Source organism: Dipteris shenzhenensis, chromosome 24, assembly GCF_047967505.1.
Source record: "Dipteris shenzhenensis isolate YYH24624 ecotype China chromosome 24, Dip_SZ_1.0, whole genome shotgun sequence".
Classification (NCBI taxonomy): Eukaryota; Viridiplantae; Streptophyta; class Polypodiopsida; order Gleicheniales; family Dipteridaceae; genus Dipteris; species Dipteris shenzhenensis.
In genome coordinates this window covers 43,844,642-43,988,820 of record NC_141619.1, presented here as the reverse complement: position 1 = coordinate 43,988,820, position 144,179 = coordinate 43,844,642, and the positions used below count along the sequence as shown (strand labels likewise).

General features: G+C 42.8%; 2 protein-coding genes across 6 annotated transcripts; one reads left to right on the top strand and one right to left on the bottom strand.

Moving 5' to 3' along the window:
* The first annotated feature begins 21,231 nt into the window (after positions 1-21,231).
* On the top strand, positions 21,232-22,856 carry LOC147886640 (uncharacterized). Its single transcript, XM_087395740.1, has 3 exons — positions 21,232-21,358; positions 21,758-21,833; positions 21,926-22,856. The coding sequence occupies exons 1-3, from the start codon at positions 21,314-21,316 to the stop codon at positions 22,459-22,461; spliced, it is 657 nt and encodes a 218-aa protein (XP_087251866.1). The 5' UTR covers positions 21,232-21,313; the 3' UTR covers positions 22,462-22,856.
* A 26,182-nt stretch (positions 22,857-49,038) lies between these two features.
* On the bottom strand, positions 49,039-116,532 carry LOC147886639 (uncharacterized). 5 transcript variants are annotated; one of them, XM_087396009.1, is made up of 4 exons: positions 116,014-116,532; positions 94,581-94,763; positions 49,762-49,825; positions 49,039-49,573 (listed from the first exon to the last, which is right to left on the bottom strand). In XM_087396009.1, exons 1-4 carry the CDS (start codon positions 116,490-116,492, stop codon positions 49,226-49,228), a joined length of 1,074 nt encoding a protein of 357 aa, XP_087252135.1. In that variant the 5' UTR covers positions 116,493-116,532; the 3' UTR covers positions 49,039-49,225. The 5 variants fall into 5 exon arrangements, with proteins under 5 accessions (XP_087252135.1, XP_087252138.1, XP_087252136.1 ...); XM_087396012.1 differs by having other exon boundaries at positions 116,144-116,324; XM_087396011.1 differs by having other exon boundaries at positions 49,416-49,592.
* Between the last annotated feature and the right edge of the window lie 27,647 nt (positions 116,533-144,179).

The following is a 144,179-nucleotide window of genomic DNA, read 5'->3' as shown; positions in this document are numbered from 1 at the left end:
AGTCACCGTCGAGAATACACACATAGCACTATTCACTTCATAGTGTTGTGGCATTACAATGCAATGCCATTGAATTAACCATAACACACCGTCCTCTACATGTTTCTTGTAGGGGTTGGAGTAAATCATTTGTACTACTCATCTGTGAACCTACATGCCCCTAAGCTCCAATAGGATCTTTGGGGCAGAACTTGAACCCAAAGATAGTGCTTCCAACAACCTCCTATCCATTTATCTACGTAGATTAATGAGCATATATGGGGACATGGTTGACACATCCAACTTTAGACCCTTGGAGCCCCCAAACTTTAGCTCAATACCACCTCACTCCCCCTACTCCCTCTGTAGTAGCTTGATTAAGGGGTATCTTTGCCAATATGATGGAAAGGTTTAGACTACCATAGTCCTCAAACATTGTAAACTTGTTTGCTAGGTAAATTAGGGATCAGTAAGAGCCCCAAAAACCCCTAGTTTTGACACCACCTATGATGTCAGAATCGATATTCAGGGAGCCATATCCCATTGCGTTCATGGACAATCAACCCCTGATGTACCCACTTCATGATGATGGCCAATAAAGAAGCGAATTTGTCTCATGACCACCAGGGACTTCCAAGTGCTGGATCTAAGTGGATAGCATACTTTCCAAGAGGCCCACCCATGTGACCCTTTACTATTAAAGCACCAACATTCTTGGATTAGATTCAAAATACATGGGAGGTATGCCCTACCAATGACCACACCATATAGGCCTATTTCTGTGGTGAATATGCCAACCCCTAGAGGACCACCACTCTAGCCAACTAGGCCTACTTGTTCCCAATCCTTTGTTCTAGTGTCTAGTGGGTTAGGATATTCAAATTCCACCTTTGTACCATTGAATAAATGGGCATCTCCAACAAGGACACTTGTGTATGGTGCTAGATCTACATTCTTACAACCCCTCCTATATGGAAAATGGTCCTAATGGATGTAGCCATGAAGATCCTAGTACAAACACTAGGATGGGGGGCACCCTGCCTTAGTGTTTCTAGGAAGGGATACAAATCCATCAAGAAACAAACTTGTTACAATCTTGAAATTAACCACGAAGTTCCTAGGATAAGGAGACCTAATTTTCACTCTCCTATGCTCACTTTGCTCGCTAGAAAAATCATGACATTACCCAGTGTAGATATTCTAAGAGGTTTCCCAAATCATCTTATCAACCAAGGCCACAACTTGCCTTACCCACCCTATCTAATACATCCAATTAGGCCCAAATGCAGCATCGGTTTCGTACTTAACAATTTGGGCTAGTATAGGAACCAAACCGTTCCATTACCTCAACCAATAGTAGGTCTTTAGCCTCTGCCTCCATGAATCATTCTAGTAAACTAGGTGTTGGTAGAGGAAATACCTTGTGACTAGGAGGTTTGGGACTAGGACTCTAGTTGAGGGGATTACACTCCATCTAGGGATCATGCACCTCAGGCCAGAGTCATAAGCCATATAAGGATCATGTCCCTTAGGCTAGAGTCATAAGTCATTAGATGTTTCAAGAGGGCCAGTATGTAAAAGTTTATTAGATGACCCTGATCTCGCAAAAGGCTAGGGCCATGAACACTACAACTAGGAAACCCCCAATGAAGTGTTATATTTGTCAAGGATCCCATAAGTCTAGTGAGTTCCCATTCAAGACAACCACATCTATTAGCTAACTGTTTATGTGATTTAAGTGCCAAGAATCTGACTTCCTCAAGGATTGTCCCTACAAGGGCAACCAATAAGTGCACCATCATCTACTTCAAATGCACTAACCCCATTGTGCTAAGGGTGTGGAGTGGACCACTGTACAAGGGTTGTCTGATGAGACAAACCTCTACTCCCACTATGGACCCTAAGGCCCTCTCAACTTGGAAGGAGGCCAAGTATCATCTGTCTCCTTAAATGTCCTCACCAGAATGCAAGCAAAATTCTTTAACCAAGAGTTTTGTAGGCAAGCCAAATGAGATAAGGCTAGCACATTGTAGCCTTTAGAATGGACCAAAGCCACGTGCATAAGAAGAACTAAGAATGCAACGAGGATAGGCAAGGGACAAGATGAAGTGTTCATCTAAGATGGATTATACAAAGAGATGGCTACTTAAGTGACATAATCATCTTCAAGCAAGGCCTCCTCATGAGGTGGTAAGTTAATTCCATCACAATCCAAGGGGAGGAATGGGTTGGGACCCCAATCCAAGGCCATGGGACTATATGAAGAGGACACTTGGTGAAAAAATAGCACTTGTTAGATGCTTAGCACTTGGTACATGAGTGCCAAGAAAAATTTGAGCAAAGGCTCAAGACCAAGAAGGGAGTTAACACAATACATCCTAGTTATCAAATAGCCTACCAAACCATGAAGGCCCTGCAAGTACTAGAGAGGGTAGAGAAAGGGGTAATTACCCCATGAATCCCAAGTATAGGATGATCGTAAGGTAAGAAATCCAAAAGCTAATGGATGTAGGATTCATATATGAGATCAAGCATATGGACTGGATTTTGCACATAGCCATCATGCTAAAAAAGAATGGTAGGATTAGAGTATGCATCAATCTAATGAAAGTGAATGCCACAACACAAAATTGCTACCATTTATGGAGCATGTGCTAGAAAGGGTAGTAGGAGAAAAAGCCTACAACTCTCTTGATGGATTCTCTAGTTACAATCAAGTATCCATAGCTTCAATATATCAAGACAAAGCAACATTTTCCACAATGTGGGGAGTATTTGCTTCATGAGTGATCCTCTTCGGGCTCACCAATGCTCCTGTAGTATTCTAGAGATTGATGATCACAACCTTTAAGGAGTATCTAAGAGATTTTGTACAAGCCTTCCTTGATGACTTATGCATCAACTCTAAAGGGGATGAACATCTTAATACCTCAAACTAGTCCTAGAGAGGTATCTCGTGTATTGCACATCCCTTTACCTCCTATGCTTCCATCTGGATTGTACTTTACTTTGTAAACCCATTTGTTTGCCATTGCCTTCTTTCTTGGTGGAAGCCAAATAAATCCCTAATTGTTGTTTTTGTACTAAGCTCCCATTTCTTCATTCATAGCAATTTTCCATTTTAGCTTGTCAACTACATCCTCAAAGTACACTGGCTCTTTTGTAGCCATGATAGTAGTAGTCATAAGAGCATAATTGGTAATTGCTTTGCCTTTTTGACCATATGTCCCTTGGTGGCAGTCTTCTTTCCCTAGTAGACTATCTGAGTTGCTAATGCATTTACGTGACTTCACATCCAATTTTCTACGTATACTTGGCCTTTTTCCAAACTCAACTACTCTCCACTTCTCCTCATCTATGGATGCCTTTTGCATATGTGGATCTTTTCTTGCTTTAGTTTTGGTTTCTATAATCATTGAAGATATCTTCCCATAGTCAAATAATGCTATAATAAATGGACCAACTTTGGAATGATTATCGGTAACTCTATTAAAGTTCTCTTACCAACCTCCATCATCAACTTGTTGTAAATTATGTCCGCCCACGAAATGTTGTAGCCCTTCTCTGCTACTCTCAATACCACTTTCCCTTGACATTGTATTGGTCTTGATAAGAAATTGGACCCTCTCTAGGTACCACTCCAGTTTCCGCCTTCTCATAGAATCTTAAACATTATGCATTAAAAAATAGTTTTTTGCTATTGTTGGTTGACCAAACTCCCGAATCATGTCTGCTTCAACATCTTTATCGTAAGATATCTCCTCTTGAATCAATGGTACCCAAAATACGTGAGATATAATTCCTAGGTTTGCCACCATACCTGGAGCTATGAGTCCTCTAAAATTCCTCATATTGAGTTATTGCCTCAGGCTGCACCTTCCAAATATTACAAGGTAGACTGGCATACTCCATGAGGCCAACCTACCCTAGCCAATTCGAATGCTGCTTCAGGTCCAGCAAAATTTGGAAATTTTTAATGCACTTTGTCTAAACGGTGTCTTTGTCGACAGAGAAGCAGTTTCTTCGACGGAATTATCTTCTTCCTCTTCAGTAGTAATCTCCACCTCTGGCTTTGGTTCATGGCTTTGGTTCAACCACCTCCTTGACTCATGGACTCTTATGCCTTCGCTACAATGCATGCTTCTTTTCCATGTTCTCTTCAATCTCAAAAACCTTGTTCAACAAGTGTGGATCAGCATCTTCTACTCTAGTGACATTTGACATCAATTGAAGACATGCGTGAGGGATATGTTCCGATGAGAATGGAATCAAACTACTATCCATATAGCCGGCATAGCTCACAAAACTCCTTGAGACCACAAGCCGTTGCACTTTGACAAGTCAAGTAAACTCAGAGCTCTTCACCACATGTCTCAAAATGCATGCGCCAATGTACTATATTCTGATGCCATAGTCAATGATCACTTTGTGGAATGATTGTGCCCCTTGGTCGGCTTCTTAATCTTTGAAAAACATAATCTCCAGATGAGCCTACCATATGGCCACTTCCTTCCCTCGTGCCAAATATCACCTCCATGTGCAGTTGTACAATGCTTGTTATGACATGAATTAGACATGTGTCAGAAATGAATCGGTACTCCTTGAAAATTGGATTCGAGTCGAACCCCCATCGATCATGTGTAGGTCAGATCAGACCAGCTTTGTGTCAAAAATCAGTCAGAACTGGTCGAAACACAGTCAAACTTTTGCCTAGTCAGTAGTTGGATTACACCATCCCGTATGTAGCCTTCTATCATTTGATCAATTCTCCAGTAACACTGCCACAACATCCTTATATATGAATAAAATCGTATTGATATTCCTCCATATTGACAAACAAGTGAGTCAGATGGATTTCAGAGACTTGCCAAAACTGTATTATCTGCATCATCTCCAACTGTAGTCTCATCTTCATCATTCTTGTATTTTCCACTTGACAAATGCAAATCATTGCTACCCCCATGCTTGCATTTTCACATGCTTTGGCTCCAACCACCTTCTGCTTTGGTTGAGTCAGATCATTACCAAAATATGGTTTAAGCCTAAAACCATTCACTGGTTAGGGAAAGTATTGCCATGCAAATCACTCACTAGAAATGTTCCCTAACTGAGCACTTGCACAATTCTATAAGGTCCATCATATCTCAATATCAATTTTCTTGGAAGAGGTCCAAGCTTGGAATTGTACATCAACACCAAATCACCTTTTTTGAACAATTTGAATTTTATATTCCTATTAATTCAAGCCTCTGTCTTCTTCTCTGAATGATCTCATAAATAGCTAAACTAATAATTCGATCCTCATCGAACTTCAGCAATTGTTGAATTTTGAAATTTATGGATTCTTAAGGAGATAACTTATGTTCTGCAGCAATTCTCAAGCTCCCCACAATAAAGTCCATTGGGACAACTACCTCTATGCCATACACCAATTTGAAAGGAGTCATTCCTGTGGTTACCTTGAAAGCTGTTCTAAAAGCCCATAGAACTGAATCTAACTTGTGATCCCCGTCCTTAGGATTATCCTCAACTGTCCTTCTAAAAATCTTCATAATTATTTTATTGGAGCTTTCAACCTATCCATTACCCTATAAATAATATGTTGTAGAATTCTGATGCAACATCATGCGAGTCTTCCAAAACCAACCAAACAATGTCTATGTGGTAGTAGTACAAGAACCTAATCCTAACATAGTGGAACAATAGCATAAGAACCTACCACAGAGCTGTACCCAATGGGGACCGCCAAAAGACTCTGGGACTCCATTCCAAAAGGAGACCGTAGCTACACAAGAACCTACTCCTAAAATTGGAGTAGCCACACAAGAGCCTACAAATTTTAAGGGGGCAATGTAAATGATGGCAACATTGCCTCTATGAGAGGAGAAGGCCACGTTCACTCAAGTCCTCATCGATGACTCCACGACATCTTTCTTCGACTACCAATGGCTGATGCTGTTAGCTCAATGGTCCAACAAAATCAACTTCTATTCGACATGGTTGTCAACCAGGTATGCCACAATACATCAATCTTGATACAAATCAATCACACACACTCACATGATTTCATGATTCTTATGTTTAGTTGAGTCCATAGGATAGGTGTACACTCACATTGTTCCTTCCCACATCAATTTTGTTAGATATGATTTCAACTCTACCAAAAGAAGGCAACACTAGGTGAGTAGGTGAGCAGGCTGAGAAAGCATGATTCAAGTAGCGGGTCACCAAGGTATGTCATGGATGCACATCTGCACACATCCTCTGTCCAAAAGACATTCCACATGGTATGAGTCAATTTTACAGTGGCTAGGTGCTCAAAATGTATGCACATAGAGACTAGATGGTAGGGTACATATCAACACTCTCAAAAATGCCCAAGCTAGCAAGAAATTTCATTAAGGCTATCGCCCCACCCATCACATTACTGCTAATGCTTTTTCACTGCGATAATGATAATGCCACACCCACTGTATTGAACCTAATGCCCCCTCACTACGATATCACTAACACTGCACCGCTACTGTGACATTGTTGTGTTACACTGATGCCCTGCCAACACCTTACCAAATTAAAAAGAGGGCCTGGTACATATTCTGCTAAAACTTATGCAAAAATCCTACCAAGTTTCCTCCAAAGTTCCAACTAGCTTCTTGCTTCTCTGAATGTCCTCTAGATCTTCCACATCCACTAACTCCCTCATCAAAATTCTCCCCTACTAGTTTCCCATGAATCTTGAAGAGGATTTTGACTTTGATAAGGACATCCTTAGTCCGAGCTCCAATCCCTTACTTGCTGCCACCCAGTGCACAGACACCTCCACGTTGCACCCCATGTCCATCATGATGCTGTTTAAGCTCCAAGATGAAGAACTTCTGGATGAAGCTAATCCGATAGTAGATCAAGTGGTCCTCAGCCAAGGAAAAATAAGAAGAATGGAGGATGCTGAGGAGCCTCAAATGGATACAAAGTGCTCCATTGTCCGGACAATGCAATCCCCCCTTGGGCGCTTGATGGATCAATGATCTAGGTGGTTGTGCAATTCATTCAAGATATAAGTACAGTGGAATGGATAAATTCAACCTATAATATCATACTGCGGCATGATACAAAGCCCTTTGCGATCTGGAATCTGACCATATCTGTAGGCCCTTGGAGTTCAAGGACTCACCGGCCTGCTACCCTGCTACATTAATATTCATTATAAAGTTTGTAGTCAATTACAATGTTGCCATTGATGTGATATTCATTACAGAGTTTCTGGTCAATTACAATGTTGCCATAGATGTGATATTCATCCAAGATGCACACGGTTAGCTCACCCCTCATCATCTCAACATCAACATAGTGCAAGGCGGCATACCGTCTTCTAGTCGTGGTAGAAGGGTACAAGAATGTATATAACTTGGACACACAACTCTAAGGGGGGGGTCTCTTACATGACCAAGAAGCATAGAAACAATGTACCCTTTGATGTGATCTAGATCCCAAACTTGGGCAAATCTGATCGGGCAATTCAATTCACCAAGGTGGATATGATGGACCATCATAATAATACTACTCCAAACCTTTTGGCCCACATACACAACCCTACACACTAATTGGACTATGTTCTTCGTCAAAGCACTCTGCACCCTTTGCTCCCATCACAATAAAACTAGATGATCCTAATAATATATCACATGATGAAGAATATGGACTTCCCTATGACACTTACGGGCTTTCCACCAAAGAGTTTACCCCCAGTGCCTCGAAAAGTCTGGCATTTGCATCAAGGTAGGCTCCCAGCTGCACGTTGACCAAAAAGAGCAAGGAAAATGCCATCAAGGAAGAAGAGGCAGAATCAACTAAAGAAGCATGAGCAAAGGAGGTTGAATACAAAGCCTACATGGAGCACCACAAAAAGGTAAAGATGGAGTTTGAAGTTGTTAGGATGTGCACAAAGTAGGAGGCCCACAAAGAAAAAGAAAAAGGCAAAGCAATCCAAGGCCAGAGAGGGAGCGAGCCCCATGATGACAAATAAGATCTACTAGAGCTCCACTATGAAGCCACCCTTGATGCCTACTGCCAGAAGAGCTTGATCAACAAGGAATCTCAGTCTCTTCATTACACTCTAAGGCATCATACAACCCCCACAACCTCACTTTGTTGGACCATCCAAACGGCTACCCACTCCACTACCCAAACTTCTTGACAGTCCAATCACTCATCTAACATCGATTGGATTGAAGCATAAGAAGAAATTGCCTACTACTCCTCCACAGTTTATGAGTCTCAAGAAGCACACATCACCATGTGTGCCTAGAAGTTTTACCAAGCAGACTGCATGGAGGAGCGGGTTATGTTGGTGATGATTCAATCCAAGAGATGGCACTCAACATCTTCCAGAGATACCACAAGGCACAAGCAACCACCATAGCTCAACTTGTTATGGCCAATCTCTAAAACGGTAATAGCCAAAAAAAGTAGTAGGTAATAGCCACTCAAGAAGTAGGGGAAGCAAGCCTCATAGCTGCAAAAAAGTACCACAAGCAAGCGAAAAAACTATTAGCTTGCTTTGCATAGGTCAAAGCAGAATTGGTAGAGCAGTAGCCTTGCACCACCAAAATGTTCCCAAAGTGCCTCTCCAATGAGAAACTTTATATGCCACAGAAGCAAGAGCTTGAAGAGTATGAAGTAGCGGCTCAAAAATAGCAGGTGGAACAAAGCGTCCAAACATCAGCCCTACATGATACTTTACATACAGAGAAAAATGGCAATTGGATGTTGATTGGAGATAGCGTTCTTGAAATAGAGGCCCCAATTGGAGTATTTTGCTCTAAACCAACAAAATGAGAGCATGAGTTTGCAAGGCTCGCCACATGCATCTCGCTACCTCATCATCTACACACTCGCCCCACGCATGGTGAAAGAGACCTTCACCTTCCATCACTGCACCACCTTGGTTACACAGTCCATGCCATATCAATTGGACTTAACCCAAACCCTCCCTCCTATCGCCCTCGAAGCCTTTGTTAGCCCACCACACTTTTTTTGCCATCGCATCCTCACCATGGCTTTTCCAAAGATGGTGAATTCACTCTCAAGCAAGATACTGACATTTCCTAACTAATCTTGCACCCCATCATTGCAAGTTTTCAAGCTTGGTGTCAGATCATTTAGCAGTCCTCTAGGTTTCCCCCTGACAAGGTCATTTTGGGACATTTTGAAACTCTCAAGGCCTGCCAACTTGGCCACCTGGCCTTGCAATCCACATTCTTTGGCTGAGGTTGTAGCACCATTGACGTCAAGAGGTAATGAATACACATGAATATATGCTATACAATAATGTTCAATAACACCGCCCTATTGGAATTATAATCTTATATAATTGAGTCTTGGAAATCATGCTAGAGATGCTAGAATCTAGCATGAGCATTTTTGAACCTCTTAAAGTTGCCTACTCGAAAGAAATAACCAAGGTGGACAATGACATCGCCTTCACCGTTTTTGCCTCCACTCACCCCCCTACTCCCAAAAATTCCTTGCCCCATTATCTCAACCATCAACCCTCCTCCCCTACTAGGCACTTACATAAGTAACCCTCTCGAATCTGCTCATGCTGCCCACACACATGCACCCTCCACCTCCAGGCACTTTCTCCCATGCCTCTAACACCCCCCACCCCTCCACTTCACAAACTCTCACTGACACACACCAAGACGTGGAATGTGTTGCTTGAGCCTACAGATGCAAACTCAAAAATGCCCATGGATAATGATCTAATGAAGCAGATAGTTGGCCTCGCTCTCTTTAGCCATGAGGCTCCTCAAGCTCCTCCTTAAACCGACCCATCTATTGAAGAGGAGGGCCAATTTTCAATAAATGAGGAAGACCAGCCCCCAATAGAGCCTTCTCCCTCGGCTCTGGATTCGAATCAACTGCTCAATTCTTTCCAACCACCATCAATCGATCTGGAGACAATCCTATAGAGTCCACCCGACATATATGCGAAGGCACCAGCGTTGGACCTATTCCAAATTTTGACCAAGCGAGCGACCCCAATGTTTTGTTCAATTTTCCTCGTTTTGAATTTTCTCTAGTCACCACCACCACCGGTCTAGTTTATCAACTCCAAAATTTCAACGAGACATATGGCACGGTCCCAGATTCCACCCTCTACTTCTTCTGGCTCCTCAATATTTTACTTGGGATATACTAGATTGAGGATTACTAGTATATTTTACTTAATATTTTACTTGGCAGAAGAGTGCCACCTCAATATTTTACTTGGGATATACTAGATTGAGGATTACTAGTATATTTTCCTCAATATTTTACTTGGCAGAAGAGTGCCACCTCACTCTGAGATTGTGTTTGACATGAATCAAGGTCCATCGTCGCAAGGCCAAGACATCCACATGTACCTCCATGTTCGCAACCTCCATAGATATCATATTCAAAGGTATGAAGACATACACAACACATACTTTTGGAAGCCTTGGCCTCACTTTTGAAAGATCTTGCCATCACAGCAACTCAACCAATATTATCTAATCCAAGTTACCATTATACAGCAGGATTGCAGATCCATCCGTATGGTAGTGTATCAACCGTTTGGGGTGTCATGAACACTCATCATAGAAGTCTCATGGCAGAAAAACTATCAACATCAATGCCTCGGGTGAAACTGTAGTGTCACCAAGCCACCTCTAGATATCCTATGAGCCTATCTACACTATGGGAGCGGAGGTGCTTACCCCCCCATGAGCATCCGATAATGCTCCAGACTTGTGCTTTGCTGAACTGGAATGAGCTACTACCATAGTAGGCTCGAGACCAAATGCCTCAAGGTAGAGCTGCAAAACCTGTGGTGAATCTGTAATTCATTCTCTTCCATCCAGATCGCATCGTTTGTAGGATAATTCTTGCACTTCACTCAATAGTGTCTGGCAACTCCACCATTAATCTTCTGATCCTTATGTGCCACAATCTGCTTAGGAAATCTACTTAGGAATCAAGACTTCATCTTGCTCATCAAAAGCTGTGATCCACGAATGGATCATGAATAGGAATGGGGGCATGTGAGCCACATTGGTTATAACAAAGGTGCCATTTTGGCATCGTGAAATGTTTTCTCACCTTTTCAAAGGAGGGCCATCTTACTTCCACTCTTTCTCTTCTCTCTTTTTACAGGTTAGTTGGGCCTATATGGCTCCAAGGAATAATCACATATACATTCTACTCTATGGTCTTATTAGATTTGCTGTATATAAGACCAAAAGTTTCACTTTGGTTTCACTTGTTTGCACAAGTTTGGAATACAAGCTCTCTTTTCTCTACATGAGTTGTTTTGGTTGTTCTCTTGTTTCCATCGTAGTATTAGCACTCCCTCCCTCCCACCCTCTCTCTCTCTCTCTCTCTCTCTCTCTCTCTCTCTCTCTCTCTCACCCTCCTCCTTCCCATCCCCACACCCCTCCCCTCTTCCCATATCCCCACCCCTTTTCTTCTTTGTGGAGTCACATTGCAACAATTCGGAAGCTACTAGAGTGACACTAGTGATGAGAGTGAGGCTGAAAAGCTCACTATCTCTGGCTCACTCTAGACATGTGACTTGAGACTTTCATTTAAATTACCATCTTGATGTTTGTTTTATGATGTACCAGAGTTTAGTAAAGATACTTATGATGATTAATTATCATTGCATTTTTCACTTTTGTATTTTGTATTCATTTGGGTGGTGGCTAATTGCCTTGCAGCCTAGCCTTCCTCTTAAATGGACTTTTCACTTTCAATTGTAATATGCGATTTGCAAGCTCTAGACTAGAGTCCATTGTCTCCATATACTCACTTGATGGACTTCTTCTTCTTCCTTATAACCTAGGACATTGAATTTTGATGGCATTTTCACACAGGAGCATGGGGCAGCTTCCATGACTATTTTACACCTTCTAATGGCCCATGTTAGATGGCACTTAGCCCACTAGTTTCTAGTTATTTAGAAACTAGCTATTTTAGTTGTTAATGCTTGTTAATGTCTACATCCATTTTGAAGGCCCTTTTACCCTTCTTTCTTATGGGCACAACTTGCATTCGAAACTTAGTAGCAGAAAAATGTATGTGGCTTGTTATCTAAGAGTATGTATATGTGGCCTTTCTTAAACGTCTTCTGGTACTAAATGCCTCCAACAACTATAGTTTCCAACTTCTCATAGGTCTATCCCCAATTATCTTGAAATGATTCCTTCACCTTATGTTTGGTTATGGTGGACTGGTCATCTTCCTCATTATCCTCACAGGCAATGAGAATTAGAAAGCTATCCCCCTCTTCTAGTGCATCAATGAGCTCATCAAATTCCTCTCCAAATTGCGGTCCACTATTTTTCTCTTTGACACATTCATCATGTAAAGGGTAAATATGGCATTGTTTCATACTTGCAATGTCCTCACACATCTCATAATATCCCATGTTGCACGTATTGCAAAAGCAAGAAGGCTATCATGTCCTGAGACAAAGGTGGTTGTCTAAAATGCCCCATATGTTGTACAAACTTCATGTCCCATCAATGGTGTCACAGTCATATCTATTATTCCTTTCTAATTCATCCTCCTCCACCTCATGGAACACTCTGTGCACTAAGATGTTATTGATGCTCTATTTATTATATGTCGACTATGCCCTTGTGGAGAGGTTAGACACAAAGCCATGCTACTACATTGTGGGCATTCTACAACTTATCTTGAGGCCATGTATCTATTAACTCCTTTCTACTTTATCCTTCTTCACCTCATGGAACACTTTGTGCACTAAGGTATTGCTGAGGCTCGGTTTACTACATGTCGACCGACTGTGCCCTTGTGAAGAGTTTAGAGGCAAGCCATGCTACGGCATCATGGCCATTTTGCAACGTATCTTGAGGGCATCTTAACTGATTCCCATGAAGAGCTCACTTAATAATGATGCCACATCTATCATGTTCCCCCTTGCCATGGCTAGTTAGATCTAGATAAATTCCATAGCATTTATAGACAACTAAGGGATTACAAAGTGGAATCCGAACGTTGATTTAAATTGAGAGGAAGCACCATCTAACCACTCCTAATGTTGTTTTACTGTTTCCTTTACTTGTGGATCTTCCTTGGTTAACCAATCCCCATGCAATAGAAAGGCCTGTGTGAATAACAAGGTGTCTAAATCCTTGTAAGTGACGTTCTTCTATAGGTCCTTGTCTATGTGATATACATAGAGTTTGTACTTTGGAAATGCTTGGTACTTTGGTAACCTGAAATGTTGAAACAGAGTGAAAATGTTCTATTGTATATACAGAATCATGCAAAGAAACTGTATTTATTTTTGCCTTTGTTGTAGGATCTTCAATGTTTGGTTTCAGTCTGAAGCCATTTACTGGTTTGTCAAATGTATTACCATGGAGATCTGAGAAAAGAAATGTCCCTTATTCATATGCCTCAAGTACCCTCAATGGACCATCATATCTGAGCTTGAATTTTCTTGGCATTTTTCCTAGTTTGGTGTTGAACATCAACACTAAATCTCCCTTTTTGAAAAGCTTAAACTTTATGTTTCTATTTTATCCATGCTGCTCTTCTTCTTTGAATAATGTCAACTGTGTGAGTGCTTGTTAATCTATCCTCATCCAATTGTAAAAGCTGCTCCAATCTTGCATTGATGGAGTCTTTTGGGGAAATTTTGTTGTCAATTGCTACTTTGAGACTTCCTGCAATAAATTCCATGGGTACTTCTGCCTCACATCCATACACTAGCCTGAAAGGTGTCAATCCTGTGGCTACCTTGTGAGCTATCCTGAGTGCCCAAAGTACTGAGTCTAAATGCTTATCCCAATCCTCTAGATGATTAGCAATGGTTCTTCTCTAAACCTTTTTCATTAACTTGTTTGTACTCTCAGCCGAACCATTGGCTTGTGGGTAATATGCTATAGCTTTCTCTATCATCTGAAATTTAGAAATCTCCTAAACTCCTTGGAGGCTATTGGAAGATTGGTATCAATCATAGAATCTGGTAGGAGCATGTAGGTGATATGCACAAAAAATGTTATTAGCTTGTTGTACCAATGTGCACTTCGCATTTCATCTTGTTCTTGAAAAGAGTAATTTTTAGCAAAATCAATCACAGAGATAATTGCATCCTTAGGGAAATAGGCAAGGCATTTTTTGAATTGCTTGTCTTACTAGCGTGCAGTGAAATTGTGAAGCACATATTTTGGGATGGGCTTTAATATGTGGTTGATAAGCTCCTATGATGGAGTGGTCTTGTATGACACTAGCCATCTCCTCTTGTCTAATCCTATAACATCATCCACTTCAAATATCCTCCATTTTACAATAATAGGGTTGTCTTTCCTAAATTCATTTGGGCAAACAAATCGCTTCTCACGCCACACCGTGGGCATTTTCTATGAATGCACTCAATGTGGTGTCTTCCTTTGGACAAATTACTAGCTCCCACATAGAATGTAGTGTGTCAAACTTGCTTACCCTTGCAACACATGACTAGGATCTAAGTGGTCGACAGACTAGATCTTCATCACATGAACTTTAACACATGAAAAGAAACAACGAACCTGGGCTCAATAAAAAATTCTTGGCCTGTATTGGCCTTTCATCGAATTATAAATATCACCCATTATGGCTTGGAGACAGTATGTTATTGATCTTGTTCCATTGGATGTGGCATCAGTGTATTGGGAAATATCTATAATTTCATCAAAGTCCAACATGCAACACAAGCGATTTGCCATTGTGGCTAGGTTGGGGATTTCTTTTCATGTGCAAGGATGGGGAATTTAGACCACCAAGGCCCTTAATGTAGTGTAATGCCCACATAGCATGTTCAATGTATCACTTTAACATGCTATATTACACACCATGTGATATTACCACATTGTATGAGCTATGTAGTGCATTATATGTTCCCACCAAACTTATTATCTAGCATACTATTTGAGTATACATACTTGTGGCTAGACCCGATTGTGCAACGACTCAATTGGCTTGTGCAAGTTAGTTTACATAGATTCCCAACTAGAACTAGCATGGTGGTTGTTATTTCAACCATTCGACTTGCAAAATAATATTCTCTCTCTCTCTCTCTCTCTCTCTCTCTCTCTCTCTCTCTCTCTCTCTCTCTCCCCCCCCCTCTCTCCCTCCCTCCCCCCCCCCTCTCTCTCTCTCTCTCTCTCCCCCTCCCCCCTCCCTCCCTCCCTCCCTTCCTCCCCCCCCCTCCCCCTCGCTCCCTCCCTCCCTCCCTCTCTCTCTCTCTCTCTCTCTCTCTCTCTCTCTCTCTCTCTCTCTCTCTCTAGTATAATGATTAGTGGAGGAAAAAAGATAGAAGCCGATATCCTATATAGTCCAAGGTTCTTCCTTCTTTCACAGGCATTATAACATTTGCAATAGTCTAAAGATCTCATTCAAGGCACCAATTGTGTATTGTTTTGATCTCAGATTCAAGTTTCAAATGTGTAGATTAGTTTAGAAACCAATTTTCCACATTCCATTAGGAAGTGTAGAAGTTACAAATCAAGCAAGTTATCCATATGCAATATATTCCCAGGGCTTTTTTTAAAAATGGCTACACCCAATCATGCATTGGACCCTTTTCTCATTCAAATCACACTTATTTCCTCCTTAATGAAATTACTTGATACATAGGTGCAAAATGTATATGCCCTTAGTTACCTTTTAATGCTTGTACTCTTAAAGGAAGCAAACATTAAACAATGAAACTCACATAAAATTTGGAGTGACATTTAGTGCTATCTCTCTTGCAAAGATAATGATTTTAGGAGGAAGGCATGCTATTAACGTGCTTGATGATGCCCATCACACTTTCCTCTATAGAAGTCACAAAGTCAACATGGCCACATATTTGTTGCTATGTTATTTGCAAAGGACATGAACTACATTATGCAAGAGTACTTGTTAAAGACATATGGTACATGAAAGGGCATTAGAGATAAAATAACTCTAGATAGGAGCCTTAGTACAAGTGTCAAAGACAAGTACCGCAACTCGTGAATTTTTGTACATGGAAAGAATTTGATAATCACATGAAGTCTTATAAAAATTTAGAGGAAAATAGATGTTTAGAGAAAATAAGATAAAAATATACAAGTAGGACATGTTTTGGATGCCAAGGATAGTAAAAAGAGACATCGACCATCAAGTCAAAAAATAAAGGGGAAAATAAGTTTAAAAAGGTTCTGATTATGTCGACTGCAAATTTCCCTTGAGAGCCCATAGAATCTATGAAAAACATTGCTAGAAAGGCAACTACTTGTATGGGCCTAAAGGTGGTACTTTTTGTTGGACTACGTTGAAAAGGGAGATGTGAAAAAGCACAAGTGAAAATAAGGAAGGAATAGGATGGTGTGGAGAGGGGAAAAGGGGAGGGGAGAGCAAGCAAGTGTGCAAATGTTTTTTGGTATCTTCTATGTTTCCCTTCAATAAGTCAACCATATGGCTTACTACTACCCACACACCCACACAAGTTGGTTACATATGAATATAGAAAGGAAAGCTATTAGGCCTCCTCCATAAAATTTGAACCTGCAACACGTATGTTCATAGTAGGATGAATTTTAACTTTTTGTAAGTACGTATATGAAATAAGGGTAGACGGTCCACATGGGGTAATGTTTACATTTTGTTATGCATTGTAAACCATATTGAATGATAGGGGGGACAGAGGGATGGGGAGTGGGTAAGGCATTCATATTTCTCAATAAGTGGGATGATTAGAGAAATAGAAAATCTGATTTGGATGGGTATGCCCTTGGTATTCATATGTATGTGATTTTCTTTAGTAAGGTGAAGATGAAGGCCTGTAGATGATTGTGCCTTCCTTTTTCTAATGGAGTTTCCATGACAACAGAAAGGAAGAGAACGAAAGGAAACAAAGATAGCCCATGGCTTTCATTAGGACTATCATGGTTCTGAACTTTAAAAAATGAACTTAGGGCATGAGCATTGGATCGAGACGTATGGCTCTATGGGGATGAAAAGATTGGGGACGTTGCAACATTAGACCACTTTTCCATCGTCCAAAGGCAAGTTTTCTTCCTAAGTTTTATCAGAATCTAGTACTCATGCTTTTATTTAAGATTGCCCATCCATGGACCTTGTACTTGTGTGATTGGATGCATTCACCTCCCAACCTAGCCTAAAAATATCATAGGTTGTCATCCTTGCAATGGAGTAATTTATTGATATAAAATTATGGCATGCAAGTGTGGCTCACTACATTTTAAAAGAATCCACTGTAGAATTAATGCAGTGAAACTTAAGACTTGATTTCAGACGCTTTGGCATTGAATTTAGCTATAACAAGAAGACTACCAAAGTTGATTTTATTTTTCTCATACCATAGATCTTGAACATCTTAAAAGTGAAGTAATGCTTCCTAAAAGTAAACAAGTTAGAACGCACCCTAAAAATGCCCTCTTTCATCAAATCAGAGTCTTAGTTCATTGTATTTTAATTTTCTTAATTGTTATTTGAAAAGTACTATTACCGTTGTGTGATGCTCTCCTCTCATTTGGTCTTGATTAACTAGAGGTCTTAGGCCCTATTAGCACGTAATGCCCAATATTAGTCACCTCATTTAGACTTGTGACCCAAATGTACCATTAACAAAGCAGGATGGAATCTTGTTTGTTAGAATAATACTTGGCAGTGTCTCCAACTATTGTTATTTAAAAGTGAACGTAGACCCTGTCCCCGAATCAAACAGGGTGATCCATACGTAGGGCACCTGGAAGTGCAAGCATGTGGGCAAGAGGGATGATGCAAGGCATGGAAAGGGATGAATCACGAAAGATCCCAAGGTGCAAGCCTCAAGGGAATTGTTATAAGGGGAGATGAAAAAGGCGAGATTTTACAACTTACAAGGGGAGGGGTCAAAGAAGGACCGGGAGTCCCAATGCCAGGTAATGATGGTGCAGTTAAAGGCCCCTGACAGGACCCGTGAGAGGGGAGAGCTACGAGCCGGTAAAACCCGCCGGCCAGCGAGGCCGGCCGAGTTTTTGACGTGTTATAAAAGAGATGGGCCCCAGCGCAACGTCAGAGCCCCCACATGGCCGCATCACGGCGCATTCCTCCGTCGAACGGCCGGACCTCCGCTTTGACCGGTCTGGTACCGGCACTTACCGGTCTTTCGCAGCACATTCTACGGCTCTGCAAAATATCCGCCAGTTTAGCAGCTCCGCGGTTAATCAAGCGTATCTCGTCCAAGTCAGCGGTACGTTGTTCTCACCACCCACCAGCCCTGCAAAGGATTTTCGTGGTCCTCTCTTCAACATCCCGTTCTTATCGGACCGGCTCGACATCATCCCGCCGTAATTTTGTCATGATGATGAATTGGGAATCTGCAGATTATAATAGAACCGAATAGGTGGACTACAGTACAGCTATAACAGACGAGGGTAGTGTCATCATCGGTACGTGGAGTGGCTTGACTATATATGGACGTGGGTGGATTGACTATTTTTACGGGGTGATTAGATTTGGGTTGGAGTGTGGTAAAGAAACTGGGAAGCGTGGAAAAGATTCCGGGCTATAAAATGTGCTCCCTCGTGGATAGCATCGAGGGGGCTGCACATGGCGTACGGGATCTTGGTCTGGTTAGCTTGGCGGGCCCCCAGGTAGACTTTTAATCGTGGTTTGTTTTCTCGCTGAAACCTTTGTCCGGATGCATGGGTGGCCAACACTTGCTCGAACTACGTGGCCCTAGCATCGGGTTCGGCGTTTCTGTTTTGCAAAAAACAAATTGGCGGAATTTAAAAGCTTGTTCCCGAAATCAGTAAAAAGGTTTTTTGGGAGTAAAAGTTTTCGGGAGTTGGATTGTTTTCCAGAACCAGCCTTCGTGTACTCCGGGTCCCGCTCCATTAAATTCTCGGACAAGCCTTTAATTTGGGCATTAAGGGGGTATAGTTGTAAGAAGGTACTGCAGTCTTGACGTGATTCAAACTAACCATGATCATAGAAGTTGGCGCCACACCACACGCTTTCAAGGAACACAATGCACAATTAGGTGATCACTCGCCCTTTATAGGGAAAGACCACGACTCACCACTTGCAACCTTGAAGAAGGTTTTTATTTTTATTTTTAAAAAACTTGAAGAAGGTACTAGGGCCAATTTTATGGGACCTTAATCTTTTGTCAAAGGACTGCGATCTTTGATATTTGCAAGCCATCTACTTCTAAGTAAGGATCTTGATCAAAGATCTTGAAGTGAGCAACTAGGTCCCATCAAAGTGGCTTAATAGATTTAAGAGAGATTCTAAACCAATCACAAGCCGTCACATTATTTTTTCACATTCTCAAAGAGCTAATAGCTCATTGCTCATATAGGAATAGAGAAGCCAACATTGCTACTCTTACACAAGTGTGCTTATTCGGCAACTCGTAGCCTTGACATGGAGACATGAGACAAGCTTTGGACAATAGGGAGGATAGTGGTTCCAACACACGTGATCAAACAAATGTGTGCTCTTTGCCCGCTCTTTGATGAGGAAACTACTAAACATAGTTCAATGGCCCTAACTTACAAAGGGATATTCTAGTAGCGATAAGTATTGTACCTAGAAAGAATTGCATGGGAAGGTTAGCCTGTAGGCCCTTGGGTTGCGAAACTTAATATCTCTGCTTAAAGGCCATTGCAACAACATGGCTTCCACTCCAAGGCCAGATGTGAACACCTCTGTGAAGTAGCTAGGGAAAACTTCCTGTAGTAGTTTTGGACTTGCTACTAGGTATCATGAAAATTGTGACTGCAAAAACTCTTAGGCGTAGGGCTTCACAATTAAACTTGGTACCATGCAGTGAGAAGGGATCGCCTCAACCACAAGGATCTTGTGGCATGCCGGCTTGAAGAACCCCCCAAAAACCTCAGTTTCGCATGTCATTTAGGTTGTTAGAAATAAAGGACTTCAAACCAAGAGATATTGGCATAATGAACAATGGAAGAAACATACAATGATGGAATGCAGAGCTTGGGAGAGTAATAAGCCTAAGTCCGGGCTGACTACCCTAAGGAGGGGTGTGCTGCCCACAAAAGGTACTAATTTTATTTTAGATAGTTATTTTTATTGCTAAGCAACAAGAAGATATACCTTGTTAGGATACATGGAAAGAAGACATAACCATTAACCCATTATTGTGTCTGCTATTTTCCTTTCAAGTTATCATCTGCCTTTGCTTGCTTTAATTGAAAGGAAAGCATCTTCATCTATCTTACTCAATAAATCTTTTCTCTAGGTGTGATGCGATTGTCTTCCTTAGCTCAACATTGATGGCAAGGTATAGTGGAGCTCATGTTTCCTACCCTTGTTGACATGCAATATTGAGTGCAACATTCGATGCATGGCTTAGTGTGTATAGAAAATGCATCTGTAGCTTGCATCAAATAGGAGTTAGGTTTGGCCACTTTAATGCACACCATTGGACAAAAAATGTCCAACAAAAACTGGTATGACTTAAAAAAAATCATTCAAGAATTTTGGATATTTACAAAGCTTTCCCATGCACCGCCAGGCTAGTAAGGGCTCTTGGCAATCACTAGCGTAGCCCGGTTTGCGGCCCCGTGGTTTCTGTAGTTGGGCTTGCATCCACTTGTTGTTAGAGAGTTGGATTATTTGTTGGATGCAAGTGACTTCGAAGGTTGATTTTTCCCTCACAAAAGATAATGCCCGATTGGGGAGAAGAAAAAACCGTTTCCAACAAAGCACCTACAACGTCAACAATATTTGACATTGCAAATTTGGAGGGAACAGAGCAAACCGTGGCATATTTTGGCATATTTGACATCTTGAAAGGTCGTGGGAATGAGTTCTAAATTTGTTCTTTATTTTCACAATGGGAAAACAAAACTAGAATATCACGTGAGGAGAGGTAACCATGGGTTGGGTTAGTGCAAAGTAAAAGAAGGAATGTGGAGTGGGTATGTTCTTGATTTTTACAATGGAAAATAAAAATAGAAGATCAGGTTATGATTGAACGTGAGGAGAGGTAACCGTGGGTTAGGGTAGTACAAAGTAAAAGGAGGAAAGGGGAGTCGTTAAGCAAACCAGGGGGGGCACACGAGGGTGTGGGGCCTGTGACCATGGAACCCCCGCCGGACGTTAAGCTGCGCCGCCGCACATGTGAGCGCACGCATGTGTGGCTGTATGCCACACGTGTGGCATCTTCTTCTTTAAAGACCCTTCTTAAACCCCAGTTGCTGTCTCGCCTCCAGGCAATTCATTCTCCTTCCTTTCAGTCCCTTCTCTGTCTTAGGCCTCTGCTCTCCTCACCCTCTCCCCATCAAGCAATGCTCTAGACATGACGAAGGCCGACGCTCCCAAACTTCCCACCCTCAAAGTTGAGGTCAGTCCGTTTCTCAGCTCGTAGCTTCTTGCATGCAGCTTCCGCAGCTGCATTATTACTGCCCACGCAATACTGTGATGTTGCTGAGTAGACGTTTAGAAGCTCTCCTCTCTTCACGTCTTATTAATAGCCTCTCTGTCTTTCCCTTGTATCCTTCTGAGGCTTCTCCCATGCTTATATGAGTCCTGCTCCTCTATCCTGCTCCCATGATTCGTCGAGCCACATCCCTGTAATCATGGCACTCCCTTCGACTCTTTACACGATTCGTCAGCACTATTTAAGTGCTAACGTATCGTGGGGATGGACTTCTTTTTCCGCCCTTCCATTGCGTGGTATGAGTTTCTGTTTCTTTTGCTCCTCAGCTCCTTGTCGCTAACTCTCATTGCTTGTACTTTCCAGACTGTGAATCTCAAGGTATTCATACACTGCGAAGGATGCCGAAGGAAGGTCAAGAAAATCATCAACGGACTCGATGGTAAAGTATTCTTTGCTTGTTGGTGTTAATTCCAGTATAGACGCATGTAAACATCAATGATTACATGTACCCACCGCTCTTGTCCATTCCAGGTGTGCAGGCCATTACCATCGACCCGGATATCGGTAAGGTGACTGTGATAGGAACGGTCGATCCAAAAACGCTAGTGCAGAAACTTCAGAAAGCAGGAAAGCATGCGGAGCCTTGGGCGAACGCACCTACGGCAGGTGGCAAACAGCAAAACCAGACAAAGGCAGCCAATAACGACAATAACAAGAACAAGGATAACAAAAACGACAAGTCGAAGAAAGAGGAATCCGCCGATGCTGAGTCGGAAGCGGAGAACCTCACTGAAGGCACGGGCAAGGGAGGTGGAGAAGGAAATGGCAACGGAAACAATGCATCAGGAGGCAAGGGCAAGAAAGGTGGAGGCAAGAAGGGTGGTGGTGGTGCTGAAGCTACTGGCGTAACGGACATGAACGAATCAAACGCAAACAAGGTCATTACAAACAAGAACATGGCATCAGGATCGGCCGATTCTGTGAACACTGGTTACTCCTTACAGTCGGCCGAGTATGCCACTCACATGTTCAGTGACGAGAACGCAAACAATTGCCATATTATGTAGCTCGTATTTCTGCTCAAGCTACGCTTTCATCTCATCCCACTACTTAGCTACAATAGAAAAGCTATACCAGGGTCGCCCTCATCTTCTTAAAGGGTTGCCTTGATGCACAACCACGGCTAGTAACTCCACAGTACCAAAATTGGTAGAGGTCTCCTTTGCTAAGTGTTATGTTAGTGTGTGTTCGTGCCAAGTAATCTAACAAGGCCCGTGAGCGTTACAGCACTAGTTGTACAGTGTATAGAGCTGAAACTCATGTTTTTCGAATTGACTATTTTGGTTGCCTTAGCTTTGCTGTATGTCTATGTTAACTAGAGTGGCTTAAAGCAGCTCTAAAGCTCCCATTTTGATGTCAGGATCCATATACGTCCGCTAAGTTTTTGTCCGATTGCCTATTGCACAAGACTATATCGAATGCACATCATGAGTTGCTCTCCTCTCAGTGGCATTTGTTCTTGGAACTCAAGACTTTTGGCTCCCTCAGCAGTCTCAAGGTTTTTGTTTATTGTTGCCGCCTTCGCTGAAAGATGCGTTTCTCGGGTATTTCATTTGCATACGATACGGCACCAATGTGATCCGGTCAGCATATGAATATAGTATCTATGCATAGCGTAAGATTGCTCTAGTTTCCGTATTTCCGTTGTACGCAAACAGCTGCCCTCCAGCTTTTGTCTATGCCTCTTACATTTTAAGGCCTAGTAGTCAATTTAAAACTATTTGTACTTTGTATACCGCTTCTTGACTTCAGCCGCGTTTTCTGCTAACTTGTTCCTTAACAGTTCTTTATGTTTGATAAACCTAGATTTATACATTTTTAACAAATATTTCAAGGAAATCTATACTCTTGAAAGATGTATGGCGTTAACTAAGGAAATGCTAGTTATGGATGACATGAATAATCAGTCCTTACATTAAGGCCTAGTCAATTTAAAACTATTAGTACTTTGTATACCGCATCTTGACTTCAGCCGTGTATACATTTTTTACTAACTTGTTCCTATTTGTACTTCATATACCGCTTCTTGACTTTGGCATCTTTATGTTTGATAAACCGAGATGTAAACATTTTTAAAAAATATTCCAAGGAAATCTATACTCTTGATGATGTATAACATAAACCAAAGAAATGCTAGTTATGGATGACATGAATAATTAGTCCTTAAAATGTGAGCTAAATAGTTGCCTCTTGGTTTTCTTTTAAACACCAAGAGTGCCAAGGCTCAGGACTCCCTTGTCCTTTCACTTGTGAGCTCCAATATGAAGAGTAACAATGCATGAGGGGCTAAATTTAAACTTCTTGTGCATTTATTAGACTTTGAATCAAGGTTGAGTACTAAGGACCAAAATAATGATGTCGAAGTGTAATGTAGTAGGTAGGATTCTTGGATTGGATTTCAAATGGATGTTAACATAGCAAGCATCTCGAATTGATTTTCTTAAAGTAAGTCGAGCCTCCTCTAAGGAGGTATGCAAAAGCATCACAAACCCTTCATAGTTCTAGCCAAATAGTTGGTGTACATACAAACATGGATGGAAAGAGGTCCCTTGATGAAATCTAGCAATTAAGAAAATAAATGTTGATATATATTTGAAAGCCTAAAAAAAGATAGGCTATAGTTATGCATAATCAAGCAAATTAAGTGATGGTCTCAATTAGTGAGATATTTGGTAATGAAATAATTGTGGTTTTGGTCATGAATTCATCCTAGCATTAAGTGCAATGCCTATGCTCTATTGGTTTTTGGTAGTAGTGTGAAGTATAGAATCAAGAAGGTTGTTGAGATCCTAAGTCCCCAATGAAAAGTTTTTTTACTATGCTTAAACATAAGGCATGAAAGATTCTTGAATAATCCTCTACTTTCGCTTTGATTTCATTTTTGTGACAAAATCACTCCACTCCTTGCGTTATGGCTTGAGGAAAAGTGTGCATGTCAACTCCAACACTAGCGACCTTATGGCTTGAGGAAAAGTGTGCATGTCAACTCCAACACTAGCGACCTGTCGCATCAAAGGAGCGCCATTACCTCCTTGAGGTCTTTGTGAGAGGGATCTATAAAGAAGTATGATGCTTGAAAAACTTGCATGTCTTTGATTGAATCAATTCCAATTTGTGAACAAGATATTTGTATTGACTCTCATTAGGGAGGGTGAAGGTGTAATTTGCAGAAAGCTCATCCAAATTTATTCTCATCCCAAATATTTTTAAAAAGATAGTTGGAAATGTTGTCTTACTTTCCTTCATTTTTTACATGAGCAGCTTAATGTGTTTTTCGTGTTTTTCGTGTTTTTCTTTCAATGAAAGAGAGGTTGGAATGGAGGGTTCTAACCCATTAGCCTCTCTAAAGACGAGTAACGTGACCCGTCTACGACGGGCTAGCGACCCGCTCCGTCGGGTCTCAAGATGCTAAAATGTTTGAAACCAGCAACATATTCTAACCAAAAAAAATGTCTATGGCATAGTACTTCAAAATAATACATCCGAAAGTAAAACCAGAGAACTCATTGATATGTCCAAATACACATCCGCATACAATGTCATAACTGAACATACAAAATCTACAATAGACACACAAACATCCCTAAAGGGAAAAGTCTGCGGCCATGTACTATAGGAAAAAGCTCGCGTCAACCATGTACTCCACATCCACCATGTCCAAAAAAAAATTTTGTATTGACAGAGTACTTCAAAATATCACATCCAAAAGTGCAATCACATGTCTGAACATGCAATAGCTACATCAAAGAACTGATTGATATATCCAAATACACAGCCGCAAATAAAGTCATAACTGAACATACAAAATCTACAATAGACACACAAACATCCCTAAGGGAAAAGTCTACGGCCATGTACTGCACGGAAAAGCTTGTGACGGCCATTCACTCCTCGTCCATCGTGTCCACCGCGTCCACCACGGCTACGAACATACAACGGAGTACCAGCAATTGTATCTGGACCAGCATCACATAGAAAGATAATTGAGGAACTATAATTATTGAGCCATAAAACTTTTATACATGTATGTTGGTAAAACCCAACTCATTCTTTAGAGTACTTACTCAGATGCAAAGGGCTGTCAACAATGCTCACATAGGTGTACATGTAGTCCCCATTTTGCCCTCGATAGAAAAATCATGTCCCCACACATTCATAGTATCCCAGCCAGCGAACAGTGATGGTCTGTGGTCCATCATCCCTATGAAGCCAGCAAGCCAGGACAGCGTAATATCCCAAATGGACTCGCGCTCCTGTTTCGATGACAAACATGAACTGCCTAGACATCCTATCGCATTGCAAAAAAAGAACGCACGTGTCAATCTACATATACTGGAAAAAAACAATAGGCTTGAAGAGAAAATAGGCTGTAGTATATTGCAAACCCATGACTCAAATGAAAAATGAAATCCAAACATTATCAAGGACAAAGTCATGAAATATTACGTCTCAGTTCATATTTCTGTAAATAGCCAACATTCTCGAAGACCTATGACAGTTGGAATATTGAAAGAAGTTTAAAAAAAGCTATACAAAGATTACCGAAATGAAGATTTGCCACCCAAGAAAGTCTCAAGAGGGCTTGAAAGAGCAATGTCACACTCCTAGGCTCTTGCTGTTGCCAATTGCAAAACTTCCTTGTACACAACATTTGTGGTAGAAGTATTATCCATCTCCTCGCCCCTGGCATCAGACGCACTCTGCAAAATGAAAACCTTAAGTAACAGCGTTTGATGCTCGGATATGTGAAAATGCCATGTATAGTTGGCCATGATTGAATACCGGTGTCGCCAAGTACAGCCCCAAAACAAACAATGTTTGGCCCTGTGGCTTATTAATTGTCATGCCAAATGCCAATCGGATAGGAAATTACTGTCTCCTCATGTCGAATGGGAGTTTAAGATTGGTCGGAATGAATGTTATCCTTCGAATAAACGTTCTATCACCAGCATTGGTACCAGTAATGATTTCAGCTTCTAACACTTTCGTGTGAAACTCTTTCCAAATACATATCCGCAAACAAAGTCATAACTGAACATACAAAATCTACAATAGACACACAAACATCCCTAAAGGGAAAAGTCTGCGGCCATGTACTATAGGGAAAAAGCCTGCGCCGACCATGTACTCCACATCTGCCACGTCCAAAAAAAATTTCTCTATGACAGAGTACTTCAAAAATATCACATCCAAAAGTGCAATCACATGTCTAAACATGCAATAGCTACATCAACAACTGATTGATATATATCCAAATACACAGCCGCAAATAAAGTCATAACTGAACATACAAATCTACAACAGACACACAAACACCCCTCAGGGAAAAGTCTACAGCGATGTACTGCAGGGAAAAGCCTGCGACGTTCGCCACATCCACCGCGGCTATGAAAATACAACGGGGTACCAACAATCGTATCTAGGCCAGCATCACATAGAAAGGTAATTTGGGAACTATAATTATTGAGCCGGCAATCTAGGACAGTGTAATACCCAAATGGACTCATCCATCCAAACGATTATGGGCATGGAGATTCATTAGAAACCTTGAATCAGGAACAGTCCTAAAAGACAAACAATGGCATGTTTTCCCACTCAAATAAAAGCTTTTGTTTTAACAAAAATAAAGCAACAAACAATGTACACGGTTCTTACCCAAGGTAGCTCTCCAGCTCAAGCAAATCCAACAATAGTTGCGTGCTCTGATGGCCATGACTAAATATCGGTGTCGCCAAGTACAGCCCCCAAAAGAGACAATGTTTGGCCCTGTGACTAATTGATTGTCATGCCAAATGCTAATCAGACTAGAAATTGCCGTCTCCTCATGTCGAATGGAAGTTTAAGGTTGGTCGGAATGAATGTTATCCTTCAAATAAACGTTCTATCACCAGCATTGGTACCAATAATGATTTTAGCTTCTAACACTTTTGTGTGAAACTCTTTCGAGTAACCTGACCCGTCTATGACGGGCTAGCGACCCGCTCTGCCGGGTCTCAAGATGCTAAAATGTTTGAAACCAGTAACATATTCTAACCAAAAAAAATGTCTATGGCATAGTCCTTCAAAATATTACATCCAAAAGTGAAACCAGAGAACTCATTGATATGTCCAAATACACATCCATATACAAAGTCATAACTGAACATACAAAATCTACAATAGACACACAAACATCCCTAAAGGAAAAAGTCTGCGGCCATGTACTATAGGGAAAAGCCTAAAGAACTGATTGATATATCCAAATACATAGCCGCAAAATAAAGTCATAACCAAACATACAAAATCTACAATAGACACACAAACATCCCTAAGGGAAAAGTCTGCGGCCATGTACTGCATGGAAAAGCCTGCGACGGCCATTCACTCCACGTCCATTGCATCCGGCGTGTCCACCATGGCTACGAACATACAACGGAGTACACAATCGTATCTGGACTAGCATCACATAGAAAGATAATTGAGGAACATTAATTATTGAGCCATAAAACTTTTATACATGTATGTTGGTAAAACCCAACTCATTCTTTAGAGTACTTACTCAGACACAAAGGGAAATCAACAATGCTCACATAGGTGTACGTGTAGTCCCCATTTTGCCCTCGATATAAAATTCGTGTCCCCATACATTCATAGTATCCCAGCCAGCGAACAGTGATGGTCTGTGGTCCATCATCCCTATGAAGCCAGCAAGCCAGGACAGCGTAATATCCCAAATGGACTCGTCCATCCAAAGGATTGTGGATGTGGAGATTCATTAGAAACCTTGAATCATGAATAGTCCTAAAAGACAAACAATACCATGTTTTCCCACTCACATATAATCGAAAAAAAACCTTTTGTTTTAACAAAAAAATAAAGCAACAAACAATGTACATGATTCTTACCCAAGGTAGCTCTCGAGCTCAAGCAAATCCAACAATAGTTGCGTGCTCTCCAGAGATCCCCAGCCCGCAGGATCTACAATTTTCTAAAAGTGAGTGACTATACCATTAAACATGTCAACATAAAACATGGTTGTCAAGCAACTATGTACCTTGCACCTACGCTCCTGTCGTCTCCTCATGTCGAATGGAAGTTTAAGGTTGGTCGGAATGAATGTTATCCTTCGAATAAACATTCTATCACCAGCATTGGTACCAATAATGATTTCAGCTTCTAACACTTTCGTGTGAAACTCTTTCGAGTAACCTGACGCGTCTACGACGGGCTAGCGACCCGCTCTGCTGGGTCTTAAGATGCTAAAATGTATGAAACTAGCAACATATTCGAACCAAAAAAAATATCTATGACATAGTACTTCAAAATATTACATCCAAAAGTGAAACCAGAGAACTCATTGATATGTCCAAACACACATCCGCATACAAAATCATAACTGAACATACAAAATCTAGAGTAGACACACAAACATCCCTAAAGGGAAAAGTCTGCGGCCATGCACTATAGGGAAAAGCTTGTGCCGGCCATGTACTCCACATCTGCCACGTCCAAAAAAAAACTTCTCTATGACAGAGTACTTCAAAAAATATCACATCCAAAAGTGCAATCACATGTCTGAACATGCAATAGCTACATCAAAGAACTGATTGATGTATCCAAATACACAGCCGCAAAATAAAGTCATAATTGAACATACAAAATCTACAATACACACACAAACATCCCTAAGGGAAAAGTTTGCGGCCATGTACTGCAGGGAAAAGCCTATGACGGCCATTCGTTGTACGTCCACCACGTCCGCCGTGTCCACCGTGGCTACTAACATACAACGGAGTACCAACAATCGTATCTGGACCAGCATCACATAGAAAGATAATTTAGGAACTATAATTATTGAGCCATAAAACTTTTATACATGTATGTTGGTAAAACCCAACTCATTCTTTAGAGTACTTACTCAGACGCAAAGGGTTGTCAACAATGCTGACAAAGGTATACGTGTAGTCCCCATTTTGCCCTCGATAGAAAATTCGTGTCTACACACATTCATAGTATCACAGCCAGCGAACAGTGATGGTCTGTGGTCCATCATCCCTATGAAGCCGGCAAGCCAGGACAGCGTAATATCCCAAATGGACTCGTCCATCCAAAGGATTGTCGACGTGGAGATTCATTAGAAACCATGAATCAGGAATACTCCTAAAAGACAAACAATAGCATGTTTTCCCACTCAAATATAATCCAAAAAAACTTTTGTTTTAACAAAAATAAAGCATTAAACAATGTACACAGTTCTTACCCAAGGTAGCTCTCTAGCTCAAGCAAATCCAACAATAGTTGCGCGCTCTCCAGAGATCCCCAGCCCACAGGATCTACAATTTTCTAAAAAGTGAGTGACTATACTATTAAACGTGTCAACATAAAACGTGGTTGTCAAGCAACTATGTACCTTGCACCTGTGCTCTTGTTTCGGTGAGACAAACGTGAACTGCCTATACATCCTATCACATTGCAAAAAAAGAATGCACGTGTCAATCTACATATACTGAAAAAAAACAATAGGCTTTGAAGAGAAAATAGCCTCTAGTGTATTGCAAACCCATAATTCAAATGAAAAATGAAATCCAAACATTATCAAGGACAAAGTCATGAAATATTACGTCTCACTTCATCTTTGTATAAATAGCCAACATTCCCAAAGACCTATGATAGTTGGAATATTGAAAGAACTTAAAAAAAGCTATACAAAGATTACCGAAATGAAGATTTTCCACCCAAGAAAGTCTGAGGAGGGCTTGAAAGAGCAATGTCATACTCCTAGGCTCTTGCTGTTGCCAATTGCAAAACTTCCTTGTACACAACATTTGTGGTAGAAGTATTATCCATCTCCTCACCCCTGGCATCAGACGCACCCTGCGAAATGAAAACCTTAACAGCGTTTGATGCTCGGATATGTGAAAATGCCACATATAATTGGTCATGACTGAATACCAGTGTTGCCAAGTATAGCCCCAAAACTGACAATGTTTGGCCCTGTGACTTATTGATTGTCATGCCAAATGCCAATTGGATAGGAAATTGCCATCTCCTCATGTCGAATGGAAGTTCAAGGTTGGTCGGAATGAATGTTATCCTTGGAATAAACGTTCTATCACCATGATTGTTACCAGTAATGATTTCAGCTTCTAACACTTTTGTGTGAAACTCTTTGCATATCAACTGTGTCCCATTGCACAAACCCTGGCGAGGATTCAAATTATGCAACAAAATTATAGGAGCATTCCTTTTCAAAACCAACCGATGCGGGGGATATCCACCACCAAGATCAAGACTGTTCAAATACTCGACTGCAAACAAAAAGGAATCTCCCCCTAAGTTGTCCCACTGAGTTTGCACTTAGGTACTCCCTTTCCTCACCGGGCATTGCCTTCAATGCCATAGCATTAATTGCATCAACCTCGGTGTTTCGAGGTGCAAGAATAGCGCGCTCTCGAAAGTATGTTGCACAGTCCAAAACAGTTGCAAGCCCTCGATACACCCATCCAATGAGGCCTTCCATGGACTTTGTCTCTAAAAGCATATGCGATGGAATCACAACAGTATCTTCTTTTGTACATCTATTTATCCCATTGCCAATGTCCAGAACCCATTGCATGAACTCTTGCTCAGCACAATTATCACCATTCTGAAGGACCCGCATATTCTGCGTCAACTTCAATATTGTAGTGCGACCCCAAATCCTTGAGTGGCATAAGGTAGCATTGACAATGTCCTCTCGTCCTGCCTTTGGAAGAACTGGCAAGACTTGCCTAAAATCCCCCCCCAACAATACCAACACTACCATGGACCCGAAAGTTTTGTATACCCCCATTCCCATGGAACATTTGATCAACATGAGCTCCCAATGAAACAAATGCCATGGCACTATTATAAGCCCTAATGTTTTTCTTAAACAGTTTGCTTCTAGCATCATGTCCGTGCAATAGAACTCGAAAAATGTCTGGTGGTTCTTCTAACGGCAACAATGACACACGACCAACTTTGCAACAGTGCTTGCCCACAACTTGATGCATATGCATTCGCGTCTCTTGTTTCCACAATTGAGCTTGGCAAAAGTTGCATGTATGATCATGGATCCGAGTGCATGAACAGAAGGAGCATTGAAGACCAGTGGATACAAAGATGGATGCTCTACATTTTCCCTTAACGGAAAAGTATGCAAGATAGAGAGGCTCCCCCCTGCACCCAAAATCACAGTCCTGTTGTGAACAACACGCCTTCGGGCTCTTAAATGAGTAGCATTCCTGCTTGCATCCATTTGAGTAGTTGTACATACTACTGGAGCAGGTTCATGCTCATTACGTACTATTGGTGAAGTATGGAGGTCCATTGTATTTTCAGCAGTGCATGCTACATTACTGTGCCCATGCATTTGATTCTGTTCTCTGCATAGGCCAACTTCTACATCCATAGATTCCATTGCCACCCTCATGCTTCTAGCAACTTGTGTTCTCGACCTTGTTCTTTGTATAGCATACATGCAACGGGCCGCCCGCGTTGAATCCATTTGAATAGTTGTACCTATTACTGGAGCATGTTCATGCTCATTATCTACAGTTGGTAAAGTAGACGTCCATTGTATTTTCAACAATGCACGCTACATTATTGTGCCCATACATTTGGTCCTGTTGTCTGCGAAGGCCGTCTTCTACATCCATAGATTCCACGGCCACCCTCACGCTTCTAACTCCTTGTGTTTTCGACCTTGTTCTTTGTATAGCATAACTACGACAGGCCGCCCGTGTTGAATCCATTTGAGTAGGTGTACCTATCACTAAAGCATGTTGATGCACTCTACCTACTGTTACTGAAGTATTGAGTTCCATTGTATTTTCAGCCACAATGCACGCTACATTACTACATCCATGTGTCTGATTATGTTGACTGCAAACTCCTACTTCTACACCCATAGATTCCACAGCCACCCTCATGCTTCTAGCACCTTGTGTTTTAGACCTTGTTCTTTGTATAGCATAAGCACGACGGGCCGCCCGTGTTGAATCCAACAATCTTCTCCTATGAGAACGTATTGAATGTAGCCTCTCTTCTATTTGTCTTGCCATCTTCTGTATCCACTCAACCAACTACATAAATATCTATTCCTCAAAGGGAAAAATAGCTTAATCAAATAACTTATGCATCATCCCTAACCATGAAAAAATTGATGGATCTCAACAAATGTGCCCTAGGAAGAAAATAATTTAGAAAAGCAAGAAGCAAGGTTAATTAGCAAAGCCATCCCTTTCCCATCTATCTAAAATTGAGAGCGGACCATCTATGCATTGAACTCATAGTGTCCCATGACCAAGTTTCAGTGTCTCACTATCTTTGGTAAGAGTAATGCTCATATTTTTTCAACATGTGAGCAAAATACAATACCATATGTGCAACCATCATTTGAAACATAAAAACCAAAGCTAACATATCTAAAAAAACTCAAAGTTGACCATCTCAAAAAAGTATAAGCATTGCATCAGCATTTATGCGAATACATGATTCAAAAAAATTACAAATATTTGAGTATATCTTAAATAAAACGAAAATGGGAAGGAACAGTAGGCAATTTAGATATTGAATTAAATTAGCTTCCATTGCCATATATACGTCAAATGAAAGTAAATATAATCATTTGCAAAAAACTTGTCTTGCCAAATAACATAAGGGCAACCCAACTACATGAATCCCATAGAAGCATTTGGGATTCCAGTACAAAAAGTGACATAAAAGTCTCAGGAGTCAAACTTGTCTTGCCAAATAACATAAGGGCAACCCAAGTACATGAATCCCATAGAAGCATTTGGGATCCCAGTACAAAAGGTGACACAAAAGTCTCAGGAGTCAAACTTGTCTTGCCAAATAACATAAGGGCAACCCAAGTACATGAATCCCATAGAAGCATTTGGGATTCCAGTACAAAAAGTGACATAAAAGTCTCAGGAGTCTCTTAATTGTCACGGGTTACGACCTGCTCTAGTTTATGGCTCATCCTGGTCATCAAAGCAGTTAGCCTATTTAAACCAACTTTGAACATTGACACCTCAGTGGACAGTAGCTGAACTTGTTCTTTCAGCTTATCAACTTGTAGTCTACACCCATTCTCACATACAACTGCCCCTTCTCCACCTCTCCCCAAAATCTGCTACATCCATTGATTAAAGTCCTTAACGCTATTCTCAATTTGAGAAATCCTTGCAATGAGAGTTCCAGGCAATTCTGCCATGCCCTGCGCTATTACTGTAGCACCATCTGAATGGATTTCTCCCCACAAAGAGCCCAAATATCGTGTGTTCATGGCACATGCATCCTTATTATTCTCGCACATGGCTTGAATGGACTTTAAAAGATTGTAATGACTTGAATGCTCAGTTGCATGGGTTGAAGCTCTCCCCCTTGTAAGTCGTTTCATTATATTAGCAGTGCAACATTCGCGGCTAGACTTAAAACGCTTTGAAGGCAACTTGGGACCGTGATTTGCTCCATGGGTTGAAGTCTCGGCCCTTGCAAAAACTTGATTTATCACATGAAGGCTATCTGGCTCAGGAAAAGATGACAACACAATGTCAGAAACTGCAGAGCCCTCCACCCTTGCAGCTCGCTTTATTGCTTGAAGGCTTTGTCGCCCATGGAAACCTGACTCCCCAAGATTTGAAACAACGGTAGAAGCCATTTCTGGAGCTGCATCCATAATAAAATACAAAAACCTTTTCAGGTATGTATTGGCTCAATTGTATAATTGGATCACACAGATTCCATAGAATAAACATGAGCACAAATCAATTGGCATAGGAGGTAGATACCCAAAGATTGTAGCCCATCTCCTCTCAACAAAGAATTTGGAATCAAGTTAGATGGATTGAGATATTTGTGAATGAGCTCTTGCCAAGGACTCGTGCAAATATTTTCCGATTTAAAGGCGGTAAGTTGCTTAGAGTGACCAAGGATATGGTGGTAGGAAGTAGAAATCATAGGACATATTAAAAGGAGAAATCGACATGGAGGGCACATGGCCCTAGCATCTATTTCAAAAATCAAATCCCCCTAACCTCCCCTTGCCATGCATTAGCCTCCTCTACCCAACCCTAAATCTGAGACCTTAGTCTTATGATCATCACCAAGCAATCTTACTGCAATCTTATTGTCTACTCATGAAGGTGTATCCAACCACATCATGGAATTATTTCACTTCTGTCCACCATTATATTTTGCTCTGTGTGTGTGTGTGTGTGTGTCTGTGTGTGTGTGTGTGTAGCCCCATCTATCATCCAATCGTCTCACCTCTCGAGCTTAGTTCTCATGGCTATAAAGCACATGACGTGAAACACACTTAATCATTTACTCTCCTTGAGAAGCAAGGCTAACTTCTGAAAGAGGTTAGATTAGATCACTTAGGGAAGAGGATGCTGGCTTATCTCTAAACATACTGCCAGCTCGATGCTCCTAAGAAAAATACAAATACCTTTAATGATTACTGGTCCAAACACATCATGGCCTTGTCTTATTTCACTTCTGGCCTACCATCATATTTTTTCGTCCCCCCCCCTCCCTCTCTCTCTCTCTCTCTCTCTCTCTCTCTCTCTCTCTCTCTCTCTCTCTCTCTCTCTCTCTCTCTCTCTCTCTCTCTCTCTCTCTCTCTCTCTTGGTGTAGCCCCACCTATCATCCAATCGCCTCACGTCTCAAGCTTAGTTCTCATGGCTATAGTCCACATGACATGAAACATATTTGATGCTTTACTCTCATTGAGAAGCAAGGCTAGCTTCTCAAAACGAAGGTTAGATTAGATCACTTAGGGTAGAGGGTGCAAGCTTATCTCTAGACATATTGCCAGGTCATCAAGATGCTCCTACGAAAGAAACAATCACATTTAATGATTACTGGTCCAACCACATCATGGCCTTGTCTTATTTCACTTCTGCCCTACCATTATATTCTTTCATCCCTCTCTCTCTCTCTCTCTCTCTCTCTCTCTCTCTCTCTCTCTCTCTCTCTCTCTCTCTCTGTAGCCCCACCTATCATCCAATCGCCTCACGTCTCGAGCTTAGTTCTCATGGCTATAGTCCACATGACATGAAACATATTTGATGCTTTACTCTCATTGAGAAGCAAGGCTAGCTTCTCAAAACGAAGGTTAGATTAGATCACTTAGGGTAGAGGGTGCAAGCTTATCTCTAGACATATTGCTAGGTCATCAAGATGCTCCTAGGAAAGATACAATTACATTTAATGATTACTGATATCCAATTGCCTCACCTCTGGAGGTTACTTCTCATGGCTATAATGCACATGACATGAAACATACATAATCCTTTACTCTCCTCGAGAGGTTGATTAGATCACTTAAGGTCCAACCACATCATCACCTTGTCTCTAACTAATACACTAACTTAAATCACTTCTGTCCATCAATATATTTTCCCTCTCTCTCTCTCTCTTGCCTCTATTATCTTTTAGTTCTTCCGTCTCAATAATATAATCATCTAAAAACTATAAGATCATAATGGTTTGGATGATTTTAAAAATGTAGCTTACATTTAATGATTACTGGTTTAACCACATCATCGCCTCCATTATATTTTCGTTCTTCCGTCTCAATAATATAATCATCTACAAACTTAATTCATTTATGTCCACCATTATATTTTCCCTCTCTCTCTCTCTCTCCCCCTCTCTCTCTCTCTCGCCTCTCCTAAGAGATATGCACAGACAAAGCAGGCATTGAGATGTGAGACTCTACACATAGAGCAACACAGCAAGGTCCACAATAGAAGAGATCATGCTGAGCCAATAGAAAAGCATTGTAGAAAAGGCTGGTAGTTTAGCATGCAACTATGTTGTAGGTTGGGCGAGAGAGAGAGAGAGAGAGCGAGAGAGAGAGAGAGAGAGAGAGAGAGAGAGAGAGAGAGAGAGAGAGAGAGAGAGAGATGTACCATGTTTTTGAAAAAACATGGTTCTTAGTTCAGTTTTCCCCTCCCAAGAATCTAAGCGTCCATGAATTATAAGATCAGAATGGTTTCAATGAATGTAGCTTGTCTCAAACGATGCAAACTCACACACACACACAATGTGTCCTAAGGAAGCAAAGAATTCATAAATTATCAGATCGGAATGGTTTCAATGACTTTGAAAATGTAGCTTGTCTTAAACGATGCAAACACACACACACACACACACACAACGTGTCCTAAGGAAGCAAAGAATTCCAAATAGAAAGCAAAGTCAATTGAAAAGCAAGGCTAGCTTCTCAAAATGAAGGTTAGATCAGATCACTTAGGGTAGACAGTGCAAGCTTATCTCTAGACATATTGCCAGGTCATCAAGATGCCCCTATGAAAGATACAATTACATTTAATGATTACTGGTCCAACCCCATCATCGCCTTGTCTCTAACTAATACACTAACTTAATTCACTTCTGTCCACCATTATATTTTCCCTCTCTCTCTCTCTCTCTCTCGCCTCCATAATCTTTTAGTTCTTCTGTCTCAATAATATAATCATCTAGAAACTATAAGATCATAATGGTTTGGATGATTTTAAAAATGTAGCTTCTAAGCTTCTCTCTCTCTCTCTCTCTCTCTCTCTCTCTCTCTCTCTCTCTCTCTCTCTCTCGTCTCCATTATCTTTTTGAAAAAGGATGGTTCTTAGTTCAATTTTCCCCTCCCAAGAACCTAAGCATCCACGAATTACGATCAGAATGGTTTCATGAATGTAACAGAGAATTCATGAATTATCAGATCGGAATGGTTTCAATGATTTTGAAAATGTTTAAGATGCAAACACACACACACACACACACACACACACACACACAATGTCAATTGGAAAAAAAGTGATCACCTACCTGGATAAATGAAAGTTGTGGAGAGAAGCTAGTGCTAGTCCAACAATAAATTGAAGCACCTGCAAGAAAAACAACCCCAAAAAAAAGTAAAGCTAAGCGAACTGTACATCTCTCTCTCTCTCTCTCTCATAGAAATACGTAATGACATACACCCCCACGTATAAATTAAGCTAATGCCTTACACCTTTATCCCCCCCTCCCCATTTCCTTTATATTTGATTTAATCCATATTCTTTTGTTTTCGGCGCATGCAATGAAATAGTCATTGCACCCCTTCGCCTCACTACATGGGCCCTCCATGGTCTAGATTCCATAAATTGAATCACACTCCCTCACCTTTTTCTTTATGCCGCAAACCTCCAATGTACTTCCATGAGTGAGGGGATACTTTTCCTTCACTTTTGGGCCGATGATGCTCAGTTACGTCTCAAAGTGGATGTTTGAAGTGATTTTAAATGTGTGTAGTGGCTGTAGTCTTAGGGTATTGTGATAAGTTTGCCTACATTTAAGGTGGATTCTATGCACCTAATTTAATAGGAATGTTAGTGGAAAGCCATTGGATCTTATTTATTCAGGTGTTTAGAGGCCTACACAAAATAATGGAAATATATATTAAGTTACATAAATTCATTGATGACCACACGATGAAAGTATGGGTCTTTTTCACGAAGGAGAAGAGTGAGATGTTCACTCATTTCAAAATGTATTCTTGGTATGCACCTACAGAGAGTTTTATGGGAGATAAGAAGTTTGCGGGCAAGAAGCCTAATGTTTCTCACATGAAGTGTTTGGGTGTTTGCATATGTACACATTTCAGGTGAGCTAAGAAAGTACATTTTCATTGGATACCGACTTGAGCAACAAGGGTATCGCTACTATAATCTTATCACACATGCGATGAGAGTGAGTACAGATGTTGTTGTTTATGAGATGAGTAGCTGTACATAGATCAAACCAATAAAAAGCATAGATGTTAACTATAATGTTATTTTCAATATCCACACTAGTTTGACTAGGCATGCTATGCGAGATAATGAAACTAGAGACAATGCTTTCCAAAATGAGAAGAAGGAATCGCATTTGTTGAGTGGACCTAGAGAGTCCTCCAACAGTGGCTCCAATGCTAGCCCCTGGTCATGGATTATGGGGACATGTTAATATTCTAAAGGCATTAGTTGGAAGTGTTGAAAGTGCTAAAATTTTTAACAAGCAAACAAAAGGGAAAGCAAAAGATGGATGCAGGTGTGGACTTCAATGCAACACACTCTTTTCTTGATGGGGATTTGAGTGGCTCTTGAAGAGCCTTAATGAGGATTTTGGATACCAACATTGAGTACTCTGGGAGTGCAAAGACCACAAGACACCTATGGTGATTGATTTTAGTGCATGAAGGTCTACAAGAGTTAGATACCATGTGAAAAGATTTGGGTTTGACTCATATGAGCTCACCATTATGCACATAGAGTGAAAGTTATTCAACATGAGGAGCCCATGTGCTTTGAGGAGGCCATCATAGATGCCAAGTGGGAGGTAGATATGGATGAGTAGATGGGTGAGTTGGATGCCAACAAGATGCTAGAGTTGGTCCTTTGCTTAAGTGAAAGAGGGCAATTAGATGCAAGTGGGTGTATAAATTGAAGCACAATTCAAATGGATCAATCAATAGGTACAAAGAAAGGTTGATAGCAAAAGGACATGCAAATACCTATGGGATTGACTAAGAGTGTGTTGTTGCTACAACTAATTACAATAGGACAATCTTTACATCAAATGGTGTAAACAATTCTCTCTTACAAGAAGAGGTGTATACGGAAGGACTTGGATGAGCTTTGGTATTTCCTTAGCATTGATGTTTTGAGAGGAGGACAAGATTTGGATATTGCAAAAACAACATGGTTGGACATGTGCAAATATGGGATGAAAACCATGCAAGTAGATCGTAATCCCATTGGATCAAAATCTGAAGCTTGATGCTGAAGTGGGAGAATTTTTGGAGGATCCTAAAAGGTACAGGTGGATAGTAGGGAGTCTTATCTACATGATGATCACTAGCCAAATTTGAGCTATGATGTGGGCTTAGTGAGTCAATTCATGTAGGCCCCAAGGGAGCCACATTTGGATGCTGTTAGATGCATATTGAGATATGTTGTGTGGGGCAATCAGCCCATGACTCTCAAAACTGCAAGTGTGGAGTCTTTAATTTGTTAATTTAGGGCTCAAAATTGAAAAAGAGCTTGGGCAAAGCCAAGCTAGAGATTTTTTATGCACAATTAGATCAATGCACTGACCAAGCACAACGAAGGCATTCAAGTTTGAGCAGCGATATGTTTACCCACTATGATTGATGATTTCAAAGATCCATCTTACTACCAAAGCTACACTACTGTCTGTTATCACAAGTATCATCCAAGCAAGATGAGCTACATCCTATGAGTGCATGGAAACACTGATGATATGTGTGCAAGGATGCCTAAAAAGCATAGATTGAGCTACAAGTTTCTTCCAAGATGCTTGCATGAATACCATCAAGCATTGGTCCTTGTTTGACCATCATATTTGAGACCAGTCTCACCTTGTCAAATCAACAAACTTAAAGGGCCTTGAGAGCTAAGGATAACGGCAGCAAGAGCATCGTGGCAGAGAAAGCACAAACAACATCGTTGAACTTGTGAACTAGTGCACGCGTTAGAAGATAGCAGCAAGTTTATCAACTTGGTAGTTTTAAGAAACCATCCTTAGCAGAAAAGTGATGCATTCATTCACAAAGGGGAATAATCCTACTGTGTAAATCTGACAATCTAATTCTGAACAGTGTTTTTTCTCTAAGTAGCAGTAAAATCATTGTTGGGTTGCAAACACCTAGACAAAATTTCCAAGCTCCTCTGCCAAAGTACTCAAGAGGGAAAGATCATTGTTGCAATTTGGCATTGTATGCCTTAGCTCCTTTGCCATCTTGTTTCCCTAAGGAAAATGAGAACATATGACTTCTCGAAAGGCATAGATTCGCATCTCAACATCTCGATGGGCTCACCAAAAATGAGATCTATAAATCATATAGCAGGGCTTGCAAGCAAGGTCTATATCAAAAGACTGCCATAATAGGCCTTGTATGAGCGATGTTGTTGAATAGATATAGAATCACCTAGCAAAAGATCATAAGCATAGACTCGCATATAACAGAAGTAGAAAAAAATTGAATAGGTTTTTTCTTCATGATAGTGACATCCAGCAGAAGTCTGAACAAGATAGTAAATGTCCTTGCAGTAGGGGCGGCGACTCCTTGATCATTGACGAGTTATCATTGACAGCTTCCTAGCTGTGGCGAAATCAACAACCAAAGTCATCAAGTTAGTAGACCAGATGTGGAGCTCTAGCCAATGGAGGTTGAAGCACCTCCATGATGTGCTATGTAGGTTGAGAAAAATGACAAAGGAGTCCAAGGTAAAACCATGAACAAAACCAAAACTGAGGCAATAGGGATTAATTGGTAGCAAAGTAAAAGAGGTGCCTCCTTTTGTAGGCTAAGGGCCATTTCTTACCCCCCACATACACAACATAGGCGATGTCGATTGAGGGAATCTCACTAACATCATAGGTGATGTCACATGCACCTACCAATCTAATCATGAACTTATCTAAAACCAAAGGTTATTGACTCTTCACACTCACACTTATGTACACTATAATGCGTAGTTCTAGACCTTAGGCTACAAAATACCCAATAATCTTCTATATGAGAAGAGGTGCTGGGTTTACATATTGGAGTTATGCTTGGGTCATTTAGGTCAGTCAACCCATTTGTGATTTCAGTGCAAACAGTGCATAGCCCTTTAGACCTAAGAGCCCTTAGCAAGGAAGGTTGAAGACATGCCCGGAGGTCCTGAAACGAAAGCATTTAGATGCTACGCTCTAGTTTGTAACATCATGCGAAGAGAATCTATGTTGCTCCCTGAAATTTGTCATCTTTCAAAGGAATAATGGGTGGAATCAACATTCATAAGAAACTTGAAAACTATATACAGTGAACCTGCAACATTTTTATTCACCTATAATAATGTTTTTCTCAAATTTGTAAAATCTACAAATTTTAGGCAGTTTAGTTGTATTTTAGCTAAAGAATTTGCAAATTCTTTTTTTTTTTAACCTTCAAGAATTTAAAGCCCCTTCATTGAGAAAAAGGTTTTCTATGAACACGGGGTCGAATAAGAGATGCAAGATGAAACCACCCTAAAAAACCAAACAACGGCATACTCGTGCAAATTGCTAATGGAGAAATTGAGTGTCATAGCCCGGGAAAGAGTAAGAGAATACTGCAAGGCCCACAGTTCTGGTATGTGATGAGGTGCTACCATCGGTAACAAAGAATACCCTAGGGAGGGAGAAGCCTTTTGAGGCAGATAAAGGTTGTGCCTCATGGGAAGTAACCCATCAAAGTGGCATACCCTTTTACACGTGTCCATTCATCCAACCCATTGAGAAATCATTTGACACTATCATCAAAATGTTCTCATGATGTAGGTGAACATTGAGAAAGCATTTGACACTATGAAATGGGGGCTTTTGGCTAAAATTATGCTTTAGTTGGGCTTTGGGCCAAAGATGCAAAATGTGGTTCATTGGCTATATGAAGAGGGCACAGCATCTTGCCTTTTATTTGAATCCCTCTCATCTTCTTGGTCCTTAGGCCATTCAGTTTGACAAAGTTGTTCTCTTAGTGCTCTCCTCTTTGCAATTGCCACTCATCCATTGTTGATGTATATAGATACCTTGGACAAGACTTGCATGGCATTGAATTTCCAAGAGGCGCCTTTTGTCACTTAGGCTTATGCCGATGCTTCCTTTTTCTTCCTATGAAATTTGGAAGCCGATGCCAGGTATATTATGTGTGCGCTTCATTTATTTGGCTTGGCAGTTGGACTGAAAGTCAGATTCAATACATCAAAACTTTTGCCTCTTTGTGAGTGTGATTGGGATTGCACCTTGTGTCTGCTCTCTTCTAATCTCAAAGGGTACCATCACTTAGGCTATCCTATTTGGATGGCCTATTTCTTTGCCATAGGATAGACTTTAGGTGCTGCAAAAATTGTTCTGCAAGTTGGATTATTAGAAATTATCCACTTGGCCATTTTGTTGGATGCACTTTTGGAAACTCTAAAATCGAACGTCATTCTTGAGAAAATTGTCACTTTATAGTTGGGAATAATGGCACTAGTGGAAGGCATGACACGGGTCATGGCAGCAAGGGAAGCAGGGAAATGGACTGCCTACAGGGATGGCAAAGTGATTATTCGAGAAAGATCTGACAGAGGGGACAAGGGAGAAGGGGAGAAGGAAGAGGGTGAACTACGATGCTATCAGAGGTGGGAGAGGAGTGCACATAACAAGTTGAGTATGGCTGTATGGAACTGTAATGGTACACTTCGGTTCGACCCAGGTGGCTTCTTAGAGACATACACAGGTAGAGACATCATCTTCTACACTAAGACACATAAGAGCCCAGAGAGAGGGCTGTCAACAATGACAGGGTATATTTGTGAGTCTGCTCATAGGAGAGAAATGAGGAGAGAGAGTGGAGTATGAGGCTCTAGAGGTGTAGCTGTCCTTTTCAAAACACACCTGAGACCACTCATATCTGTGGTACGGAGAGAGGAACATGCACGTCGCATGTGGATACGAGTGCAGCTATACTAGATGCCCGACCCGCCGTCTTCATTGCAGTATGCTATTTTCCTCCACACACGTCATCATATGCCCATGATGTCACAACAAAGGGGCATAGTCCTTATGAGATGATACATGATGAAAGCATAGAGTTCTCCAGACAAGGAGACACCCTCCTTCTGGGGGATTTCAATGCAAGGACGAGGGATAGGCAAGTGGACTTACTTGACTTCACATATGAGCGAGACCCCCACATGGTGCGAGCGTTAGATGCAGCAGAACTTGGGATTCAGAGACTTCCTGTAGATACTTCACATGTGACAACATACGGATGAGACCTGCTTGAGTTGGGAGCTATCCATGACCTCATAATCTACAATGGCCTTTAGAGATGGCCATCATCTGAGGGTTTCACATGCTTCGACATGGAGGCGGAACTAGAACAGTGGACTACCTACTAGGCCCATTGGCTTTTGTCTCACAGATACATGACCTCACCATACCCCCCCCCCACTGGGAGCCAACCACTCATATCTGGCCTTCGATGGGCATACGAAGAGTTCCTATTGCTACCTGTACCTAGATCCACTTTGACCGTGCCCTTGATCCAGTGTATGTGTGTCACTTAGCCAGAGGGCTTCCAGCCTTATTGGAGGCTGATTTGGACCTCGTGCATGCCTCAGCCACCCTTGTCATAGTGATACATGATGTTGCCACCAAATCCTTTCCTACGACCTAATCTTCACGGGTACGAGATGGGAAGATGCCTCAAAACCCCTGGTTTGATGATGAGTGCAAAGAGATGCTAGCCCACCTCACATAAGAGCGAGCCTTGGGTCAGTTGATGTCACATGGGGCACACAGGATCTTTCAGCAGGGTTGACACGCCGCAAGAGACGGAGCCTTCCTCATACATAGGATGGATGAGATCATCAAATCATTTCAAGAGGGGGACCCAACCATTGGGTGGGGATTCCTCTCGGAGGGGAAGCCACCCATCCCCATCACTGATCTGGGCATGTGGCACACTTATGCATGCTCCTTATATGATGTCTCGAGGCAGACACCGCCAGACATGTCCTCTGTGCCCAGGCCCACTACTTGTCATCTATTCACTACACAGAATGTGCGGGCTGCACTTCGCCGACTCCACAACAAAAAAGCACAGGATCACGAAGGCCTTCAAACAGAGCACTTCACACATGGGCAAGAGGTCCTAGCACTGATCCTTGCACATATGTTTAACCTTGCAGTTTGTCACGGCTTCCCACTAGCATGGAGCACCACTACTATCGTACCAATACACAAGGCAGGAGATCTCATGGACACCGGGAACTATCGCACCCTCATGATTGACCACACACTGCCAACTGGCCAAGATCTAAGGATCGGTACTAGAGAGAGAGATCAGCAGTCATACAAAGGCATGGGGGTAGCAATCACTAGGGTAGGAAGGATTCAAGAGGCAACACTCTACTCTACACCACATTTTCACTCTGAGGTCTATCATTGAGGAGGCGAGATCCAGACATCAGAGAGTCTACGCATGCTTCGTAGACTTTCGAAAGGCCTTCGACACTATTCCACAATCCCGCATGATCAGGAGACTACAGGAGATGCAGATCTGAGAGATGCTAATTTGGGATGTGATGAGCTTATATGAGTCAGTCAGAGGCAAGGTCCATGCTCCAGGCGCAGTCTATCGGATTGGGTCGAGAGCACCATTGGGGCAAAGCAGGGCTGTCCTCTCTCACTGACTCTCTTTGGACTCTACATTGATGAGATCACATATTTCATAAATCATCTAGGTGGCGAGGGCTCATTACTAGGGGATCTCCTCATACAGATATTGTTATATGCTGATGATATAGTCCTTATATCCTCTTCAGCGAAGGGGCTGGAGAGAGACCTGGAGGCATTGGAGGTGTTTTGTAGAGAGAGAGATCTGACAGTCAACCTTGGGAAAACTAAGGTTATGATCTTCAACACCTCATGAGCAGTGACTCACCGACTTGGTTTCACCTATCTTCGTGAGCCAATGGAGATGATGCAGTCATACACATATTTAGGAGCAGTCTTCATAGAACCCATCTTCACAATGAAACATATAGCCCAAGCACAGCTCACATGAGGGTGTGGTGCTTTGGCTAGACTAGAGCGGCAGTGTTTCTGGGCGCACTTCCAGGATCCACCGATGAAGGGTTGGCTTTTCGACATACTGGTGCGGCCGACTATCATGTATGCAGCACCTTTCTGGGGGTGTGATCTTCCAAGGACAAATTGGACAAGCTTTGAGCGGCTACAGGTGACGATGGTTGATGCCAGCTTTCAGACAGTGACTTTTATCCACAGAGTCTGGGACTTACCCCATTAGAGACTTTCGAGGTTGGCCCTAAGTCATCCAGATGACTGCCAGAGAGCAGGGAAAACACATGGTATGCACACGTATCTACATGGCTTAGCAGGCACAGTATCCAGATGGACAGGCTCCCCCCCTCTCAGTATAGCATGGATACACCTCCTGAGTCAATCCCACGAGATGAGATCAATCGTATCATATGACTAGACCTCCTTTAGCTTCACACATCCCGGACTTGGGAGGGGGACAAGGAGCTCCCCACCAAGACCCAGTTTAATCGCGACCACTTCCTAAGAGTATCAGAGGAGGGATTCATTATCAGACCCCAGTATCTCGAGGATAGAGGAGTCTCTCATGCACTGAGGATTGCCATTGATCAGATGCGGGTTTTATCCCATTAGCTGAGGATTGAGGTAGGGAGAGCAGCGGGTATACCTATGGAACGTAAATACAATTCAAACACATACAATAGCACCAAAAATCGAATATGCACGAAAACTCATGAAAGGAAAGAGGCAATCACGGGGTACAATCTCCCCCCTCAAGGGGTGTGGCTCATGATCCCACACCAAGAGTATTTATAATATTTCAATAAGCACATGAGCCATAGATACAAAGTCACGTATTCATCTCTTGATCATCCCTTTTCCATACTTTTCTCTTGAGCATCCTTTTACCTTACTTTACTCTATGTCACTCCTTTTCTCACGTACTCATCCAAATTTACATGTCATAAGTAGAAGGCTTTTAAGCACTCTCCCTTATCCAAAATGTAATGAACCTTGGCCATTTAATACATCACATAGCACTAGCACAAAACCATGGCATTTAGCCTTTATTCCCTCGAGCGTATTTACTCCCATCCGTCCATGTCATTTCCTGTACTCAAACCAATCCACTATTAGTCAAATACTTAGCGCAATGGTATACATCATATGATTAGCCAATCATGCTAAGTAATGGTCTTTACAAACGGCAATCCATTAATGTGAGTATTTCTAAATGGTATCACCCATGATACTTATTAATGGCACACGTTTAATTAGGCGTCCGTGAAAACCCAAGTATTAAATAGAACCTGCCACGTCTGGTGCGATCCTATAAATACTTTACGTCATTTCGAACAAGAGCTTTGAGAAATACTTTCTCGTAACATTCCCTCTTGCTTAAGGTGCAACTGACGTTAGTTGTGATTCTGTTTATATGAGTTCAGGATATCAGGATGGTCTCGAAAAAACTAGTCAGGGAACCACTATCCCACCAGTACATTTGGAGCTCTCTTTTCAAAATCTTAGCCGACAGATCCTTCAGCTCTCTTCCCAACAATCCCTTGGGGAAATACCTCTCAATCTCAATCCTCGTGAAGCGTAACAAGAGCTCTGATACGACTGAAACGTAAATACAATTCAAACACATACAATAGCACCAAAAATCAAATATGCACGAAAACTCATGAAAGAAAAGAGGCAATCACTGGGTACAATGTCCCCCCTCAAGGTGTGTGCCTCGTGATCCCACACCCAGAGTATTTATAATTTCAATAAGCACATGAGCCATAGATACAAAGTCACGTATTCATCTCCTAATCATCCCTTTTTCATACTTTTCTCTTGAGCATCCCTTTACCTTACTTTTCTCTATGTCACTCCTTTTCTCACGTACTCATCCAAATTTTCATGTCAAAAGTGAAAGGCTTTTAAGCACTCTCCCTTATCTAAAATGTAATGACCCTTGGCCATTTAATGCATCACATAGCACTAGCACAAAACCATGGCATTTAGCCTTTATTCCCTCGAGCGTATTTACTCCCATCCGTCCATGTCATTTCATATACTCAAACCAATCCACCATTAGTCAAACACTTAGCACAATGATATACATCATATGATTAGCCAATCATGCTAAGTAATGGTCTTTACAAATGACAATCCATTAATGTGAATATTTCTAAATGGTATCACCCATGATACTTATTAATGGCACACGTTTTGTTAGGCGTCCCTAACTAAACCCAAGTATTAAATAGAACCCCGCCACATCCGGTGCGATCCTATAAATACTTTACGTCATTTCGAACAAGAGCTTTGAGAAATACTTTCTCATAACCTAGAGAGCAACGGATCTGGACGCTATGTATGCTGGAGGCGGTTGAGACAGAGGAGCATTTTCTTTGTGTTTGCTCAACCTACTACGAGATTCGGGGACGCTACCAATGTCTACCTAGAGAGGAGTGGTTTCGGTCCTTTGTTACGACTGATCCATTTCCATGTCCAGGTCTGTATCGAGCTTTATCTGATGGAGATGCAGCGACACAAGGAGACGCTTCTACGACAGATCAGAGAGCAGCAAGGGATGGTCAAACCACTACAAGACAGAGGGTGACCGAACACAACGGCACGTCAGACTTCATACATTTGAGTCAGCCCTCGGACACAGTGGAGTGGAGGAAGAGGAGCTAGCCGATATGAGAGCAATCTAGATGAGCAACTGGCACACTACCACCGAGAGAGGGACGCAGAGACCACATGTGCGACAGAGTCCCCAGAGTACACTCTATTGAGATCCCACCTATCACAACTTTCCTCAAGGGAGACCGACAGAGACAAGGGATCACTCTAGACATAGCCCAAAGAGTCCAGAGAGCGAGGAGACCGCATCCCCCACCGCAGCGCGAGATAGCTCGACAAACGCAAATACGAGACATCTTCGCAACCCACCAAAGAGCCATCACTGTACCAAGCTTCAGTTTCGTCCCAACGCCTAGATAGATTGATTGATATGACCCACTCTGCAACCGTAGTTGACTTTTGTTGTCTATTATTATGGTGATAATTATGATGACTATGATTATATTCTGTTAGCATAGACTAGTACTCAACAAGGGTCCTAGCGTACCCTTTGCTTCAACCCACTGAGGCTTGTATGAGTTCGCTTTTTTGTGCACTTTGTCCCATATACCCGAGAGGTCTCCCGTGGACGTTAATATATCTTTCTTTCTTTCTTTCTTTCTTTCTATGATCCAATGGAAAGAATGGTACTAGAGCCATTAATGCTCTATTAGGAGCCATTCTTTCTGAAAGGGGTTATGAAAAATGTGACATTGCCTTGACCATGTTCATAGATTCTTCAATCCAACATCATACACAACAATTAAGCACCAAAGTGCACAATTGGTAAGACTAATGTAATGATTTAGATTAGTAATAAATGTATCATCTATAATATGTCACGGATCTTGACATGGAAGTTTCTAGTCTCTAGAAACCTACTTCTGAATATCTAGGGATTTAAGGCCTTCATCCCAAATCCATGTTCAGAACGCACTGATTGAAGTTTGGTAGTAACTATAAGCAAAACAACCTGCATTCTACTAAATATAACCAGGCTCTTGGCAATCTTTGTCTGATCCAAAATTCATGTTAAGAAAAATGTTTAAGGGTTGCAAGGCACTGAACAAAAGTTTGATAGCAATTATGAAGCAAAACAACCTGCATTCTTGATAACCACTAATGTAACCAAGCTCCTGTCAATCTAACAATGTAATTAACTCCCTAACATGCTGCCAACTGAATGTAAACCAACATTCAAACTAACTCCCTGCCAGCATGCTGCCAACTAACTGTAATCCAACATTCTATCACCTATGCAAGCCATGTGGGGTACCCCCCAAAGAATAAAGAAAAAAATTTCAGAAAATAACCCAAAAGAAGCATAATGTGTGCTTCATTGTGTCAATTCAACTTTTTAAATATCCTTTAATAAAAACCTCTGCTCTTTTACACAAAGATGCTTACACATCTTCTGTCAGCTCAACTAAAACAATGTCAGAATCAATACATTACATGCAAACTCGTGGTTGATGAGCAGAGTCTCCCATTTTTTCTAAACTCTCCATATCAATATCCACAGGATTTCATTTCCGTACTTTCTGGTACACAACCACAGAATCATAAGCCAGTACTGAGTAAGGACTTTCTGCAAAGCACTTTAACTCATGCCAGAAGGCAGATGCTTTCTCTTCTAGAAATGGTTTGAGCTGCCTGACTGCCTCAGCATCACTGATTCCATCATGATCAATGCCGCCTCTACCGATTTCTTCACGTCCCTCTTTCTGAATCAGCACATTGAGCCACAGTGAAAGCACGAATTGAACCAGAAGAGAGGGATCTGAATCACATGTGATTGCCTGTAGTTCCCGACGAACCCATGGCTCCAAACGCCTTTCGATTCTAGCTTTTCTGTCTGGGTCACTTGCTGATACCTACATAATCATTGCAAGGCTACAGACAACCTGTGAGTAAAAAATTGAATTATGGGTATGTGCCAAATAACAAACTCAAAGATCATATTCTGGAGCATCCCAGAACTAATATTAGGAGATGATGGCACAAAAAAGAAATGTCCAGCCAGCAGATTACGTGGACTGGAACTTTTGTAAAGATCGCTCACCTGCTTGACATTTATTCTTTTGGTCACATGAAGAGGAACAGCTCTTAAACACCGTCTGTAAATACTGCAAATATATATGTTCCAAGTAAAAGAGTCAACTTCACTCAGTGATGTTTACAAATTTGCATGTGTAAGAAAAAGCAATCACATGCCTTCTTCATGATGATAAGGTCATGAAAAAGAGATAAAGCATCCACCAAATTATGTGAGGCCTCAAAAAATACAATTCACAAGAATACATTCACTTTGAAAACAAGTGCTGCAGAGGACCGGGGGGGGGGGGGGGGGGGGGGGACACTTCAGAAGAGATTGCATCTGGATCATTCTTCTAGGTTCCAATTTATTGCCTTGCTCCTGTCAGCCAGATTTGTCAACCTGCAAGGATTCTAATGTTTGATGTAATAAGTTTCCTCACTCTCGGTTTGAGAAAGGGAATGTTAGGATTATTTGCTTTTGTTCTACACATGGGAGGACAATGTAGAAAAGGCGGTAGGGGCAGATTCGAGAAAGGGGGTAGAAGAGCATAAGGGGGAGGAGTGAGATGTGGGGTAGGAATGGGAGAGAGAGAGAGAGAGAGAGAGACTCATATTAATGTCTTCAGGACTCATATTAATGTCTTCAAGAGGGCTCACGGACCTATGAGACAAAAGTACAATCAGCAAAATAGCTCGTGCAAGCTGCTGTGGGCTGAAGCAAAGGGCTCGCTAAGGCCCTTGCTGGGTGCTAAGCTAAGCTAGTAACCTCGAGGCGATCCATCTGAAGTGAGCCAGATTTGTCAACCTGCAAGGATACTATTGTTTGATGTAATAACTTTCCTCAATTTCGGTTTGAGAGGGGAAATGTTAGGATTAATTGCTTTTGTTCTACGAGTGGAAGGACAATGTAGAAAAGGGGGTAGGGGCAGATTCGAGAAAGGGGGTAGAAGAGCATAAGGGGGAGAAGTAGATGGAGTAGGAATGGGTAGAGAGAGAGAGAGAGAGAAGAAGAAGAAGAAGAATATATTATCGTCCTCTGAAGACCAAAAATCGGCCTATGGGACCTGAGCAATACAAAATCCTCGTACACAAAGACTCCTCCCTTGGAGGGGAGGGTATTAAGAGAAACTACCTTTATGTCTTAGGTGAGTTCCTGTGCTTGAAAAGCTTATAGACAAACGTTCCTAAAGCTGGGGGTGACCCGCTATGTAGCATATCAGCCAGTCTGTTATGTCCCTCGAGAAGAGAGCTAAATGCTTTCCGGATGTGAGTATAGTAAGGGCATATCATTACCATGTGTTCTTCAGTTTCTGCCATTCCCTGGTCACATAATTGGCATATTCTGCTCTCTTTTGGCATATCTTTCCATCCTCCTATTTCAATCTGCAGCTGGTGTGATCGGGTGCGAAGTGAGGCCAAAGCTCTTCGCTTATGTATTGCCATAGGTGTGCAAATGTACTTCTGCGTGGCTGTTTCTCTTCCTGTATAAGTAGCCCAATATTCGGGGTTGATAAATGTACGGTAGTACTCAAACTTATCTCTGTTTTCAGCTGTTTGCCATTTCCTGTGTAGTGCATTCAGCAGGTCATGATGAAAGGCATCCTCATCTACCTCCTCTGGAGAGTAGTCCAAGTACCTCTCTACCTCCCATTTTTGGAACCATTTTTTCAAATCTAGTGCCCATCCAGATGCCAAAATCTTACCCTTATTCGTCTTTTGGGACTTTTGACTTTCTAACCATGCTCTCTTTGGCAGCCTTTCATTATTCATGTGCTTGACCTTTGTGATGTATCTAAGTACTCTCTTCAAGGCATGCAACTCTATGGGTATGCATCCTGTCTCTAGGAGTAGGAGAGAGTAGGGTGTGGTAGCCTTGATGCCAAGGTGTCTTCTAATGAAAGATTTCTGCATTTTTTCTACATCATGGTATACTCCCCCCCCACACCTCTACCCCATAGAGCACTGTTTGTACCACATATGCCCCAAAAATCATGTTTCGTACTTGCCACCTTCTTGTGTTGGTATTGCTGCAGTCATTTTCAAATTGATAATACTTTACCCATCCTGCATCAATTCTCCGTTGCACACAGCTGCTCCATTTGTTATTGGCTAGAATTTCAATGCCTAAGTATTTGAATGAGTGCACTGTATCAACAAGTTGACCCATATATGAGATTGAAGGGGGATTACTTCGCTGTATAGTCTTGACTATCATGAGTTTAGTTTTGGAAACATTCACAGCCAGCCTACTTTCCGAACAGAACATGCTGAGGATATCCATCATTTGTTGCATCTTACCCTCACTATTAGTGAAAACAACCACATCATCCGCATAAAGAAGCAAGTGAATCTCAAAATCTGCTAGGTAGAGGCTGGACAACCCTCTTTTACCTGCTTCTGTGTGCATCAGTTCCTCAAGTCTATCAATGCATAAACCAAACAAGGTGGGTGAGAGTGGGCATCCTTGTTTGACCCCCATATTGCTATAAAATTCTTGTGACATCCCATCCTTACATTTTAATTGACATTTTACTTTCTCATAAAGTCTAAAGACAACAAACCTAATTTCCTGAGGCACTTCTATGCATTCCATTCTCTCCCATAGCACATCCCTAGGCACCGTATCGAATGCCTTCTTAAAATCAATGAAGCAACAAAAAAGTGCCTTCCCCTTAAGGCGGCTGTCCTCCATCAACACTCGGAGAGTAACTAGATGATCCACAGTGGAGTGTTTGGGCCTGAAACCCGCTTGTCCCATTGCCCTCTTCCTTTCTTTCTCTATCCAAGCACTCAGCTTTGCCTCTACTATTGTACTAAATAGCTTGGCTAGAGTAGAGCATACCATAATGGTTCTGTAGTTTGACACTTGATTGCGGTCACCTCCCTTGTAAATTGGCTTGATCCAGTTCTCTTGCCAATCGGTTGGGAAACCATACACAAATGCTTGGTTTAGTGCCATTACTATGTGCCTTTGCGTGTGTTCATTGGACCACTTAATGAGTTCTGCTGTGAGGTGTATAGTGTCTGCTGCCTTCCCATTTGCCATTTTCTTTAGGCCATCTTGCACATCTTCCAATGAGAAAATACCTTGAGTATTACCACTGAGAGACATGCTCGCCATGGGCCGAGCCTTGGGATGCATGTAGAGTTGTTGAACATACTCAAGCATCTCTATTTCTGTAAAATCTCCCATGATGTCATTTGGCCTTTGTTTAACTCCTTTCCATGCTCTTCTAGGGTTCTTGACAAAATCAATTGCATCTGACCATTCCTTTTTCTCAATATAAACACGCCTCTTTTTACGTGTGAGAGCATGGAACTGCTTCTCGGCTGCTCTTCTTTCATCTCCCATTGGAATCCCCTTTAGTGCACTCCTAACTGCCTTGCATTCAGCATCAAACCAGTCATTACATGGCAGCCCTTTCTTACGCTCTTTATTGTTCTTTTTGCACCCTAAAACTGTCTTAGCTGTGGTGAGAATGGCATTCTTCAATTGTGCCCAGCCAAATTTCTGTTTTCCCAGCAGACATGCTTCTAAACTTTCAGCATATTCCACCTTTTTTGCCTCATTCACCTGATAGCCACACTCAGCTGCTTTATGCTCCTCCAAAGTTGCCTTGGCCAGCAATATATTAAGCTCTACATAGAGTGGTATGTGATCCGAATCAAGAGACTTCGGGCCAAGTGAGAAATTGTGTATAAGATTGCAAGCTTCCAGATGAATCAATGCATAGTCAATTACACTAGCCCCCCCACTGGCAGGGAAACAAGTAGGGGAATTAGATTTTGGGAAAAGGGCTGTGCCATTTACCACCAACGTGTGCATACCATTCATCAAATGCTCCAATGCTATACCATGTGCATTCACCACTTTATCCTTCGAGCATCTACACCAGCTGGGGTCAATGTCTATCTCATGCTCCTTTATGTATTCTTGCTGTGTGGGATATTGAAATTGTGAGTCTCCTATGCGTGCATTTAGGTCCCCAATAAGCATAACATTTCCTTGTTTGCTGAACATAGCAATATCTAAGCATAGGTCCCCAAATGACTGGGATGGGTCAATCTCATGCCTCTGGTAGAAGGGGGATTCTCTATGAGGAATGTAGCATCCTGCAATATACAATGGCAAAGGGCTTTCTTTTACCATAACCCATATGTAGCGCTTATGGATGTCATCTTTGACCATAGAGATCTTGTCGTGTATATGGTCTTTGTATATGCATTGACACATCCCAGCACTCCTGAAACCCCTGATCTGCAAAATAACCACACACAACATCAGAACTGAGCAGGCTGCTCACCACCCAACCGTGACATCTACGGGATGTGATCCCGAATCAGAAGATGTCCCCCCGAGCCACGAGCTGAGCTACTGGCACGAACTCCCAATCAGATCCCAACCAGCCTGGTGTCCCATACCACCAGGTGGCGCTGTGAAGCCCTGGATCTGCCACTGGGCCTTGGGCTACGCTAAGATGCAGGCGCGCGTCCGCGACTCAATCCAGGATCAGACCTAGCACCTGGGAACGAGACTTGCTCCCAACTGCACACTGAGAACTGAACCCCCTGGCCCTCTTTTATAGACTCGGGCCCCGGCGCCAAAAATAGCGAAGACCTATAAATAGTTCATACCCTTGCCACTCAACCCGAGAATCAAGCCTGCCTAGCTCTAAGCCTCCCCAGGCTAACCTGAGCTAGTTCTGTGTACCTAGTACACGTCAGATACCGATCCGTGCACATGACATACTCCCCCTCCTCTAAGAACTCACTCCTGAGTTCGCTAAGAAATCGGGAAATGTTCTTTGGAGGTTTTGTAATGTCTCCCATGTTGCATCCTCCTCAACACGATCCTTCCACTTAATCTTGTATTCCGTGATAGTACGATTTCGAATCTGTCTTTCGCGGAATTCAAGAATAGATTCAGGTTCGTGAGGAATAAAAGTTAAATCTGTAACTTCTATAATCTCATGAGGAGAAACAATTTGATCATCTGCACCCAATACTTCTTTCAGTCTACTGACATGAAAGACTGGATGTACTTTAACATCAGGAGGCAATTCTAGTCGATATGCAACTGGTCCAATTCTTTTAATGACCTTGAATGGACCACAGTATCTGGGGGATAATTTCGGAACCAAACCAGTACTTAGGCTCTTGGATTCCTTAGGAATTCTCAAATATACCATCGTTCCTTCAGAGAATTCTCTAGGTGAACGATGTCTATTAGCATAAAATCTGTCCCGATCTTGGGCACTTCTAATAGACTCCTTGGCAAACTGCAACATTTCCTGCATATCTTGCAAGAAGTTCTTAGCAGCATCATTTTGAATCCCTTTTAATCCAACCATAACTGGTGACTTAGGTTGAAACCCGTACATAAGCATAAAAGGACTAAAACCTGTACTAAAATGCTTTGCACTGTTGTAAGCAAATTCAATCATGGGTAGATAATCTTCCCATGAAGACTGTCTCTTAGATACATATGCCCGAAGCATGTCTTCAACCAACTGGTTGACCTTTTCTGTACTGCCATCAGATTGTGCATGATCTGAGGAACTCATACTTAGAGTAGTTTCCAACTTCTCAAATACAAGTGTCCAGAAGTTACTTGTAAACTTTGAGTCCCTGTCACTGACTATGTCAGATGGCAAACCATACAGCTTGAACAAGTGGTCCACAAACTCGTGAGCCAACTGAACAGCTGAAATAGTTGTTCTTGTAGGTAAGAATCTAGCCATTTTTGTCAAACGGTCAACTATGACCCAAATAGAGTCATGACCCTTGCGCGTACGAGGCAAACCAGTAATAAAATCCATGGAAATACTCTCCCATTTATTACCTGGAATCTGTAATGGCTGTAATAAGCCCGCGCTCCTAAGGCGTTCAGCCTTAGTAACCTGACAAACTCGGCAACCTACCACATAGTTCTCTATAAATGCACGCATCTTAGGCCAATAAAAGGTATGCTTCACAAGAGACAGAGTCCTATGTATACCTGGATGTCCCGCACTAGGAGCATCATGACACTCCCAGAGAATCTTGGATTTTAGGTCCAGAACATCAGGCGCACAAATCTTTTCATTCCGGAACAGCAAGCCGTTCCTAATCATCCACTGACCTCCCGCCGCCTGTATCCTAGGTGGCACAATCCCTGAGTCCTGGTCAACCATGGAATTCCCATCCTGGACTCTCTGCCAATAAGAACTGAAATGACTATCAGTTGCGTATAGCCCTCTCAAGGATTGAAATAGGTCTGAGGATATTTCCCTAAATAACAAAGCATTTACAAACTTAACTCGACTTAAGGCATCGGCCACACTATTCAACGAACCCTTACGATAACGTATTTCGAAATCAAAATCCTGCATTAACTCTGCCCATCTGGCTTTCCTTCCTCTCAATTCTGATCCATCACACACATACTTAATTGACTGGTGATCAGTCAATACAAGGAACTTTGAACCATACAAGTAGTGTCTCCAAACCTTGAGAGCATACACTACCGCATAAAGTTCCTTCTCGAGTGTGGGCCAACGATACTGAGTGTCGTCTAGCTTCTTACTCTCAAAAGCTACAGGTCTGCCCTCTTGGAATAGAGCTGCCCCAATCGCATAATCACTCGCATCGGCCTCTAAAATATAAGGCCGGGTAGGATCGGGTAATGCAAGAACGGGTGCTTCCTTGATAGATAACTTCAAGGTTTCAAAAGCCTTGTTCATTGCATCAGTCCAAGGGATCGGCTGAGTAGACCTGCGTCCACGACCTTTCAATATGTTGGTCAAGGGTACCGTGATTTGTGAGTAATCACGGACTGACTTCCGAAGAAAGACCGTAAATCCTAGGAAAGAGCGAAGTTGTTTCACAGTCTGAGGGATAGGCCATTCTAAAACCTTCTGGATACGATCCAGATCAATGCTAATACCTTCAGAAGAAATCTTGTGTCCTAAGTAAATGATCTCCTTCATAAAGAAGTCACATTTACTCATCTTGGCATAAAGCTTATGCTGTCTTAGAACAAGTAAGACAACCCGAAGGTGTCCTATATGATCCTCAAGCGTTTTACTATATACCAAGATATCATCTAAGAACACTACAACAAATTTACCCAGATAATCTCTGAACAAATCGTTCATCATCTGCTGAAAAGTAGCAGGAGCATTGGTCAAACCAAAAGGTAATACGAGGAACTCGTAATGACCATACCTAGTCCGGAATGCGGTCCTTAAAATTATCTAACAACGTTCTCAATTCTCGGTGTTCAAACACACTTAATTCATTTTTGTTAATTACCGAAACAACAAATGAAGAAAGTGGAATCAAAACACACTGATAGACATCATAATGAGAAGTGTTCAATATATGCCGAAGCTGCATCGCAGATACAATAGGCCCCTGAGAAGGGATAATCTTATCACACTGAATACAAAATTGGGTGCCTTTGTCTACAAAAGAAAGTGTATGCTTCGTCCATCCAATCTGGATATTGTGGGTTTTAAACCACTCTATCCCGATCAGCAAGTCTACATGCTCTAGATGCATAACATAACATGTGAGAGCTCCCGTGTAGGCTTGAATCCGGATGGGAAGCGCTTCAACCTTGCGATCCCAAAACTGCTTCCCAGCTGGAAGCTGCACCTCGTAGGTGTGGTCGCTAGGTACTGTGGACAGCCCCATCTTCTGCACAAATTTGTAATTAACAAAATTGTGAGAGCTGCCCGGATCAAAGAGAATGTGAACCTGTTGGTCCCTAACTTCTCCATAAACTCGGAAAAGATCATGGGAACCAAACAACGAAGTATTAAAGGTACAATTGCAAGAAAGGGGGCAGGTAATGACATTTACTGAAATACCTGTCATCGTAACCTGGTTGGCTCCCTTGGCTGCGGTACGTGGATCTGCCTGGAGCTTCGGTCCTAGCACCAATCTCTGGTTCTTCCGCTTAGGACACTCATTCTTCGTGTGGCCCCGCTCCTCGCAATAAAAACACCGGCCCTCTTTCTTGAGCCTGAGAGTGCGAAGGAAACGGGCCTTACCATTCTTCGCAGGAGTTAAGCTTTTCCTGGAGGCGTTGTCCGTAGACTTCGTCTCCCCAATACCAGTTGCATGCTGAAAGAACTTGCGTTTGTTCTTTCCGCTGGTCTCGGTAACTGTGGTTGCCTTGGTTCCGGCCATGGTATCATCATATATGCGCGCATATGTCATGGCCTCCTGCAATGTTGTGCACTTGTTATTCTTAATCTGTCACTTATAGGAGTCTGGCAAACCATCCACGAAAAAACCTAACAAGGTTACAGGATCCATTTTAGTGGCCCTGGTTTGCAGATCCCTAAATCTCTGAAGATAGACTTCAAAAGTTAAATTCAATTTTGACATATCGAGGGCCTTGAGCTTGCCGACGATATCGTAGTCATCTTCCTTCTTTAAGAACTCCTTCCTGAAGATACCCTCAAATTCTGTCCAAGTGTCAGGCTTAGGCTGAAGTTCTTTCCACCAAAGCAAGGCTTTACCTGACATAAACCCTGCTGCTGGCTGAATCTTTTTCTCATCTGGATAGGGGTGAAATTGGAAGTGAACTTGCCACTTGTGCAGCCAAGTGTCAACCACCTCCTTTGTTCTTGATTTTTGGTCACCTGGAAAGGGATCCGGAGTGATATTCGGGCCTAGCACGGAGGCCATGGCATCCACATGCGTGAGTGCCTGAACCGTGCTAGCCAGAAGAGTCAAAGTAGCTTGTATCCCTTGGAGTTGCTGTGTCAACCCCGATTGATTAGCGTTGACCTGCTCAAATTTACCATCCAGAGCAGTCGTGAACTCACTGAAGGCTTTCTTAGTGATCAGGTCGTCATAGAGTCCCTGATCATCTTCTCCCACTGGAGTGTAATCTAATTCCTGCTCTCCCATAGCGAACTCGGGATTCGGAGCATCAGACATGGCTGAATACTGATTCGATTACAAATGGTGAGAAATAAATAACTGAAACGGAGCACGGAGGGAGATGGAGTAGAAGAAAACCGTCCCAGATAAATCTGTCAGAAAGGATGCTGGAATCTGGAAGACCACGAGTCCTGGTGCCTCCTCGAATCTGCAACCGGATGCGCAGTCAACAATAGAGGCTGTACGGACTGCTGACGTGGCCTGTACGGCTGCTGACACAGTCCGTACGGTGGCTGCAGAAGCTGGCGCAGGCGCTGTACGGAGCAGCAGCAGGTACAAGAGCTGGCGAAACAGTCCGTACAAGCTGTACGGCTGTCGCTGTAACTGTACGGACTGGTACGGAAATTTTGGGAGCTGTGCAGGGCTGACGCAGGCAAGGCGGATGCAGGGAAACTGCTCGAACAGGGCGCTGCTGAAGGGCGAGGCTGGCTGGCACAGATCTCGAGGTGATGACTCGAATCTTGGGCTGCTGGTGGATTGTCTAGCACCCAGCCCCCCATCTATATAGGGTGCAGGGCTGCCCGATTTGGAAGCTAGGCTTCCAAAGAAGGCTGAGCCCCTCCAGCTTTGGAGGGGTGCTTTTGCGAAAAAAGCACCTGAGCCCCTCCAACTTTGGAGGGGTGCTTTTTTCGCAAAAAAGCACCTTCCACCTGCGCAGGCTGCACGCAGCCCTCAACGCAGGCTGTTCGCAGCCTGTTGCGCAGGCTGTGGACAGCCTATTGCGCTGGCTGTGGACAGCCTATTGCACAGGCTGTCCTGTCGCTACTGCCTCGCCTACTGCGCCCCTTCCTACACCCCGCATCCTCTACTTCCTGGCTGTAAATTTCCTGCCCTACTCTCCTTCCTTTCTGCTCTCCTTCTCCTCCCTCAGACTTCTCTCTGTAGCCTTCAGAATTTTCGATTCTATTTCACTCCTCTTCTTCTTCCTTTCCCAGATATTTCTTCACCCCTTCTACCCCAGGTAGACAGCAAAAACGCAGCAGGTAATGTCACCACAATGTAAATATCCTAAGTCAAAGTACAGTTGACCATTTATTTGATCTTAATTAAAGAATGTTATATGTGTTAATTACGGTCAAAGAGTTATTTTAATGGTCAAAGGATTGACTACGGTCAAAGATACTTGACTCCAGTCAAGTAAACCTGACTACGGTCAGAGAATGTTGACTTTGGTCAACAAGACTTGGCATGCGCCAAGAGGGTTAACCCCGGTTAACCAAGATGTGCCAACTCCGGTTGGAGAGACTTGGCTATAATTAAAGCGCCTTGACCTTTGGTCGAAGCTCTTTAATTATAATCAAGAGTGTTGACCTCGGTCAACCAGAGAAAATATATATATATATATTTATTTATATATATATTTGTTTAGATGTGCACATGTGTTCAGTGGGGACGCCCACCGTGACTAGGATTAGTCCACAGTGTGTTATTTGCATGCAAAGCGCTAACAATTAATGGGTACCATGGTGGTGCGCTTTAATTAATTGTTGCAGGTACTAGAAGGATTATTTTTCCTAAACGAGATGGGAGCCTGACAAGCACCTAGGAAGCGGTTCGTGTGACCGAGAGCCTGGAAGACTCCAGAATGGCCTAATGTGGCTTGTAATAAGAGTTAGTCTAGATTGTAGACAAGTGGCATGTTGCCAATTTGAATGGGGTTTGAAGCCCTTGTAAAAAGAAGGATTTCTTTTCACGTATGAGGAGAGAGAGTTACGAGACAGCTTGAAGCTGAACTTTTGTAACAGTTTTTCAAAAAGTAATAAAGACCTTCGGGGGGGTCCAGCCCGACAATTTGTCCTGGGCCCTAGTGTTTGTCCAGAGAGAGGGAGAGCTTTGGAGAAGGGAGAGCTGTGGACAGTTTTAAATTCAGTTTTAGAGCTTGGCTTCACAGTTTAAGATTCAGTTCCGGTTGTATTGGTATCAGAGCGGAAGGTCTCATTTCCTTCCTAGGAAGTGACGATCCAAGTAGAGTTGAAGAGTGCAGGTCTGTGACGACGATGTGGCTATCGATAGCGCGAATAAGCTCTATTGCCACAGGTCCGTTCATGGCTGACGAAGGAGAATATGCCGGCGATAACTGATACGATAGACATCGTATGCAGACGAGGAGCAGACAATTGCGAATGCCAGGGCGAAGGGCCAGCAGGGAACATTGATGCTGTTACGCGGGCACACTTGGTCCTCACGCTTGAACGAATCGCTTGTATTGGCGTTTGCGTGACGAACAGGGACGAGGTGGCTCCGTCCACTATTTTTTTTTCCTTGCGCAGGGTGTCGACGCGACGCGCGATGATTTCCTGCACAGCCAAGGTTTGAAACCTTTGGCTGTTGCTGACGTGGCCAGGGTGCCACCTAGGCAGACACGTGGCATGCAAAAAGATGACGTGGCAGATCTGACACGTGGCGCTGACGCGATGCTGACGTGGCAGCATGTGCAGACTGATGACGTGGCAGTACACGTGGCACACTGACACGTGGCAGCCAGCCTGGCAGACCAGTGGTTAAGTTAACCCTGGTACAGTTAAACCCTGGTTGGTTGACCTGTGGTTAGTGAAACCCTGGTTAAGTCAACTGCAGTCAGTTAACTCTGGTTAGTTGAACCAGTGTCCAGTCAGTTCAACTCTGGTCCAGTTAATCTGGCCTAACCAGATCAGTTTGGTTGGTGTAACCAGAACCAGTTAGTCTGGTTAGACTAACTAACAGTCACTCCATCTGGTTACTGTTTTCACAAAAAAAAAAAAAAAAAAAAGAGAGACAGTTGCAGAGACAGTTTTGACTATCAATTTTCTCCTGCCTGTCAGGTTTTTACTGTCAGAAAAGTAGCAGAAAACCAGAGAAAAGCAAAGAAAACAGAGATTTGCAGAAAAAGGAGAATGCATGCCTTTGAGCAGTAAAAAGAGGGAAAAACAGATGCCTTTTGAAGCCATCTGCAGCAGCCAGAACAGGGCAACATAGTTGATGATGCTTTGGCAACTGTGTGGGTACATGCCTTGAACTGACAGCCAGTACTGGCATAGATTGTGAATGCAAAACACCTCTTGTTGAGGTACCTTTTCTGTTGGAAAAGCAAAGGTAGTGTGCATCAGTTACTTGCACTGTGTGAGAAAATCTGCAGATCTCAGAATATGGATCAATCACCTATCCAGTGGGATTCTCAAGATAGGGATGTGCATCCAAGACAGAGGAATGTGCCACAAACTCAACAAGAATTTGAACAAATGGTACACACTCGTATACAAGAGCTGGAAAATCTTAAAAGGGATCCCAGGGCTCAGCATTTGTTTCCAGCAGAGGCTATGCCTAATCCAGTATATGACGTGCCAATGCCAGAGGCACACTCCCGTGTACAGTCTGAGAGAGAGAGATCTCATAGATCTCATAGGAGACGGTCCCATAGTAAAAAGAGATCGAGGCATCGTCACCGATCTCCTAGTCCATCACCGTCTACCTCGAGTTCGACTTCTGTGTCTTCTTCCTTATCAGATAAACCATCCAGGAAAAGAAGGAAACACGAGAAGTCTGGGAAGAGAAAGTCTTCCAAAGCGACCAGGGAATTTAAAGAGGGAGGAAAATCTGTCAAGTTTATGACCTACAATGGACAGTATGGTCATACAGACAAAGCATTGCAGTTTATCAGACAGTTTGATGCTGCATTTGGTACAGAGAAATTTTCAGAATCCTCCAAATTAAGAATGGTCAGCTTACACTTAACAGCAACGGCTAGTGCATGGTGGAGTGCACTGACTACAGATGGGTCAGCCCCAAGAAAGTGGAAGGGCTTCAAGAAAGCCTTCTACCAGCAGTTCATGCCTAAACAGTTCAGAGACCATGTTCTTCAAGACTGGGACAGCTTGCACATGGATGCAGGAGATACAGTGGATGGGTACAACCAAAAGTTCTGGGATGCTTATTTGCAGGTTGCACCGTTCAAAAAGATCTCCAAAGGTACCCAGATGAGGAAGTACAGAGCAGGTCTCACTCCAAGAATTCAGGCAGTAGTGAATGCTTTGGGGGCAAAGAATATTCAAGATCTTATGCATTCAGCCTCAGTAGCGAGTCTTGTACCGCTACAAGATCCATCTACAGTGCCATCCTTGCATGCAGGACGTGCTGATAAAAAGAAATCTGATTTTCAAAAATCAGAAAAGAAAGAGTCCCCTAAGGCTGAAAAGAAAGGGTTTCAGTCTCAGAAGCCGAGGGGTACTCAGTTCTCAAAGACCTATAAAGGCAAATCTACTTTTACCCCTGAACAGATAGCGGAATTCCGTAGAGATGGGAAATGCTTCAGGTGCGGTAAAGAGGGGCATGTGGCTGCCCAGTGCCCAGAAAAGCCTTCATCATCGAAGGGAAAAGAGGCAGAGAAGCCACGAGGACCGCAAAAGCCAATGGCGGGGGGTATTCCTGATATACTGGGTCATGCTTTGAACCCAGAAGAACGAGAATTGCTGCTATCATGGGGCAAAGTTAGAGATCAGCAAGCGCTGATTTTATTTGATCCAGGGGCTACTGATAATTTCATATCAGAGGATCTAGCCCTGAGACTGGGAATAAAGACGGAAGAGCTAGGCAGGGCTTTGGATGCCGATCAAATGTTTTGTGGGAATCCTGTGCCAGTTACTCCCTTGATAGGGAAGCTCCGTCTTCATATTCAGAGTTATGTGGATCAGGAAGACTTCTTCATTTCTCCACTGAAACATTATGATGTAGTTTTGGGGATGCCTTGGTTTCACCGCAAGGCAGTGAAGTTGACTCTTCCTGAAAGAGTGCTGGAATTTGTACATAGGGGGAAAAATCAGCGTGTAATTGCCAGGAATAAAGGGGACACTATCCCCATTGTATCTGATGTTTCATGCGGTAAAGCAATAAAGTCTGCAATTTCTGCGTACATGGTTTTTGTAAAAGAAAAAGAGACTGATATGCATGCTGAAATGGATGATGCAGACAAAGATAGGTTTCAGTTTTTGGTAAACTTTAAAGATTGCTTTTCTGATGTTTTACCAGGGGAGTTACCCCCAGAGAGACCAGAAGATCATCAGATAGAGTTAATGCCTGGTAGTGAGCCACCAAACAGACCCCCTTACAGAGTCAGTGCGACTCAGAGAGAGGAGATTATGGCTCAAGTACAGGACTTGCTGTCCAAAGGCTTGATTCAGCCCAGCTCGTCTCCTTTTTGTTCCCCTGTACTGTTAGTACAGAAGAAAGATGGTTCATTCCGTATGTGCGTTGATTATCGCGCACTGAACAAAATGACCATCAAGAATAGATTCCCTATTCCGCGTATTGATGATGTCTTGGATCAATTAAATGGAGCTTCAGTTTTCAGCAGGATAGACTTAAAGAGTGGCTACCACCAAGTGAGGATACAGCCTCAGGATGTGCATAAGACAGCATTCCGCACAACATTCGGGTTGTATGAATACTTAGTGATGCCTTTTGGATTGACAAATGCTCCAGCCACATTTAACAGAATGATGGATCGCATCTTCCGGAAGTACAGGCATTTTACCGGTACCTTCTTTGATGATATCTTAGTTTTTTCTAAGACAGATGAAGACCACAGAGAACATCTTGCCATAGTGTTTCAAGAGCTGAGAAATCATCAGCTCTATGCAAACAGCAAGAAAAGTGAGTTCTTCTTGGAAGAAATCCATTATCTGGGGCATATAATATCCAAGAATGGGATACAAATGGATCCAGCGAAGATCCGTGCCATTCAAGAATGGCCAGAGCTGAAAACTGTGCATGAAGTTCGAAGCTTTTTAGGCTTGTGTTCTTACTACAGAAGATTTATCAGACATTTTGCTGATATCGCAGCTCCATTACATGACCTCACTAAGAAAAATGCAGCTTTCACATGGGGATTATCCCAGAAGAAAGCATTCAATACACTCAAGGAAAAGTTGACTACAGAGCCTATTCTGGTAGTTCCGGATCTGTATCAGTCTTTTGATGTGGATTGTGATGCTTGTGGAGAATGTGTTGGGGCTGCATTGCATCAGAATGGTCATGTAGTAGCCTATGAAAGCAGACGACTTCGGGATGCGGAAAGATATTTAGGAATCTATGAGAAAGAGTTATTGGCTGTAATTCATGCTATCCATACATGGAAACACTATCTTTTGGGTGCAGATTTTACTGTCAAAACAGATCACCAAAGTCTGAAATACTTTTTAACTCAGACCAAGCTTTCAGAGAAGCATATGAAATGGGCAAACATGCTGTCAATGTACCATTTTCAGATTGTCCATACTCCAGGAATTCGGAACAGAGTGGCAGATGCCTTGTCCCGAAGACCCCAGGTCAATAATGTAACTATTGCTTATCATCAGGACCTGGAAGACATGAGGGAACAATATGCTCATGATTCTGATTTTGGTGAAATTTTACAGCAGATGCAAGAAGGGCAATCCACCAGTCACTATTCCCTGAAAGATGGGTATTTAATGAAAGATGATTGCCTATGCATCACCCAGGAGATGAGGAAAAAGATTTTGGAGGAATGCCATGCACCTCCCTATGCTGGACATAGAGGAATTGCAGCAACAACTCTAGCTCTAGAGAGGTATTTCTTTTGGCCAGGAATGCGGAAAGATATACATCAGTTTGTTACTGAATGCCTTACGTGTCAGAAAATGAAGTATGATAGACAGAAGGCACCTGGCCTACTTATGCCTCTTCCCGTGCCTCAGGCACCATGGGAAAATATTACAATGGACTTTATTTTTGATTTGCCGAGATCAAAGTCAGGGAATGATGGGATTTGGACTATCATTGATAGATTCAGCAAGCAAGCTCATTTCATTCCGGTTCGCAAAACCATAAAGGCAGATCATATGGCTAAGTTGTTTATGGCACAGATCTTTAAACATCATGGTATGCCTAAGTCCATTGTTAGTGATCGAGATCCCAGAATGACCAGTCTATTCTGGAGAGCTTTATTTGATAACATGGGGACGAATCTGAATTTTTCTTCTTCTTTCCATCCCCAGACAGATGGTCAAAGTGAAGTAGCAAATTCTACCATTTTGGATATGCTGAAATGCTACGTGGGTGACCAAAGTTCAGACTGGGAAAAGTACTTACCGTTAGTAGAGTTTGCTTACAATAATACAGTACATAGCTCTACAGGGAAAGCCCCTTTTGAAGTCATATATGGGAAGGTGATTTTGCCACCTATATTGAGGACTAAAGATGAAATATTTGCAGCTGATCAGTTTGTGAGAGACCTCCAGACAGCTTACAGCCAAGTCCGGATAGCAATTGAAAGGTCTCAAGAGAAACATAAAAGGGCTGCAGATAAACATAGGAGACAGTTGGATCTCAAGGAAGGGGACTGGGTACTTTTAAAGTTTGAAAAAGCTAGGCTCCGCAAGTTTAAAGGCAAACAGAAAGTGTATGCAAAGTTATCTCCCAGATACTATGGCCCTTTCAGGGTTACAGAAAGAATAAATGAGGTTGCATACAGATTAGCATTGCCAGAGCATTGGAGGATTCACAATGCATTTCATGTGAGTCTTCTCAAGAAATTTCAAGGACCAGAGCCTACAGAACCAGTATCAGAGGATCCACCAGAAGTGGATGAGCTGGAGGAAGTCCTTCAGCCAGAGCAAATTGTGTACCATACTGTACGTAAAGGCCCTCAGGGTAAGGAATTTTACAGGTATCTTGTAAAATTCAAGAATTATACGGCATTAGATGCCAAGTGGATGGACGAAGACATGTTATCCGATCATCCACAGCTTTTGGATGTTTACAAGGAAGCTTTTCAGTTGAGGTCAACTGAATAGAAGCCGAGGGGATGTCACCACAATGTAAATATCCTAAGTCAAAGTACAGTTGACCATTTATTTGATCTTAATTAAAGAATGTTATATGTGTTAATTACGGTCAAAGAGTTATTTTAATGGTCAAAGGATTGACTACGGTCAAAGATACTTGACTCCAGTCAAGTAAACCTGACTACGGTCAGAGAATGTTGACTTTGGTCAACAAGACTTGGCATGCGCCAAGAGGGTTAACCCCGGTTAACCAAGATGTGCCAACTCCGGTTGGAGAGACTTGGCTATAATTAAAGCGCCTTGACCTTTGGTCGAAGCTCTTTAATTATAATCAAGAGTGTTGACCTCGGTCAACCAGAGAAAATATATATATATTTATTTATTTATATATATATTTGTTTAGATGTGCACATGTGTTCAGTGGGGACGCCCACCGTGACTAGGATTAGTCCACAGCGTGTTATTTGCATGCAAAGCGCTAACAATTAATGGGTACCATGGTGGTGCGCTTTGATTAATTGTTGCAGGTACTAGAAGGATTATTTTTCCTAAACGAGATGGGAGCCTGACAAGCACCTAGGAAGCGGTTCGTGTGACCGAGAGCCTGGAAGACTCCAGAATGGCCCTATGTGGCTTGTAATAAGAGTTAGTCTAGATTGTAGACAAGTGGCATGTTGCCAATTTGAATGGGGTTTGAAGCCCTTGTAAAAAGAAGGATTTCTTTTCACGTATGAGGAGAGAGAGTTACGAGACAGCTTGAAGCTGAACTTTTGTAACAGTTTTTCAAAAAGTAATAAAGACCTTCGGGGGGGTCCAGCCCGACAATTTGTCCTGGGCCCTAGTGTTTGTCCAGAGAGAGGGAGAGCTTTGGAGAAGGGAGAGCTGTGGACAGTTTTAAATTCAGTTTTAGAGCTTGGCTTCACAGTTTAAGATTCAGTTCCGGTTGTAGGTAATCTCGAATTTTAGGGCATACCTGGAAGAGAAATCCGTCAAATTTCTCGCATCAGAAGTTCCTACCTCAGGAGTTGGCTCTGATACCAACTGACACATCCCAGCACTCCTGAAACCCCTGATCTGCAAAATAACCACACACAACATCAGAACTGAGCAGGCTGCTCACCACCCAACCGTGACATCTACGGGATGTGATCCCGAATCAGAAGATGTCCCCCCGAGCCACGAGCTGAGCTACTGGCACGAACTCCCAATCAGATCCCAACCAGCCTGGTGTCCCATACCACCAGGTGGCGCTGTGAAGCCCTGGATCTACCACTGGGCCTTGGGCTACGCTAAGATGCAGGCGCGCGTCCGCGACTCAATCCAGGATCAGACCTAGCACCTGGGAACGAGACTTGCTCCCAACTGCACGCTGAGAACTGAACCCCCTGGGCCTCTTTTATAGACTCGGGCCCCGGCGCCAAAAATAGCGAAGACCTATAAATAGTTCATACCCTTGCCACTCAACCCGAGAATCAAGCCTGCCTAGCTCTAAGCCTCCCCAGGCTAACCTGAGCTAGTTCTGTGTACCTAGTACACGTCAGATACCGATCCGTGCACATGACATGCATGCTACCCCTCCCTGCCCTCGTAGGCCTGATTGCTTTTGCCAGATGGAGTGCACCAAATAGCCATCCATTTTAGGAATCCTGCGTATATCCCTTTCCCAAGTCTCTGCAAGAAAGATAATGTCTGCATCATGTAACACTTCATTCAGACCAGCTCCTTTATGCCAAGGAAAGCCTCTACAATTCCAAAACATGACTTTCAGCTTCTTCTGGGTCCCATAGGCCTCGTGTTCCTATTGAGCTTGTTCAGCTCCTTGCCCTCTTTTTTTGACTCGGGTCTCATACATACGTCTCCTTTCTTCTTGTTGCATAGGGGTGCAGTCTTCTGTCACGTAGAAAGGTGTTCCTTTTAAATAAATCCTGCTGCTGTCCAGGATGATTTCTCTCTTACGTGTGTCAAGCATTGTGTAAACAATTGCCCGATGACTTGAATTTTCATCCCTCTTTCTTCCTACCCGGTGTGCCCCAAAGACCACAACCTCTTGCATGGCAAAGTGCTCAGCAAAAAAGTCTTCTATGTCCTTTGCAAGTGAGAGGTGTGTTTCTTTTTCTTTTTCAGATAGACCCCGTAGGACAATATTTTGTGACCTTTTTTCTCTCTCTTTGTACTCATTGGCATCTATCCCTTCTTCTATTTTTTTTCCCTTTTCTATGTGTGCATTTGTCTGAGCATGCCCATTTACTACCTTACTTGCCCATGTCCCCGAGGTGCCTATATCTTGCTTGCAATCTAATTGAGGCTGTTGCGTCAGATTTGCCCTCATTTTTTCCAAGATCTGTTCCATTTCAGCAACTTTCTCCTCTTGGATAACAGTCTTTTGCTCCAAGCTGGCTATGGAGCTCTCTTGCATGGCCACCCTTTGCTCCAAATCTGCATTTTTGTATTCTAGATGTTGGCATTTCAGTGAAAGCTGATGTACCTCCTGCTGTTGGCGGTCCATTGTGCCTTGCAAAGCTGTCAAAAATGTCCAGATTCCAGTTTCATTAGAGAAAGTGTCTGCTGTGTCACCTTGAACTGACATGAATGGAGCTGTTAGAATGTTCCCTTGTGCAGGAATGAATGGGGCTGCCTGTCCATCTAAAATGATGGTGGGTGGCTCAGAAATTGCTGTCATTTGCAAAGCACTTGTTCTAGTTGGCGTTATAGATAGAGAGTTTTTCATACTGCCTCCAGAGCTCTTTGCCAAGGGAGTGGAATGTGCTGATAGACCACTCCTATTGATTCTTTTGTTGAGACTGGTGGAAGCCATGGTTGAGCCTGTGGCGCATCAAGAAACTGGCGATTGACAGCGCACGCACAATAAAAAACAGGTACAACAGGTATGAAAGTACCAGGAGGGCTGAGGGGGTGTAAAAAGATCCTGACGGCTAACCGCGTTGGGGTTTTACCCCCCTTTCGAAGCTGATGGTGGCCTCAGATTTGCGACCTGAGTTGAAGAGATGCCTCAAACTTAAATCGCGAGTAGCGATCGCCGCGCACAACAGACAATAAGAGGAGCAGCTGTCCCGAACATGGATGTAGATTGCTGGCGCAAAAGGATCCTGACGGCCAACCGCGTTAGCGTTTTACCCCCCATTCGGAGCTGTTGGTGCAGTCCAAATCGCCATCCGAGAGAGAGAGAGAGAGAGAGAGAGAGAGAGAGAGAGAGAGACTCATATTAATGTCAGGAGGCCTTGCAGGCCTATGAGACAAAAGTACAATCAGCAAAATAGCTTGTGCAAGCTGCTGTGGGCTGAAGCAAAGGGCTCGCTAAGGCCCTTGTCGGGTGCTAAGGTAAGCTAGTATCCTACAGGCGATCCATCTGAATACCTTGCCTGTGGAACCATTTGGATATGTGTGCATACTAGGCTATTCTGACTCCCCTCTCAGCTAATCGTCTGGATGATGCCAGTCTCGGTAGTCTCCAACTAGGTAAGGCCCATACCCTATGTAGATATGTCAATGCCTGGAAGATGGCATCAATCTGCAATGGTGTCATAGAGAACTCTGCTCGTATGCTGGATCCCATAGTCACCTGCAGTCTCTCAAATCTCTGCCAATCAGAAGGGTGCTGCATACATGGCTATCGGTCTCACTAGTGTGTCAAAAAGTCATCCCTTCATCGGAGGGTCCTGGAAGTGTGCCTAACAATACCGTCACTCTAGTCGAGCTATAGCTCCCTGCCCTCGTGGGGGGTTGGGGGGGGGGGGGGGCTTCATAGTCTTACAATTCACTATAGATTGCATCTGGATCATTCTTCTAGGTTCCAATTTATTGCCTTGCTCCTGTGAGCCACATTTGTGAACCTACAAGGACACAATTGTTTGATGTAATAAGTTTCCTCACTCTCGGTTTGAGAGGGGGAATGTTAAAATTATTTGCTTTTGTTCTACAAGTGGGAGGACAATGTAGAAAAGGGGGTAGTAGCACGAGGGAGTAATTTCAAGTACATGCATGTTGGCTTGCATGTGGGCAAGACCTCGGGAAAGCAAGGAGCAAGGTTCTGGGTTATTTGATGTGTTAGAACCCCTAGCAATTGTGCTGTGAATTTTGTGGTTTGAACCAAGAAGGGGGCAGAGTACCTTAGTTTTCAAGTTAGGCCATTGATATAGAGCCCCACTAGAGGGGGCTAGGGGCAAACGAAAACGTGGGCTACCATGTTGCTAGCCCATGCAAACCCAAATTGGTAAGGTTGCCCATGGAAGGTCTGAGAAAAAGAACCACAAAGAAATGACGATGACGGGCGACGGGCGACAAGGATGGGGCACGCAAAAAAGCGTCACGGTCTAACCGATCATCACGTGGGTTGACAACCCTGAAGGCAAGTTGGTCTCGGCGAGCAGAAACAAGCTAATGGCGCACGCAAGAGCTCATAGGCTGGACATTTGGCATCGCAGGAGCTGTAAGAAATCCTAGATTTACTATATTTAGAAATGTGCTAAGGAACAAAAAGGAGACTAAAATAGCAGAGAACAAGGAATATTTGTATTGCTTGAGTGTCTGTAGGGTATCTGTTGTGTGTCATCCATACAATTGGGCCTCTCTTATATAGAGAGTGAAGAGTCACACATGAAAAGGTGTGTACTCCAAAGTGTATGTGCATGAAGAGGTGTGTACCCCTTGTGAAGGGTGTGACCCTTGATGAGAGGGTACATTACAATAGGAATGTCTCTTCAATAGGATGTCTCTTGTGAAGGGTTGTGCCTCATAAGAAGTGTCCCGTCGAAAGGGCATACCCTTCCACAAGTGTCCATTCATCAAACCATCCATAAGTCTAGATATAGAGAAAGGAATACGTCATAGATCGTGACATCCCCTCCCACTCAAAATAAGACCTTGGTGGAGATAATGAACTGATGTAGAAAATATCAAGGTAAATTCTGAAAATACTGCTGTAAAATGTCAAGGTACTACTGTAAGTCTTCATCAGATTGCCAAGTAGCGTCGGAGTCATTGAGATCTCGAGCGTTCATGACTGGCTGAGTAAAGATATACTTTAGAGAGTGATGGTCTGTCTTGACCACCGAGTCGTCTCCCATGAGATAATGTTTCCAAGAGCGATAAGCATGTACAACGGCAAGAACTCCTTATCATAAACCGGGTATCGGGTTTAGATATCGGAATGTTTATGGCTGTCAAAAGCAATAACTCTGCCTTCTTGCATCAAGACTGCTCCTACAGCGATGTCAGAAGCGTCGGTCATGACCTCAAATGGAAGGTTTGGGTCAGAAATAGCCATAACTGGTGTGGTAGTGAGTGCTTGCTTGAGTTGTTGGAAACTATACTCTCTGTGCTTTTCAATAATTCGGACATAGGAGCTGCGATTTCGGAAAACTGATAGACCTTTGTATGGTAGAAGTTTGCCAATATGAAAAAAGAGCGGACATCATGAACATTCTTAGGAGTAGGCCAGTTTCGGATTACCTCGACCTTCTTGGGATCCACAGAGATGCCTTGAGCTCAAATAACATGTCCCAAATATTCGAGTTGGGTCTTAAAGAACTCACTCTTCTCAATGTTGATGTAGAGAGAATTTGCACGGAGAACTTCAAAAACTTAGTGAAGATGTTGTTTGTGCTCATGTAGGGATCTGCTGAAAACGAGGATGTCATCGAGGTAAACGATGACGAACTTATCGAGGAAAGGCTTGAAGATGTCGTTCATTAGTGTCATGAATGTGGCCGGGGCATTGTTTAACCCAAAAGGCATGACCAAACATTCATAGTGTCCATACTTTGTTCGAAAAGCTGTCTTGTACTCATCGCCTTCTCGTATGCGAATTTGATGATAACCTGGACGAAGATCAATCTTTGAGAATTGTGTTGCGTGTAGAAGTTGATTGAAGAGGTCATCGATGCGAGGCAATGGATACTTGTTTTTGATAGTGAGCTTGTTGAGGGCTCGATAGTCGATGCAGAGGCACATTGACTTATTCTTTTTTTCCACAAGTAGTACAGGAGGTCCGAAAGGGCTGCGATTGGGCCGAATGTGACCGTTGTCGAGTAGCTCGGTCACCTGTCTTTGGATTTCTTCATTTTGAGTGTAAGAAACCCGATAAGGAGGTTTCGGCGGTGGATTACTGCCGGGAATAAGTTCGATTCGGTGATCCACTGGTCGTCGAGGTGGTAACTGCTTTGGCAATTCCTGTGGAAATATCCAAGTAGGGCTGGAAAAAAGACTGGTTAAGGTATTTAGGAGGATCCTTTGTTGGTGTCTCCTCTACTGCCGTAACCAACAGAAGTGAAGTCTTTACTTGGCGTTTACGAACCCACTTCTTTACTTGTAGGGCAGAGGCAACTGGGGTTGAAGGAGAGTCCCTAGAACCAGTTAGCTCAATAAGTTTTCCCTGGTGGACAAACTGGATAGTATGGCTGTGAAAACTAATTGATGGATCATAGTTGTAGAGCCACTGTTGTCCAAGTATGACATCGTACCGAGAAAGAGGCATGATGTTGAAGTTCAACTTGTCCGTATAATGTTGGATGCGAAAAGACAAGTTTTGATCTTGGTGTTGCACAAGAAGGTAGTTCCATTTGCGAGTTTAATCTGATAGTCCATGAGACTAGGACTGGTGGTGAACTGAAGTTTGTCGACCATTGATCTGGCTAGGAAGTTATGAGAGCAGCCATTGTCGATGAGGATAGTGACCGTTGTTCCATGAATCGATCCTTGAACACAGAGTACTTGAGTGGCCACGGAAGGTTCGAGGTTGCTGGCAAGGCTCAGGTGGATGGTATTTGCCATTCGAACAGCTTTGCCTTTCTTGTCTTGTGGAGGAGGAGTGCCTTCGGAGTGTAAATACTATCTTGGGGAAGGTACAACCTATATAGGAGGATATCTGGGAGCTGGAGGAGGTGGAGAGTACCCTGGAGATGCCGAAGGTGAGGGGTAAAATTCTCTCCAAAGATGGACAGCAAACTCTTGAGGAATATCAGGTTCTGGATATCTTCGTGTCTCGTGGAATACAACCTGGACTGTGCTCAGGAAGTAATGTAACTGAGGTGCCTCACATAGAAGATATAGGATGTGGTCCAAATCACTAAGAGGGCACGTGACGCAGAAGACCCACGATGCCAAAGCTCCGAAATGGGCTGGTTGTGCAATCTGAACACGATATTGTGTGGTAGATGATGCCTGAGGTGTCCTTGAAATGCCGGGTGAATTACCAGGGGTTTCCATGCTTTAAGGAAGCGTCTTTCATTTGCTGTAATTTGATAATGACAAGAGAATCCTTAGAAGTAGAATGGAAAGACTCCACCTGGCAATGATTTAATCTGCCAAATTGTTGTGTAGAAGAGGCCTGCAGATTTCTGTCCGGAGGTCCATGTTGCAATGGGTGGCAAGGAGCAGATCTGGGCCTGGCATTTAACAGGCTGTCTTCATCGCGATAGGAGGCTGAAACTGCTGCTGATCTGGCAGGAAAATGTAGCGCCACAAAGGGGCAGGTTGTCTATGGCACAACAGGCTGCAAGGTACCCAATTCTGGATCGCGATAGGGGCTGGCACACCAGGCTGCTGATGTCAGGAAAGACTGGCGAAACAGAAGGGGGGGAGGCAGGCTGTCAATGGCGAAAACTGGTTGCAGGCTGGATCGCGGCAGAAATGGCAGGCTTCCAAGGCTGCAGGTTGATTTGCGGCAGAAAAGGCTGGCTCTCGCTGTTTTCACGCTGCAGGCTGGCCGTAAACAAGGCCGAAAAACTGGCGAGGCTAAGGCTGCACATGGTGAGGGGAGCAGGGCAGCGAAATGGCTAGGGGCTGCACAGGTAGGCTGAGCGAAATGGCGAGGCTAGGGGCTGCGCAGGTAGGCTGAGCGAAATGACGAAAATCTGCATGGGCATTGAAAAGGTGCGCCCTTTTTTCGTTTGGGCTGCCTACGTTGGGTGGTTGCCCCAAAAATTAAAGGGTGGGTTTAGTTGACCCTTGGGTAATCTAGGGTAGACCTAAGGTTTGGGGTTGGGTTTTTCTTTTTAACCCCTCTAGGTACCCTTTTTATAAGTGCTTGTTGCCTAAAAGGTGTGCCTATCTGAAGGGATGTGACCCTTGGAATAGGTGCACCTTTTCATGAAGGGGTGTGACCCTGTTTTTAAAAGGGGTGTCCCCACACGAAGAGGTGTGTCCTTTTTGCCACGATGGGGTGTGTCCCCTGGGTGAGGAGTCAAGACTCTTCATCAAAAGGTATGTCCGATGGTGGAAAAGGTGCGTCCCTTGGTTTTGGGACAGCCCAAGCACATGGAAAGACACGATCGTGTCCATTCACATCAACTCGTATGTGTGGGAGATGGAGAGGCCATTGATGACTTTAGGCTGGGTTGGTGCTAAAAATTTTTACGCTCATCCTCTCCATCTCTTCCATGCACAATGTCCACGGATATCCTTCTAGCGGATAGAGATGTATCAGATAGGCGCTAGAAGGTGGAGGGCATTTCCTACAGGCAGGAGCGAAATTTCCTCTGATACCACTGTAAGAAATCCTAGATTTACTATATTTAGAAATGTGCTAAGGAACAGAAAGGAGACTGAAATAGCAGAGAACAAGGAATATTTGTATTGCTTGGGTGTCTGTAGGGTATCTGTTGTGTGTCATCCATACAATTGGGCCTCTCTTATATAGAGAGTGAAGAGTCACACATGAAAAGGTGTGTACTCCAAAGTGTATGTGCATGAAGAGGTGTGTACCCCTTGTGAAGGGTGTGACCCTTGATGAGAGGGTACATTACAATAGGAATGTCTCTTCAATAGGATGTCTCTTGTGAAGGGTTGTGCCTCATAGGAAGTGTCCCGTCGAAAGGGCATACCCTTCCACAAGTGTCCATTCATCAAACCATCCATAAGTCTAGATATAGAGAAAGGAATACGTCACAGATCGTGACAAGAGCTGTGCGCTTGGGACAAGGATCAGCCTTGGCCTATAGTGTAGGCAAAGATCCATCTAAAGATCGAGCTCGTGGAGGGCCTGGAATGCTGTCACAGGGACGTGAAAAGTCTAATGTGACTCATCGCGAAGTTAACCATGGTTAAGTCTGTGAGTAGAGAGTGAGTGAGAGAGAGCAAGAGAGAGTGTGAGAGCTGGAAGCTTGGAAGCTGAAAGCTTAGTTGCAATAGAAGAGTGTAAGAGTACAACACACTGAAGGAAAGATAAGGTTTTGTCCTAGTGACAAAACCTTAGTAGTCACTAACCATAGTTAGTGAACTAACTGCGGTTAGGGGAAAAAACCTCTTAAAGAGGGAAAAGTGCCCCTAACTAGCTTCTTATATTACATTGGTCACTGCTGAATTATATCTATAATTCTGACACCCCCCTGCAGTGCCAATGTCATGTACAAGGCTGATCAATCACCAAACGGATATAAGTTGAGGGCACTGCGAAATGCCTCAAACTTTTCACATGGTAGTGCTTTGGTGAAAATATCTGCAACGTTGTCATGTGTGGACACAAAGATCATACTGATCTCTCCTGCATGCAACTTCTCTCTGACGTAATGATAGTGAACCTCGATGTGTTTCGTGCGAGCATGAAACACTGGATTCTTTGCCACTGCAATGGCACTCTGACTATCAGTGAGAATTGGAGAGGGACCCTCCAAAGACAGATGAAGATCAGCAAATAGACGTCGCAGCCAGACACATTCAACTGTTGCCGTGAAAGCTGCCCTGTACTCAGCTTCACATGATGAGGTAGCCACTGTAGATTGTTTCTTGCTCAGCCATGAAATGCAAGATTTACCCAAAAAGAAACAATTGCCACTGGTGGACTGCCTAGTGTCATAATCACCAACCCAATCTGAATCACTGTAGGCATGCATCTGCAAGTCACCCCCCCTGGGAAATAGTAAGCCAAAAGACTTTGTGCCCTGCAAATAACGGAAGATGCGCTTAACTGCCTGCCAATGCATAGTTTTTGGGCTGTGCATGTACCTGCTCACCTGAGATACTGCAAACTGAATATCAGGTCTAGTGTTGCAGAGATATATGAGGCATCCAACAGCCTGACTATAAAGTGTGGCATCAACTGATTCTCCTGCATCATGCATTGTGAGTTTCAGCCCCGGCTCCATAGGAGTGGCTATGGGCTTACACTCTTGCATGTTAAATCTGTCCAAGAGTTTCTGAACATACTTGGACTGAGACATAACAGTGCCACGTCTCTCATGAGAGAACTGGATCCCCAAATAAAAGTGAAGCAGCCCCAAATCTGACATGTCGAAAATCAGCTTTGAAATCTGCAATTTTTTCTTCATTGGACCCTGTGAGCAGTAAGTCATCGACATAAAGAAGGATGACTAATATTTCCCCCCCATCCATCTTGATGTAGAGGGTGCTCTCAGTAGGACTATTGTGCAGCCCCTTGCTGGTCAAAAAGGCATGTATCTTGGCATACCATCCACGAGGGGCCTGTTTCAACCCATATAAAGCTTTGTTGAGCTTGCATACTTGAAGTGCATTTGCTGTAATTTCAAAGCCCGGAGGTGGTTTGACATACACCTCTTCCAGCAAGTCCCCATTTAAGAAGGCTGTTTTTATGTCCAACTGATGAACATTCCACTCAAAATGTGCAGCCATTGCAATTACTGATCGGATGGTGGTCATCCGGGATGTAGGAGCCAATGTCTCCTCATAATCTATGCCCTTTTTCTGAGCATAGCCCTTAGCAACCAGCCTAGCCTTATATTTGTCAATCGAGCCATCTGGCTTCCACAATACCCTTGCCCTTGAGAAAAGCATTAAATTCTGCAGATAGGTATTCCCCACCTCTATCCGTGCGCAATGTCTGTATCTTGAGTCCGGTTTCATTTTCAACCATGGCTGAAAAGTGTTTAAACACCGTGAACACTTCAGATTTCTTTTTCAACCCATAAACCCAAGTAAAATTGGAGTAGTCATCAATAAATGTAACGAAGTAGAGATGACCACCCAACGACGGAGTCCTCATGGGACCGCAGACATCACTGTGTATAAGCTGCAATTTGCGAACAGCTTTAACTGAACCATCCTTCTTTAAGGGGAATCTATGCATCTTACCTAAAATGCACCTTTCACAAGCATGTGGAGGAGGTATCTCAAGAGGTGGCAATGCATCAACCATTGAAAACTTCTGAAGTGTCATCAAGCTGTTGTAATGCATGTGGCCATATCTGGCATGCCATAATTCAGCATTTTGCATGGCAGCTGTAGGGGTAGAAACTGCCAGAGCATGGGCTGCTCTTTTCTCAAAAATATCAAGCTGAAAAAGCCCACGCAGCAGAGTACCAGATAACCTTAAGGCATAGTCAGCTTCCCTGTCTCAGACAGCACATTTGTCATCCTCAAAGATGACCTGAAATCCCCCTCTGTTAAGAGTGGACACTGAAAGGAGATTTTTGGTTATGCCAGGCACATATAAGCCATCTGAAAGTCTGAAAATTGAGCCATCAATGGCAGTGAGCTCAACCTCTCCTGTGCCACGTACTGAATATGATGAGTTGTTGGCACAAGTGACTTTCTTACCAACGGGAGGTGGATGCAAGGAAGTAAAAAGACACTTCCTAGAAGTGATGTGCTTGGATGCACCGCTGTCAAAATACCATGTGTTCAGTGTTTCATTAACACTGAAAGCACATGCATCTGTAGAAGAGTCATAGCTGCAAGTCAAAAATGCATATGTATCATCACTGCAAGAGGCTGTACTATCCCGGGCATCTAGAACAGCCAACTTAGAATCTGAAATGCAAGATAAAAAGGCATAATCCTGTCCAACAAAGTTGGCTGCAGCATCCCCACTGTCAGATGCATGAGGGGCTGAATCAGCCATACCTGAGCTGTTTTTCTTTTCTTTTGCAAGCCTTTTCCTGCATTCTGCTATGTGATGACCTGGCTTTTTGCAGTAGTGACAAAAACCCTTCTTTTTGGGCTTACTTGCATCATTTTTAGCCTTTTGTGAAGGCTGTCCTGACCCACTGGAAGGCTGATTTACTGATGTCTTTGCCTGTCCCTTTGTTTTTTATTTAAATTTTAAGAGCATGGCTTGTTCACCTGCACGTGAAGCCAAATTTTTCCAGGTCTGCTCTTCCTGAAGCAGAAGTCCTATCAACTCATGAAAAGTGAGGGGATTTGCACCCCCCCTCAATGATAAGTTCAGCGAAGTGTGAAAGCTGAGATAAGACTCAGGAAGAGAATTCAGAGTGGTTGTAATCATCTCTGAATCAGGAATAATTTCATCTATGTTTAGCAATTGCTCTCTGAGATCCTGTAGCTTTGTGAGGTGGACTGACATGGAGTCACCCTCCTCCATATGTGTATTGCTCAACTCTCTTTTCAAGAAAGATACCCTTGCATCATTCCGAGCTGCATACATGCTTTCCAAGATATCCCACGCTGCCTTGGAGGTCTTACACGACCGGATATGCGGAATGATAGATCTTTTTACTGAAAGAGAGATGCATGACAAAGCTAAGGCATCCCGTGAATCCCATCTCTTCTGCTCTGGAGTATTGACTGTAGCTGCACCACCAACTTGTCCTGCAGCTGCACCCTGTGCACGACCTCTTCCACCTCCTTGCTGAGGAGGGGTAGCAGGTGCAATATCTGCTGGTCGGATCTCATCCCCATTGACATAATCCCATAAATTTCGAGAAATCAGAATATTACGTACCATGAAACTCCAGAGGGAGTAGTTGGTACCATCCAACTTGTCTTCTTGTGAAAGACCACCGAACTGGAACTCATTCTTATTTTGATGGGCCATTTCTGAGAAAAAGATTGAAGCAGATACAAAGCTGAATTCCCTTACTGGGAATGAAATGCACAACTCCCAAAAAACACAGCCAAGCACGGGCTGTAAATGCAACTTAGATTTCTGTACTTGCACTGTCAGAAATCTGTCCAAGCATCAAAAACTCTCCAAAATCTGCCAAAAGTGCTTCAAACACTCCAAGAAAGGCAGAATGAACTGAATACTCCAAAAAGTGCTCTCCCAACACAAAAGCCCCAAAATAGGCCTGAAATTGCAACCGGAAAGGGGCAAATTGAACAAAAGCCCCAAATGTTGCAAGAATTGCGCTCTGTCTGCAAAAGCCCCAAATTTTACTGCAAAATTGCAGTGTAATCACAAAATCCCCAAATTTCTTCAAGAAATTGTACTGCAGAACTGAAAGCCCCAAATTTTGTGCTTGAAATTGCAATCAGAAAGGGGCAAATTCACCAAAAGCCCCAAATTTGCAATTTCTGAACAAAAGCCCCAAATTTGCAGATCTATCTGCAATGTTTGCTTTGCAAGTAACTGTGAACCTGCAGATGAAGGAAATCCTGTACGAATCTGCAGGTACAAATCTGCCACACGTGCGGATGTACGACAAAGTACTGATGACGCAAAACCGTACGGTGATGACAAGGTGTACGAAATGAGGAACCTGTACGAAAACAGGTACAACTACCTGTTATACAGTGTGTACACGCAAGTACACCGATAGCAGGTACTGCAGGTACAACTACGTACAGAAGGTGACGCAAGTACGGCTGCAACAGGTACGAAACGCAAGTACGATGACAGGTACAATACACGCTGTACTGTGCTGTACGGCGAAACTGTACGGCGTATCTGTACGACGCATGTACGGCGATCTGTACGAAAATTGTACGTCAGCTGTACGGCGCTGCACGGAAACTGTACGGAGGCTTTACGGGAGCTGTACGGCGACTGCACTCGACTTGTACGGAGGTTGTACGGATGCAGTACGTCAGGATTCCGTACAGTCGTACGGACTGTACGGACGAGTTGGAGCAGGCTGAAACTTGAAGCAAGGGGCTGGAACTTGAAGGGAGCAGGGAGCCCGAAGCTCTTGAACCTGCTCTGATACCAAATGTGAGTAGAGAGTGAGTGAGAGAGAGCAAGAGAGAGTGTGAGAGCTGGAAGCTTGGAAGCTGAAAGCTTAGTTGCAATGGAAGAGTGTAAGAGTGTACACACTGAAGGAAAGCTAAGGTTTTGTCCTAGTGACAAAACCTTAGTAGTCACTAACCATAGTTAGTGAACTAACTGCGGTTAGGGGGAAAAACCTCTTAAAGAGGGAAAAGTGCCCCTAACTAGCTTATCATATTACATTGGTCACTGCTGAATTATATCTATAATTCTAACAAAGTCAAGTAATAGTTTGGCCGTGAGGAACTAGCTAGAGGAAGTGCCAACTTCCTAGAGGTTCCTAGGGGCAAATTCTAGGTGTATCCACTAGGTCCTAGTGGCAAGGCAAAGACATTAAAGAGGGGTTTTAGAGTTGGGCCCAAGGACAACATTGCCTTGGTCAAGTGGATTAGGACTTTAATGAAGGGTCATTTGTCATCATGCATGTGGATGCATGTGCTCCTACCACCTACCATCTCTCTCCCTCGCTTACAGAAGCTTCCTATGCTGATTTCGTTGCATCTTCTTGGTCCTTCTTCCACTTTCAGCTACTGTACTCACATTTTTTTGATGCATGCTTCCCAAGGCAGTCCGTGCAATTTGTACCGATTGCAATACATCGCATTTATTGCGTTGCACAGCACATATAAGGCAAGCCGTACACCCGTACAGATCGGTACGGATGTAAGGCACACCATTCGAGGCATCATCTCGGAGCTATACGGACTTCTGGCGCGAGATTCGAGGCAAGGCTCGCTCCCCGAGGAGGCCTTTTTGGCATAGATCCCGAGGCAAACACTTCGGGGCAGATCTACTGACCACTTCCTCTACAGCTCTTTCTTGCCTTTTCTCTACTCTCTTTCTGTTCATTTCTCTCTTAGCCAAAAGACTCATGCACCCTGCTGGGACCCTGGACAAGGAATAGGCACAAGAACAGAGCTCGCCCCTCTACCACAGACAATAGGTATTTGGTTTTTGTCTTCCATTTGATTTCAAGATTTTGATTTGAAGCTATTTGCAGTACTTTTCTTGTGTTTGGAGTCCTTCCTAGTTCCCCCAAGCTCAAGCAAGCACTCAGAAGCGAGGGTGTTCTTGGGGAAAGGCCATAAGACAATGTTGATGCATGTGAAAACCTTGAGGCTACTTTGAGCGCAGTTTGCGATTGGTTTGGATGCTTTGATGTGTTCAATTGGGTCAAGTCGGAAGTGAATGCCTAAGATTGCCTTGCCAGTTGGATCTTATTGGTGCACTATGGAATGGATGCCCAGAGGATAGTCAGAGGAATTGCAAGAGGAATAGTGCAAGGGTGATCCCCCTGGTGTAAAGCATTTTCATTCCGAAAAATTAAATAAATACCGAAAGGGGCGCCAAGGCATTCAGGTCCCGTTGGTGTCATGTGTACTGTTTTCATTGAGCAAGGGCATTCTAGCCACCACACAGTTGTTTTTCAGTTTATTTCTAAGTGGATTTAAGTAAAGGAAGTGTTTGGCATGATGCATTGTGGCTGTATTTGAGGCATTTGACAGTTTAGCAGAGGTTCAATGGCCTTCAGTTTCTTGAAGGCCGGTTACAGTGGCGCCGCTGCCAGGGATCGAGCACAAAACAGCCGGGGATCGGTTATTCTTCGTATCTCAAACAGCCCCAACTCGGAAATGCCAGGGTAGTCCCAGTAACACATCACAATCACTCACCCCGGCAAAACACATGTTCCTGATGCTAAACTAACGGGAGAATCTATTCCTGTTGCATCTGCTTCTACCATTGGCAAATGTAATGAAAAAACACCTTTCAACGTACTTAGTGTTAGCAACTGAAAAGCAGTCACAGTAGAAGAAAAGTCTAATTTCTCTAAGCTGGAAAAGCAGTGGACAGATTTTCTTTTTCAGTTTAAGGAGTTTTTTTCTGACTCTCTTCCACAGGAGTTGCCCCCTGAAAGGCCAGAAGACCATACAATAGACGTAATCCTTGGTAGCAGCCCACCTAACAGGCCTCCTTACAGGGTCGGTGCAGCCCAGCAAGAAGAAATCGTCAAGGACCTATTGGACAAGGGGCTGATTCAGTCCAGCTCTTCACCCTACTGCTCACCCGTGCTTTCGGTCCAGAAGAAGGATAGATCCTGGCGGATGTGCATTGACTATCGAGCCCTCAATAAAATCACAATTAGAACAGATTCCCTATACCCAAGATAGATGATATTTTGGATAGGTTACAGGGATCTGGAATGTTCAGCCGCATTGATCTGAAGACTGGTTATCACCAGATCAGAAATTCAGCCTGAGGATGTGCACAAAACAGCATTCCGAATCACATTTGGTCCGTATGAGTTTCTTGTCATGTCATTTGGGTTGACAAAAGCACCTACCACCTTCAACAGAATGATGGACAGAATTTTTAGAGAACACGGAGCCTTTGTTGGAACTTTCTTTGATAACATCATCGTGTTCTCTCAGGATGAGGCTGAACATAAGAAGCACCTGGCAAAAGTGAATTTTTCACACATGAGATCCATTTTCTCGGACATGTTGTTTCCAAGGATGGAGTCAGGATGGACCCCACCAAAGTAAAGGCTATCAAGAATTGGCCACACCTGAAGAACATCCATGAAGTACGTAGCTTTCTAGGCTTGTGCTCTACTACAGGAGATTTATCCAATGTTTTGCAGAGATTGCAGCACCACTCCATGCCTTACAGAAGAAAGGAGTCACTTTCAAATGGGGCACCACCAAGATGCAGCTCTTGAGAAGCTGAAAGAGAAACTCTGCTCCAATCCTATTATCATATTGCCCGATCTTCGCAATTGATACCAGAGTGTCTGAGTCATGGGCGACGTCTGCAACATCTCCACGGGGGGCTACTAACTCGCGCGACAAGTGGCTCATGTATACTGCATCAATGATCGAATTGCACATGGACCAGTGTGGGGATCCCGTCTTGTGGCCAAGATGAAGGTCGAAAAGCTAAATGTCAACAGGAGTGGTCAACGCCTACTGGGAGGGAGGGACAGTGAGACCATGTACATGTGACACAAAAGATGGGGATCCCAACAAATAATCCACTGTGCTCGTCCCCCCTCCATGTGGAAAGCAAGTGCGCCCTCTTAACAAAGGCCATCTGAGAAGACAATTGTATATAATCAAATCATGAACTGCTAGTAGGTGTCGGCCATATCCCGTAATGTGTGCTGCACCCTCTGGGTGCCTCGCTATCCCAAGCTCTGTCGAATCTATCTCTAGTAATCTGAGGGGATCATCCTCGAAGCCAAGTAGACCCACATGCATGCCCCCTATACGTGCATTGAAATCACCTAGGAGGAGAACATCTTCCTACTTGAGAACTCCGAGATATCATCAAATACCATCTCGTATGGGGTATGGCCCTCTGTGGTGACCTCATGCACGTATGATGATATGTCCGGTGAGAGAAGTAGCATACTGCAAGAAAGATGGGGGCGAGTGTCAAGTGGCTGAATCTGTATCCACATGTGGCGTGCATGCTCCTCCTTCCGCATCACAAATATATAAGGTCTCACGTGCGACCTAAAAAGGACTGTCAACCCACCAGAGCCTCATATACCACTCTCTCTCCGCATCTCCTTCATATGGGCTGACTCCCACGTGTATCCTGTGGGCAATCCCATCTTTGGGCTCTCATGAGTCTCCGGGTATAAGATCACATCTTTGTCAGTGTATGTTTCTAAGAACCCCCCCGGGGTCGCACTTGCTATTGCTATTCCACACAGTCATTTGTAATATGTTTTATGCTCATCTCCAAGCCCTGGCACCGTCATAATTCCCCTTTCTAAATTCCCTTTCTGCTCTTTCAGTTTGCTCTCGGATGATCACCTTACCATCTCTATATGCAGCCCATTTCCCTTCTTGCCTTGCTGCCATCAATTTTACCATTCCTTCCCTCTGGTGCTCTTGGTGTAAGAGGGTGAGATTCCAAATAAGTCCAAGCTCCCTTCAATGTCGCCCTCATGCTCATAAGAGTAGCTTCTATCCCGGAATCTTACCACCAATGGCCTTGACGGTGAATCATCCTTTCCCACTCTCCAGGCTGCCTCACATGTGAGGTTGGCTCCCATCTTGGCGAACTGGGCAGTGGCATCTTGTTGGAATGGTCACCTCCCCATTTGTGAGCCCCAAAATGAGGAGTGCATCGGGGGGTGAACCATAGGTGGAATGGCATGCCGCATGGACAGCATCTTGGCTGTCATGTGGGCAGGAGACTCATGGTGGAGAGGGGGCTGCTAGATGGGCAGCACCTCACAAGGAAAGGACTAAAGGGGCTGCTACATGGGCAGCACATGGGCTGCCATGTGGGCAGCACACAGCCTGGCAGAGGCGCAGCATGGGGTGTTGTACGGGCTGGAACAGGCCCCTGACAGAGGCTCACAGGAGGCGGAACAGAGCTAGCACATGGCACAGCATGGCAAGCCAAAAGGGCGCCTGCAGAGGGCAGCACATGGGCTGCAAAAGAGCCACGACAGAGCAGCTACCAGGCAGGGGGCATTGGGCAGGCAAAGGGCCTGCAATAGGCTCCAACTGTGACAAAGGCAGCAGCCCAAAAGGGCCTGGCATAGGCCCTTATATAAGGGCTAATTGGACCAGCCAACCAAGTCGGCCAGCAAGCCAGTCAGCCATTAGGAGGACATACTCCCTCATGCATGCCACCAAGGTCAAAAGGAAATGTGCTATATTCCTTTGCCTTGGGTCATGTAGGTGGTAATCCATCTTGGAAAGATCATCATCACAAAGCTCCATAATCATCTAAGTCCCGACTGTCCCCATGGTTTTTGTTCTGCACAACGCATTGTGTTTTGCGGTCCACTTTCTTCCACATGGGAAGCATTGATGGCTTTTCATACCCCACATGGTAGCTGCAATGAGTACTTCAACGAGCTGTATTTACATTGCATCTCTGATTATGATGTCCTTACCAAATATGAAGAAGAACTGAAATCATTTTCCCTCTGGAATGGGTAATGGCTGCAATAAACCAGCTGGTAACTTTGAAGTCCACTTGTTTTGCTGGCATGGCAAACATTCAGCCACATGTATGACTTCATCTCTCCATAGACCTTCCCAAAAGAAACTTTTCCTTAAACTGTCATACATTTTTGTGACACCTATATGTCTTGCCATAGGAGAAGAATGCATTTTCCTCAACCCTAGCTGTCTCTATTGTGAGTCTAAAACCAAGTAGATTTTGTTCCGGAACCACAACAGCCTGTTACACAACTTAAAGTCAGGATAATCCTGGCATGAGGGCTCCTGCAATTCTGAAAATATGGCTGCTGTCTTTGAATTCTGCATGTACTCTTCTTGAATGCCATGTATCCAATCCTAGTAAATGGAAGAGAGTGCAGACAATGCACAAGCCCACATCCTGGACAAGGCATCTGCAATCACATTTTCTTTCCCCTTCTTGTACTAAATGTCAAAATCATAGGACTGCACTGGCCAACCATCTCTTTTTCTTGGCAAACAAGTTGGGCTGCGTGAGGAAAAATCTAATTGTCATATGGTCAATTTTGACCTTGATTTTTCTCCCACACAGATAGTCATGCCACTTTTTGGGGGCATGTAGGATGGCCAACATTTGCTTCTCATCAACATGTGTTGAGCTCTTTGGCCTCAAATTCTCTACTTTCATGAGCTATTACATCATGCTCTTGTCATAAAACAGCCCTACAATCCTTTGCCATTAGCATCTGTCCTCCACAATGAATGGTCAAGAGAAGTCAGGGCATACCAACACAGGTGCATGAGTCAAGGCGAATTTCAGGTCTTCAAAACTGAGCTGCGCCTCCTTTGACCACAAAAAGGCATGCTGCTTCAAGAGGAGCTGCCCTCTTACCAAATCTTGGAATAAATCGCCTGTAACCTCTTAGCTAGGTGGGATTTAGTGGCCATCGCCATTCTCTCACGCATTTCACTTTTGTGGGGTCCACTCAAATCCCATCTCTACTCATGATGTGGCCCAAGTATTCAACCTCTTCTGCCATAAAGGTACCTTTTCTGGCTTTTGCATAAAGCTGATGCAATCTCACAATTTCTAGCACTTGTTTGACATGTTCAATGTGCTCGTATTTGCTTTTGCTGTAAATGAGGATATCATCAAAGAATACCAGCACATATCGAAAGAGAAGCGGCTGCATATTTTGTTCATGAGTGCCTGAAAGGTGGCCGATGCAATCGTTTACCCAAATGGCATCACCTTGGACTCATACAAGCCCCTCTCTGTGCAAAAGGTTGTTTTGGGCTTATCAAGCTCTTTCACTCTAAGCTGATGATAACCTAATCGTAGATTTATCATTGTGAAGAACTGAGCACCTTTTAGCTCGTCCAACAGATCGTCAATCCTAGGAATTGGAAATATGTTTTTTGTGGTAGCCTTGTTGAGATCCGTGTAATCAATGCACATATGGTATGACCCATCTTTCTTTTTCACAAGGAGCACTGGGGAGGCTTAAGACAGGAGTGCTATGAGAAATGAAATTCTTCTCAAACTACTCTCGTACCTACCCTGACACTTCCTCCAGTTCCACATTAGAAAGGCTTTGTTCCCGACTGTAGTGCGGCATGTACTCCTCCCTTAGAGGCTGATCTGCACTGCTAACTCTTCCTGCTGTGTAGGAGATCTCTCAAGGTGCACCGGGCTGCACTGGAGGGGCTGAAGGCTGCAGGGAAGGCTGGAGCTGAGTGAGCCATGAGGGATGCAGCCCACTAGGGGGCTGTGGGGTGAGCCAACCCGCCCCAAACTGGCCGACTTCTAGTCGGTTGGTTTGGGCTGGCTGGTTGGGCCCTTTGCCCCATAAAAGCCAGCCTAGGGAGGGGCACAGGGCAGCCTATAAAGGCAGCCCTTCCCCCAGCCCATTCTCCCTTGATGGGAGCTTATTGGCTCAGCCTTGAAGGGGGCCTTCTGGGCTCCTAACCTAGGCTGAGACCTAGACCTACCTAGAACCCTAAGACGGAAACACTAATCTACTGTTCTCCAATGGGTACTAGTGAACAAGGACTGACTTTCTGACTTGACCTAAGGATGAGATACTGACCTACGTAGCTCCTGCCTGACTGTCCCTGGACAAGGGCTCACAATGGAGTCATGGAATACAACAAAATATCCTATCATAGGAGCTATTTGAACTTTGTCAATGAAGCCAATTGTCACTTTGCACCCAAGTACAAGGGTGCATGTGACAATGTCACATCAAAAGTGAGTACAAAGGGTGGGGAGGTGAACTTATATAGTCTCCCTCCACTTTCGCCTTTTTGCCTAGACTATTAGAAGGGAGAGAGAGGAAGGGGGGGAAGAAATGAGATGGGGTAGGAGATGGGTGGAGAGAGAGAGAGAGAGAGAGAGAGAGAGAGAGAGAGAGGGAGAGATGTATTAATGTCCTCAAGAGGCCTCGCGGGCCTATCGGACAAAGTGCACAAAAAGATGACTCATACAAGCCTCATTGAGCAAAGGGTGTGCTAGGGCCCTACAAGCAATACGACGATCTGGTATGTACTTGATGTCTTCATTTGAAACTTTATAGCATGCTGTGGAGAGAATCTGCTCTTCATCTGTCTCAAGTAATGCGAGATTGGAAGGAATTGGCCTTCTTCGAAGGCAAAAGGGGAAGTGTGGGTCCTCAATTCTCGGACACAGATTGCTGAAAGGTGATGGACAAGGTGTACTAAAGCCAGAAGAGTACCTGCTTGAGAGCTCAGTGAGAGTTCGTGGTCCAGGTTATCTGGAGATATTCATTTGTTGCGGACCTTGCCAAAGGAAGGACGAGTTGAAACAAACCCTCAGAGCATGATACCTGGAAGACTCCAGGTTGCTCACTCATTATGAGGGGGACAACTGGAAGATCGTGGCGGTTGGATTGCTTGAGTTCAAAGGCGGGAACGTGACTGAAGGTGGTGCCAGGAGGTGCTACCAGAGATGGACCTGTGTACCAGGATGGTGTGCGGAAGCGGACCAAACCTGGTGGAGTAGAAGCCACTGGATGAAAAGCAAGAAAAAGATTACGACATCAAAATGTTCCAGAGGACTACGACCAGGGAGTTACTGAAGCATTGTCATCGACGTCTTGGCATTGGGCCGAGATGTGTCGGTCAAAGGGGGTGTTGGAAAGGTCACCTCCCCATCTCTAAGCCCCCATATGAGGAACGTATGAGGGAGGGAGACCTAGGGCAAGAGCTGCCACATGGGCACCTGTTTGGATGCCATGTGGGCAGCATGCCTAGGGGAAAGAACATGGAGAGGGGGCTGCCACATGGGCAGTACCACACAGAAAAAGAGAGAAAGGGACTGCCATATGGACAGCATCATGGCTGTCATGTGGGCAGCACATTTAAAGGACCTGGAGCCATCTGGGAGTATGGATCAGCACCATGGATAAAGCGACTGGCAGAAGCAGGTCCAGGAGCAGATCAGTGGCAGTTTGGAGCTCCAGGCAGAGGCGGGGAGTGGCTGGATGATGGCCACACATGGCAGGTTGAACCCGGGTCAGATGCGCCTAGGATGGACAGGTTTCTAGGCAAGCTCAGGGCCTGCATCAGGCCTGACAGGAGGCACAAAGGCAGCAGCCCAAAAGGGCCTGCCAAAGGCTCTTTTATAGGGCTGGTTGGTCCAGCCAACCCAGTCGGTTTTTGACAGACCAGGTCGGCCAGATTAGGCCTGGCTGGTTGGTTCTATTACAGTCCCTTGGGGGCCTATAAAAGGAGGGCCTCCAGGCCCTCATTCACCATCACTTGGAGCAGCATTTCAGGCAGCAGGAGCAGCAGAACAGCCACATGTGGGCCTCTATCCAGGAGAAGACAAGTGGGCTGTAGAGCTGCAGACCTAGATCAGAGTGCTGCCCACCTAGGCTGGTGCAAAGACAGCAAGGTGGAAGAGATGTAGAAGGAAAGTCGATAGACGTTGGAGGTGGCGCACGCGGGCTCGACTCTAGAGATATCCGGCAGATAGTAGAAGAACCTTGTGGTAAGATCAGAGGACGACACCATTGGTGGGACTCTGGATCTATCTCTTTTGTATTGAGTCCATAGCTTTGGACAGAAATATATATTATTTTGGTGGTTTCTGTATCTAGCTGGTTCATTGTCTATTGATGAGTCTGCACATCTATTTGATGCACATAAGTTATATTAGTTTGTGATTCCACACCCCACACCACACTGTGTGAGCTCCTGGACTATTCTATCAGTCTTCCACTATGCGTACCCTCTGTTGGTCCATTTCTAACATGGTATCGGGAATCAACTTCCACGACTGGAGGACAATGCCCTTGCGAGAAGGAGGGTGTCAGGTTCAGTCAGGTGCGTAAGGAGTTCTGGTCTATGGAAGGTTGAGTGTGTTCGCCTTTGCTATGTGGTTTAGCAGTAGAGATGTCGATCTCTTCAACCTCTTCAGCCTCTACTCTCCCTTCCTCCTCCCCCAAATTTCTTTCTTTCACCATCCCTAATTTTGGATAGTCTGGGAAACTGGATGGGACAAATTACCCGATCTGGAAGGTGAACATCCAGAGTCATTTAGTGGCTCGGATGCTGTGGAAATTGACAACGGGAGGGGAGGTGAAGCCAGAGGATATGTTGGACAAACAGGGGAAGATACTCATGCCAGTAGATAGAGAGGAGCTCGAAGGCTTTGGGAAGACAGAGATGCCCATGCCCTAGCATTGATTGTAGGGACCACAGCAGACTCTGTGCTTCCTCACATCCAGATGGCTGACACGTCAGTAGAGGCATGGACCACTCTGAAGGATCTGTACGAAACAGACAACACAACCCGGATCTTGCTTCTTCAGCATCAGCTCTACAACCTAGATATAGATGAGGGAGATCGGTACATGACCACTTGACGAAGGTCCAAGCGGTGAGGGATCAACTAGCCTCAGTTGGTCAGAAGGTGGACTCGCGCCATTTGGCCTTGATGGTACTGACGAGGCTACCTCTGAGTTTCAAAAACTTTGTAACAACTGTGATAGCAGGACAGAGGACCAAACCTCTGGCTTTTGAGGAGTTGGTCCATTACTGCTATAGTAAGAAGCTGGGGAGAGGCTCTACAACAACAACAAAGATAACAAGGCATTGTTGGCGAAGGATTACGCTAGCAAAGGGAAGGGCAAGCCTAACGATGGCAAGTCCAAGAAGGATGACTGTGATGACGAGGACACTTCCAAGAGGAAGCAGAAGAAGCGCTTCTATTGTGACACGCTAGGTCATTTTACGAAGGATTACAGAAAGAAGAAGGCAGATCAGAAAAACAAGAGGAAGGAGTCCGACTCAGATTCAAAGGGTGACACAAAAAGCCAAAGCTAATGTGGTAATCGAAGAGCTGTTCATGGTGACATCTCCGTGTGTTACTAAGGTCAGATATGCCGACCTAGAAACCACAATGATGATGTCGGACATTAATATGTGGGTCGACGAGGAGTCAGAAACCTTTGTGCAGGTGAAGGACAGCATGGAGTGCTTGGTATCTTCCAAGTGCGTGGCTATTGATACTGACACGAGGGTGGATTCCATGGAGTGCCCTAGGGTTTCATGTTCAGATGGATGTTGTACTTTGGACGGACGGAACTATAAAGTGTTGCTTCTATATTTGTCTTTGAGCATTGTCTATTTACTGGCTTGCACATCTATGCACATAAGAAGTTTGTGATTCCACACCCCACATCACACTGTGTGAGCTCCTTGGCATTACTATCAATCTTCCGTTGTGCGTACCCTCTATTGGGTCATTTCTAATACTGGGTTGTCCCCAAAAATGAATGTATTGTCTTTTACTTTGGTTTGATGGTATTGATCACCCAATTCGAAGTAAGGGGGAGTGACGAGCGATGGTTTGCTCTTGCCGATCGCAAGCTGCCTGAGAAGTTACTATCACACGGGAGGTGTTGGATAGTTGGACTTGCTCTTGAAGGGTCAGCCGCAAAAGAGAGAGAGTGCAGGTATGGAAGAAGTCGCACGATAGTTCAACCGTCACATCAAACTTAGATCATGAAAAATAGGAGTACAAGGTACTTGTACCTAGACCTAGGACTAAGTGTCCTAGGTGTCACATAGGACTAAGTGTCCTATGTGGCCTAAAAGACACTAACACTACAAGTGTCTATATTTATGCCTACAAGGCACAAACCATGGCCTATAGGGCATCACTAGAACCACCAGAAGATGGCCTACAAACCCCCCTCCATGGGATGGGCTTAAGTACTCTGAAAACGTCTCAGAATACCTGGTATTTTTTGGTCATGGTGGCACATGTTCATCCAAAAAGATATAGCCACCTATGAATGTACAAGGGATGTCAAATCATGTAACAAAGGGAACCAAGTGTAAAGCCTGTCGGAAGACTTCGAACTTGGGACGAGAAAGTGCCTGTGAATTTGGCACCACCTCATCAATGTTGGCAAGTTGTTCCATGAGGTCCTTGACCTTTGTCAGGTATGCATCCATAGAGTCACCTTCATTCATGCTGACTTCCTGTAATTGCCTTCTCAGATATGCAACACGTGCTTCATTGCGAATCTAATATAGAGAAGCCAATTTATCCCAAGCATCCTTTGCTGTCCTGCAAGACCGGATGTGTGCAATAATGATTCTCTTGCATGATAAAGCAATACATGAATGTGCATTTGCATCTCTTGCATCCCATCTTGATTGTTCCTGAGTTGGAAGAGCGGCAGCAGGAGTGCTAGAAGAGGAGGCATCAGGAGGAGTACTCCCTGCAGAGGGACCAGCAGTAGAGGCAACCACAGTAGCATTGGCTGGCCTCAGATCAACCCCAGACACAATATTCCACTAGTGCTTTGCAACAAGAATATGTTTCATGAGATAAGACCACATCAGATAGTTGGTGCCATCCAACTTATCATCTTCACGAAGAACGCCAAATAGATCTTGATTGTTCCAAGCCATAGCAAATGTGATACCCTGAAAGAAACTTGAAAAACCAAAAGCCTCAAGGCTATCACTACAAAAAGCTGGCTGTCCAAAAATGACAGCAAATATCTGCAAATTTCAGACCCAAATCAAAGGGCAAATGCAGAGATCTGACCCAAATGTGACTGTGACAGGCAATGTTCACTGCAAAAACAGCAAATCTGGCAAAAGCCTCAAATTTAATGAGGGCGAATAGGCCAAAAAGAGGGCAAATGTAGAAAAGCCCCAAATTTTACGAAATTTTTGCAAATGTGACCCAATGTATGATAATCTGACTCAATGTCCTGCAAAAGTGACTCAATGTCCTGCAATCTGACCAAATGTACTGCAATCAAACAAGAAATTACAGACCAAATCCCAAAACTCCAGTGTTCTTGCAAGATATTGCAACCAAAGGAGTTGAAAAAAAAACTCCAGTGTTCTTGCAAGATATTGCAACCAAAGGAGTTGAAAAAAAAAGCTGATAGCCCCAAAATTGCCAATGTCTTGCAAAAGTGCACCTGTCCCAAAGTGTGAACCTCAAAATGTAGGCTTTCCAATCTGTTGAAATGTCTTGAGATGATTTCAAACAGTAGAAGGAAGATAAGGATAACAAAAATCCTCAAAAGCCCCAAATTTTGATAGTGTCCTGCAAATTTCACAAGTGCCAAACCTGTACGGAAATCCTGAAACAAGTACAACTATACGGATGTACGAAACAGATCCAAAGTACAGTGTACAGATTGTACGACATACAGCTGTATGACTGTACAGTACCCAATGTATGATGTACGGCGATGCATGTACGACTTGTACGGTTGTGCGGTGTAGGAAGTACGAAACAAGTACAAATAGTGTACGGATGCAGGTACCTGGGTGTACGGGTGTAGATACGCTGTACGGATGCATGTACTACACTGTACGTTGTACGTCTGTACGACACACGAGTACAGAGACCAGTACGATGTGCGTACGGACCTGTACGACGCAGGTACGGATGGTGGCGTAGACTGAACGAGGTACAGCTTGAGTACGGAGCAGAACCATACGGTTGTACGGCGCAGGTACAAGGGACATCCGTATAGTCGTACAGACTGTACGGAAAAGGAGGGCAAGGAGAAGATGAAGGTCCGGGGCAGGAAGACGGGTCCAGGCTGGCTCTGATACCACTGAAGGGTCAGTCGCAAAAGAGAGGGAGTGCAGGTATGGAAGAAGTCGCACCATAGTTCAGCCGTCACGTCAAACTTAGATCATGAAAAATAGGAGTACAAGGTACTTGTACCTAGACCTAGGACTAAGTGTCCTAGGTGTCACATAGGACTAAGTGTCCTATGTGGCCTAAAAGGCACTAACACTACAAGTGCCTACATTTATGCCTACAAGGCACATACCATGGCCTATAGGGCATCACTAGAACCACCAGAAGATGGCCTACAGCTCTTTGCAGTATTGCGGTAGAGGGGCAATCAGTCAACTCTTTGCGTGTTGGGTCTCACACTCTTTGCTCTGAAGGGGTGTGTTGGGAGATATCATAGCCAAAGAGTGTGTTGATGTGATGTGTTGGTGTGAAGTACTAGGTGATTTAGTACTAGTTTATGTGTGTGAGTTCCCTCTACCTTGTGTCTCTGTCTCAAAGGCCCGACACCGTCATGCACTATTTGTATCTCCTCCACCTCTTTGTACCCTCTCTCGAATGATTACCCTATCATCCTGATACACAGCCCATTTTCCTTCCTGCATCAAAAGTAAAAAGGGTGGGGAGGTGGACTTATATAGTCTCCCTCCGCTATCTCCTTTTTTCCCCTCTCTAGGCCTAACCATCCCCTACTCAAAGTAGGCCTAAGCCTCACTAACATGGCCCAATCATGGCCTTCATTACAAACAAAGCAAATAACCCTTATATTCCCTCTTGAACCAAGAGAGGAAACTTGACATCAAACAATAATATCCTCTCAGAGTGGCAAAACGAACAAAACTATAAATGGGAACTTAATTCATCTGATTGCTGCCTTTGACATAACTAACCACTAAAGCCTGCTCATATCTGGTTCATTTCTATCTTCTAAGTCTGTGCTCCTCACTGAGGAGGCTCTGGCTGTTGTCAAAGACAGCAAAGGTATGTACAAATAATCTTAAAAAGAAGTGGCAAGTCTAATATGACAAATCATGTCTTAGCAAGACGGGTTCTGAGATTTAGATCACAAAAGTTCCAATGCATGTATTTTAACCTAAAAAGAAGGAAAACGTGCTTACAACAGTTTCATAAACCAACATTTAGAGAAATAGCAAAAGAGACCTTGCTCGCCATTGTAGAACTTCTTCAGCAGCACCACTCTCTGAAATCCTTTCCAAACTAGATGATGCTGCTCTTCTAGAAAAGCCGAACGACCGTCTCCATGGTAAAGGTCGTGATCGTTGAGATCTAGCTGACGATGTCCGAGTAAATTGCCTCTCAGTTCTGGAAAAAGAGGCAGCATGCCTACAACATGCAGAAAGAAAAACAACTTCACTCAACATAACATTACCAAAAGCTCAACTATCGGGTTCGTGACGTTCAATGCAAAATATTTTTCATGCAAACTAGCCCACAATGCTCTCTCTCTCTCTCTCTCTCTCTCTCTCTCTCTCTCTCTCTCGTGTTGTCAATGTCACAAAAGAAAATAAACATAGAACATATTCTTGTCAGAGCAGAAAAACATTCTAATAATATTCTGGCTGGCAGGGAAACACGCTAGTATCAGACTCGGCTCTCCAAGGAGCCCATATGCAGCCGTTCTCAAGGTGCCCTAGAAGTTGGCAACAACATCTCTAGTTCTTGTGACTACTTACCACCTGATTCCTTCATACTACCACCATCCACATGGGCTCCTTTATATGTGTACACTAAGGATCTCTCAGTCCATACATATATGCTATCAGACTTCATGCACAAACAAGCATTTGAAAGTTCAATAACCTAAGTGGCAAATTTGACTTAGAAAATTGAACCATAGAAGCATAAAGGGAGATGGCCTCATCACCAATCACCTAAGTTTTCTGATCGTTTTAAGATGAGTTCCCTTTCATGTTACCTCCAGAAAGAAATGTTCAAAATAAGATTAAACTTATTCTGTGAATAGACCACCTTATATGCTGAGTTTTACGGAAGAAGCTGAGGTGAGTCGGCAATCGGAAGAATATCTCAAGTTGGGGCAGTTCAACCCAATTTCTCACCTGTTGCTTCACTAGTAATATTGAAGAAAAAGAAAGATGGTACCTTTCGGTTGTGTATCAACTACCTGAGGTTCAACACTATTACCGTCAAGCACATATACTTGATGGCAAGGATTGATGATCCGTTGGATACCTTACATGGTAGGTGGCTCTAGTGCCTTCTACATGCTCCTTTGCCATTCCTGGACCTTCCTGGGCCTTCTAAACTTCACATGTGTAGTTTTCTCTCTCATCTTCTCCCTTTGTTTAGATTTTGGACTGGTTTTTCAGCCTCCTCCAGCTGAATTCCGCTTTTCTTCATAACTCCTCACCCGTTTGGATTCCTCGACTTCCGTTTGGCCCGATGGCTTCCCCTCTGCCTCCCCTTCGTAGTGATATGCTTTTCCCTCCGTGCGTTTGGTAGCACAGGTAGAGCTGAGCACTTCTTTTGCTGGTCGAATTTGCAAAAGTCGCTTTTTCTAGACCTTTTTGCTTCTACCGCCTCCTGGGCCTCTCCTCTTGCAAAGCTACAGCTTTCTGTTGAATTTCGAGTGGTCCCACGTGGTGGTTGACTGGTTTTTCTCAATTTTGGAGGACTTTCCGGCGATGAAACTTCTCCAAAACCTTCTCAATGCATTCCTCTCTGAAGCACGCTTCTTTTGAGCCCAAGAACTCCCACTTCTTCGCGACAAAAGTGCTTCTTTTCGCATTTTTTAGTGGAATTCTTGCTGGTCGGCTCTTGTAAATGCTCTTTCTTCATGCCTTTGCACTCCTCTTTGGCTGAGAATGCAATTGGGCATTGGCTACTATGTCCTCTTGGCGATTGAGGACTTGGTTCGAGTTTTCAGGGCTTGGTGAGTTGTGATTTTGCTACTGCAGTTTCTTTTTTCCATAAGCTATTGGTTGGCCTCGTGTGCCGCCTCTTTCTTGACTCACAGGTGCCCAGGCAGTGCTACATGAGTCATTCTTTGGTTGGGTACTTTGCTGATTTTATTTTGGAGCTTTGAAAAGCTTTGTGAATGCCATCTGGAAACCACTCAAAGAGAGTGCAGCTGTGGTGCACTGTGATTGCATCTAGACAGCCAATGGAATTGCACTCGGAAAAGAGAATGCCTTTGGGTTGAGCCTATGGGTTAAGTGCACTTATGTGATGGTGTTCTATGCTTGAAAGCCTTGCGAAGGCTTAGTGAATTGGGGCTGCGTGCTCAGTTGCAGGGAAGGTCTCCCAGATGCAACTTGTAATCATTTCACTATGAAATATAAAGAAATACCGAAAGGGGCGCCACGGTGTTTGGGGCCAATCAGGTGCACTTGTCTATGTTTGTTGAGCAAGGGCATTTTAGCCTCCATCCCTTTTTCAGTGGTTTTGTTTGTAAACAAATGGGTAAATGCCAAATGGTGATCATGCAATGGTTAATGGTTGTGATATATGCTTTGTGAGCTGTAAATAAGTGCTGAAGTGATTAAAGGTTTAGTTCCACTGCCCTCTCAGTGATTAGAGGCCGGTTTCATTGGTTCCATTGCCGGGTAGCACATTCAAGGGTGCATTGCAAACATAGAGATTGGGCTGACAGTGGAAATCTTGCATAGACAAGAATACCTTCTCAGCTTCTTTGACCATGCCAGCCCTTGCGCAACTCCCAATTAGTGAAGTGAAGAATGGGGGCATGGGTTGCACCAGTGTGCTTTTCATGAAATTGAGGAGAAGCCAGACAACGTGCGAGTCCCTTGCGCTAGCAAGGAGTCGAGCAAGAGCGGAGTAGGTGTGCGAGATGTGAGCAAAGTGGGGTTGGAGGGTGGCCCAGTGGAAGAGGCTGCAAGTGAGGGGGGGAGGCAGGGGCAAGGAGAGGAGGAGGGAGGAGAGCAAGAAGCGGAGAGGAGAGGGGCGAGGGGGGCAAGGGAAGCTTGCAAGGAGGGAGTCCATTGGAGGTAATCATTAATTGAAAATGGAAAAATAAAAGTTAAAAAAACTATGTAAGCCAGAAAAAGGTTGCATAAAGCATGTTAAATTTGTGTGAGTTTATATAAAAACCTTTACAACTTTACAAGTCCTTGACAAGCACTGTGTGTGTGTGTGTGTGTGTGTGTAACTATCTAATTATAAAATAAAGGACTATGTTTAGAAAAAACGTTTACAGACCAAGACGGTAAAAATAACAACATTACTAAATGAAAGGGAAGAGAGAGAGAGAGAGAGAGAGAGAGAGAGAGAGAGAGAGAGGGAGAGAGGGAGAGAGTGCACATGCACGTGTGTGTGGGTGCGTGCGTGCATGCGTGCATGTGTGTGTGTGTGTGTGTGTGTGTGTGTTTCAAGATAAACAGGTCTTCCTCAGACCGTAGATGCTTCATGAAGAAGATGATCATTTGTGACTCTTAACCAATGCAACCACCAATTGTAGAGACCCCACCCACAAGACCATACGGTTAACCGCCCATGCACTTCAACTACTCTACCCTGCATTTCGGCCCCACATTTTGTTTGCTACTGCTAGTTGGACATAGGTCTGCTATTGCATTATTCAAACACTGCATTCATTCTTGGTTGATCATCTCTCAAATGACCAAAATGATTTGCTAGACTCACCTCTTCATGGCCCACTTGACATTTTGAAAGTTCCTTCTCATCAAATCAAATTTTCCCACTCGAATCACCACCACAAGGAGTTACTTGGTTTTCCACACTAGAAGGATCTATTTGGTATTAGGAAGCACTTTTGCATGAAATGGTTATCCCCTAGCATGGGTTTCTAGAGTGGGCAAAGCGAAGGAAAATCAACTCCATGCCTTGTTAGCAGAAGCCTTCTAACAAAGCTCCAATGTTTACACTACCTAACCTAGGAGCCCAGGTAGTTGTGCAGACACAACCAATGTGAAGCCGAGGTCAGATGTTGACCTCAAGTTATTTCAACTATACTAGGTTGAGACCATACATGCAGGTTAACTAGGGTTAGCTCAGATCTAGACCATTTGAATGGAGTTAGCTTAGACCAAGACGTCAGTTTATCTCAACTGTCCTAGGTTGAGACCATACATGCAAGGTAACAATAGGTAGCTCAGATCGAGACCATTTGGGTGGAGTTGCGCCAACTCCCATAGTGCGACTCCAAGCAATAGGGAAGGCCAACTTAGGCCAACACAGGGAAGCCAATCAGTAATAGTGGTCCAACGAGTTCTAAGTTCTGAAACACGAAAGTGGTACATGTTAGCATAAGTGAGAGAGGGAGAGAGAGGGGGGTGCACACGATATAGCTACCTGTCCACTACATTGTATTGAACATGAACATGAAGATGTATAGGTAAACCCCTTAGGGTTAGGGCTTGCCCATAATGCCCTAGAGGTATGGTGCAATTTATACCATCCTCAACACCCCCTCTTAAATTGCATTGGGTAAGTAGAGGGTGCATGTACAAGATCTTTTTGTATTTTGTTTGGTGCATATGATAGCATCCAAAACTGAAAAGAAAACTAAAGCATACTATGTGCATGTGTGAGCACAATGACTATGTAGCGGAAGCATGTACAATGAGTACAACTTGCGATCCTGTACATAACGTGGATTTCCCCCTCTTAAGTTGTGGGTCATCCTTCGCCTTTGGGAATAAAACCCAAAAGATAGGCCGAAAGGACGAGGAAGGAAATATGCACAAAGTCAAGTCCACTTGGATCAAAGACTAGTTGATCAAAAGATGACTGCGTGAAGAATGGTGTGTATCGTTGCGTGCCGAACATGTCAAAGCTGAACATGTCATAAGTCACCATGGACTGTGCAACTGCTCTAATCCAGATGTGAGGCTAGTTGATGTAGCGATGGACAAACAATCCGATAGGTTTCACCAACCCAAAAGAACTGACAACAATGCCAAATGTATGCTACAGTAGTGTAATCTCCGGAGAGTACAATAACTAAGGATATCACTTGTATTACTTCTAAGGTAGACAATGTCTCAACAAAGGTTTTGGGCACCACGACAATAATTATCAAGTCTGCATCAGTTATTATGACTCAAGAGCCCATCCCAATAATTCAGTACATAATCGTTGGGGTCAAGTGGTGGATCAACTGTATAGTAGTGGAGACTTCAATTAGTCAAATGCCCAATCTTCTCAGTAGTGACAAATATGATAGGTTATTTTGCACCAAAGTTACTGTTACAATGATGGTTCCAGTGACTTGTTTGATCTCATCTTCATTTGGAATAGTGTCAATAGTTACAACATACAGGATCGTAAAAGACTGCATAATTGGTGTGGATAGGGTAAATGCTGGGGCCAAAGGTGTAGGTATGATACATTGCTCTACAGAAGAAGAGGCCCGTACAAATGACAAGGTATAGGAACCTGTCCAACCTGTATGCTCAACTATCATGAGCTGAAGGTCGTCTGATGTGTGCATGGCTAAACATCCATCGGCATCTATCATAGGCTTATCAAGAAGGAGCTAACAATATAAATGCCTAGAAGCCTGAAATACAACTGTGAAAACATAAGATGTCCCTTAGGCATATGAGATGCCAAATGACGATGTAGGGATTGATCTGGAATCTTGGATCCAACCACTAATCTACATCAAGTATGGACTGTATACGACAACCATAAGTGCATGCTAAAACATCGAGTCTCCCCAGGTTGCACTATGGCTGAACTCGATAATGTCCACTGCACTGGGACAGGACCGCACTGATGCATAGGTATTCTCATGCTAAGGAATGATCTATTGATCAAAAGAGGTGGTGGTGATAACTGGATCTAAGCATGATGCAATGCGACATTACTGAGCCGATGCTGGAATGTCATGTAAACTGATCTATTGATCTAAAATGCTCGTGGAAATTGTGTCCAAGATATACTCTGTATCAATGAAAGCATCAATGCTCGATGCTGGAGTGGAATCACTTGAAGAGCTAAATGCAATCTCGTGCTCGCACGAGGTGGCTGAGGAGCCTATCTATCATGCTTGGCGAGTCATGGAGATGTGCCACTTTGGAGCTTAATGTCGACGTGGATAAGATGCTGATTGTAGGTCTGCTATAGCCATGGGTTAGGCCATCATGTATCGTGGTTGGCTAGAGAAGAATGCTTGTTGGAATGGGAGCCAAAGGCTAGAGCTTCGAAGGGCTGGTGTGGAAGCTGTGTTGGCAATAGTGGTTGCCTCTACAGTCCGGGCTTCTACAGGTTGCACATTCCGTTGACAGGAGCTTTGAGTCGACATTGGAGGGTCTTGCAGATGTTGATGGAGGTGTAAGTGCTTGAATTGCTTGTAGTCGGCACTGTAGCTCATGTGGCAGAGGGAGCAGTCTGACATGCATTTGTGAGGCTCGTCATGATACTGTGGCTTGGCTTGTTGCATGTTGCATTGTGCTGACTGGTCGCTGAAGGTACATTGGAGCTTCTTGCCTTGTTGTTAGCATGCTAGTCGAGATGCATAGGTTGTAGTCAATTCAGAGGTCATTGAGGGAGCCACTAAACTCACCACTCGCTGAAGAACTGAAGCTTGGCGCCTAGGCTAATCGGCTGTTGGCAGGAGATAGTTGTTTGCTAAGATTGAGCAGGGTCACGGGCATCTTGTATGTCAGCTAGAGCAGCCTTTGCCTAGAGTAGGGTGACTGTTGAGGCTCTTGAGGAGTTGATTGCCATGAAGTGGATTGGTGAGAGAGAGATGACTGTTGGGAGTGGAGTTGCTTACCTCCCAAATGAACAGTCTTGGTAGGGAAGGCTCTATAAGTAAACTATGGAGTATCGTCCCCCAACAATTTCATCCATCCTAGCTTCTTGAAGAATTCTGTCGAATCACCAGGAATCACCATTCACCCTCTTCCTTATCTTTCTCTACACTCTGTAGCAAACTTGTTGCTGCTATACTCGTTTGCAAGTCTCGAACCTAAAGAACAAATATTGTCTCTCTTTGATAGCATCTTCTTTGCAATAGGCTTTCTTGTTGCTAGAGAGTGTCACCCGCAGTATATTTTGAAGGAGGCTTCAAAAACATAGTGCCTCTCCCCTTCTCTCTTTCAAGAAACCTTACACCTCAGAATACCCACACTCAAAGAACATGAGAGATTACACCTCTCTCAACTTTAGAAGAACATAACTTGCACTCCAAATATCAAATTTGGGAGCTTTCTGAAGCAAAATGGAGAGGATAAGGAGCTCCACAAGAAGAACTCACAAAGAGAAGAAGATTCCTCAAATGGAGGGCTTATCACCTCGACGGAACAAGGGCTTAACACTCTCTCTCAAACAAAAACTCTCACACGGAGGATGCCTTGCAAGGAGGGCTTGACACTCATGAAGGGAGTGGGAGCACCATCGACTCTGATAACATGATAGCGGAAATGAGGCACATGATATAGCTACCTATACACTCAGTTGTATTGAACATGAACATGAAGATATACATGTGAAGCCCTTAGGGTTAGGGTTAGGGTTAGTGTTTGCCCCTAATGCCCTAGAGGTATGGTTCAATTTACACCATCCTCAATAGTACATCTCAACTGCCTAAGTCTGTGGGTACTTAGAGGGTGAGTCCAAGTTAGGACATCCTCACTCAACTATTCAATTAGGATCCTCTAGTTTTAATCCTCTACAAAGCAAGGGTGATGAACCCTTACAATTGAGCATCATTCTCCTTTTAACGATAACCTCCTAGTACACTTAGCCAATTGTCATATGTTTAAATTAGGATGCCAATGGGCATACAAGGATTAAGCCTATATAGATAATTACATTGAAGATCACAATGGTAATCAGACTTCATGACCCTTGGGGTCAGGTCCTTCAAAAGATGTCTTGCACTTTGAAATACATCATGTTGGTCCATCGGGTAGTGGTCAGCTGTGTATGAATCTGCCCAACATTTGCAATCGCTGTGGAATAAGAAATCGTTTACTTGAAATCAAAATTACTAAAAGAGATTGTGTTGAAGTTAGGTAGAGGATGGTGAAGTGGATGGTTTGGAAGTATGAGTATACCTTCCTAACTCGTCTTGCCTCCCTATCAGCTTTTTGTACTGAGGAAGCGATGGAGGTTGGGAAAATATTTCCCCAAATTGTTTGTCAGATTGTCAAAACTAGAACCCTCTAGGTTGAAATCAACTAGCTTGTCAGCAGCACCTTCTACTTGAATGAGGAGTTGACCTGTATTGAGAGTCATTCCACTTCTTCAAGGTCTTCATCTGGAGGTCCATCAAGGGGACTAGGAGCAAGAGGTGGAACACGAACAAGAATAGGAATAGGGACAAGAATAGGAAGTGGAAGTGGTAGTTGTGGCAATGGGCTAGGATTTATCCCTGACCTTGCATAAATCCAAAAAGAGGCTTGCACCACAGTGGTTGTGGAATTTTGGTCGCGACCAACAGATTGGCGAGGCATCGGATGCCCAAGAATGCTTGACAGAGTACATGTAGCCAATGACCCTGTTGGCACTAGTTCTTCATCAGATCTTGTACGAGGCTAGCTCAATCATGGGAAAGTTCATGAAATTATTGTTACCAATCACATACATGTGCCTACGAGTCACATACATGTTCTTGCAAGTGTGCCTTTTTGGCGGTCAGATTCTCCACTTGCATCAAGGTGCCCAAGCTTCTTCTACAGTGAGTTATTAGAGTTGGTGGAGTCAAGGGTGGATTTTCGAATGGATCGGGTTGCCCAACAGCGGTGGCAAAAGTCTACAGTCTCAAAGTTGGTTTCATAGGACATTAAGTTGCACCGTGAGCCTTTAGATCTCGAACCATTATTTCTTGACCATCTTAGTATTGCGCTGATGCTTCTTCTTCTAGGCCAAACTTCATTTCAGCCACTTGGTGGTTTGCAACATCGTGGCTTTACTAGAGGCGCCAGTTGCACATTCAAGATCCAGATAGCTGGATCTTCCATCAATTGTTCTTGGGCCGAATTTGCCAACATGTTCAGACATCCATTGGAATGGTCATGGGTTTTGCAATCGACTACTTCCCCTTTCTCATGGCCTTCTATAGATCGACTTTTAATTGCTCAATATGTTGCATTATTGTAGTAGTCTGTTTGTCAGTTGGTGAGGTACTTCTAGTGCCTTCTACTTCTTTGGTCTTGATTACTCTACTATATTCAATCAATTGTCCATCACACCAAGTCATTAGCAAATATTCTATTGTGTCTGTTGTCTTTGGGACTAACATAGAATGCTAAAAGGACTCTTTGCTTGTACATATTGAGTATTTGTTTATTGTTTATTCTTTCTATGTGTCTTTTCCATGAGTTTTTGTGTCGTTGTCCTTTTTTCTTCAAATGTGACATGTTAGTTCTAGAATGATTTTGATGCTAAGATGAAAATATAGCTCTTGTTAGTGGAGTAAAGTTTCCATTTACATGCTTATTTCCCATGCCTGTGAGATTGGTTAATCAGCATAGAGAGTTGCAAATGGTATGAATGATTCTCCAACACCAAAAGAATGCAAAGGGTGTATCTCATACTGACTAAATTATCTAGAAAAGAAATTTTTCTTGAGGTCTTTAAGGTCATTGGCTACAATCATACAATCTAGCTTCTCTTTTGGTCCTACATACTTAGCAATCCTTGGCTCCAAAAGTTTGAGAGCTAATAGATTTTCATTATCAATAAGCATTGTAACTATTTCTAGAGATACCTCAAGCACTTGCACCTCAAGAGAAGTCCCATTTGGGCCAAGAGCCACTCCCTAGCTAGCCTTAGGTGAAGGAATGAATTATTATGCTTCTTGTTAAAGGAAAGCTGATAGCATTGAACCTTTCAAATGAAAGGGTTGTTGAGTATGTAGGACTTATTGAGGACTTGGGTTATTTAATTGAAGTTCATGACCCTAAAGACTAGAGAAGAATTCTTTTTCCTAACCATGTTAGTCATTGTGAGCTACACCTATTTGGGATTAAAGCATCATTCATACCATTTTCAAATCATAAGTTGAAGTTGAAATTGAGTCGAAGTCGGCGGACTCCAACTCCCACTCTGATGAGGGATGTTTTTATCAAAGCTATGCTTACATATTAATATAAAATCTTGGCGAAAGTTTTCAAGCTCATTTTTTTAAATTTCACAATATTGGTAGAATGTAATACTTTTTTATATATTTTCTTTTGAATTTTGAAGGAAAAATGTAAATCCTGGCGAAACTTTATGTTTTTTGACATAAAAGTTTCAAATCCTAGCGAATGTTTCAAATATTTTTTTTATTAGGGCATACAAACTTTCAATGCCAATATAAAATTCTAGCTTCTTAACGAAACTAACTTGAAAAATTCATCTAGTACTAGGGTAATGTGCCAATCTCAAAATTATGGGGGATATACTAGTTGCTGATAGAATAATGGTGAGTAGGGGAGGAACTCGACAAAGGAAGAGCTCAAAAGTGACCCTAATAGTTTGGCTCAGATTGTGCAAACAAATGCCAAGAAGAAGAAGAAATCAAGAAAGCACAAGCACGGAAAGAGTGAGCACACACATGCATCAGCTTCTCATGGCGGACCGCACACTCATGCATCAGTTTCCCATGAGAGACAGCCATCAAAAATGACTCAGAAAGTGACTTCCAAAAGAGAGGAATCACCCAAAAGAGCACTTGAGAAAGAGGTACAAAAAGTACAGCCAGTGCAACAGTATGAGCAGCCAGCACAAGGCCTTGGTTTGGGTACTTCTACTCCTCAAAATAATAATGTGCAGTCCATATATGTGGCTCAACCACCTCAGCCATATTTGAGGCAGCAACCTGAATATTTTGGTACAGATTCTATCTTTGATGCTATGTTGATTTCACCGCCAATTGGGCATAGAAAGTAAGCCATGTGCACCTGCTACTTGGCTGGAATTTAAGCAAGTGTTCTCTTCTACTTGGCTTACTCCAAATTTTGAAGTTGAAGTACTTTCACACTGGCATGACTCGTCATACAAACTTTGCAAGAATCTTGATGATTACACCAAGAGGTTTTGGGATGTTTTGCTGCCATTACGCTCTTACAGGCATGTTTCTTTGAAAGAGCAAATAGAGAGGTACTCTTATGGATTGCCTAGTGAGCTACGTGATTATTGCATCAAAACCAAGGTGGGTTCTATGACTCAATTAATTGAGAATGCAAGGACAGCATATGCATGGATGCAGGAGAAGACTTTGGGCTTTATGGACAGCAAGAAAGAAGACAACAAATGGGCTGCCAAACACCAGGATAAGGACATCAAATCTGAAAATAAAAATTATAGCAAACAACCGTTTCAAAAGGGAGGAAAAGCCCAATTCAAAGCTGGTCAAAGGCGTGGACAGCCTAATAAACAGCCCCGTACCAAGTTATCTGATGAAGAGAAAAAGTCACTCATGGAGCAAAACAAATGTTTTAAATGCAAAGGAGAGGGACACCGCTCTTATGATTGCCCATTCAAGAAAAGAGACAGGTCAGATGATGATAAGAATGGTGATAAACATGCTGATTGGAAGGGCAAAAGGCCTAAACCTTCCGCAGGACTTCTTCCAGATGTGATTGGGAGTTTGCCACATGCATATGATGAAGAGGAAATGAAAAAGACTGAGATGTGCAAAGCATGGGGAAAAATCAGAAATCAGAATTGTTTGTTTTTCTTTGATTATTGGGCAAAGGCAAATTTCATAACCCCTGATATGGCAGGAAGGCTTGGCATCAAGCCTGAGGAAATGGGGCCATCTGGCATGTGTGATATGGCCAACCCTGAACTCAACACACCTGTCACTCCTATCATTGGCAAGTTGAGGATGCATATCCAGGGATATCAAGATGCAGAGGACTTCTACATTATGCCTTTGCCAGAGTGTGATGCTTTGCTTGGGATGCCTTGGACGTACAGGGTGGGGGCTGATGTGCAGATGAGAAACAAGAAGATTTCTTTAACTCATAGAGGCAAAAATCATGTACTTGATGTAAAGTTGAAAGGGGAGTCCATCCCTGTAGTTTCAGCTTCTTGTATTTCCAATGTAATAAAGCGTCATATTTCAGCATACTTGATTTTTGTCAAAGAGGACAGCCAACCAGTTCAGGAAGGCTCTACTCTTTCTTTTTAGATAGAGAAAGGGCTGCTTTTATTTCAGATTTTCAGGATTGTTTCTCAGATGCACTTCCTCAAGAATTACCTCCCAAGACGCCCGAGGATCATCAAATTGATATAATTCCAGGAAGCTCACCGACTAATATACCTCCCTATCGTGTCAGTAAGGCACAACAGGAAGAGATAATGTCACAAGTGAAGGAACTCTTGGAAAAGGAATTAATACAGCCTTCCTTACTGTTCCCCTGTGTTGCTTGTGCAAAAGAAGGATGGCAGTTGGAGAATGTGTATTGATTATAGGGCTTTGAATAAAGTCACAATTAAGAACCGTTTTCCAATTCCACGCATTGATGATATATTGGATCGGTTGGAAGGTTCCTCAATGTTCAGTCGTATTGACCTTAAAAGTGGATACCATCAGATAAGGATACCGCCTGAAGATGTCTACAAGATTGCCTTCCACACTTCATTTGGCTTATATGAGTTCCTTGTGATGCCTTTTGGTTTGACTAATGCACCTGCCACTTTCAATAGAATGATGGACAGAATTTTTAGAGCACACAGAAAGTTTGTGGGCACTTTCTTCGATGACATCATTGTGTTCTCTAAAAATGAGCAGGAGCACAGGAAACACCTCACTATTGTGTTTCAAGAGTTGAAAAGACACAAGCTATTAATAAATACCAAGAAAAGTGAGTTCTTTATGCATGAGATTCATTTTCTCGGTCATATAGTGTCAAAGGATGGAGTCAAGATGGATCCTGCAAAAGTTGAGGCCATAAGGAGTTGGCCAATTTTGAAAAATCTGCATGAAGTCAGAAGCTTTCTTGGGTTGTGTTCATACTATCGGAGGTTTATAAAGTACTTTGCAGAAATTGCTTCTCCCTTGCATGCTTTACAAAAGAAAGCTGTACCTGCATGAAGTCAGAAGCTTTCTTGGGTTGTGTTCATACTATCGGAGGTTTATAAAGTACTTTGCAGAAATTGCTTCTCCCTTGCATGCTTTACAAAAGAAAGCTGTACCGTTTGGGTGGGGACCAAAGGAAAATGCAGCTTTTGAAGAGCTGAAGCAAAAGTTGTGTTCTGAACCCGTTATTATCTTGCCAGATCTTGCAAAACCCTTTGCTGTAACTTGTGATGCATGTGGAAACAGCATAGGAGGCACTTTGATGCAGGATGGCAGAGTGGTTGCATATGAGAGTAGAGTTCTCAAAGATGCTGAATTGTACTTGCAGACATATGAGAAGGAAATGTTAGCAGTGATACATGCTTTGACCACATGGAAACATTACCTTCTTGGAGCTGATTTTTATGTGCAGACAGATCATCAGTCACTTAGATATTTTCTCACACAGAGAAAATTATCTGAAAAGCACATGAGATGGGCTAACTTCCTCTCAATGTTTCATTTTCAAATTGTACATGTGCCGGGTAACAAAAATGTCGTGGCTGATGCACTTTCCAGGAAATCACAGCCTGAAGCAGTCTCCAAGAAACCCAGTGTTTCAGCAGTGAGCATTGCTTACAACAATGTGTTAGATGTGATGAAAGATCAGTACGTTAATGATGCTGATTTTTCAACTATTTATGATCAGCTTTCTGATGGTCAAAGGCATGATCACTATATGTTGAAAGAGGGTTTCATTTTGATGCATGGACGACTCTGTGTCACTGATCAAATGCGACAGAAAGTCATAATGGAAATTCATGCTCCTCCATATGCAGGACATAGGGGAATTACAGCAGCAATTACAACAGTGGAGCAATACTTTTATTGGCCATCTTTGAGAAAAGATGTGGAAGAATATGTGAGAACATGCATGGTTTGTCAGAATTTCATGCTCGCTCCTGTGTTTTGGGGGAGCAATCTGTGGTTTCCTGTTTCAAGAGAGGGGTATGTCACGGGGGCGTGAAATTCTAAGTACTTTAATGTACTACAAGACCGTGACAACTTTGGTTTTAAAAGTCCAAGCGTGGGCTTAAAAATGTGTAATTAAACGCGGCATGGTGCCTAGCACATAAGCGTAATTAATCCCTAGGCCCAAAGGCATTCCAAGGAATTAAAAGAGTGGTTGTTGGGAAATGATGATGTGGCATTTTTAATGGGCCCCCTAGAGGGCCATATACCTTCAGTGGCCCCCCTAGAGTTCCAGGTGGCTCTAGTGCCTTCTACATGCTCCTTTGCCATTCCTGGATCTTCCTGGGCCTTCTAAACTTCACATGTGTGGTTTTCTCTCTCATCTTCTCCCTTTGTTGAGATTTTGGACTGGTTTTTCAGCCTCCTTCAGCTGAATTCCGCTTTTCTTCATAACTCCTCACCCGTTTGGATTCCTCGACTTCCGTTTGGCCCGATGGCTTCCCCTCTGCCTCCCCTTCATAATGATATGCTTTTCCCTCCGTGCGTTTGGTAGAACGGGCAGAGCTGAGCACTTCTTTTGCTGGTCGAATTTGCAAAAGTGGCTTTTTCTGGACCTTTTTGCTTCTACCGCCTCCTGGGCCTCTCCTCTTGCAAAGCTACAGATTTCTGTTGAATTTCGAGTGGTCCCACGCGCTGGTTGACTGGTTTTTCTCAATTTTGGAGGACTTTCCGGCGATGAAACTTCTCCAAAACCTTCTCAATGCATTCCTCTCTGAAGCACGCTTCTTTTGAGCCCAAGAACTCCCACTTCTTCACGACAAAAGTGCTTCTTTTCACATTTTTCAGTGGAATTCTTGCTGGTCGGCTCTTGTAAATGCTCTTTCTTCATGCCTTTGCACTCCTCTTTGGCCGAGAATGCAATTGGGCATTGGCTACTATGTCCTCTTGGCGATTGAGGACTTGGTTCGAGTTTTCAGGGCTTGGTGAGTTGTGATTTTGCTACTGCAATTTCTTTTTGCCATAAGCTATTGGTTGGCCTCGTGTGCCGCCTCTTTCTTGGCTCACAGGTGCCCAGACAGTGCTACATGAGTCATTCTTTGGTTCGGTACTTTGCTGATTTTATTTTGTAGCTTTGAAAAGCTTTGTGAATGCCATCTGGAAACCACTCAAAGAGAGTGCAGCTGGGGTGCAGTGTGTGATTGCATCTGGACAGCCAATGGAATTGCACTCGGAAAAGAGAATGCCTTCGGGTTGAGCCTACGGGTTAAGTGCACTTATGTGATGGCGTTCTATGCTTGAAAGCCTTGCGAAGGCTTAGTGAATTGGGGCTGCGTGCTCAGTTGCAGGGAAGGTCTCCCAGATGCAACTTGTAATCATTTCACTGGAGAGGCTGACTACAGAGCCAATCTTAATCGTTCCAGATTTGTATCAACCATTTGATGTGGATGGTGATGCTTGTGGGGAATGTGTTGGGGCTGCATTGCATCAGAATGGTCATGTAGTGGCCTATGAGAGCAAGAGACTTCGCGATGCAGAGAGATATCTAGGAATCTATGAGAGAGTTATTGGCTGTAATCCATGCCATACATGCATGGAAACACTATCTTTTGGGTGCAGATTTTACATTAAAACAGATCACCAAAGTCTGAGATATTTTTTAACTCAGACAAAACTTCCTGAGAAGCATATGAAATGGGCAAATATGCTGTCAATGTATCATTTTCAGATTGTCCATACCCCAGGAATTCAGTACAGAGTGGCAGATGCCGTGTCCCGAAGACCCCAGGTCAATAATGTGACTATTGCTTATCATCAAGACCTGGAAGGCATGAGGGAGCAATATGCTAATGATGCAGATTTTGGCAAGATTTTACAACAAATGCAAGAGGGGCAGTCCACCAACCACTATTCCCTAAAAGATGGATATCTAATGAAAGATGACTGCCTATGCATCACCCAGGAGATGAGAAAAAAGATTTTGGAGGAATGCCATGCACCTCCCTATGCTGGACATAGAGGAATTACAGCAACAACTCTAGCACTAGAGAGGTATTTCTTTTGGCCAGGGATGCGGAAAGATATACATCAGTTTGTTACTGAATGCCTTATGTGTCAGAAAGTGAAGTATGATAGACGGAAGGCACCTGGCCTACTTATGCCTCTTCCCGTGCCTCAGGCACCGTGGGAAAGTATTACAATGGACTTTATTTTTTATTTGCCAAGATCAAAGTCAGGGAATGATGGGATTTGGACTATCATTGATAGATTCAGCAAGCAAGCTCATTTCATTCCGGTTCGCAAAAGCATAAAGGCAGATCATATGGCTAAACTTTTCATAGCACAAATCTTTAAGCACCATGGTATGCCTAAGTCCATTGTCAATGATCGAGATCCCAGAATGACCAGTCTATTCTGGAGAGCTTTATTTGATAACATGGGGACGAATCTGAATTTTTCATCTTCTTTCCATCCCCAAACAGATGGTCAAAGTGAAGTAGCAAATTCTACAGCATTGGATATGCTGAAATGATACGTGGGTGACCAAGGTTCAGACTGGGAAAAGTACCTACCATTGGTAGAGTTTGCTTACAATAATACAGTACACAACTCTACAGGGAAAACCCCCTTTGAGGTCATTTATGGGAAGGTGATTCTGCCACCTATCGTGAGGACCAAGGATGAAATATTTGCAGCTGATCAGTTTGTGAGAGACCTCTAGACAGCTTACAGCCAAGTCCGGACAGCAATTGAAAGGTCTCAAGAGAAACATAAAAGAGCTGCAGATAAGCATAGGAGACAGTTAGATCTCAAGGAAGGGGATTGGGTACTTTTAAAGTTCGAGAAAGCTAGGCTCCATAAGTTTAAAGGCAAACAGAAAGTGTATGCAAAGTTATCTCCCAGGTACTATGGCCCTTTCAGGGTTACAGAAAGAATAAATGAGGTTGCATAGAGGTTGGCATTGCCAGAGCATTGGAGGATTCACAATGCATTTCATGTGGTCTTCTAAAGAAATTCCACGGGCCAGAGCCTGCAGAGCCAATATCAGAAGATCCACCAGAAGTGGATGAGCTGGAGGAGGTCCTTCAGCCAGAGCAGATTGTGTATCATACTGTACGCAAAGGCCCTCAGAGCAAAGAATTTTACAGATACCTTGTGAAATTCAGAAATTATACGGCATTAGATGCCAAGTGGATGGATGAAGACATGTTGTCCGATCATCCACAGCTTTTGGATGTTTACAAGAAAGCTTTTCAGTTGAGGTCAACTGAATAGAAGCCGAGGGGATGTCACCATCATGTAAATATCCTAAGTCAAAGTACAGTTGACCATTTATTTGATCATAATTAAGGAGTTTTCATATGTATTAATTATGATCAAAGAGTTCTTTTAATCGTCAGGGAATTGACTATGGCCAAAGATACTTGACTCTGGTCAAGTAAGCCTGACTTCGGTCAGGAAGACTTGGTTGATTACCAAGAGGGTTAACTACGGTTAACCAGAGAACTACAGAGCTGACTACGGTTAGAGAGTGTTGACTTCGGTCAACGAGACTTGACATGCAACAAGAGGGTTAACTACCGTTAACCAAGATGTGCCAACTTCGGTTGGAGAGTTGTGCCAACTTCGGTTGGAGAGACTTGACTATAATCAAGGCGCCTCGACCCTTGGTCAAAGCTCCTTAATTATGATCAAGAGCGTTGACTTTGGTCAACCACAAAATAAATATATTTTTTTATATTTGTTATGTGTGCACATGTGTTCAGTGGGGACGCCCACCGTGACTAGAATTAGTCCACAGTGTGTTATTTGCAAACAAAGCGCTAACAATTAATGGGTGCCATGGTGGTGCGCTTTAATTAATTGTTGCAGGTACTAGGAAGAGTTATTTTTCCTAAGCGCAATGGAGCCTAACAAGAGCCTAGGAGGCGGTTCGCGTGACCAAGTGCTTTGAAGACTCCATAGTTGCCCTTAGTGGCATGTATTTAGGAAAGTAAAGTAGAATTTGACAAGTGGCTTGTTGCCAAGAAAGGGAGCCTAAGAGCTCATGTAATGATTCATTTTCACGTTTTGGGATATGTATGAACAGCTCTACGCTGTGTGTTATTTGCAAACAAAGCGCTAACAATGAATGGGTGCCATGGTGGTGCGCTTTAATTAATTGGTGCAGGTACTGGAAGAGTTATTTTTCCTAAGCGCAATGGAGCCTAACAAGAGCCTAGGAGGCGGTTTGCGTGACCAAGTGCTTTGAAGACTCCAGAGTTGCCCTTAGTGGCATGTATTTAGGAAAGTAAAGTAGAATTTGACAAGTGGCTTGTTGCCAAGAAAGTGATATACCTAAATGAATCCAGGAACATTCCCAAACTCATCCTCTAAAAACACAACATAGTGCAGTTTCAATCTCATGATAGTCACTCACAAGGTTGAAAACCATAAACTCCATCATGCATAGCAGGGACTAGCTACTATGACATCCCCACTGACGTCATCAGCGCCCAAGAAAGGGAGCCTAAGAGCTCATGTAATGATTCATTTTCACGTTTTGGGATATGTATGAACAGCTCTACGCTGAACTCTTGTACTAAGTTCTTTTCTCTCTGATGAATAAAAACCTTCGGGGAGGTCCAGCCCGACTGTTGTCCTGGGCCCCAGTGTATCTGTAGAGAGAGGGAGAGAGAGGGAGAGCATTTGAGAGTGTTTCCTTGCTGTAATTTATGAGCTGTCGTAAGATTACACAAGCAGGAAGGTTGAGAACCAGCGACACGCTTACATCAGCCTTCTTCTTTTTTCAATCTTTCATAAAATATCATGACTCATCGCAATAGAAGAATGTCCTCTCTTTATTTCTATTTTTCTTGTTGTCTTCATCTGAAGAGTCCGCTCCGTAGTCAGATTTGGACTTGCCTTTGCCAAGCTTAGCTTTGCCCTTAAAATTGCTCATGTCCTGAGGAGCTATCAAGGCCTTGTCATCCTTATATGTACCGTTGTACTTCTTTTCCCAAGCTTCTTGCTGCAGCAGCAATGGAGCCAACTCCTCGTAAGTCACCGGCGCCACCCTATGCCTTATAGTCATCGTAGTCACAAAACTACTATAGCTCCAAGGGAAGCCTTTCCAGCAACAGCCTTGCCATCCTAGTCAAGCTCGCCCTTCAACCAACTGCCGCCAACTAATCCCGCACCACCCTCAGCTTGGTGATGTGTTCCTTTACCAATTCCCCTTCATCCACTCCTCATGCCATACAGCTTTGTCTCGAGGTCCAAGATTCTTGTCTCATTGTCAAGCTCATACATATCCCTCAATGTTGTCCAAGCCTCGAAATAAGTGTTCGCCATCTGAATATGAGACAGCACCATATCCGCCGTCGTACCCACAATGATAGCCAAGGCTTCCGCATCCCAGATCTGTCATGCTTTCACTAATATAGGGTCTGCTAGCGTTAGCACCGCTATCGAGGCTGATGTGGCTGGAGTAGTCATGGTGGCCTGAGGTAGCAGCTCTGTCCCCGTCTCACAATCTCCCACGACTCCCTTAACAAAGTGGCTCCGAACCTTCATTTTCCAGAATGGGTAGTTGGGCCCGTCGAGCTTGCATGTCTCAACAAAATTTGGGATCTACTTGCTATGATAATGAACTGAAAGAGGTAAAGAATTTAGAGCGTCATACACCTGACTAAACCTGAGCCTCCCGCCTGGGTACAATCCTTCAAACACCAAAGCTAATTCCTCAGAGCAATGAATCAAGGTCGTCCTTCAGCAAGGTCCTTGCCTTCAAGCTCCACTTCCTGAGAACTTCCATCAGGGCTCCGATACCATGTTAGAAAATGAAATCCCTACAAAGGGTATCCCACAGCGGAAGACTGATAGATGGGCCAAGCAGTTACACGTGGAAGTGTTTCACTATGGAATCAAGCTTCATCAACATGTGTGTACTTCACAACCATCCATGTGAGTGGAAGCAAGCGAATAGACTGTGCTCAAAGACAAATATAGAAACAACATTTATATATTTCCGTCCGTCCACAAACTGGACAACATACAGTACCAAAAGATTCTCCTCCTATATGTCTAGCACCTCTAGATCTCTGAGCCCGCGTGCCCCACTAAGCATCTATAGACTCTCTGTCCAAAGGATCCCTTCCACCTTGCTGTCCGGAAAGCCAGCCTAGGTGGGCACCTCTTGCTGAGCTAAGTCTGCAGGTATCAAGCCCAGTTCACCTCCTGGATAAGGCTCAACTGCTGCTGCTAGTGCTGCTCTTCCTGCTCTTCAGAGGCTGCTACAAGTGATGTAGAATGGTCCCCCTTTTATAGGAGATGGGTTGCCCCCCCCTACTGCCCGACTTGCTACTCCCCCTGCAGCCAACTCAGACAGGCTCCACTGACCCCTTCCTGTGCTGCATATAAAGCCCCCCTTCCTCCAGCCTTTGGCTGGCCCTGCCTGGCCACATGGCAGTCTGCCACTGGCCCAGGCAGGGCTGCCCATATTCCAGCCAGTTTTACCAACCCGAAACCTGCCCATAGGGTCTCCATAGCTTGCTGCACCTGCTCCATTTCTGTTCAGCCCTGTTCCATGTCCTGGAAAGCTTCCAACCAGTCCATACTTTGGTTTCCCTGCACATTCTTGTCCTCTCCATCCATGGACAGCAATGTGGCACTCCTGCACCACTTCTGCCCACCCTGGTGGACCTGGTATCTCCTTTCTCTCTCTACTGCCCACATGGCAACCTATGTGATGCCCATGTGGCAGCCCCATGCCTAATCCTATTTTATGGTCCAACCCCCGATGTACTCCTCATTTGGGGGCTCACAGGTGGGGAGGTGACCTATTCTATTCCAACACTGTCTCCATTGATTGAGTTGACCTCAAACAAAGTACCTTACCTTTGGAGAAAGAATCAACAATAAAACTTTGATGCAATAAATAGAGCAGTACCTCAAGGACCTGTGTTAAGGATACTTGATCCCCAAAAACCACTTTTTCTAGAAACCGATGCAACTGGCATTACGGAAGGAGAAGTCCTATTGCAAGTAGGGAAGGCCAATTGCCTCCGAAAGCAAGAAGCTTTCACCTTCTCAGATATATTGGCCAACTCATGAGTAAAATTTCCAGTCCATCCCATGACTCGGGCCCTGTCTCTCTCTATAACTCAAACGTACATCCTCCCTTCACTGAAAATTCTGCAATTCAGTTTTTAATTCTTCCGCTTAATTGAAGTTCAGAGTACTAGAGTAGTTATGAAATTCTGGACTGCAATCGCTTCTGACCTTTTCACCATGACAATATTTAGAATGAGAGAGAATCCAGGATTAGCTTGGGGCCATTTTTGGCACAAGTTGAAGCGTTTCATTCTAGATAGTAAATGCAGAATCGTAGAGGCTGCCTAACTAGACCGCAAACTCAGAACCAGCTGATTAACGCACACCTAAGACCAAGGGGCCCAGTGAAGGTTGGTTGACCCACCAAGCGAAATAACCTAGAGTACATAATTATGTGAGTCTTATTTCTTAGAATGGCACCGTGATAAAATCTACTAGACAACTCCGTTAAAAAACTTGCGATTCTGACTTTACCGTTGTCTATCTTCTCGCTTTGCCGGGAAGGTGAGCCTTCTATGTATAATAATTTAATTGCATAAAACTTCATAGCAAGCAATGAGCGTATACCCTCTTCTTGCTCCGGTTGGCTCGCTTTGCAGGCAAGATGATCGAGGCGCAGGATCCGTTGTAAAAGTTTTCTTATCAAATATAAAGGGGCTTCGGATATTGTAGTACCATCCATGGAAGGTCTGCTTACATAGGGGACAGAAACGTTGCATCAAGCTCCATTTGTCGATGCAATCAACGCAAAACCTATGCATACACCACCAAAGAACTGCCACATTTGACTCGTCTACGAGCGAAAGGCAAATTGGGCAGGTTGGATGTTGCTCCCACAAGTTTTCCAAAGAAATTTCACGAGGGCGGGGAACCTCAAAGTGCCCACGATCCATGCGAAAGGGGAAGCGCCCAGTACTCGAATGAGAGGCAGGCAAGGTACAAGATGATGTGCAAGGATCGGCGTGAGGAGGAGGAGGAAGAAGAGGCTCAGGAGGGGAAGGCACAGGAGCCCAGACTTGTAGCGAAGGTAACCACACGTGCTTCATGGGTTGCCAAGCACGTACACCATTTCTGCACAATAACACTTGGAATACATGATCAACATTGAAGTGGAGTTTCAATAGTGTTAATACTAGAGCAATATTATAACAGCAACAAAAGTCTTAAAAGTTTCACGAATACAAAGAAGAAGCGTTCTTGTTTTGATATTCCAAAAATGATCCTAGAGTTGAGCATGTAAAAAGAGCCAATGATCTGAGCATGTAAAAAGTGGTTTATTGTGTCAAAATTCAATAGTGCTGAGGCGCACAATAATAGGAAAAATACTTGATCTACATTGAAGTGGATTTTTAATAGTAATAATGTTGTAGCAATATTATAACCATATCAAAGTTTGGAAAAGTTTCATGAATACCAAAAAAGAAGCGGTCCTGCTTTAATGAATACAAAATTCATGATTCCTGCAAAGGTATGATTTAACATTGGAAGTCCTGTCCATGTATCCAAAATGGACTTCTATGCAAGTACTCTAGACTGACCCTGTTTTTGAGGAAGTAGTATTTTTTTGTAGATGATGGATTTCCATGGAGATTGTTGTAGCCACGTGTCGAGTCAGTTGCGTTGAAATCTTTTATGAATTTTTATTCGAGTGTATCTGCCTTACATTTTTTGTCTGTTGTCACTAGGACTTCTACTTTGAAATTCTTGTGGAATGGTTTGTACCTACTGACATCATGTTTTATTTTCAAAGGAGGGTTAGTATGTTGTGCAAGCCGTTTGTGAAGGTCACTAGTTTGTCCAATATATTGTTTTGTTGTAGGAATGCATTGAATACATTATACGTAATGAGAGCCCTCTGTGCCTTCTTCTTTGTCTTCGTCGCCATTTCGTATGCATAATAGGACATTGAAAAACTATGAGTTATTTCATGAGTACGTGAAATTGAAGGTAGCATGTTTCGCAAGATTTGTAGTAAAGAATGTACCTGTAGGTGGCGGTGTTGCGTCAGTCTTTGGTGGAGTCGGGAAGAATTCAAAATATTCGCGGTATGCTTGTTTTGTGAAATTGAAATCAAGAACGATAGTCACACGTTCTATTGTAATCGATAACTCCTTTCCTTTTTTTTCTTGATCACTTTGGAACATGTTATTGAACTCTACTAGTATCATATATCCAGTCTTTTGATCTGTTTTGAGGAGCTCGTCCAAGCTGACATTGTGGCCAAAATGGAGAGCTTCAAGGCAGTAAGTTGAAATCCCTTCTGAATGTTGATCTATTACAGCTTGTGCTTCTGTTCTCAACATCCTTGGAGTAATGAGATCGTCCTTATTTGTTCTTTCGAATCAGGTACTTTGTTAGCCCTGCATCATTCTTGTATTGAGTTTTGGAATAGGAAAGGAATTTTAAATTTGTAAAAGCAAAGATGATGATATTTACCATCGGCCCTCATGTCTTTGTCCCCATGTTCTTTCATTGGTCTATGTCTTGTCGATTGTTGTCCATGAAATTCCTAAGCTCTTGTAGTGTGCTCCATCCGTAAATGTATTCTTGTGGCTCTTTCCTAGCAATATTTGTGAGTCGCATATGAGGTGTATACAAGAAGTAACTTTGCCCCTTTGTTCTTTTTGCTGGTTTGTCGTGATCTTGCTGAGCCAATCGAGCTTTCTTTTTGAATTGATTGAAAATCTGCAGATAAAGAATTCAAGGTAGAGTGAAGAATAATGAGTTATATGTAGTAATGAATGTGAAAGTGAATTGACATGTGGGTGACTGAGACCCCAAATTTTTTATTGATGATATTGTTCAAACATTTCATGTAAGAGTTATACCTCATTTGCGGTTGCCCTTCTCTGTCATATAATCTAAAATCAGGCAAATCCGAGTGAACCTACACAAACTCTCAAATATTAGAGAATGAAATCTTGGAATTTGCAAAATCATCAGAATTCATTTTTTTCTCTGCATAATAGAATTAGACTTACACAATCAAAATTCTGATGGCATGGGAATGAAATCTGATGGTGAAATTCGACTAAGGAATCATAGTTGTCAGCGAGTTGTAACTCGAGAGAGCATTATGCATGTTAGTCCAAGTGCAAAAGACTTTTGTATCACAACAAGAACCTTTCCACTGAGCGTGCATCTTTGAGACTTATGTCTAGTGATTGCATATGCAAGCATTACTGGAAAGGTTGTCTTTGTGATACCATATGGAGTTCAGAACCTTGCATTTGTGGTTAGATCGTCTAAGTGTTATCTTTTCATTACTTAATAAAATATTTGCATACTTGAATATTTAGGAATTCGACATATGCAAGATCTTTGAGATGACGTATGGACGTTTGTAGAATTGAGAAGCTATTAAATAAGCATGTGCACCTTGCAATATTGTTCAACGATTGATTCAATGACATCTTCTGTTTGTATGAGTTATCATATATGGCATTCCAAGAAGTATGACTTCGAGCGATTCGCTTAGGAAATGAGCTCATTTTCATTTCTGAAATGTACATGCTTCAATAAAAGATTATAGGAAAATCCGTCGAAATGATAAACAAGCTGGTAATCCCTGAAGCATACAATGCGTGTGGAGGGATATAGATAGTTACCAAAAGAATCCTTCATGATTACATTCAAAGAGTTCTTGTGCTTGCCTTTTTGAATCTCATATTTCTTCCAAAATTTGTAGAATGTGAGGTTTTCCATGATGTTTGGTCAACCACAATACGTATCTACTAGATGCATTGTTGTGACATAGTACTCTCAAAGATATAGTTGGCACATTGATGGTGGAGATGAATCTATGAAGTATACAGCCTCGCTTCTTTGTATAGTGGGAATTTGCAAGCATGATAGTGCTGCCTCTGTTGGTGATGTTGGCTTTGATAAAATGCATGCAGATATCATTTTCAACTTCAAAGGATATAGATTCTCAAGTCCGAGGAGCTTTGCATCCTTGATGTTCAAGTTCATATGTCTCATCGGCTCTATTTCATAGCATACTTTAAGAGGTAGTATGATAGGCCTATATTTGTTATTTTTTGGATGTTCATGTGTGCTTGGCACAACAATATATGCTAGCATGATATGGAACAACGTTTCGATGCTCAAGGGATGGGCGATAATAGAGCCATCTATGTGTAAGAGGATCCAATGTCGGTCTTGTTTCTAATTGGATACCAAATGGAAATCCATATTTGTATCTACGGGTGTTATTTGAGTCCATTGAATTGCATGCTGCTCAGCATGTATGAATTTGCTTTCTTTCACCAAATCATGAAGCTTCTTTCCCAAGGAATTCTCAAGTAGTGTATCCGAGTCGATCAGGTAGGGTATATGTGCATCAATTTGATTTGATATAATTTCGACAATCCACAACATTATATGAGCATGCATTGATCCATGATTCTAGATCTCGTATCTCACTATGTGATGCTTGACTCTTCCTAGTAGTCCTTTGTTAGATATAACATATTTGGACAAGAACCTTTGTATTCGAACGTGAAATAGTACTATGCACTCAACTGGACAATCTCTCCATGTGGATTTTTTATTGAATTGTCTCGCAATTGCTTCTATTTCATCGATCTCACACCATCTTGTGCTCGATACCTCATCTACTAGGCTATGAGTGTAAGAAATATGTTAGGAAGTCCCCATGTTTCAACCATCGCCATTAGATCTTTCAAGTTTCTACATTGCCACATGAAGGGGATCCGGGTATCAACCTTGGTACTTGAAACTTGATCACATGTTTCATTATCTCATGTTCAGATACTCTCAGATTTTGTCATCTTTGTTGATCAATATCTCTTTGTAGAATTGTCGTTTGTGTTGAAATTACAATAATGATTGCTTGTAGAATTTGGTACATTAGTAGCAAGTACAACTTGTAAAGTGTGAATACTGAGAATAGTGAACCTATTCTCATTTTCAAGTACACATTTGAGAACAACTCACTATCATGGCTACCATGTCAAAAAGGGTACAGAAATGGAAATAACATTGTCTCAATTGTTAATCCATGAGAATCAGATAATCCATCTATGGATGTAAAGATTTTCCATTCCACGATTCTTGATGAATTATGGAGTACTACCGTGCTGACCTCATGTGAATCTTGTGTTTGGAACTGATGGGTTACAGGCACTACATCTACATGCTCCAATAATGACAAATAATTGTCCTCAAGCGTAACTCGCATAAGATCAAAAGGAGAATTTGCAGAGTGTCTCTCTAGAATGTCAACAATAGCTTTTGAGGAAAGGACACTAATACCAAATTTTGGATGAGGCCTTTCATACATTGACAAGTATTTTTTGAGAATAGGATTTGTTCTCGAGTTGAAAGCTAGTATTTGCTCAGTTGTTGAGACAATAGTGTCATTGGATTTTTGCAAATCCGTTGTTGTCGATCCCAACATATCAATGGATTGTCTAGTATTGATTTTCTTTGCAACATTCCTGTTGCTAATGATTTAATTGCTTTTGAAATAGTGAAAGATACATCAATGACCGACAACATTTGCATTTGAAATATGTCTGCAATTAGCATACTTCGTATGTAGTCAGGATCATATGGAACTGAGTACAGCCTTCTAAAAGGAGACTTTAGGCAAGCCTCACAAATCATTCTTATTTTGTTTTCTTGAGAAATATCATTCTTGTTTTCAGTATACATGTCGAGAAAAGTATTTGATAGGTCGTATGGTACAACTTCAGAATCTAGTATAGATGGTATCGCTTGTAACATCGAGAAAGAGTTCGTGGCAAATTCAACTTTACCATAATACACACACTATTTCATTTTTGTTACAAATTTAGAGCACATGGTTTGCCATTTTTCTAAATGTGTATCGATGAATGGCCATGATGGAATACTAGGGTGTAATCATCTTTTGTTATTTTGAATACTATTATGATAAGCACATGCTCGCTTTTTCATAAATGTTTGCTTCATTTCTATGAATGACAACGAATATATTATAAAGGCACCTGATCTTCAGATGTGCTTGTAGATGATTGCTCGTATCAATTGCTCGCAATCCACGTGATGATAAGTTATGTCTTCACTCTACATTGCAAATGTAAAGATATATCACGAAAGTATACAACAAACAAAACACACTTGAAAATGCATCATAAATCTTTGTTTTATTGTTATATATAATTATGTAGCATTGTTCAAATCTTGCATATAAGTTACACATTGATGTGGATAGAAAGTTCACGGTGTATATAACTATATGATCATGTGAAAGCATGATCATCTTGGCACAAATTTCATAATACATATAACCACACGTTTGTGTAACTACACGTTCATGTGAGGGGAGAGTTGGCATAGTTTCTCTCCAAAAATTATAAGATCCCAAGGAACAGAACGTTCCTTGGGATCTTGTATCCTGTATTTTGCAAATTGCATATTGTGGAATGTGTCGTTCCTTCGGATCTTGCATTCTGTATTTTGTAAATTGCATAATGTATTTTGCATATTGCATAATGTATCTTTCTTTAAAGAATTTTTTGGTTGTATTTATTTTGATAAATAAGGTTATAGGAAATAGTGAATGTACCTATTTAATGAACGTCCTTGTATGGAATAATGTTTATCAATTAGTTGCAATACCTACAATAGCTGCAATGTATGGAATGATGTTTATCAATCAGTCGCAATACCTGCAATGTAAATATCTAGAAATGTTACAGATTTATAATATGTACCAAAATTGCTAAGAAATCTCCTTGCCTAAATAATGTATCAATCTGAAAGTTGAACCTGAGAAGTTAAATGCCAAAGCAATTGAGATCTTCGTAAGGATTTTAACAATCAAATATTGGAATGGAAAAATGGGAGAGGAGAGGCAAAGGATGCACGCATGAATCAATCACAACTTGTAACTGAATACATAGAGGCGGACTAATGAATGGTACATCGCTTTTAAGTAGCTATAATGATGCGTAGATTACATGCAACTACACCCAGCTTGCATGTGTGTGAACTTTGAAAACCAACTTTGGATACTAAAAGGCTACAAGCAAAGATAATCAGATTTACGATCGTTCTTTGATCTGGTGTGGATTGTTACTGGGTGGGAATTGAAAATAGTTTCTTTGTTGTCTGTGTGAGAGAGAGAGACACAAAGTAAGAGGGGTTCGTTATATGCCATCAGATTCCGTCTTTCTGAATTTAGAATTGTTTGTGGTACTATTCAACAGCCATGGCAGCTAGTGCTCTTTGCCTTCACGAGATACTATAATCGAGATGACTGCTGCTGTTGTCTCTACTCACAAAAAATGGGCTCGACAGCGTTGCAAGTAGAGAAGACCTCAGTGTCTTGGATAATTTTGAGCCATTGCATGATTGTTGCTACTGCTGTCTCTACTCGTAACTCATGAGCTCGACAGTGTTGCGAGTAGAGAAGACCTTGGTGTCTTGTGTTAGATATCAATGCTCCACTCTCGTGTAACTACGCGGGAACCAGCTAACTCTACTTGTAAGCCCCCCCATATGAGGAGAAGGCATTTGAGTAGCTCGGTTATCCAGTAGGTCCTCGTTTGGACACCAGATGGGGGCTAGGTGTATGATCATGGTCCTTTATGTGGACGACCTTGTCATAACAGGGAACCATGAAGAGAAGATCTCGCAGACAAAGCATTTGCTAGGAAGAGAGTTTGAAATGACAGACCTCGGACTGATGCATTTCTGTTTGGGGATTGAAGTTTGGCAGGAGCCAAAACAGATCTTCATTTCACAGCTGAAGTATGCTGGAGAGATACTGAAGGCATTTGGCATGGCTGAGTGCAAGATAGTTGGTACCCCTATGGAAGTTGACGCGAAGCTCTCAAACGAGGATTCATCACCACTGGTGGACGAAGCGAAGTACAGAAGGCTTGTGGGCAGCTTGATTTACCTGTGCAACACACAGTCGGACATCAGTTTTGCGACTGGTGTACTAAGCAGGTTTTCCAATAAGCCTCGAGAGAACCATTGGAGGGTAGGGATGCGGGTGCTGAAATACATCAAAGGCACACTTGATTATGGCATCACCTATACCAAGGGCAACATCTTGACCGGATTCTGTGACTCGGATTGGGCAAGAGATGTGGACAGCGAGATCAGTGACAGGGTACTGTTTCTCACTTGGATTTGGAGTTGTGTCATGGGTCAACAAGAAGCAACCCACAGTTGCCCTTTCTTCTACCGAGGCAGAGTACAAATCTGCATGCTTTGCTTCTTGCAAGGCAGTGTGGTTGAGGAGGATTTTGGGGGACATGGGTGTGGTGCAGAACAAGCCTACACAGTTATCATGTGACAATCAGAGTTGCATGGCGATAGCAAAGAACCCGGTGTTCCACGCTCGCACAAAACACATTGAGATTCAATATCACTTTGTACGCGAGCTCATCATGGATGGAGAGGTCGACTTGGTGTACTGTCCGACTACAGAGAATGCTGCGGACATCTTCACGAAGGCTCTTGGAAGAGACTTGCTGGAGAGCTCCCATGGAACAGAGTTTGAAACTTACTAAAGATTCAGAAAAGCCTACAGTCAATGACCGATACTACAGGCAGCTCATCAGATCTCTTACATATCTGACAATCAGATGGCTAGATATTTGTTATGCAGTAAGCTCACTAGCACAGTTTATGGCAAATCCAAAACACAGTCTCACTGGAATGCAGCCAAAAGAGTCTTGAGATACATCAGAGGTACAAGAGCCAAATCTTTATGAGGGCAAGATGGTGTCCAAATGAAACCTTAATGAGAGTGTGGAGAATTTTCAAGCTTGTCACCAAATATTTATGAGGGAAACATGGTGTCTAAACAAAATCTTATGAGAAGTATCCGACACAAGCAAGTAGCCTGAAAGTTGTGGACAAACCTTTACGAGGACAAGATAGTTCCCAAAATATCACAAAGAGTAGATAAGATTTGACCATGTTGCCAAATATTTACAAGGGTAAGATGGTGTCCACACAATCGCATAGCCAAGATTTAGCCATATAGTCTAATCATGTGTTTAGGACATGTCTATATGGATTGTCCCATGAAAAATAAGGTCCCACAACAAATAGAGGTTAAGCCTGATGTCCCAATCAGCATCATTGGGTGGACCATCAAAGTCTGGGTCCGGAAAGTATAATATCACAACCTGTCAATGTAATTACACGCCAACAGAATGTTGAGAGATATGGTGCCATGAGCACATAGATTAAAGGGCTAAGGTATGGTATAGGAAAGAATTAAAGTAGCCACCCTAGGATGTGGACTACATGATGTGGAGATGTGGATTGAGGATATCCACAAGGAGAGATGTGGATAAGAGGATCCCACATGGTTTGACTATTCTAAAGGCTCTCTCTATATAAGAAGCCTATCATGTATTGTTGAGCACACACATTACAATAGATTGAGTGTTTGCTACCCTATGTCTCTCTTGTGGTGCTTTGACCCTCCTTGATCCCTCACTTTGACATGGTATCAGAGCTCCCTTGCCTTTCGCTGAGGCATCACGATTCTTGAGAGAGTGAGAGTGATTGAGAGTTTGAGAGTTCTCTTGAGTGTTCTCCGTGAGAGTTCATTTCCGTCCATATTACTGAAAGATATTTCCATTCATTCTATCTCTTTCGATGAGAGAACTCTTCCTTGTTCGAGTGAGAGAAAAGAGGTATTCGGTTGAGAGATCATGTGAGAGAGAGGGCTTTCATTCATGCTACTTGAGAGATGGAGAGAGTGCCGATTGACTGCATGTGAGCACCTTCATAGCCATAGCCTATGCGGCCACCTCCATAGCTCTTCCGCAGCCCACAAGCTTCCAGACGCGACTCCATCAGCAGCCACCGAGCCTCCAATGTGAGCCCAACGTGCCCATGACTTTCAAAGTGCTTCCCATAGGCTCCTAGAGCAAGCTACACCTCTCCAAATGACTTCATGCAAATGACTACATATGCATGCTTCACAGAGCCCCCAGCCCACCATAGTCTGCACACGGGCTGGTTGGATGGAGAAAAACTAAGCTTGGAGAAGGTAGGGATGGCCAAAGCTTAGGAGTCTTGGCGTCTTCAGTGACCCACCTGAGCAGCTTCCAAGATATGGTCGTCCAAGCCTCCAATCATGAACTGTACCAACTCCATTGAGTCCTTCTACAATCCCTCAACACCTTCAGCGGCTACTCTGCCAGTGACCAGTAGTGCCATAATCCTGGCCAATTGTCTGCAAAGAAGCTGCTCTACACTGTTGCCACTCCACAAGCTCTCGGCCCAGAAGAACTGCTACAACAACGTCACCTCCAGCCTCTCAGCATCGGCTCATAACCTTCTGTAACAAAGCCACCTTTTGTAGCATTCGTGAGCGACAGCTTACAACATCAGAGGCGTCTCTACTTCACGACTTCTAGCACCTGCTTCCAGCCACACCCTTCAACACTTCGCAAGCAATTCACATCCACTATTCCGAGATAGTCATTACCTCTGCTCTCCACAGACTGTCATCACAGGAATCGTCGTTGCAGAGAAGCTTTTCTTTTTTTCTCCAAGGCCTACCTTAGGCCACATGGAAATGCCACGTGGCAAATAAGGTAACTGTCAAGTAACTATGGTTAAGATGCACCATGGTTAAGTTTTGCTCAAGTAACTGTGGTAAAGACTAACCATGGTTGGGTTTAGGGTTAAGATTGGTTAATATGCCACATCACCTATAGTGCCACCTAAGCATATAGCCCCTACCAAGCACAATTTGTAAGCAGCATATGAACTCTTGTGCCACATCATCAAGGCCCCCCCTCTTCTTCACAGAACTTTCGACAAGCCGTAACTTGTAATCTAGAAAGAATTTGCACATGCTCCAAAAATGAAAAATAACCAGTTTTTTGAGCTCTAGCCTGTGAACTCAGACTTTCTGTATGCAATTAGACATTGCCAGATTTGAAAGTATCATCAATTGGTAAGACCTTTGCAATGGCAATCCGCACACCAACTGTTGAGAAGTTCACTAGGGAAGGATTTCACACATGGTCTACACAAATGAGATATCTTCTGATGCACCAAAAGCTTTGGAAGACTATAAAAGAAGACATGCCCACTACACAAAATGATGCTTGGAAGGAAAAAGATGAAGCAGCACTATCACTCATTGGTTTGCACTTGGGTCCAAACATAATTCATCATATAGACTCCAAGGATCATGCCAAGGATGCATGGGATGAGTTGAACACAGTGTTTGGTGCAAAAGCCCAAAACCAAGAAATCCATCTTAAGATTGAATTCTATGGTATGCACATGGGCTTCAATGAATCCATGGCACAATTTTGTCAACAAAATCAAAAGCATTATGACCCAACTAGAAGGCATAAATGCAAAAGTAGGAGAGAAAGATGCACTTGCAATTCTCCTTAAAAGCATGCCTGCAAAGTATAGTTCATTGACAACCACTTTGAAGAATTTGCCAGATCCAAAGTTTGAAGAATGTGTATCCTCTCTTCTCAAAAAAGAAAGAGAGTTGAAAGCATCGACATCGACATCGACATCAACACATAACAGCTATAATGAAGAACAAGCACTATTCAGTAAAACATCAACGAAGTGCTACCATTGCGGAAGGATGGGTCACTATCACAGTGACTGCAGATTGAAGAACAAACCAAAGTGTCACCATTGCAAGAAGCTAGGACACAAGGAAGAAGATTGCAGATTGAAGAACCAGCAGGTCAACTACGTGGAATCGTCATCAAGCCATGAGCCAAAAGGTGATATCAATGGAATGTATTGAGAAACAAAAACCCTTTCCAACCTTGCCTATATGTTTGTAATCAAACCTGACCACCTAAGAGTAGCTATGAAATCACCCAGGGGAGGTATTGACATGTAAAAAGCCACACTTGACCACCTTAAGTAGCAATGCATGCATTAAGGGGAGGTGATGAATTTGTAACTCACATCTGACCACCTTGCAGTAGCCAAAGGATCATGGCACCAAGGGGAGGTGTTGAGAGATATGGTGCCATGAGCACATAGATTAAAGGGCTAAGGTATGGTATAGGAAAGAATTAAAGTAGCCACCCTAGGATGTGGACTACATGATGTGGAGATGTGGATTGAGGATATCCACAAGGAGAGATGTGGATGAGAGGATCCCACATGGTTTGACTATTCTAAAGGCTCTCTCTATATAAGAAGCCTATCATGTATTGTTGAGCACACACATTACAATAGATTAAGTTATTGCTACCCTATGTCTCTCTTGTGGTTCTTTGATCCTCCTTGATCCCTCTGACATAGAAAGAGGCCACCAAGGACCCTAACATTCCAATCCAACCAAAGCGACTTCTTAAAAAGAAAGCACAAGTACCTCCACCTCTGCCAAGCAATGAGCAGCCGAGCTCATCTACATCAACTCCTGAGCCTCAAATGAAAGAAGCTCCATACCCAAATGGAGAGGTGGAGAAGGCTCGTTTTCAGGCACTTCAACAATGGGTACAAAAGGAACAAGCTCAATTTAACGTTGAGAAACAAGCTCAATTTGAGGCTGAGAAACAAGCTCAAGACCCAATGGCCCCATAAAGTATTGATACTGTACTCGAGCCTCTGTTCCAACAATAGACTCCACAACATAATGTACTGCCATGTCAACTTGAAGGAGCCACACTCTTTTAGCATCTTGAGTTGCCCTCTGTCGATTCCCATCGGAATCCTCCTACAGAATTGTCACAATCTCTGGGAGAGTTTCAAAGGATGGATTGAACTCGCAAATCCTCCTCCACCTATGAACGACATCGAAGATATCCCTGTGCAGATGGGTGAGAGAGATGACATATGCAACATTACTATGCCTTTGATCCACAAGGCATATAATAAGTCCAAGCCATAATGGATGGTGGAGCAGGTGTAAATGTCCTATCAAAGGAACCCTACAAAGAATGGGGTCTCCCACCAATGCAAAAGGCTAATTTCAACATATGCCTTACAGATGATTCACGGGCTAAACCCTTGGGAATAGTAAATGGTGTATCCACAAAGTGTTCAAATCATCTCTAAGCACATGATTAGACTACATGCTTAAATCTTGGATATGTGATTTTGTGGACAATCTTGCCCTTGTAAATATTTGGATGCATAGTGAACTCTTCTATAGTGTTTGTGATTGTGTGAAAAACCCTCATAAAGGTTTGCCCACATGGTAAAATCTTGAGTCTAGACTGCCTTCTTATGTGGACATTCTCTTTAATGTTTGTTTGGTGACCACCTTGCTCTCGTAAAGATTTGGCCACAAGGTCAAAGCTTTCCTATACTTCCATCAAGATTTGGTTTGGACACCATCTTGCTCTCATAAAGATATGGCCACCATGCCAAAACTTCTCGAAGCACATGATTAGACTACATGTTAAATCTTGGCTATGTGATTGTGTGAAAACCTTCTAGCCTCGTAAATATTTGGCCACATGGTCAAATTTTCTCTAGGCTTTGTGATTCTATGAAAACCACCTTGTCCTCATAAAGATTCGTCCACTTCTCCAAGCTACATGCTTGGTGGGATCTTCTCAAGGTTTCATTGGGACACCACCTTATCCTTATAAAGGTTTGGCTAATTCTCCAAGCTACATGCTTGGTGGACACTCTCCTTGAGGTTTCATTGGGACACCATCTTTCCCTCATAAAGATTTTATCATAAGGTCAAAACTTCCCCACACTCACATCGAAGTTTGGTTTGCAAACCATTCTTGTCCTCATGATGACTTGGCCACATTGTCAAATCTTCTCCATGCACATGATTAGAGGACATGGTTATATGTTGGCTAAGTGATGGTGTGGACACCATCTTGCCCTCTTAAAGATTGGCCATGTGGTCAAATATTCTCTCTAGGATTTGTGATTATGTGGTCACGATCTTGCTCTCTTAAAGGTTTGACCACATGGTCTTGTCGTTATAGGCGCCTTGCTTATGTGGACACTCCCAAGGTTTTGTATGGAAACCATCATTGCCAAATCTTCTCTAGCTTTTGTATTTTTGTGGATGCCATCTTGCCATTATAAAGATTTTCCCATTGGTCAAACCTTGTCTAGACATTGTGACTGTATGGACACAAGAGAGAGAGAGAGAGAGACAGAGACAGAGATAGAGACAGACAGACAGACAAAGATAGAGAGAGAGAGACAGAGAGATGTGGGAAGGGAGAGAGATATCACCATGTGGTCAAATGCTTTGAAATGAAAATCTCTAAGCTTGGATTTTCCTACAAAATTTGAGCAAAATTTTTTAGCCATGTTGTCAAAGTTTTATGCCAAAACTTTGAGCATCGTATGGTAAATATTTTATTCTATGGGAAATTGATTGACTAACTAAGAGTTTTCCTATTTTTTAGCCACCATGGGTGAATAAATTTTGTGTGAAGATATGGTTAATTTGATGGTTACCATGTAGTTGTGGTCATAGGGATGGCACTTGCAAGAAACTCAACAGACAGAGGCCATAGAAAATGCTTTGTATCAGATGTATATCAGTGTCGATGGATAAATGTCTCAATATTGGTGCACTTTTACCATTCCCAATAGATGATGCATGCAAAATTTGTGATACTATAGCTCATGGAACAATGAAAATGTGATGATGGAACTACAAAGCTAGAGTTGAAACACAACACAGAGCTTTTGACCATGAAAGTGACAAAACTCACATAGGTAGTGGTGATGATTATGATTGCATTAGTGTACATGATAGTTGGAGAGAAAGGAGAGTCGTGCTGTGGTTAGAGGGGACTAGACCACACCTTGGTAGCAGTAGGGTCATCCTTTTGGATTACCCATACAAGGATATTGATTTCAAACCACTAGGAGACCTTTTAGTGGGTGTAGTAGTGCGGATAGATAAAATGCTAACACATTAACTACTTTGAGTGACAATTTGAGTGATGATCAAGATCAGGTAGATTCGATGAAGTCAACTATCAAAGGACTCATCTTTGAGGATGGAAGCACATTGCTAGATAATGAACACATGAAAACTCTTAGAGAAGCTTTGGACTTGCATAATATTCACTTTTCCACATCCTAGCATCACTTTCAATTGTGTTAAACTTCAAGGCCTACATCACTCCTAATAACCCATGTCCCTAATTTCAAGAATTACACTAATGGCCTCTTGATTGATGGACATGATCGTAGGACATTCAAAACTATTACAATTTAGGTTTTATATGAAAGTAAACTTACTAAACATGCAATACAAGATGCATCCAAAACCAATTGAGTGGATACCAAAGACGATCGCATTGTATTGTAGAAGAAGGATGATTTTGGGAAGCCCCTACTTGCCACATGGTTCCCAATGTTGGTACCCATGTTTGAGTACATAAAGTACCATGAAGAGGTGGTAAGTGGCATCAAATATTACCTATGGGAAAGATGGTGAACCTTGCAAGCTCTTGATATCGAGTTCATGTAGTACATAGAACTTGTGATTGAGTATTGACAAAATATTATGGATGCTCTAGAAACGCTGGATACCAAAAGCATTTTGATGCATATTTTTAGCATTTATGCATGATGAATGCCAAGAAATATGGAGATATGCATAAGTGACCATGAAAATGATACCCGATTCTCATCAAAATTCGTGAGCACAAGGGTATTACTATCGTTATCACCTCTCCAAAATATCATTCCCATGCGACACACAAACATATGTTGTAAGCACACCAATTCATATTTGTGAGGCTCATGCACAATGCATGGTAAGAAATAGGCTCATGCACGATGCATGGTAAGACATGTGAAAATACCCTGCCTGACCACGCAAGTGATATCCAATCAACATCATACTTTGCAAGCATAAAAATATTCTCATAGATAAGCCACTGCAAAGTATTGCAGTCATTGGACACACATGCATATGCCAAAAGTAGACGGATGCGTATTTTTGGCATTCATGCACGATGCATGCTAAGAAATATGGAAATATGCATCTCCAACCATAAAAAGGATACCCAATACTCATCAAAAATTTTGAGTGAAAGGGTATTGCTATCATTAACATGTCATACCCATCAGACACACACACATATGCTGGAAGCACACAAATGCATATTCCAAACACTCACACATGATGTAAGAAACGGTTGGAATTTTGTGGTGCTATTTCTTTGTAAGAAATGGTTGCCATTTTGTGTGGCCATTTGTTCCTAAAATATGTCAAATAATAAAAATTTTTATAATCATTTCTTCCAAAGAAATGGCAGTTGAAGTAGTGGTTGCCATTTCTAACTGGCATTTATATGAAGTATATGTACTTTGAGGAATGGTCGGCATATACATAAGAAATGGCAAAAATGAAAATTGGGAGCCATATTCTCCTATTGCCATTTCTATAAATCTTTTTTAGTGTTTATATCTTAGCCTATGTAAGTAAATATGATTTTCTAAAACAAAAGATTGTTACTATATAGAATAAATTTGAGATCTACATTGTGTTTCATAGATAGAATTCCTATATATAGGGTGATTACTTTAGAAAAATGGGGGATATGCTATATTTTCAATGTGGAGATTTAATTTGAAACATAGACATCTTAGCCTATGATTTAAAATGATGATTTCCTAGATAGAGGATAATAACTATCTCATAACTATATAGCAAACTTGAGGCATGTGTTATATGTTACTATATAAATAAGAAATTGCAAGGATAGAAAATGACTACTATGTAGAAAATTTGAGGTTTGTGTAGTATTTTATTGTATAGAGAATACATTTGCTAGATAAAGCTAATTACTATACATTAAATTTGGGGTATGTCTAGTATTCTACTATATAGAGACTAAATTTCGTAGATAGAAGATGATTACTATATAGAAAATTTGACGTATGTCTTGTATTTTACTATATGGTTCCTAGATAGAAGATTACTACTATATAGCGAATTTGGGCTATGTGTTGTATTTAACTATATAGAGATTATAGTTTTCTACATAAATCTCCTAGCTTATGCCATTTCCTAGATAGAAGTTGATGACTATATAGGAAATTTGAGTACTTTACTGCACAGAGAGTTTATTTTACTATATAGATATGGCACCGTACCTAGGAAACCCAATTCTCTAGAAACATGACAAAGATTCTCCCTTTCTAGCTAGAAAATATATCTTTGTATGTAGGAAATCTCTAGAATTTCCTAGCTATAGACAAATTTGCTATATGGGAAAAAAATTAAAGCTCTGTGTGAAATTACATCTCCTTTACTGCTATTGGGTTGCTTCCATTCCTCCCATTAAGCATCACTACCCTCCCCTTCCTTCCTTATGTTCCTTGATCAATGATGCATGTCAAGCCGCCTCTTTGAATGTACTCGTTTAACCCTTCCTCCATCCTCATTCTCTTTCGGCACCACGGTCCTTACCAGCTATGGAACGTATATAGATTATTTGTCTTAATCATTTGTATCATGAGAAACGGTGGAATCTGCATTGAGTTCATTCGCTAGATCTCCCATGGTCGTAAAGGCTTGAATGCGCACTAATGCAGCAAAAAAAAAAGGGAGCCTAAAGACACATTGCTTCTAATATGAAGGCATAAAGTTAAGTACTATATGAAAGGAGAACCTCAAAGAAATTAAAAGTAGAAGCATTGTTGGTGCACCAAATTAGGCTGGATACTTTTAGCATTAGTGAGGTGCAAGAGAGTGAGTGTGGGAAATATGTTGGTGGATAACGGTTCTTTGTGGGGGTCCAAGGGGAGAGGATTTAAAGGGCCCAAGGAGTGCAAATGTTGAGTTGAAGATGTGGCATATACTTGAGGCTTCTCACTAGGTGAGGAAAACCTTTCCCCAACACACACGCACATACACATGAACAAACACACACACTCACACACATGCATGTTGAGATATCGAGCTCCACTCGTGATATGCCAGGGTGACCATTGTGCATTTATGTCACCGACTTGTTAGTTGCAGATGCGGTTGGTACACCGCCCACGAATAATAGCTAGATGATAGCTATCCTTATGTACTCTAGTTCGTGGCTCAGTTAGTATGCCACCTTAGTTAGCTGAGTTTGGTTTGAGACCCACATATAGGGTTCTTCTATTTTCTTTGTACTAGAGTTCTTTTGGCTTTTCACAACTAAGAAGAGGAAAACTATTTTCAGCCTCCACCTTTGTGTGTATTCCCCCATTGTGTATGTGAGAAAGCTGCAAGTGAGACTCCTTCCCTCTCTCCCACTATCTTCACATGGTATTTGAGCCTGGTTCGTGGTAAGGAGCTCAAGAAAGCAAACCAAGTTCGCGGTGTCCTGGTAAGAGGACCAATGTTGCTTTCCTTTTTCGAGTTTGGGAGCAAATCTCTGTAGGTAGCACAGCCGAAAAGTGCAAGAATGCATTGTTTCAGATCGAGATGCCCTTCGCGGTGTGGCAAGAGGACAATATATGCTGTGGGTTAGGGCAACATTGTTGGTGACTTTATTTTTCTGATTCGAGGCCATTTCGGGGCCCATTTTGGAGGCAGAAGTTCTCCGCAAGCACTAAGAAAAAGGCCCTGCTTTTGCTGTGTGATCACTGCTCTATAGGTCGGTGAAAAGTTGCCATAGAAATTGCATCGTATGCCTGTGCGCAGAGATATTGGGAGTTGCAAAATCATCCTTGTTGCCTGTTGATGCAAAATCATCACTAGGAGGTGACTGTGTGGTCAAATACCACTTTCGTCAGTTTTGCAGATTTGCCCATGTGAGGTAGAAGCTATGTTTTTTACAGTGACAGAATATTTTGCAATGTTCTGTAATGGTGTCTGATTCTCTTTCACAGATTGTCACTGAAAAGCTTGACAAGAACAACTTCCAAGCATGGAAGTTTAGAATGATGAATTTCCTTATGGGAAAAGGCTATTGGGAGTTCATTACAGGAAATGAAGAAGAACCAGTTCTTCCTAATGTTCCCAATCAATAGGAAATGCAGGCATTTAAAGGATGGCATGAGAGAGCCAGAAAAGTTATGTACTAGCTGTCTATCAGTATTTCAGATTCTATGATTGTGCATATTCAGGATGCAAGTACGCCAAAGGAGGCATGGGATACTTTGGCAAAAATGTACAGCACAAATATGCAAGCCAGGAAAATGCAGCTCAAGCAGGAGTTGCACAATATGCAGAGAGAAAATATGAGCATCAATGACTACCACATGAAGGTGAAGAAAATTGCAGATGCACTTGCTTCCATTGGGTCACCAGTGGAAGATGATGATCTAGTTTTTGTGACCTTGAATGGTCTAGGAAAGGATTATGCACAGTTTCGGACATCCATTGCCGTCCGTGAAAAATTTCCTGATTTTGAGGAGTTGTTTGCTCTTCTAATTTCTGAAGAGAAGAGAAATGGTGGTGCATCTTCTTCAAGAGGAACTTCAAACGAAACTGTCTTCTACTCAAATGTTGGAAGAGGTAGAGGCAAAGGTAGAGGAGGCCGATTTGGAGGCCGTGGTAGAAATCAAAATATGCAGCAAAATTAAGAAAACCAGTCCTTTGGAGGAGGACGTGGTAACTCTAAAGGCAGGGGGAGCCAAAGAGGTCGTGGTGGATGGAAGAGAGGTCAAAATGCAAACAGCAATGTTGAATGCTACTATTGTAGTAAAATGGGTCATATGGCTAAAGACTACTACAAAAAGCAGAATGACATCATGAATGGAAAATTGTAGCAAGGGAATTATGCATCTTCTAGTAGACAGGGTGATGACAGAAATGAGCATCTGTTTATGGTGCAGCACATGACCAATTCTGTGACAAGTGCAAAAGAAATCAATGATGTGTGGTATGTTGACTCAGGTGCATCAAACCACATGACAGGTCATGCAGAATGGATACAGGATGATGCAAGGAAAATGGAAAGACCAGGATTTGTGGAGACTGGTGATGATATTGCACATCCTATTGTGCAGATTGGTAAAATTCCTTTGTCTATGAAGGATCGGAAAAAGAAATACCTGTCTAATGTATTTCATGTCCCGAACATCACCAAGAACCTGGTTTCTGTTGGTCAAATCGTTGAGCAGGGCTTGCGGATCAGATTTAATTCTCATGGATGCTTTGTTGAGGATATGAAAAATAACGGTCACTTGATAGCAAAAGGAAAGAAGAAGGGCAAGATGTTTACATTGGATGCGGACATGCCTGAATTGAGTGCAGCAATATTTGCACATGGGACCGGTGTTATTGTAGATATTGATATCTAGCATAAACGCATTGGTCATGTTAATGTACAGTGACTTAAATCAATGCAGGCCCAAAATATTGTTGCAGGATTGCCTAAATTCAAGGTTGCAGAAATGCATAAGGTATGTGAAGCCTGTCAATTTGGAAAATAGGCAAGGAAACCATTTCCTAGGCATGTTCAAGAGAGTAAGAAGCCATTGGAATTAATCCACGCTGATGTGTGGACTACTAAAGCTGCATCTATTGGAGGCTGTCATTATTTTCTCACTTTTATTGATGACTACAACAGAAAAGTTTGGGTGCATTTTATGAAAAAGAAAAGTGAAGTGTTTGGGCATTTCAAACCTTTTAAAGCTATGGTTGGAAGAGAAACAAGCCTGCAAATAAAATGCCTAAGGTCAAATGGAGGGGGAGAGTACCTCTCCAATGAGTTTGCAAGGTTCCTATAGGAGCATGGCATAAAGCAATAGTATTCATGCAGTCATACCCCACAACAAAATGGACTTGCAGAAAGGAAAAACATGCATATTGGAGAGGTATCTCGGATCATGCTAAATGAAAAAGACCTACCAGATTATTATTGGGCTGAAGCAGTTCCTACAACAATTTACATAATGAACAGGACTCCCACTGCAGCAATACATGGCATGACGCCAGAGGAAATGTATACTCGTGGGAAACCAGATATTTCTCATTTGAAAATTTTTGGTTACATTGCCTATGTTCATGTGCCAGATGAGTTGAGGTCCAAGTTGGACCCAAAAGATGAGAAGTGCGTCTTTATTGGTTATTCTCTGTAGTAGAAAGGGTATAGATGCTATAACCCTTCTACTCGTACGTTTACAGTGAGCAGAGATGTTGTTTTTGATGAGATGAGCAGCTGGTATAAACCAGTTAATGTGATTGATGATATGGATGCACAAAATGGTAATGCTGCACAGAATTCACAGCAGCAATTATAAAATATTAGTGGACCTGGAGTGTCCTCTAGCAGTGGTTCACATACTTCACCATGGACAGGTAGATTGAGATCAGGAGAATCTCCTCAAACCAATGCAGATAGTGGTATGCAGCTATCACGAAAAGGAAAAGAGAAGGTAGATTAGCCCATGTTTGATGTGAATGCAGGTCACTCTTATGTGGATGGTGAATCCAGTGGCTTAGAACAAAGCATTGATGATGAGTTGGGTATTCCTTCTATTGTTACACCTGGAGTAAGGAAGACGAGGGATGTTTTGAGAGCACCTGGAACTGAGCCTATTTTGTGCAGGTCTACAAGAGCTAGGTATCCTGTGGATAGGCTGAAATATGATGGATTTACAGCCATTCACTATGCCTATATGGTCAAAGTGATACAGGAACTAGAACCCACTTCTTTTGAGCAAGCCATGGGAAAAGAAAAATGCGAGAAAGCCATGGATGAAGAAATGAATGCCTTGGAAGCAAATGCTACATGGGAATTGGTGCCTCTGCCTAAAGACAAGAATGCAATTGGCTGTAAGTGGGTTTATAAGGTGAAGCACAATGCAGATGGTTCTGTGAGCAGATATAAGGCAAGATTAGTTGTCAAGGGGTATGCACAGACATATGGCATTGATTATGAAGAAACATTCAGTCCGGTTGCAAGGATGGCAAATGTAAGAGCAGTTATCGCTATGGCTGCATCAAAGGGATGGTCTTTACATCAGATGGATGTAAAGAATGCCTTCTTGCATAGTGATTTGCAAGAAGAGGTCTTTATGGAGCAGCCACCAGGTTATGTTCATGCTATTCATCCTAAGTTTGTTTGCAGGTTGAAGAAAGCCTTGTGTGGCTTGAAGCAAGCACCTAGAGCATGGTCTGACAAGATAGGACAGTATCTTGTCACTATTGGCTTTCAGATTTCCAACGCAGATTTCTCACTTTATGTGAGAAAAATAGAGAAAGGTAATATGTTGCTTGTCATTTATGTTGATGATTTGATCATCACAGGTGATAGTGATGAAGATATCCTTCATGTGAAAATGCTATTGAAGAAGAAGTTTGAGATGAAGGATTTGGGAGAGCTGCATTATTTCTTGGGCATTGAGGTGATTAGATCACCAAGTGGGGTACAGCTCTTGCAGAGGCAGCATGGATTGGACATGCTGTCCAAATATGGGATGACAGGCTATAAGCCTATTTCAGTTCCTTTGGAGCAGAATGTGAAGCTGAGCACAGATACAGGTGAGCTTCTGGAAGACCCTACTATGTACAAGCGCATAGTAGGAAGTTTGATTTATATGGCTATTACCAGGCCAGATTTGAGCTATGCTATTGGATTGGTAAGTTAGTTTATGCAGGCTCCAAGGAAACCGCATTTGGATCCGGCTAGACGTATACTCAGGTATGTGAAGTCCACATTGCAGTATGGACTATTTTATGAGGCTGGGGTTCAGATGCAATTGCATGGATACACTGATGTTGATTGGGCTGGTAGTATTTCTGATAGACGATCTACCAGTGGATATGTGTTCTCTTTTGGGAGTGCTGCAGTCACTTGGAGTAGCAAGAAACAGACTACAATTGCCTTGTCGAGCATAGAGGCTGAGTAAAAGGGTGCAGCAATGGCTGCATGTGAGGTAGCTTGGTTGCATAAGCTACTTTATGATATGCATCAGTCTACAGATGGGCCAGTTGTCATTTATTGTGACAATATGAGCAGTATACACTTGGAAAATAACCCAGTCTATCATGCTAGAACAAAGCACATTGAGGTGCATTATCACTATGTGCGGGAGAAGGTTTTACTAGGTCTTATTGATCTAGTTAATGTCAGCACAGGGGGATCAGGTAGCTGACATATTCACGAAGGCATTGGGCACAGAGAAGCTGCGCAAGTTTAGAGACCTGCTTGGTGTGCAGGAATTGGGATTGAGCTCGAGGGGGAGTGTTGAGATATCGAGCTCCACTCGTGATATGCCAGGGTGACCGTTGTGCATTTATGTCACCGACTTGTTAGTTGCAGATGCGGTTGGTACACCGCCCACGAATAATAGCTCGATGACAGCTATCCTTATGTACTCTAGTTCGTGGCTTAGTTAGTATGCCACCTTAGTTAGCTGAGTTTGGTTTGAGACCCACATATAGGGTTCTTCTATTTTCTTTGTACTAGAGTTCTTTTGGCTTTTCACAACTAAGAAGAGGAAAACTATTTTCAGCCTCCACCTTTGTGTGTATTCCCCCATTGTGTATGTGAGAAAGCCGCAAGTGAGACTCCTTCCCTCTCTCCCACTATCTTCATAATGCACACACACACGTACACAAACACTCACAAGCCTCTCTCTCTCTCTCTATATATATATATATGTGTGTGTGTGTGTGTGTGTAATTCATGTATATGTAATAATATTATGATAGATATATCTTATATATTATATAATTATATTGTATGTAATATTTAATATAATATAATATATATATTTATTTATTTTAATAAAATCTATATTATAGATTATATTGTGTTATATATTTTTCTCACTCTCTCTCCTCTCTCTTACTTCTCTCTACTCTCGTTGTTCTCTCTTTATATTATATATATTATAAATATATTGCTTATATGTATGTATTTATATATTCATATAATGTTATAACATTTATAATATATAATATATTATATATGCATAATATTGTATATATAATATAATAAGTTAGATCATATAATATTATATACATATGTGTGTGTGTGTGTGTGTACCTCTATATGTCTCTCTCCACCCTCCATCTCTATGTCTCTCTCTCTCTCTCTCTCTCTCTCTCTCTCTCTCTCTCTCTCCTCTTCTTCTCGCTCTCCTCCGTCTCTCTCTTTTGTGCCACATTTACTCTCTATTCAGTGTCTGCATGTCAGCAACACCCCATTTACTCTTCAGTCTTCAGTCTCGTGAGTGTCAGGCTTATAGTTTGGCCATCTGCATCATGACACATGGCGGGTCTTGTAGTTAGGTCAAACTATCACTACTGAGCTGTGTTATGTGGTGCAAGGAGCTACATGCATGAGAATTTGTGATATGTGGTGCCTCTGCTTGAGTATGGACCCTACAAGTCTGCTCCACTCCTCACTACTCGTCGCCGCCAGACCGAGACACATGGTGCGAGATGGTGGCAACACACTGGGATGACATGTGGTGTGCTCCACGTTCTCAGCTCTGTGTCAGTTTGGTGCCTCTTCTCCATGTGGCATCACATCACAACCCTCCCTTCGAAGCTCCACAACCCTCCAAAGCATCCTCCCTTGCCCACCACGTGGTGCAGCCTTTGGATGCCACATGTACCCCTTCTTAAAGAATAGTAAGATTAGGGAAATGCCTAAGGGAAGCATTTCCCAAAAGCTTGCCCTTTGATTTTTGGGAAATGCTAGCCTCAAGCATTTCCCATAAGTCAAGGGTCCGTGGTTGATTGTGACCTGCCAAAGAACTTCCAGCGATCATGTATGCATTCCCTAATCTTCTAGGATTGATAGTGACCTGCAAAAGAAATTCAAGTGACCAACTAAGCTATGCGATTGATGGAGATGTGTGAGTGCGCTGATGCAAAGTTCCAAAAATTAAATGGCTCAAATCATACGGTGAGTATTTCTTTCTATGTGACCGTAGCCCTTAATGACGAAGAATGAAAGGTTTGGTTGCTTTATATTGCTTGAGACATTTTGCAAAATCAGAAGGTTTCACAATCTACCGTCTTGGCAAGAGTGAGTGTTTGTTAGCACTGCCCCCTCATCGGCAAGCTAACATAGGTCATCTTAGATCTAATAGTAGAAGAAGCCCAACTGACTACCTATCAATGACCCCGACCACATCTTCTTCAACACGTCTACCTCCACATCGGCTTCTAAACCGGCTATTATCAAAGCAATTCTTGCTCACCAGCAAGACAAGTGTGACTCATGCAGCATAGGCAATTGCATCTCCTTTGAGGTGTCTACATCAACAATAATTAGCCGCTCTACAACAATGATGAACAAACTAGTCGAGGGGACTCCATCAACTCTCTAAACTCTGAGCAATCGGCAAGGCAGCTCCCATGTTAAGACCACAGTCCAAACGACACAACAACATGTGTAGCCAGACACGCATGCAACTAGAGATGAGCGATAACACCCTTAGCTTCTCCGAACGTCAAGCTTCATCAAAGATGTCCAAACTATCCACAATGCTCTTTGATCTATAGAGTCAACAACCGTGCCACCTCTAAGGACCCATCTAAATGAACTCCCACTGACTAGCTTCATCGAAGCTTGATGCAACGTCTACACAAAAGACGACCTCCTCCAAAGTGCCTACAAATGCTCTAGCAAGGCGGCTACTCCAGCGTTCATAGCCATGGCGAGAAACTCTCATGGAACAGCCCACTATACCTCAAACAATTCTCCATCAAAAGGTGGCTTCTCCATGCACTCAAGCTCCACCTACAACCTTAGATCTCCATCAACAAAAGCCTCCCATGCTCCTTCATGCCAATAGCTCATGGGTGGAGATGCATGCAAAACCAGGCTCCATCACCTCTATAAGCTCGTGGAATCTATCCAACGACGAGCTCCCTCCACCTTTTATCGACAAAACGCAGCGCAACTCCCTCCACGAAATGTAGAGCTATTGTACATAGACTAATCTCTTACTAGTCTATCTCTCTACCTCACTCTTCCTTCTCTCTCTTGCTCTATTGTTGACACGTGGTACATAGCATCTAACTAGGGAAAGGTTCAATTAACCCGTGGTTAAGAGGTTTGGTCAAATTCTTTTCTAGGTGGCAAATAGACCATAACCTGGGTTAGTCCAAACTGCCCTTAGGTTTGACTATTGGTTCAATTACAATTACAGGTTTGGTTTAGTTTTACAGGTTGGTTGAGTTACGATTTTTGTCAAAGTTGTACCACGTGGCATAGTGCCATGCAGGCACAATAATCCCTTCATAGGCACACTATGCTTCACTAGATGCACCCACAGGCCACATCATCAGTCATTTTTTAGCACCCTTGAGGTCATATTCTTTCGCAAGCTCTATGTTGTGGGAAGACAACAGCAACACAAATACAAATAATGAAGCTGATGAGGAATCTCACGAAGAACAAAGAATTGAAGAGACACAACAAGAGAAACAAGAGTAGCAAAAGAGAGAAGAAGAGGATGAACAACAAAGATCGGAGGATGACAGATCCAAGAAGAGTAAAGACAAGAGGATGTCCCATGGTCAACAGGCACACACATGAAGGAGAATCCTCTAGCAAAGGCAACGTCTGGACGAAGAGGAATGGAGGAGGCACATAGAGCAACAAAAAGTGAGAGAAATCTTGCAGCTCAATAGGAAAGCTAGCATTTGCAACCACTTGCATAACAAGGTTCCAAATATTTCAGCATTGAGATGAACTACTAGAGGAAATCTTTACCGTGCTAAGATAAAAAAATGAACCTCACAGAGGAGAAAGAAGTGGAGGTAGAGATGGAGGTGGAGGAGGAGGTGGAGGTGGAGGTGGAGGTGGAGGTGGAGGTGGAGGTGGAGGTGGAGGTGGAGGTGGATGACGAGGAGGAGGTGGAGCTAGAGCCGGAGGAAGGAGATATCACAGAAAGCCAGGCATGAATCTCTCCGCCAAGAGATACACAAATGCCAAAAGATTGTAGAACTCTGGATCCTAAGAGCTCCCTTCACTCTCCTTGTCAAAGAAATTATGAAGCAGTATAAGGACAGCCTATGAATACAAGCCCTCGCCTTGTATTCCTTGCAAGAGGAGCCGAAATGGTTCCGATTACTCTTTTTGAGGATATGAATCTTTGTGTGATCCATGGGAAGAGGGTGACCATCATGAGTAAGGACATGAAAGTTTCCAGGAGGATAAGAGGAGATGACTCACTTAGAAAATCATGAGTCAGATACACCATTTGTGGTGCTTGTAATTTTCTTTGTTTCTCTCAGAGCCTGTTGTAAAAATTTTGAACAAAAATCTCATAATTTAAGATTCTTTTTATCTTGCTCAAATTTGTTGTATTTCATTGGATTTGAATCCATGTTATTCATATATTAATAAAGTAGAGATGAAAGAGAGAGAGAGAGGGAGAGAGAGAGAGGGAGAGGGAGACAGAGAGAGAGACAGACAGGGGGGATGTGAGAGCCATTTTCTTTTTTTTCCGTTTATGTAATTCCAGTAGTCCCTTAAAGCCTTTAGAGCATATTTGTAAATAAGAAATTAAAAAAGAAGGCTCCAAGAGCCCCTCTTCATGCCGACATGTGAAATGGCAAGATGGCGATGCCATCTTGGCATTTGGCATGCACATGCCGGCATGAACAAGGGCTCTTGGAGCCATTTTTTCAAAAAGAAATAGTACAAGGGACACCTAGAGGAATATTGGGAGTGGTGTAGGCCCATTATAAAAAAAAAGGAGCTCCAATAGTCCATGTTCATGGCGGCACGAACATGGAATTCTAGATCAATTACCTGATGCGGATCTGTTTATGGTCCAGCTTGAAGATCCTATAGACTGGTATGATAAGCTCTTAGAGCTCCTTTTTTTAATTTTTGTTTTTTAAGGGAATCCAGAGGGGAGAATGAATTGGAAAAAAATATATAAAAGAGGGGCGCGAAGAGGGGTTCATGCGGGTGCCCTAAACGATAAGACGGTGTGGTCGTCTTACTGTTTGGCATGTAGGCATGTTGGAGCCCCTTTTTATATTTTCTTTTCCAATTCATGATTTATAGGCTCCCTTGATTATATTAATCTATAAAAATTCTGAAGCAAAGTGACTCCAACAGAAGTTTTCATCCTCCCTGCCTCGCTGCCATTGATCTAGGTATGCAACGATTTGATCTTCGTGTGCCAAAAGGTTTTGGAGAGTTAGGGTGAATAGGGATCTCTCTCTCTCTCTCTCTCTCTCTCTCTCTCTCTCTCTCTCTCCATGTATGGCCTTCCGTGGACCTTTAATAAAATTTCTTTCTTTCTTTCTTTCTCTCTCTCTCTCTCTCTCCATATAGAAAACATGCACATTTGGAACATAGCATTATATAATAATCAATGATAGTTATAGAAAATTGTAAAATAAGGTTTCTTTGATTAGAAATTGAAAATCATGATACAAAGTACGCAACAATTTGAGGTGGTAATGAATATTATCAGATTGATTTTGTTTACATCATTTTCTTTCCTTTGGCCATTACAAATTTTTCCATGATAGTTGCTCTCCTGAAGGGTGCCAACAAAGCCGGCTGTGAGAGTGTATCCTTAATTTGCGTGGAATCGTAAGTTCCGACGATGCCTCCCACAACAACAGCTGCCAAAATTCTTTCAGAAATCTTAAGCTTGAAAGCGGACAACACCACATCTCACTTCACTAATATGCATTTGTGCGCCGTGTGACATGAAGGCACAAGGGACATAATCTTTGACAATGCCCTGCACTTCACCAATTCCCCCTTTCCATTCGGTAAGTAGTTTGAGTGGATGCAAACTACAGTGTCGCTCTTAAACAATCCCATGTAATGGGCAAGCGGGAGTCCATAACCATGCTTTCCCCTTGACCCCTACCTCGCATCCCAAAACTGTCA

What these genes read in the sequence shown, in the direction of transcription:
- LOC147886640 (XM_087395740.1), top strand. Translation starts at nt 21,314, where the DNA reads ATGACGAAGGCCGACGCTCCCAAACTTCCCACCCTCAAAGTTGAG. An exon ending in TTCCCACCCTCAAAGTTGAG is followed by an intron (nt 21,359 to 21,757) that starts GTCAGTCCGTTT and finishes TGTACTTTCCAG; the next exon opens with ACTGTGAATCTCAAGGTATT. An exon ending in AATCATCAACGGACTCGATG is followed by an intron (nt 21,834 to 21,925) that starts GTAAAGTATTCT and finishes TGTCCATTCCAG; the next exon opens with GTGTGCAGGCCATTACCATC.
- LOC147886639 (XM_087396009.1), bottom strand. Translation starts at nt 116,492, where the DNA reads ATGAAGCACGTGTGGTTACCTTCGCTACAAGTCTGGGCTCCTGTGCCT. An exon ending in CCAACCGGAGCAAGAAGAGG is followed by an intron (nt 94,764 to 116,013) that starts GTATACGCTCAT and finishes TGCATGTTGTAG; the next exon opens with GCATGCTGCCTCTTTTTCCA. An exon ending in AAAGAATAAATGTCAAGCAG is followed by an intron (nt 49,574 to 49,761) that starts GTGAGCGATCTT and finishes ATGATTATGTAG; the next exon opens with GTATCAGCAAGTGACCCAGA.